Source organism: Rhinolophus sinicus, chromosome 16 (genome assembly GCF_057876585.1).
Source record: "Rhinolophus sinicus isolate RSI-liver-muscle chromosome 16, RSI-T2T, whole genome shotgun sequence".
Lineage (NCBI taxonomy): Eukaryota > Metazoa > Chordata > Mammalia > Chiroptera > Rhinolophidae > Rhinolophus > Rhinolophus sinicus.
In genome coordinates this window covers 18,842,589-18,964,484 of record NC_142516.1, presented here as the reverse complement: position 1 = coordinate 18,964,484, position 121,896 = coordinate 18,842,589, and the positions used below count along the sequence as shown (strand labels likewise).

Genomic DNA, 121,896 nt, shown 5'->3' with positions numbered 1-121,896 from the left:
TTGGGGTTTGTGTAACCCATTATGATTTTTGTACGAAACTTTGCAAGTGTTGGTGAGGACATGGAGAAACTGGAATTCTCATACCGCTGTAGAAAAATAGTAAACTGTTCTAGAAAACTTTGTCATCTTCTTAAAAAAATTTAAAAAATACCTAGTATGTGACTCCACCATTACACTGCTAGGTACAACCCAAGAGAAATGTAAGCATAGCGCCATCCAAAGACTAGTACATGAATGTTCATAGAAACTTTCTTTGTAATAGCCAAGAACTAGTACCAATCAAAATGTCCATCAATGACCGGGGTAAATAATTGGTGGTATATCCATATTTAAGCAATCCCCATCAAAATCCCAATGGCATTTTTTAAAGAAGTAGAACAAAAAATCATCAGATTTGTTTGGAATCACAAAAGACCCCGAATAGTCAAAGCAATCTTAAGAAAAAAGAACAATACTGGAGATATCACACTCCCTGACTTTAGCTTGTACTACAGCATGGTATTGACAGAAAAACAGACCATAGAACAATGGAATAGAATTGAGAACCCAGAAATAAAACCACATAAATATGGACAGATAATTTTTGACAAAGAAGCAAAAAACATACAATGGAGAAAAGACAGCCTCTTCAATAAATGGTGCTGGGAGATAGCCACATGCAAAAGAATGAAACTGGACTGCTATCTGTCACCATGACCAAAATTAATTCAAAATGGATCAAAGACTTAAGCATAAGACCTGACACAATAAACTGCATAGAAGAAAACATAGGTACTAAACCTATGGACCTTTGGTTCAAAGAGCATTTTATGAATTTGGCTCCAAAGCCAAGGGAAGTAAAAGCTAAAATAAATGAATGGGACTATATGAAACTTAAAAGCTTCTGTACAGCCAAAGAAACCATCACAAAATAAAGAGGCAACCAACTGAATGGGAGAAGATTTTTGCAAACATTGCCTCCGATAAGGGGCTGATATCCAAAGTATACAAGCAACTCATGCAACTCAACAACAAAAAAACAAACAAACCAATTGAAAAATGAGCAGACGACCTGAAGAGACGTTTCTCCAAAGAGCACATACAAATGGCAAATAGACATATGAAAAAATGCTCAACATCACTAATCATCAAAGAAATGCAAATAAAAACCACAATGAGATATCACCTCACCCCAGTTAGAATGGCTACTATCAACAAGACAAATAGTAACAAGTGTTGGAGAGGCTGTGGAGAAAAAGGAACCCTCATACACCGTTGGTGGGAATGCAGACTGGTGCAGCCGCTATGGAAGGCAGTGTGGAGGTTCCTCAAAAAATTACGAATAGAATTGCCATATGACCCAGCAATCCCTCTCCTGGGAATCCGCCCAAATAATCTGAAAACATTTATCCATAAAGACACATGTGCTCCAGTGTTCATTGCAGCTTTATTTACGGTGGCCAGGACATGGAAATAACCAAAATGTCCTTCAATAGATGAATGCATAAAGAAGTTGTGGTATATATACACAATGGAATCCTATTCGGCGGTAAGAAAAGGTGAAATAGGACCATTTGTGACAACATGGATGGATCTTGAGAGTATAATGCTAAGCGAAATAAGTCAGAAAGAAAAAGCAGAGAACCATGTGATTTCACTAATATATGATATATAAACCAAAAACAACAAAAGAACAAGACAAACAAATGAGAAACAAAAACTCATAGACACAGACAATAGTTTAGTGGTTACCACAGGGTAAGGGAGGTGGGGGGTGGGAGATGAGGGTAAGGGGGATCAAATATATGGTGATGGAAGAAGAACTGACTCTGGGTGGTGAACACACAATGGGATTTATAGATGATGTAATACAGAATTGTACACCTGAAATCTATGTAATTTTACTAACAATTGTCACTCCAATAAAGTTAAAAAATAAATACTAATTAGTGGTATATCCATATAACAGAACATGATTCAGCAATAAAAAGAACAGACTATTGACAAACACTACATGAATGAATCTCAAAATAATTATGCTAGTGAAAATAGCCAGAATAACAACATAAAAGCAGTACATACTGAGGTCTGCATGTACATAAATTTCCAGAAAATGCAAAGTCTAACACACTAAGTGGATCAGTGGCTGCCTGGGGCTTTGGGTGGCACTGTGGGGAGGAGGGATTACAAAGGCGCAGAGCAAGCTATTGAAGGTGATGGGTAAACAGTATCCTGACTGTGGTGCAGGTTTCATGGGTATCATCTTGTAAAGACTTATCCAATTTTATGCTTTAAATATGTGCAGTTGACTGTCAATTGTACCTCAGTAAAGATATTATTAATGGCAAATGACTTTCCTGTTAGCATTTTTCTAATAGAACCTCTGATTTTCATGAACACGATTTTTCCTTTCCTATTAAGGGAGGAAATGCTTACATTTGGAAGACAGAACTAATGACTTCTCTGCCCTTCACTGCCTCTCAGGCCCCAGAGGGGAGGGGGGATGAGACCCTGGGCTATTATGGGGGGAACTGCATCCTTGGTTTCTAAAAGCACTGGAGTCGGCTCGGTGTAAGAGAAAACTCCAGCTCCACTCACTTCCAGCCAGATGCTGCTTCCTCACGAGACTAGGTTCTGAGGTCCTGATTCAGGACATACATAGATGGGCCCTGAGCTCTGATGAGCAAACATTCCTCGTTCCCAAACACAGTTGGAGGATGGTGTTGCCTCTAACAAATCACCCACCGCCTGCAGGTTCTGCCAGCACAGTTTCCCTGCAGCCCCTAATTCTGAGCTCTGAAACTCCAGCGGGTGACCGCAGATCAAAGATCTAAGGCCCAGGTCCTAAAAGCATCACAAGCCTCCCCCATAGAGAGGCCAGCTGTAGCCTCAGACTTCCCCGTTTCCTCGCAGCCTCCTTGGGCTGCCTTCTCCTCCACGCTCTGTGTTGACCAGGCTTCGCAGGCCTCCAGAGATTTTGGGGAAGCCCGCGTGAGCCCCAGGTGTTCTGGAAATAGCCTCCCAAAGTGGCCTGAATTCTTTTGGGACCCAACTCAGTCTCGGCCTCAGGACACCCACCTCTTTCTCAGTAGCGGCCGGACACCAGGAGGCGCCAGGGCTCCTTCCGATGGCCTCGGAGCAGGGCTCCAGGCTCAGGCACTGCCCACCCCCCAGTGCCCGCCTAATGCAGGGCATACAAACCTGAGTCAGGAGCGTTCCATTAGCCTCCTGTGGGGAACCTGAGCCATTCTCTGGAGCTCCTCTGAGCACACGGCTAATCTGAGAAAACCCCCAACCCCACCTGCAGAGCATTGCTTGGGGCAGTTCCAGGCACCCCCTCTCCTTGACTCCAGTTGTAGAGATTCTGTTTTACACATATATGGGGAAACCAATTCATGCCATCTTTACAGGAATGTTTTTTTAATCACCTGGAGAGCTTTTAAATTTCTTGGTGTGCAGGACATCGGGAATTTCCACTCTCTTGTCAGTGATCAAAGCAAGTCCCAAAGTTCTCCAGTGCAGGTCAGGGAAGCTCGTGATGAAGGCAGCAAACATGGGGCGCCTGTGTCAGGATAGCACTGTTTCGGGTGCTGGTTATTGCCCTGAGTAAAATCAGCTCCTCGACCCTATTTCACTTACTTTCTAGTAAGTGGGAAGACACTAAACAAGTAAACATCAAAGAAGATGGGGAAAAGAGTCTTACTTTACACTTGGGGTTTGTGCCAGAATACATGAGAGGGTGGGCAATGCAGCTATCCAGCAGACAAGGATTTCACACAAACGAGCACCAGGAAAAAAGGTGCAGAGATGGGAGTGCTCATGAGGTGGCTGAGGAAAACGTGTGCATAACGAATTGAGGTTTGATAGAAACATGGGAAACTGAAGGCGGTTGTGGGGATCCTGACAGCGGGTAATTACTGGCAGTGAGGCTGACCAGGTCTTCTTTCTGGCCAGACTCTCCTGAGCAAGCTGGCACTCCAGTTCTCTGTCTTTCTTTACCAGGAGTCAGCCAGTAATTGTCTTTATTCTAATAAGGAAACAGAGCCAGCATGAGTTTTTTGTAAGCAATGGAACAATGTTTCAGAAAAGCTAACTTTTAAGAACAACCTCTGGTATCTGGATCGGCCTGTTTCCAGGAGCTGACAGGTTCAAGTATCGTCTGTCCTGGGACCAGAGACTCAAATGGCAGCACTCTAATCCGAGAAGATCTGGAATGTTCATTGCTGCTCTTGAAACCACAAATAACCTCCGGGTGTCCTGGTTGGACATTTATTCTCGAAGTTCATTTGACATTTATCTACATTTCCTGCATTTCATGTTTAACTCATTCGTGATATTTAAAGGGGAGCACTAACAGGACAACTTAAAAATGTCTGTTTGATTTCACAATCAGACAATTTATTGCTCATTTTACTGAATGCCCCCTGAGGGGGTTGATTTGACAATCTTGTTTATTTGGGGGACAATGCAGCAGAAATAAGTGTGGTGAATTCCAGTCAGGAAAAGCCATGGTATAGGAGGGGAACGGTAAACGTTTCCTCTAAAGGGTCAGATAGAAAATAGTTTAGGTCATGCAGGCCAAGATGTAAAACCAGATATTACGCCAGTGGCAATATAATCATAGAGAAAACGTGTTTCCACATTTTTGGATGAAATTCAAGTAGAATATTGAGTGTAATTTTTTGGAAATACAGGTCTCTTAGTGAGTAGAATGGAATTCTTTTTTGGAATTTTGCTTCCTTGGGGTTGAAAATGTGTGTCCTAATATCACATTAATTTCAAATGTCTTGACTCACAGGCAATACAAAAATCTGTTATGAAATCAATGTGGTAGGGACATTGATCTAGTGCAATCAGGTTCAAATGGTGATGGGTAGAGAGTCGTAATGCCCTCCACGTTTAAAAAATGCACCCATTAAATGTAATGGCTTTGTGAGATGTCAGAGTGATAGTGGATGGAGGGGGAGAGTTGACACAGTGTGAGGGATATAAATGATGAATGTCTAACTATTACGTTGTTTTGTGCACCTGAAACTAATAAAAAGAAAAAATGCACCCATTTATTTCCTGGAAGCATTATGGCAACTGGGGGAATGCTCTTTCCAAAGAAAAGCAATGACTGTTCATACTTTTAAGACTAAATATTACATGCCCAGAATAAAATAATAAGTTTTTAAAGTTCAGATGTGTCAATACCAATGAGAACACTAATGGTAAATTAGACTAGCAAGGATACTATTGCAATAACAGGGCAGCTGTTAGAATAAGAACGGCCATTCACCTCAACTTGGAATGAGATTCATATTCTTTAGATCTTTAGGAAAATTAGCAGCAAACATCCCTAGGCTTTGATCTTTATATGATATAATTTGCTCCAATTTTCAGAGGCCATTTAACAGACCTAGATCTTCATAACAGGAGCAATGACTGGCTTTATCACAATTTTTAGTAGCCAAGGCTAGTAAAAAGAATATGGGATATGGTGGAGATTTACTAGGTAAGGTGATGGAGGGAACCTAAAGTATGTGTTCAATTTACTGGAGGAAGGCTGGTGTTGGTCATCACGGATTCAGCTATCCCAGTCTGGAGATGATAAGTCTCATTGCATGCTAGGAAAACACTTGGTGAAATTCTTGCTTCCTGAACCTTACGAAAGAGACCATGTGCTGACACAGACTATAGAGCTAGGAGATTAAAAAGAAAACACTCAGGGTGTTGGAATATTACTATTGTGTCCTTGACTTTTTCCCAGCTTTCAGCAAAACTTATACCTGGGATGAACACAGGCCAGAACTAGCCAGGCAAGTTTTATATTTTCTCTTGTCAGGTCACTAAGAAATAGGCAAATCAAAGGACAAGCAGCCCTCACAGTGACAGAGAATTACTGCAGGGGAGGAGAATCCTGAACCTCAGGGATGTTTCTGAGAACCTAGAGGATTTTGGGTACGAGGCCAAGAAAGTCCCCTCATTCGCATTTTGTTGACACTATCTCTCTCACATACACAGGGCAGCACAAAGGACTTCAAGGATAATCATTTATTGACCAAGTAGAGAAAGTTCTTGTCTTATTCATGGCAGAGTTCTCCTGGGTATGGCACAGAGATTCAGGAATTTGGAGGAAAGCCTTGATTCTTGGTGCATTGATGAGTCTTCTTAGACAATTAGAGAAGATCTTGAAGATGCAGAGATAATGCTTTCGTGTGAGATAGTGATGGCCATCAGGTCACAAAGTTGTCGCAAGATGATGTGGGGACCATGGAAGGGATGATCCTGGAGCCCACATAGGGAACCCCTTACTCAGCACTGAAGAAACAGATAAGTAAAAGAAGGCAAAAACTCATAAGGACTTCCTGGATTGAATTAAGGACAAAGAGAATTCTATTTTGGAGAAAAATGATGAAGTCATAGTCACCAACCGATATTCTAAACTATGTTACTTGCCAGAATGGAGGAAAGAAGGGCATTCGGTCAATAACTTTTTTGTTTCTTTTGCTGATGTGATCTTAACCTTCCCTCAACCAAGTCTATGAAAAACAGAGGAATCAATAAAGGATCCAAGGCTGTTTCTGCCATCCTCAGAATGGGATGTTCTGAAGAATTTTTGGTACATTGAGGAAGAATAGCAAAAGCCCTGGCTGCTTTTTATTGAATACTTGCTTAATGCAAGCCATTGTTTCTAAGACCCTCCCATACACTATCTGAATGAAGCCCCACAACACATCTTAGGTAGAAAACAGATGAGGAAACTCAGAGTCCGTTTTCCAGGTTCGAAGACATCTGGAGGATCAGAAAGCTCTATTTGAAAATCAGAAGTTAAAGTTCTGCACTAACTAAAGCAAGACATATTTACCAAAAATAGGAGGGTGAGATGGCCTCTGGACTTGAAAGGGACACAAAGAGAAACGTATTTGGGATTCATACTCATACACATTTACTCTTTTCCCGTTTCACAATTCAACCCTTAAAAATTTATAGCACATTACTGAGCTTTTTTCACCAGCATTATATCCACACAGTAGCTGTGTAAGGTAGACATCACTGTTTTCCTTTTAATTGCTTAGATCATTTGCACTAGCTCATGGAAGAGTGAGTCCTGAACCCAGGGTGTACAACCCTGGTACACCCTGGGTTGGGTGTACAACTCCAAATTTCAAGCCCTACCCACAACCTTCCTTACTAAATTATTGCTATGTTAATCACTGCACATAAATTCGTAATGCTTTTGGAAGGGAGTAATCCATGGGCCACCCGATTTATCAAATGGTACCAACCTGGAGGACTGGGCTAGTTGTTCCCTCGGATGCGGAGACAGCGATCTGCAGAGGCAAAGCAGAGCACATTCATCACCTACCGCAGGTGATTTCCCAGACAGAAACCTGATGATTTTCTAGTTTAGGACAAAGGGGACTAACAGGAGGTATTACCTTTTCTTGGGTTTCTTGCTTTAGTAACATGAGAATTAAGGAAGAGAAAACCAAAGAGAGCGAAACTCACCGACTTTGGTCAGATCAAGAATGTTTTCCTTTGGAATTCCATATTCTTGGCAAATTTCTCCAAACCATGTTTTTATTTCATGACCCAAATCTGGTTCTCGGCCTGTGGGAAGATTGACAGTAATTGTTGTGTGTCATGTATTGGTCATTGAGGGTCATGGCGGCACTGTAGGTCTCCAGATGGATGGAAAAATGGATGGCACTGATTGGTGCTTAGGCAGAAGACTTGGGGATGGGATGTAACCTGTCTTGAATTTCACATCTTTAGGATAGCCTTCTGCATGATGAGAGATTTCATCATCATCCCACCACCGAGTCTGAGGGACTACCCAAGATGACCATCTCTCTTGAGAGGAAGAAAGACACCCCAGGATAAGAATGGGAAGATCACTTTGTTTCCAGGTTTCCTTCCTTCCCCTGCCTCCCAATCCCAAGGTGAGTGTCACCATGAAAGTACGATACCATACAACTCCATCAATTGGGTTTTTTCCTCATTGTTGACATTCACGGTGTACAAAAGAGCATATTCATCATAGACGGCTTCGATTATGCGAAATGTATTGTATCCATCATCTGTGGAGGAAACAGAACAACCCTGAGAATGTCTTTGGGCCATGGAGAGCAAGTGGAACTTTTATCTATTCTCTCCCACAAAACAAATTCAAGTGCATATCGTAGAAAGGTTAAGGTGTGGTATTTAAGGCTTTCTATTTTCATTTCCCTTGGTTTCGTGTGGTGACTTCTAACGGTAGAATTGACTACTAGTTGAATTTCTATGACAAGTAATTGACCACTAGTGATAAAAAAAACCTTCAGCCACAGCAGCAACTTACCCTCTATCTTCCTCCCTGAAACTCACCTACCTCCTTCGGCCATCTTTGCCAACTATGTGTCTCTGTCTTGTCTCTAAGCCCCACGGGCATTTTATACCCAGCACTCTATCCAAGCAGTGGTATGGCAATGGCTACCAGACACCATCACAAAACGGGCAGAGAATGAGCAGCTATCCTGACAATTTACATTTTTTCTTTTTTCGTTAATTTTGTTTTGTTACAGAAAGTACATGTGACCTAATTGCCATCTTTATCTGATGGTATCATGTGCCAGGCATTGGCTTTCATACACAATGTTCTCCCAAATTTGGGATATTGGCAATTAGATGCCCAATTATATTAACTAAAGAAGCACTGATCAGGAATTGATCAAGATCTTGCAGATACTGGAGTTTAGGAAATTCCTTGCAGTTGGAAGTAGAATTTAGAGAGACTTTATATATATATATATATATATATATATATATATATATATATATATATATATATATATATACTTACATATAACTCTGTATACACCGTTCTGTGCTGTGTCTTCTCCAACAACAGAGAATTCAGTACATTGTCCATTTTCCCTGTAAAACAAAATGAGCTGTTGCCTGAGGTATATTGATGGGGCTGGCTACCTCACTCTACCTGTCACTTGATTGTCTGATTCCACTTAAGTATTGAACATTTTTGGTACAAATTTGACAGAGCTTTTATTTACTTTATTTTGCTTTATTTGACACTCTAAGAATTAGTCAACTACTGTTTACTCCACTTCCCACTATCAATATAACTGCAGCTACTTGTCTGTATAATTAGCTGAGTGCTCCCATGTGCCAGCCTCTCAGATGTGTGCTTTACAGACAGACATTACTTCACTCGGTCCTCACAAAAAACAGTGAGAGAACATTACTGTCGTCCGCTTTTATCCAAGGGAATATTGGGGTGGAAAGAGATCAGTTTTCTAGGTCACACAATTAGTAAGTGATAAGGTTCGAGAGACAGGCTGTTGATCCCAATCCTGTGTTCCTAAATCAGGTTATATTGCCAGACTACTTATGATTCTCATAATTCTCTCCCACTTACCTCCTCCACTCCCATTGAATTTACTCCTGTCACCAATTTTTATCTGTGAATCACAAAAACACTTTTGTTCTTCAAGTCCTGGATTAGTTTCTCTGATTTTGGACACAAGTCCACATGTATATATACGTGTGTGTGTGTGTGTGTGTGTGTGTGTGTGTGTGTGTGTGTGTGCATAAAGATCCAAGATCACACTCAGGCTTCTAGTTTTCTTTCCATGTATAAAATGCGTACTTACTTTATTTGATATTTAAGTAACAGAGTAGAGCTGTCCAAGGCTTGGAAATATTCCACAAACATCCTGAAGCTACCATTTTCTTGTATTTTTTCCATCTTATCTGAGGCCAAGAGGACAGAATACCAATTTCCTGAAATCTGCAATAAAGTGATTGAGTTGGAAAAGAAAAGGGTCACCATATGGACACTTGTCTCCTTCAACTTGGCCCACTGGCCAGGACTCACAATGGTGACGTAAAGATCGAATTAGAACTCGGGTCATTTGACACCACATGTAAGGTTCGACAGTCCCCCAATGAAAATGGAGCCCCCCAAATGTTGTCATCTTTTCACATGGTATAATTACTCTTAGTCCAAGGTCACAAACCACCTCCTTAGCCTAGTATTTAAAAAAACACCTGCCCTCCAGTAAGGCCACCTGGCTTCAGAATCCTTCAAACCACCCCTGAAAGTGGGACGTCACTGTGCTCCACCAACTCTACCTTTGAAAGATCGAAGTTGCTTGTCACAACCTCATGGTGTCCTTCCACATGTGCCCAGACTAGAGTCAGCCCCAGACACAGTAACAGCATCTTCATCTTGACAGGTGACAGCAGTGACTCAGCTACAGTCCCTTAGAGTGAGTCTTTCCCTGTAGGTGGCTCCACTGCTCAGCTCCTCTGACTTTATATTCATTCTGAGTCCAGTTATTTGTCCATGGGGTGCCAGCTTTCCTCCTCCCACTCCCTTAAATGTCCTGTCATTCACTGGTGTGAGGCCACAATTGTTCCTGACTTTTATACTTGTTAATCCCATCTCTTTTAGATCTACTTATGACCTTACTTTCTCAAAACACATACTCAAGAAAACACTAGATGTCATAAAGGGCTGCTTTTTGGAACCCTATTTAACTGTGGACCTGGCTTGGATTTAGAAAGACAATTTTGTGTGGCGAGAATAGAGTAGAACTAAAAAGTGGAATGTGTCAGGCACCTGTGTTCCAACATTCATGTGAGGTATAGAATTGCATGAGTTACCCCATGATAACTATCCCCAGAAACAAAAAAACTGTCTCCACCAAATATGACAGTACATATCACAAAGCATTCAAATAGAGCTGAATAACATTGGGTGGAATAGAATAACATCTTCCAAGTTTGTTGTCTGGTGTGTAGTTTTGAGCACATTTAATTTCCTTTCCCTGAATTCCACCACTAAAGCCTTTCTTTTTCCCACAACGAAGAAGTGTATACCTATCACTCTGTATACCTCGCTATATACCATAGACAAATAAGAGACTTGGGGAAGTAGAAAATGTCGTCCCTTATTTCAAGCAACTTTCAATGAAGGTGGAGAAATGCTTCATATCTCAATAAAACCTCGATTCTCCAAGCATGTGAAGTAAGCCAACTAAGTGGGACAAAGTCCACACCACTGTGTGTCAGAATTGGGGTGATGCTAAGGAAATGGCATCACGTAGAAAGTGCTTAAGAACATAGGACTCAAGCAGACCTGGGCCTCATTCCTATCTCTGCCACTTTGAAGCCATTTGGAAAAATTTAACCTCTTGGAGCCTTAGTGTCCTCTTACTGGGGATAATTGTACCTGCCGATAGATGCTGTAGGGATTCAGCGAGATGATGTGCATAGAACCCTCAGACTAATGTCAGCACATGTTGGGCTGATGTAGTTAGAGAAGTTTTCCTGGGGTAGGTGGGACTAGGGGGAGGCCATGATCATTAGGGGAGGAATGGAGACATGGAGAGCCTTTTGGAAGAGGATGCCTAGTGAGAGGAATGTTGTGGTCAGGCCCCTGTGACCCCAGTTGGGGCTTGTTCAAAGCTGTGGCTCATTTTAGCCTTGAACTAATGGTCCCCTGTTGTACCCACAAAACAGAAAGAGGCCAGTGCCCTGGGTGGAGCTGGGCACAAGCCAGTGAACTCAGGAAACTTGGCATCTATCTGTGGACTGCTTTAGAGTCATCCCAGCCCCTTGGGGGATCATTCCTAGTTCTTGCTCAACCCATATCCAGTCACTGGTCTTTTGAGGTCTATATAACTTTAGGCTTCGTGGGCTGGCTGCAGGTTAGGTTGTGCTGCCGGAGCGATAAATGTGCTGAGTTTGACACATCGGGGCAAAGGCTGTGTACTATATTCTCTCTAGTTGATTGTCTCCAAGAATCGATGGCAGCCTATGAGCAACCAGGTTTGCGAGATGATCCCAGTCTTCTTGGGCTGTATGCTGAGGGGAGAGTAAGCTACTGCTGGTCACACATCTCTATCGCATCCCAGCACAACTCCTAACTCTGTACTCATATCAGAGGGTCATATGGGAACTTTCTGCTTTTGGCCACTCCCACTGTGTGTCCCAATAGAAAACCAGAAATGAAGGTATATGCTACAAAATGTTTTCCAGTCTTTTATTAATAGTTTTTAATACACAAATCTTCACGGAATATTGTTATCTCTCAACATAAGTTTTTTGGCAGGTGTGTTGGCAAGACTTATGTTTACATTAAAAAATGTGATGCAGCATTTTTAATAATCTGAGTGGACAGCTTGAGTCACATTCCAAATACAGTTGGTAGAAACCTTCAGAATCATCAACGAAAGCCACATGCATCTCTGATGTTCTAAGAAAAGCATCAGACTTATCGAACACAAATTAACCGGTTTGTTTTTGGTGATGAAGAAGCAATGTTGAAAGCTTTTAATGCCCAAACTATACAGTTTACTCTTTCCATCTTTCCATCTAGGCACCTAATTTGTTTTATTGGATTTTAGGAAACTGTTGGGAAATTTTGGGGTTTGTGTAACCCATTATGATTTTTGTACGAAACTTTGCAAGTGTTGGTGAGGACATGGAGAAACTGGAATTCTCATACCGCTGTAGAAAAATGGTAAACTGTTCTAGAAACATCTTCTTAAAAAAATTAAATACATACCTAGTATGTGACTCCACCATTACACTGCTAGGTACAACCCAAGAGAAATGTAAGCATAGCGCCATCCAAAGACTAGTACATGAATGTTCATAGAAACTTTCTTTGTAATAGCCAAGAACTAGTACCAATCAAAATGTCCATCAAGATGAATGGATAAAGAAGTTGTGGTATATATACACAATGGAATACTATTCGGCAGTAAGAAAAGATGATATAGGAACATTTGTGACAACATGGATGGATCTTGAGAGAGTAATGCTGAGCGAAACAAGTCAGACAGAAAAAGCGGAGAACCATGTGATTTCACTGATATGTGGTATATAAACCAAAAACAACAAAAGAACAAGACAAACAAATGAGAAACAGAAACTCATAGACACAGACAATAGTTTAGTGGTTACCAGAGGGTAAGGGGGGTGGGAGATGAGGGTAAGGGGGATCGAATATATGGTGATGGAAGGAGAACTGACTCTGGGTGATGAACACACAATGGGATTTATAGATGATGTAATAAAGAATTGTACACCTGAAATCTATGTAATTTTACTAACAATTGTCACCCCAATAAATTTAATTAAAAAAAAGTCCATCAACAGAACTGGGTAAACATTGGTGGTATATCCATATAACAGAACATGATTCAGCATTAAAAAAAGAATGGAGTATTGATAAACACTACATGAATGAATCTCAAAATAATTATGCTAGTGAAAATAGCAACATAAAAGCAGTACATACTGAGGATTGCATGTACATAAAGCTCTAGAAAATGCAACTCTAACAAAGTGGATCAGTGGCTGCCTGGGGCTTTGGGTGGCACTGTGGGGAGGAGGGATTACAAAGGCACAGAGCAAGCGATTGAAGGTGATGCGTAAACAGTATCCTGACTGTGGTGCAGATTTCATGGGTATCATCTTGTAAAGACTTATCATATTTTATACTTTAAATATGAGCAGTTGACTGTCAATTGTTCCTCAGTAAATATATTATTAATAGCAAATAACTTTCCTGTTAGCATTTTTCACACAGAATCTCCTATGTTGATTAACACGATTTTTCCTTTCCTATGTTAAGGGAGGAAATGCCTATATTTGGAAGACAGAACTAATGACTTCTCTGCCCTTCACTGCTTCTCAGGCCTCAGAGGGGAGGGGGGATGAGACCCTAGACTATCACCTGGGGAACTGCTTCCTTAGTTTCTAAAGGCATGGAGTCGGCTAGGTGTAAAAGAAGACTCCAAGATGATCCACTCACTTCCAGTCAGATTCTGCTTCCCCGCGAGCCCCCGGTTCCGGGGTCCAGATTCTGCACATATGTAGATGAGCCCTGAGTTCTGATGAGAAAAGGTTCATGGTGCCCAAACACACTTTGTTACCTCTAACAAATCACCCACTGCCTGCAGGTTCTACCAACACAGGTTCCCTGCAGCCCCTAATTCTGAGCTCTGAAACTCCAGCGGATGATCGCAGACCAAAGATCTGGGACTAGGTCCTAAAAGTATCACATGCCTCCCCCATAGAGAGGCCAGCTGTAGCCTCATACTTCCTGGTTTTCTCTGTCTCCTTGGACTGCCTTCTCCTCCACGCTCCATGCCCACCTTGCTTCTCAGGTCTCCAGAGACTCTGGGGAAGCCAGCGTGAGCCTCAGGTGTTCTGGAAGATGCCTCACAAATTGGCCAGTGGTCTATGGGCGCCCAACTCAGTCTAGGCCTCAGGAAACCCACCTCCTCAGCAGAGCCCTGGCTACCGGGGCTGCGAAGCGTCTGCCAGCCACAAGGAGGCGCCAGGCCTCCCACCGTTGGCCTGGGAACAGGGCTCCAATTCAGGCACTGCCCACCCAGCGGTGCCCGCCCTAATGCAAGACTGACAAACCTCAGCCAGGAGCGTTCGATTAGCCGTCTGTGAGGGAACCTGAGCCATTCTCTGGAGCTCCTCTGAGCACAGGGCCAATCTGAGATTCCCCCCACCCCATCAGCAGAGCATTGCTTGGGGCAGCTCCAGGCACCCCCTCTCCATGGCTCCAGTTCTAGAGATCCTACTTCAGACATACGTGGCTAAACCAATTCATTCCATCCTTACAAGAATGTTTTTTGAATCACCTGGAGAGCTTTTAAAATTCCTGGTGAGCAGAAAGTAGAGAATTTCCACTCTCTTGTCACTGATCAAAGCAAGTCCCAAAGTTCTCCAGTGCAGGTCAGGGAAGCCCATGACGAAGGCAGCAAACATGGGCGCCTGTGTCAGGATAGCACTGTTTCGGGTGCTGGATATTGCCCTGAGAAAAATCAGCTCCTCGACCCTATTTCATTACCTTCTAGTAAGTGGGGAAGGCACTAAACAAGTAAACATCAAAGAAGATGGGGAAACAGTACTGCTTTACACTTGGGGTTTTGAGCAGAAGTTGTGAGGGGCGAGGCCATGCAGCTATCTGGCAGATGAGTAGTTCACACAAAGGGAGCAGCAAGAACAAAGGTCCAGAGATGGGAGTGCTCGTGAGGTGTCTGAGGAAAATTGTGTGCATGACGAATTCAGGGTTGACAGAAACATGGGAAACTGAAGGCGGATGTGGGGATCCTGACCGCTGGGTAATTACTGTCAGTGAGGCTGACCAGGTCCTCTTTCTGGGCAGGCTCTTCTGAGCAAGCTGGCACTCCAGTTTCTGTCTTTCAGTAATTCAGCCAGTAATTTTCTGTTGTTCTAATAAGCCAACAGAGCTCATAAGGTTTTTGAAAGCAGTGGAACAATGTTTCAGAAAAGGTAACTTTTAAGAACAATTGAAGTCTCTGATGGGCCTGTTTCTAGGAGCAGACAGTTTGAATTAAAGTCTGTCCTGGAACCAGAGACTCTAATGGCAGTCCTCTCATCCAGGAAGACAGATTGGAGTCGTCAGTGTTTCTCTTGAAACAGCAAATAACCTCAGGGTGTCCTGGTTTGACATTTACTCTGGAAGTTTATTTGACATTTATCTACATTTCCTCCATTCAGGTTTAACTCATTCATGATATTTAAAGGGCAACAGTAACAGGACAACTTAAAAATATCTGCTTAATCCCACATTCAGATAATTTAATGCCCATTTTCTTGACAGCACTCTGAAGGGTTCAATTTGACAAAGTTGTTTATTTGGGGGACAATGCAGCACCACAAATAAGTGTAGTGAATTTCGGTGGGAAGAAACCATGATGTAGAAAGCGGACCAATAAACTTTTCCTAAATAGTTTAGGTTGTGCTGGTCAAGAGGTAAAATCAGATATTATATCAGTAGTAATATAATAATAGAGAAAACACATTTCCACATTTTTTGATGAAATGCAAAATATTGAGTACAATTTTGGGGGAGGATTATACAGGTCTCTTAGTGAGAAGAATGCAATTCTTTTTTGGAATAAAATTTTTGGAATTTTGCTTGCTTTGGGTTGAAAATGGGTGTCCTAGTATCACATTAATTGCAAATGTTCTTGACTCACAGGCAATAGAAAAATAAGCAGCAGGTGGATTTGACCTCTAGGCCATACTTTGCCAACCTCTGATGTAGAAAATATGATTCCAATTCTTAGTTTTCCAGGAGATTCTGTCTGAAGTTATAAAGAGAGGAGAAAATGAAAAGGGAAGCCTACGTATTGGTATAGATACATTGACTATATTTGTAGATAATATCATCATATCTTATCAAAACAATGAAATCCACAAAGTGTTAGAACTAATGTCATTATACCTAATAAAAGATTTCATCAAGGGGGCTGCTTACACAAATCAATAACATTTCTCTATGCCAGCAAAAACTCATGCTAATAGCTAATAGTTAAGAAAAACTGTGACAGTATAAAGGAATTAACCAAGATCACACAAGAAGACAACCAAGGAGAGAATTTTAAAACATCTAATAGCAAGGACATAGAAGGTGATCGGAATAAATTCACAGACACAGGACTCACCTGGTTTTGACCCAGTGAGCCCTGTGTCAGATTTCTGACCTCCAAGACTGTATAGTATAATAACCTTGTGCTGTTAGGCCACTAAGTTTGTGGTGATTGTTTCAGCATAAACAGAAAACTAATACAGGAACCATATGTCCTGTCCAGCTTGATGCCATGAATAGAGTTTCCTCACTGTATTTCTGATGCACAGGCAGAGTTTCCTTGTATATATTAACACTTGAAAGGAAGTGTGGCATACGTGGTCTGCTGAGTATCCTCAATCACACTTTCCTGCATTTGGAGTATTATTCTGTGGTAGCTCTTTGCAACAGTTATTTTCCTACCTTTAACCAACTCAATTTGTTTTTAGACCTTAAGAATTTATGGTTGGACAGTGAGGTGATTATATGGCAATAAGGAACTAATAAAAAAGCAACTTAGGTTTTAAATGTCATGATGGAAAATCCCCAATGGGACTTGGCTGTGAGTGGGTCACTCCAGTCCCCAAGCAAAGTGGACCAACAAGGAGTACATACCACCCGCTGATGGCTCATTTCACCATAACTTTCATTTGATCCCTGATTTAATGAGACATACACCAAAATTGGAACTCAGTGTTTTCTCTCTTTGTGTCTTTTAATGAAATGATAACTGACCCAGGTTGAAATCACCAAGATGGTAAAATGAGAGGTGCTAGCCCTCATGTTCCCCCAGAAATGCCTATTTTAACAAACACGATGGATGAGAATAATGTTATCAGTGCCTGGAGGTACAACTGAAAGTTTCCAGCACGAAGGTAGAGGAAAATAATCCAAGACATTGGTGCACTGAAGAAGGTAGAACAAGTTCACTTTATCTGTGTCACCTCTCCCCCAGGGTGGCACAGCATTGCCATCTCTGGGGGCTTGGAGAGAGCAGAATCTCATGCCCCACCTCAACATGCTAACTCAGAGCCTGCACTTTAACAAAATCCCCAGAGGTTGTATGCACATTATAAGAAGAACAGCATCATCAAATTATAGAAACCATGGATAATATTTTTCATTGTTCTGTGTATTTATAATTTCTATAAATGGTGTCATATGCCACATTTAAGGAAACTATTTTCATTTAACAATTGACTTTGGAGAACTAACCATGTTAATGGAGATCTAGAAAGTTCCCTTTTAACTTCTTGAAGAAAATTCATATTTACGCTGCTGATAATGAAATCTGTTATGAAATCAATGTGTTAGTGGCATTGATTTAGTGCAATCAGGTTCAAATGGGGATGGGTAGAGAGTCATAATGCCCTCCACTTTTAAAAAATGCACCCATTTATTTTCTGGGAGAACCATGGCAACTTCGGATGTTCTTCCCAAAGAAAAGTAATTTCTGTTTATGGTTTAAAGACTAAATGTTACATGCCCCCCCCAAAAAAAAAAAATAATGAGTTTTTAAAGTTCAGATGTGTCAATGCCAATGAGAAAACTAATAGCAAATTAGTTGAGGCAGGATGCTTTTACATTAACAGGGCAGATGTCAGAACATGAAGGGTCATTCACCTCAACCTGGAATGAGATTCATATTCTTAATATCTTCAGGAAAACTAGCAGCATACATTCTTATCCTTTGATCTTTATGAGACACACTTTGCTCCACATTTCATAGGCCATTCAACAGACCTACATCTTCATTAACAAGAGCAATGTCTGCTTTATCATGATTTTCAGTAGCCAAGCAAGTTAAAAGGGATATGGTGGAGACTTACTAGGTAAGGCAATGGAGGGAACCTAAACTATGTGGTCAATTTACTGGAGGAGGGCTGGTGTTGGTCATCAAGGTTTCAGCTATCCCAGCCTGGAGCAGTAAGACTCATTATGTGCTGGGAAAACACTTGGTGAAATTCTTACTTCCTGAACCTTACCAAAGAGACCATGTGCTGACACAGACTATAGAGCTAGGAGAATAAAAAGAAAACACTCAGGGTGTCGGAATATTACTATTGTGTCTTTGACTTCTTTGCAGCTTTCAGCAAAACTTATACCTGGGATGTACACAGGCTAGAACAAGCCAGGCAAGTGTTATATTTTCTCTTGTCAGGTCACTAAGAAATAGGCAAATCAAAGGACAGCAGCCCTCACAGGGACAGGGAATTACTGCAGGGGAGGAGAATCCTGAACCTCAGGGATGCTTCTGAGAAGCTAGAGGACCATGGGTACAAGGCCATGTATCGATAAGTATTATCGATTGCTGTGCACAGATTTAATTTCAAGGCCTGATACGCAAGACACACCACCACAAGCCGGGATGAAGGGGTTAAAGAGTTTTATTACAAAGCGAAAGTAAGTAAGACAAGACAGAGATTAGGGGACTATATCATCATACCACTAACAAGCAAGGAGGCAATTCATCATACCACCAGGGCCCAGTCAATTAGAGTCCTAGAAGCAGCAACGACCTTTCGTCAGCATGGGCGAAATGCCAGTCAAGTAGAGTCATCAGCACAGGTGAAATATCTTGCAGCAGCAGAGGCGGCCCGAGGAACAACTGTGCCTACCTCGGTTTTCTAGGGTTTTGAGGACTTCACTACCAACAGCGGCAAGGAGCCAATAAGCATACGTGTCAGCAACACAAGGAACTGGTCTCAGATCTGGCTAGGAGCTGGGGCCAGTCCTTGGTACAGATTAGATGTATCGGAGTTCAGCCCACCTGCGCCAAGGCGAAGGCCAGGCTCCACATCCTGTAAATATTTTCTTGGTCCTTGGGAGGGTAGCCAATCCTTCCAAGGCAAAGCCCATACCCCAGCCACTGTCAGAGTTTACATCCCCAAACGTTCCCAGGCAGACCTCCATATATTCTATTCCTTATAAGCCAATGTCCCCTCATTCACATGGTGTTGACACTACCTCTCACACATACACAGGGAAACATACATGACTGCAAGGATAATCATTTATTGACCAAGTAGAGAAAGTTCTTGTCTTATTCAGGGCAGAGTTCTCCTGGCTATGGCACAGAGAATCGCAAATTGGGAGGAAACCCTTGATGCTTGGTGAATTGATGAGTCTCCTAGTCACTTAGGGAAGATCCTGAAGATGCAGAGATAATGCTTTCATGTGACATAGTGATGGCCATCAGGTCACAGAACTTGTCACAAGATGACATGGGGACCATGGAAGGGAAGATCCTGGCGCCCAGGTGAGGAACCATTCACTTCGCACTAAAGAAACCGGTGAGAAAGAGAACGCAGAAACTCATAAGCACATCTGGGATTGAATTCAGGACAAAGAGAATTTCAATTTTGGAGAAAAATGATGAAGTATTAGTCATCAACCTGCATTCTAACATATGTTATTTGCCAGAATAGAGGGAAGAAATGCATTCAGTCAATGACTTCTTTTTTTCCTTTAGCTGATCTCATCTTAACTTTCCCTCTACAAAGTCTATGAAAAACAGAGGAATGAATGAAGGATCCTAGGCTGCTTTCTGCCATCCTCAGCGTGGGAAGTTCTAAAGAATTTGTGATACATTGAGGAAGAATGGCAAAAGCCATAGCTGCCTTTTATTAACTACTTACGTTATGCAGCCATAGTTGCTACAGCCTTCCCATACATTAGCTGAATGAAGCCCCAAAATACATCTTAGGTAGGAAACAGATGGGGAAACTCAGAGGCCATTATCCAGATTGGAAGACAACTGGAAGGTCAGACGGCTCTATTTGAAGATCAGAAGTTAAAGTTGTGCAGAGACAAAAGCAAGACATTTTTACCAAAAATTGGAGGGTCAGCTGGCCTTCTGGACTTGGAAGACAGACCACAAACAGAAACGTATTTGAGATTCATACTCACACACATTTACTCTTTTCCCATTTCAAAACTGAAGTCTTAATGATTTGTAGCACATTAACAATTACTGAGCTCTTTTCACCAGCATTATAACCACACAGTAACTCTATAAGGTAGACATCATTGTTTTACTTTAAATTGTTTATGTCGTGTGCTCTAAAGCTCACAGAAGGAGTGGGTCTTGAACCCAGGATGCACAACTCCAAATTTCAAGCTCTCCCCACAAGACTCCCTACTAAATTGTTTTTATGTTCATCTCTGCACGTAAACTCCTAATGCTCTTCGAAGGCAGTAATCCCTGGGCCACCCCATTTATCAAATATTACCAACCTGGAGGACTGGGCTAGTTGTTCCCTCGGGCCTGGAGACAGCGATCTGCAGAGGCAGAGCAGAGCACATTCATCACCTACCCCAGGTGATTTCCCAGACAGAAACCAAATGATTTTGTAGCTTAGGACAAAGGGGATTGATAGGAGGTGTTATGTTCTATTGGGTTTCTTGCTTTAGTAACAGGAGAATTTAGGAAGAAAAAAACAAAGAGAGCTACACTTACCGACTTTGGTCAGATCAAGAATGTTTTCCTTAGGAATTCCATATTCTTGGCAAATTTCTTCAAACCTTGTTTTTATTTTCTGATTCAAATCTCGTTCACGGCCTGTGGGAAGACTGACAGTAACTGTTGTGTCTCGTGTATTGGTCATTGAGAGTCATGGCTGTGGGGTGGGTCTCCAGATGGACGGGAAAAAGGGTGGCGCTATTTGGTGCTTAGGCAGAAGACTTGGGGATGGGATGTAACCTGTCTTGAATTTCACATCTTTAGGATAGCCTTCTGCATGATGAGGGATTTCATCATCATCCCACCACCAAGTCTGAGGGACTGCCAAGGTGACCATCTCTCTTGAGAGGAAGAAGGACACCCCAGGATAAGAATGGGAGGATGACTTTGTTTGCAGGTTTCCTTCCTTCCCCTGCCTCCCAACCCGAACGTGAGTGTCAGCATGAAAGTACTGTACCAAACAACTCCATCATTTGGGTTATTTTCTCATTTTTGAAATTCACAGTGTGACAAATGACATATTCACCATATACGGATTCAATTATGCGATATCTATTGTATCCATCATCTGTGGAGGAAACAGAACAAAGCACAGATTTCTTTAGCCCATGGAAAGCAAGCAAAACCTATTACCTATTCTCTCCCACAGAACAAATTCAAGTGCATATCCTAGAAGATTTAAGGAGTGATATCTAAGGCCTTCCATTTGCATCTCCTTGGGCTTCGTGTGGTGATTTCTAAGGGTAGAATTGACTCCTGGTTGACTTCTACCACAAGTAGTTGACCACTAGTGATAAAAAAAAACTTCAGCCGCAGCAGCTACTTACCCTCTATCATTCCCCCTGACACTCACCTACCTCCTTCGGCCATCTTTGCCAACTATGTGTCTCTGTCTTGTCTTTAATCGCCTCTAGCATTTTATACCCAGCACTCTACCCAAGCAGTGGTATGGCATGGCTACCCGACACCATCACAAAATGATCAGAAAATGAGCAGCTATCCTGACAATTTACATTTTTTCTTTTTTCCCTAATTTCATTTGTTGCAGGAGGTACGTGTGACCAAATTGCCATCTTTATCTGATAGTATTATGTGCCAGGCATTGGCTTTTACACACAATGTTCTCCCAAATTTGGGATATTGGCTATTAGATGCCCAATTATATTAACTAAAGAGGCACTGATCAGGAATGGATCAAGATCCTGCAGATACTGGAGTTTAGCAAATTCCTTGCAGTCAGAAGTAGAATTTAGAGAGACTTTTTTTTTGTATACTTACAGATGGCACTGTGTACACCATCCTGTTCTGTGTAATCTACAACAATAGAGAATTCAGTACATTGTCCATTTACCCTGTAAAACAAAATGAGCTATTGACTGTGGTATAGTGATGGGCCTGGCTCCCTCACTCTACCTGTAACTTGCTTGTCTGATTCCACTTAAGTATTGAACACTTTGGTACAAATTTGAAAGAGCTCTCCCATTATTTTACTTTATTTGGTACTTTAAGAATGATCAACTACTCTTTCCTCTACCACTACTTCCCACTATCAATATAACTGCAGCTACTTGTCTGTACAATTAGCTGAGTGCGCACATGTGCCAGCCTCTCAGATGAGTGCTTTACAGACAAACATTACTTCACTCATTCCTCACAAAAAACTGTGAGAGAACATTACTGTCATCCGCTTTTACCCAAGAGATAATTGGGGTGGAAAGAGATCAGTTTTCTAGGTCACAACTATTAAGAGATAGACTTGAGAAATAGACAGGCTATTGATCCCCATTCCTATGCTCCTAACCTACGTTATATAGCCAGACAAATTATGATTCTGATAACTCTCTCCACCTTACCTCTTCTACTCCCGTGGAAATTTATTCCTGTCACCAATTATTATCTATAAATCTTGAAAAGCCTGAGCTTCATCAAGTTGGATCAATGCTAGATGAGTGACTCTGTTTTTGGATACAGGTCTATATATATATATATATATATATATATATATATATATATATATATATATATATATACACACACACACACACACGTGCACATGTGTGTGTGTGCGTGTGTGTGTGTGTGTGTGTGTGTGTGTAGAGGCTCAAAATCATATTCAGGCTTCTTCAATTTTTTCCCCAAGTAAAAGAGACCAACTTACTTTTTGTGATATTTAAGTAGCATAGAAGAGTTATCCAAGGGTTGGATATGTTTCAAAAAAATCCTAAAGCCCCCATTTTCTTCGATCCTTTCCATCTCATCCGAAGCCAAGAAGATAGTATACCAATATCCTGAAATCTGCAATGAAATCAGTAAAACGATTGAGTTGGGAAAGAATAGGGGACACCACATGGACCCTTGTCTTCCTTGAACTTGGCCTGCTGGCCAGGACTCATAATGATGATGTTATGACGGAATTAGAACTTGGGTCAACTGACACCATATATAAGGTTTTTTCCACTGTCCCTCCAGTGAGAAGGTAGGTTCCCAAGTGTTGTCATCTTTTCACATTGTACAATTGCTCTTAGTCCAAGGTAAAAAACCACCTCCTTAGCCTAGTATTTCAAAAAATGCCTGCCCTCCAGTAGGGCCACCTTGCTTCAGAATCCTCCAAACCACCCCTGAAAGTGCAACGTCACTGTGCTCCACCAACTCTACCTTTGAAAGATCGAAGTTGCTTGTCACAACCTCATGGTGTCCTTCCACATGTGCCCAGACTAGAGTCAGCCCCAGACATAGTGACAGCAGCTTCATCTTGGCAGGTGACAGTAATGACTCAGCTACAGTCCCTTTGAGTGAGTCTTTCCCTGTAGGTGGCTCCACTGCTCAGCTCCTCTGACTTTATACTCATTCTGAGTCCAGTTATTTGTCCATGAGGTGCCAGCTTTCCTCCTCCCACTCCCTGAAATGTCCTGTCATTCACTGGTGTGAGGCCACAATTGTTCCTGACTTTTATACTTGTCAATCTCATCTCTTTTAATCTACTTATGACCTTACTTTCTCAAAACACATACTCAAGAAAATACTAGATGTCATAAAGGGCTGCTTTTTGGAACCCTATTTAACTGTGGCTCTGGCTTGGATTTAGAAAGACAATTTTGTTTGGTGAGAATGGAGTAGAACTAAAAAGTGGAATGTGTCAGACACCTCTGTTCCAACATTCATATGAGGTATGGATTTGCATGAGTTACCGCATGATAACTATCCCGAGAAACAAAAAAACTGTCCACCAAATATGACGTACATATCACAAAGCATTCAAATAGAGATGAATAACATTGGGTGGAATAGAATAACATCTTCCAAGTTTGTTGTCTGGTGTGTAGTTTTGAGCACATTTTATTTCCTTTCCCTGAATTCCACCACTGAAGACTTTCCTTTTCCCACAAGGAAGACGTGTATTCCTGTCACTATTGTATACCTCACTATATACCATAGACAAATAAGAGACTTGGGGAAGTAGAAGATGTCTTCCCTTATTTCAAGCAACTTTCAATGAAGGTGGAGAAATGCTTCATATCTCAATAGAAGCTCATTTCTCCAAGCATGTGAAGTAAGCCAACTAAGTAGGACAAAGACCACACCACTGTGTGTCAGAATTGGGGTGATGCTAAGGAGGTGGCATCACATAGAAAGTGCTTAAGAACATAGGAGTCATGCAGACCTGGGCCTCATTCCTATCTCTGCCACTTTGAAGCCATTTGGAAAAATTTAACCTCTTGGAGCCTTAGTGTCCTCTTACTGGGGATAATTGTACCTGCAGATAGATGCTGGAGGGATTCAGTGGGAAGATATACATAGAACCCTCAGACTACTGTCTGGCACACGTTGGGCTGATGTGGTTAGAGAAGTTTTCCTGGGGTAGGTGGGACTAGGGGGAGGCCATGATCATTAGGGGAGGTATGGAGACATGGAGAGCCTTTTGGAAGGAAAAGGATTCCTGGTGAGAGGAATGTTGTGGTCAGGCCCCTGTGACGCCAGTTGGGGCTTGTTCAAAGCTGTGGCTCATTTTAGCCTTGAACTAACGGTCCCCTGTTGCACCCACAAAACAGAAAGAGGCCAGTGTCCTGGGTGGAGCTGGGCACAGGGAAGTTACCCCAGTACCTGTGGCATCTATCTGTGGGCTGTTTTGGAGTCATCCCGGCTCCATGGGGGATCATTCATAGTTCATGCTCAACCCATATCCAATCACTGGTCTTTTGGGTCTATATAACTTTAGGCTTCATGGGCTGGCTGTCGGTTAGGTTGTGCTGTCGGAGCGATAAAAGTGCTGAGTTTGACACATCAGGGCAAAGGCTGTGTACTATATTCTCTCTAGTTGATTGTCTCCAAGAATCGATTGCAGCCTCTGAGTAACCAGATTTGCGAGATGATCCCATTCTTCCTGGGCTGTGTGTGATGCTGAGGGGAGAGTAAGTTACCAATGCTGCACACACACCATATCTATCCCATTCCACCACCACTCCTACTCTGTACCCATATCAGAGGGTCATATAGAAACTTTCTGCTTCTGGCCATTCCCACTGTGTGTCCCAATGGAATACCGGAAAGGAAGGTATATGCTACAAAATGTTTCCCAGTCTTTTACTAATAGTTTTTAATATACAAATCTTCACAGAATATTGTTATCCCTCAATATAAGTTTTTTGGCAGGTGTGTGGGCAAAACTTATGTTTACATTACAAAATGTGATGCAACATTTTTAGTAATCTGAGTGGACAGTTTGAGTTACATTTCACATACAGCTGATAGAAACCTTCAGAATCATGAACGAAAGCCACATGCATCTCTGATGTTCTAAGAAAAGCATCACAGACTTATCGAACACAAAGTAACCAGTTAGTTTTTGATGATGAAAAAACGATGTTTGAAGCTTTTAATGCCTAAACAATACAATTTACTCTTTTCATCTAGGCACATAATTTGTTTTATTGGATTTTAGGAAACTGTTGGGAAATTTTGGGGTTTGTGTAACCCAGTATAATTTTCGTACATAAACTTTGCAAGTGTTGGTGAGGACATGGAGAAACTGGAATTCTCATACCGCTATAGAAAAATGGTAAAACCATTCTAGAAAAGTTTGTCATCTTAAAAAAATTAAATACACACCTACTATATGATGCCACCATTACACTGCTAGGTACAACCCAAGAGAAATGTAAGCATAGGGCCATCCAAAGACTAGTACATGAATGTTCATAGAAACTTTCTTTGTAATAGCCAAGAACTAGGACCAATCAAAATGTCCATCAACAGAACTGGGTAAACATTGGTGGGATATCCATATAACAGAACATGATTCAGCATTTAAAAAGAATGGACTATTGATAAACACTACATGAATGAATCTCAAAATAATTATGCTAGTGAAAATAGCCAGAATAACAACATAAAAGCAGTACATGCTGAGGACTGCATGTACATAAAGCTCTAGAAAATGCAAAGTCTAACACACTAAGTGGATCAGTGGCTGCCTGGGGCTTTGGGTGGCACTGTGGGGAGGAGGGATTACAAAGGCGCAGAGCAAGCTATTGAAGGTGATGGGAAACAGAATCCTGACTGTGGTGCAGGTTTCAAGGGTATTGTCTTGTAAAGACTTATCAAACTTTATACTTTAAATATGTGTAATTTATTGTCAATTGTACCTCAATAAAGCTAGTATTAAAGGGAAATAACTTTCCTGTTAGTATTTTTCACAGGGAACCTCTGATTTTGATGAACATGATTTTTCCTTTCCTACGTTAAGGAGGAAATGCCTATATTTGGAAGACAGGACTAATGACTTCTCTGCCCTTCACTGCCTCTCAGGCCTCAGAGGAGAGGGGGGATGAGACCCTGGGCTATTATGGGAGGTGCTGCTTCCGTAGTTTCTAAAGGCATGGAGTCGGCTAGGTGTAAGAGAAGACTCCAACATGATCCACTCACTTTCAGCCAATTGCTGCTTCTCCACAACACCCTACTTCTGAGTCCATATTCAGGACATACATAGATGAGCCCTGACTTCTGATGAGAAAAGGCTCACGGTTCCCAAACACACTTGGGGGGTGGTGTTACCTCTAACAAATCACCCAGTGCCTGCAGGTTCTGTCAACACAGTTTCCCTGTAGCCCCTAATTCTGAGCTCTGAAACTCCAGCGGATGACCGCAGACCAAAGATCTGGAGCCCAAGTCCTAAAAGTATCACAGGCCTCCCCCATAGAGAGGCCAGCTGTAGCCTCATACTTCCCCATTTCCTCGTAGCTTCCTTGGGCTGCATTCTCCTCCAAGCTCCGTGCTGACCGGGCTTCTCAGGCCTGCAGAGACTCTGGGGAAGCCAGCGTGAGCCCTAAGTGTTCTGGAAGATGCCTCTCAAAGTGGCCTGTGGCCTCTCAGCGCCCAACTCAGTCTCAGCCTCAGGACACCCACCTTTCTCAGCAGCGCCCTGGCGACAGGGGCTGCGAAGCGCCTGCGAGCCACCAGGAGTCGCCAGGCATCCCTCCGTCGTCCTTGGAGAGTGGCTCCAGGGTCAGGCACTGCCCACCCCATTGCCTGCCCTACTGCAGGGCAGACAAACCTGAACCAGGAGCGTTGGATTAGCCGTCTGTGAGGGAATTTAAGCAATTCTCTGGAGCTCCTCTGAGCACCGGGCCAATCTGAGACCCCCCCACCCCCACCTGCAGAGCATTGCTTGGGGCAGCTCCAGGCATCCCCTCTCCTTGACTCCAGTTCTAGAGATTCTGTTTTACACATGTATGGGGAAACCAACTCATTCCGTCCCTACATGAATCACCTGGGGAGCTTTTAAAATTCCTGGTGAGCAGAAAGTAGAGAATTTCCACTCTCTTGTCAGTGATCAAAGCAAGTCCCAAAGTTCTCCAGTGCAGGTCAGGGAAGCCCATGATGAAGGCAGCAAACATGGGGCACCTGTGTCAGGATAGCACTGTTTCGGGTGCTGGATATTGCCCTGAGAAAAATCAGCTCCTCGACCCTATTTCATTACCTTCTAGTAAGTGGGGAAGGCACTAAACAAGTAAACATCAAAGAAGATGGGGAAACAGTACTGCTTTACACTTGGGGTTTTGAGCAGAAGTTGTGAGGGGCGAGGCCATGCAGCTGTCTGGCAGATGAGTAGTTCACACAAAGGGAGCAGCAAGAACAAAGGTCCAGAGATGGGAGTGCTCGTGAGGTGGCTGAGGAAAATTGTGTGCATGACGAATTGAGGTTTGACAGAAACATGGGAAACTGAAGGCGGATGTGGGTATACTAACACCGGGTAATTACTGTCAGTGAGGCTGACCAGGTCTTTCTGGCCAGGCTCTTCTGAACAAGCTGGCACTCCAGTTCTCTGTCTTTCCTTACCAGGGCTCAGCCAGTAATTGTCTTTATTCTAATAAGGAAACAAAGCCAGCATGAGTTTTTTGTAAGCAGTGGAACAATGATTCAGAAAAGCTAACTTTTAAGAACAACCTCTGGTATCTCGATGGGCCTGTTTCTAGGAGCAGACAGTTTGAATTAAAGTCTGTCCTGGCACCAGAGACTCCAATGGCAGTCCTCTCATCCACGAAGACAGAGCTGGTGTCTTCATTGTTGCTCTTGAAACCTCAAATAACCTCCGGGTGTTCTGGTTTGACATTTACTCTGGAAGTTTATTTGATATTGATCTACATTTCCTCCATTCAGGTTTAACTCATTCGTGATATGTAAAGGAGAGCAGTAACAGGACAACTTAAAAATATCTCCTTAACCCCACAACCAGATAATTTATTGCCCATATTATGAAGGCACTCTCAGGGGTTCAATTTGACAAATTTTTATTTGGGAGACAATGCAGCACAAATAACTATAATGACTAGCAGTGAGGGGAAAAACTATGATATAGAAAAGGGGACCGGTAAACTTTTTCTGTAAAGGATCAGATACTAGGAAATAGTAAAGTTCGTGCAGGCCAAGAGGTAAAATCAGGTATTATGTCAGTAGGAATATAATAATAAACACATTTCCATATTTTTTGATGAAATTCAAAACAGAATATTGAGCATAATCATTTTGGAACTGCAGGTCTATTAGTGAGAAAATTGAATTCTTTATTGCAATAACATTTTTGGAATTTTGCTTAATCGGGGTGGAAAATGTGTGTCCTAAAATCACTTTAATTGCAAATGTTCTTGACTCACAGACAATACAAAAATAGGCAGCAGGTGGATTTGGCCTTTGGGCCATATTTTGCAAACCTCTGATATAGAAAATATGATTTTAATTTTCAGTTTTCCGGGAGGTTCCAGCTGAAGTTATAACGAGAAGAGAAAAAGAAAATGGGAAGCTTAAGTGTTGAAAGATATACATTGACCTTATTTGAAGATTATATGACATATACCTATAAAACCAACAAAATCCACCAAGTATTAGAAGTAATATCATTATAACTAATAAAATATTTCATCAAGGGGAACTAGAGATACATTTACACAAATCAATAACATTTCTCTATACCAGCAAAATCTCACGATAATATCAAATGGTTAAGAAAAACTGTGACAGTATAAAGGAATTAACCAAGAGCACACAAGAAGACGACCAAGGAGAGAATTTTAAAACATCTAAGCGAAGACATAGAAAATGATCAGAATAAATTGACAGACACGGGACTCACTTGGTTTTGGCCCAGTGAGCCCTGTGTCAGACTTGTGACCTCCAAGACTGTAGTATAATAAGCTTGTGCTTTTAGGCCACTAAGTTTGTGGTCATTGTTCCAGCACAAACCGGAAACTAGTTCAGAACCCATTTCTCCTGTCCAGCTTGATGCCATGAATAGAGCTTCCTCACCATATTTCTGATGCACAGGCAGTTTTCTGCATATATTGTTAACTCTTGAAAGGAAGTATGGCGTACGTGGTCTGCTGAGTATCTTAAATCACACTTGCCTGTGGTGTCCTTGCAACAGATTTATTTCCCTTTCTTTAACCAACTCAATTCTTTTTTTAGACCTTAATAATGTATTGTTGGACAGTGAGGTGATAGTTTGGTGATAAGGAATTAATACGAAAACAACTTAGCTTTTAAATGTCATGGTAGAAAATCCCCAGTGGGACTTGGCTGTGAATGTGGCACTCCAGTCCCCGAGCAAAGTGTACCAAGAATCAGCAACATAGTACCTGTTGGTGGCTGATTCCACCATAACTTTCATTTGATCCCTGATTTTATGAGACAGTCCAGAAAATTAAAGCTCAATGTCTTTCTCTCTGTGTGTCTTTTAGGTGAAATGATAACTTCTCTGGATTGATGCCAGCAAGACGGTGGAATTGGAGTTGCCAACCCTCATTCCTTCACAGAAACACCTATTTTAACAAGCACTCATGGATGAGAATACTTTATGGGAATCCAGGATTACAAAAGAGAGGTTCCAGCACCCAGGTAGAGCAAAATAATTCAAGACATTGATGCACTGATGTAAGAAGACCAATTTCACTTTACCTGTGTCACCCCGCTCCCAAGATAGCACAGCCTTGAAATCTCTGGGAGCTTGTTAGAAAGGAGAATCTCAGGCCCCACCCCAGACATGCTAAATCAGAGCCTGCACTTTAACAAGACCCCCAGGTGATTTGTATGCACATTATGAGAAGCATAATATTGTCATACATATAGAACATAAATAATAGATTGCATTGTTTTGTGTGCTATTTACAGTTGATATGAATGGTGTCATGCTGCACATATCATTCAACAATTGGTTTTTGAGATATAAGAATGCTAATATAGATCTTGTCCATTCCTGTCCAAATAGACAGAGAAGCTGGCACAGCTTTGCTAAGGGAGGTCTGCTCTGCCTGAAGCCTCACTCTAAGTTGAGTGAGGGTCACTGCTTCCTTATCCCAAAGTGAAGCGGTTGTAAATTGTGGCTGTGAAGTGGAAATCTAGGCTTAGTAGGAGATAATACTGCTGCCAAACAAAGAAGGGATTAAGGGCCCATCCCACCCAAGTCCATTGCTTTAGATGGCCTCAATGCAGCCACCATTAAACTAAGAAAAGGGGATGAGATGGGCAGAACATAAAGGCCAGTCTAGAAAATACCAGAGTTTCCAGGTTTAACTCTGTGTCTAGATAAGATTTTTGGTGTCTGGTTATCTGTACACTGAGAAGTCAAGAGGCAAACACATTAGAAGCCTGCCAAATATCCGAGGAATTTGCGTTGCCAAAAGAAATTTAGGTCTAGCCTATAGCAAAAGTAAGTGACCCTTTAATCTTCAAAGTAATTTCTTTGACCCTGCACAAGAAAAGTGTGGGTGTTGACAATGGGGATAATGGACAAGGAAGCACCTCCCAGACCGGGGGCCAGAGGACAGTGGGCACAAGACCATGCTTCCACCCCATTCTATTTCCCCTTACTTCAGACAACTCAGCTTTAGCCACAAAGGTGAGAGCAATGTCCTTGGGTTGATGGAGAAACAAGATAGAACTGGGTTTTTGAATGAGTACCTGGGACAGACCTGTGGCCACGTTAGAACACTCATTTCAGATTATTCATAGGAAAATGAAATTAATTCTTCATTAAACTATACTAGACTATGGTTGGGTCTCTTTTTTAATGGGACTCTAGCTATATAAACTAATGAAATGTCCAAACGGTGAAATGTATCCTTCCCCACTAAGCTGGTCCCTCAGCTGACAATAGTAATGGCAATTCCATCCTCCCCTTTGCTCAGGCCATGAGCCTTGGAGACGTCCTGGGTCCTAGTCCCTACAAGATGCAAAGCACTAAATCAGGCCCTGTATTTGTGATTTAGCTTGGTGCTTCCCAGAATTCCAGGGCACATGTGCATAGAGTGGGCCTGAGTTCTAGTCCTAAAAATGTGAATATTCTTCTAAGACCATCAGGAACATACCTGTAGTTGAACAGGGTTGGGTTCATTGTCGTAGCTAGGCAGCATTCACCGGGGGACCCGTGGGTGACTTTGTTATGTTGATGTCTTATGAGATTATGTCCTCAGAACCACCTGGCTAGGCTCTGAGCACCAGGCCATCTTGTGATAACATTGAAGCCCAGCTACGGGAGTCAGGTCAGTTCCAGGGTGGTGGTGTCTCCTTTGCAGGCCACAGACTGTCCGCTTCTTTCTGTGACCCCTGGTGAGAGAGAGGAGCTGACCTCAAGTTCATTCTGGTTCAACCCCTGCTTCTCAGAGGCACATACATATCTTAGTCTGCATCCCTGCCTGGCCATTTTGACACTTGCCCCCAAGTCTGCATGGGTATCCTGATATACACAGCACTGCTCAGAACTATTTACCCATATCATTCCCATCTCTTTCTTTTTCTTTTCTTTGCTATTCTTTTCTTGTCTCTTCATTTCTTTTCAAAAGGACTGCTCTGCTCTGTTTCTGATCTATACACATCTTTACTCCTTGCTTTTGAGTGTTTTTAACATTTCATGCCCCATTTGCATAAAACGTTAGGAGTGGAGCTGGAGGTTTCAGTGTGAGTTAAACCTGCCATCTTGATCTGGGAACCGCTGCGGGTCTCTTTGTGCCTCCCTCTTGGCTATGGTTTCATCAACCTCCCATCATGAACATGGCCGCCTTGGATTTATTGTGCTTGTAATTTTTCAAACCCTTCTGGGTTTTGCCAAATGTCGGTAAACCAGACCAAGTACTTAAGTCACGGCCAAGAAGCCTGAACCTAACTTGCTCTTCTGATATGGAGGCAGAGCAAGATATGGGGAGCGTCAGAAGCCTACAGAATCTTCTGTCATTAAACTTAGGTTTGTAATGACTGAGTCGTTCTTCTTGCATAGTAACACCCACCCTCATCCTGCTCTGCCCTAGTACCTTTGTGCAACTTTAACACTGTGTTCATCATCTGATGTTGGGAAAGGATGATAAGTGAAGGAGGAACTTTAATTTCCCTTTCTCTAAAGTCTGTAAGCTCTCAAAAGAGGAGGTTAATAACATCTACATTGCTAAAGATAGGTATTGCTCACATTTCATGGGATCTCACTTACTATGTTCACAGTAGATAATAGCGGTGGTTGAAGGAGGTTTTCCAAGAGCATGAAAGGACACTGACCATCACTATGATGGATAATGTAGAGAAGCTGGGATGTGGGGACACGTCGTGAAACATGGTGAGTTGGTATCAGCTTCAGCAGCATCTATATGTCAGCACCCCACTGAATAAGAGAATTCTCAGATGGGACAAATGATGGGACAAATCTTAGTTTGTCTTATCAGGTCACTAAGAAAGAGACTAACCAAAGGGCAAGCAACACTCATGGGGACAAAACTAATGCAGGGGCCTAGAATCCTGAAACTTGGGGATGATTCTGAGAAGCTAGAGGAAGATTATAGGTACAGAGCCAAGGAAGTCCCCGCATTTGCTTGCTGTCAGCAAAATATCTCTCACATACACAAAGATAAACATCACTGCAAGAAAAATCATTTATTGACAAGGTAGAAGAAGGTCTTACTTATGGCAAGTTCTCCTGGGTATGCCACAGAGAATGAGAAATTTGGAGAAAACCCTTGATTCTTGGCGAGTTAATGAGTCTCCTAGACACTTAGGGAAGATCCTGAAGATGCAGAGATAATGCTTTCATGTGAGATAGTGATGGCCATCAGGTCACAGAACTTGTCACAAGATGACGTAGGGACCATGGAAGGGTAATCCTGGAGCTCAGGTGACGAACCATTCACTTAGCACTAAAGAAACAGGTGAGAAAGAGAACACAGAAACTCATAAGCACTTCCTGGATTGAACTGAGGACAAAGAGAATTTGTATTTTGGAGAAAAAAGATGAAGGAATAGACATTAACCTGCATTCTAACCTATGTTATGTGCCAGAATAGGGGGAAGGAATTTGTTGAGTAGTCGATGCCTTTTTTTTTCCCTTTTGCTGCCCTCATTTTACCTTTGCTCAACGTAGTCTATGAAAAACAGAGGAATCAATGAAGGATCCTAGGCTGATTTCTGCCATCCTCAGCATGGGAAGTTCTGAAGAATTTGTGATACATTGAGGAAGAATGGCAAAAGCCATAGCTGCCTTTTATTAAATATTTATTTTATGCAACTATCGTTGCTAATGCCTTCCCATACATTAGCTGAATAAAGCCCCACAATACATCTTGGGTGGGAAACAGATGAGGAAACTGACAGTCCATTTTCCAGGTTGGAAGACAACTAGAAAGTCAGACAGCTCTATTTGCATATCAAAAGTTCAAGTTGTGCAGAGATCAAAGCAAGACATTTTCGCCAAAAATTGGAGGGTGAGATGGCCTTCTGGACTTGGGAGACAGACCACAAACAGAAACGTATTTGAGTTTCATACTCACACATTTACTCTTTTCTCATTTCAAAATTTTAAGTCTTAATTATTTGTAGCACATGAACAATTACTGAGCTCTTTTCTCCAGCGTTATAACCACACAGTAACTCTGTAAGGTAGACATCATAGTTTTCCTTTTAATCGCTTAGGTCATTTGCTCTGAAGCTCACAGAAGGAGTGGGTCCTGAACCCAGGATGTACAACTCCAAATTTCAAGCTCACCTCACTGGATTCCCTACTAAATTGCTTTTTATTGTAATCTCTGCACATAAATCCTAATACTTTTGAAAGGCAATGATCCCTGGGCCACCCCGTCGCCACCGGAGATAACCAACCTGGATGCCTGGGCCAGTTGCCTCCCTCGGGCGTGGAGACAGCGATCTGCAGAGGCAGAGCAGAGCACATTCAAACACCAACCCCAGTTGATTTCCCAGACAGAAACCAAATGATTTTCCAGGTTAGAACAAAGGGGACTCATTGGAGGCGTTACCTTTTCTTGGATTTCTCCCTACAGTAGCATGGAAATTTAGGAAGAGAAAACCTAAGAGAGCTAAACTTACCAACTTTTGTCAGATCAACTATGTTTTCCTCAGTAATTCCATATTTTTGGCAAATTTCCCCAAACTTTTTCTTGAGTTCCGGATTCACATCTGGTTCTCGGGCTGTGGGAAGACTGACAATAACTGCTGTGCCTCCTGTATTGGTCATTGAGGTTCACGGCTGTGGGGTGGGTCTCCAAATGGATGGGAAAATGGATGGCGCTGATTGGTGCTTAGGCAGAAGACTTGGGTATGGGATGTAACCTGTCTTGAATTTCACATCTTTAGGATAGCCTTCAGGCATGATGAGAGATTTCATCATCATCCCACCACCGAGTCTGAGGGACTACCCAAGATGACCATCTCTCTTGAAAGGAGGAGAGACATCCCAGGATAAGAATGGGAGTATCACTTTGTTCGCAGGTTTCCTTCCTTCCCCTGCCTCCCAACCCCAAGGTGAGTGTCAGCATGAAAATACTCTACCAAAGAGTGCCAGCATTTGGAATGTTTGCTCATTGTTGAAACTAATGAGATGAAAAATAATATAGTCACTATAGACGACTTCAACTATTCGAAATGTAACGAATCCAGCGTCTGCGAAGGAAAACAGAACAAAACTCAGAATTTCTTCATTCACAGGAAGCAAGTGAAATGCTTTTCCTATTTCTCCCACAGAACAAATTCAAGTGCATATCCTAGAAGACTTAAGGAGTGCTATCTAAGGTCTTCCATTTGCATCTCCCTTGGCTTCGTGTGGTGACTTCTAAGGGGAGAATTGATTCCTGGTACAATTTCTACCACAGGTAATTGACCACTAGTGGTGAAAACCTCAGCTGCATCACCAACTTACCTTCCATCATCCTCCCTAAGACTCACCTACCTCTTTGGCCATCTTTAAGCCCCACTGGCATTTTATACCCAGCACTCTATCCAAGCCATGGTTGTGGCAATGGCCACCAGACACCATCACAAAATGGGCAGAAAATGACCACCTATCCTGACAATTTACTTTTTTCTATTTTTGCTAATTTTCTTTTGTTACAGGAGGTACATGTGACCAAATTGCCATCTTTATCTGATGGTATTATGTGCCAGGGATTAGCTTTTACACATAAGATTCTCCCAAATTTGGGACATTGGCTATTAGATGACCCCATTTATATCAGCTAAATAAACAGTGATCAGTAATTGATCAAGATCCTAATGATATTGGGGTTTAGTAAATTCCTTGCAGTTGGAAATAGAATTCAGAAAGACTTTTTTTTATACTTACAGATAACATTATATACACCATTCTCTGCTGCTTGGTCACAAAGCCCAGCCATATCAATGCACTCTCCATCTATTCTGTAGAACAAAACGAGCTGTTATTTAATATATTTTGATGGGGCTGGCTCCCTCACTCTACCTGTCACTTGAGTGTCTGATTCCTCTTGACTATTGAACATTTTTGGTACAAATTTGAAACAGCTCATATTTATATTATTTCACCTTATTTGATACTTTAATGATGAAACAACTACTGTTATCACTATTACTCTACCACTACTTCCCACTATCACTATTACTACAGCTACTTGTCTGTATAATTCGCTGAGTGCTCACATGTGCCAGCCTCTCAGATGAGTGCTTTAAAGACAGACATTACTTCACTCGGTCCTCACAAAAAACTGTGAGAAAGCATTACTGTCACCCGCTTTTACCCAAGGGATAATTGGGGTGGAAAGAGATCAATTTTCTAGGTCACAAACTAGTAAGAGATAGACTTGAGAAATAGACAGGCTGTGGATCCCCAATCCTATGCTCCTAACCTATGTTATATTGCCAGACAAATTATGATTCTGTAACTCTCTCCCACTTACCTCCTCTACTCATATTAAAATCTACTCCTGTCACCAATTTTTATCTGTGAATCTAGAAAAGCCCAGGTTCATCAAGTCCTGGATCAATGCTAGATGAACAAGTCTGATCTTGGATACAGGTCCACATATATGTGCACATGTGCATGTGTGTGTGTTTATGTTTTGTATGTGTGTTTAGAGGTCCCAGACCATAATTAGGATTCTTGTTTTTTTGTTTTGTGTTTGTTTTCCAGGTAAGAAAGAACAAACTTACTTTACATGAAATTTAAAAGTCAGAGAAGAGTTGTCCCAGCCTTGGATATGTTCCATAAAAATCCTCATGACACTGTTTTCTTCTATCCTTTTTTTGACGTCTGAGCCCAAGAGAATGGTATACCAATCCCCTGAAATCTGCAATAAATCAGTAAAAGTATTGGGTAAGAAAAGAAGCATAGGGGACACCACATGGACCCTTGTCTCCTGGAACCTGGCCTGCTGGCCAGGACTCATAATGGTGATGTGAAGACGGAATTAGATGTCAGGTCAATTGACACCACATGTAAGGCTCTTTGCACTGTCCCTCCAGTGAGAATGGAGGACCGAAGTGTTGTCATCGTTTCACATGGTACAATTGCTCTTAGTCCAAGGTCACAACCCTCCTTCTCTGCCTACTATGTCAAAAAACGCCTGCCCCCCAGTAGGGCCACCTTGCTTCAGAATCCTCCAAACCACTCCCCGAAGTCAGACATCACTGTGCTCCACCAACTCTACCTTTGGGATATCAAAGTTGCTTGTCACAACCTCATGGTGTCCTTCCTCATGTGCCCAGACTAGAGTCAGCCCCAGACACAGTAACAGCAGCTTCATCTTGGCAGGTGACAGTAATGACTCGGCTACAGTCCCTTTGAGTGAGTCTTTCCCTGAAGGTGGCTCCACTACCCAGCTCCTCTGCCTTTATACTCATTCTGAGTCCAGTTATTTGTCCATGAGGTGCCAGCTTTCCTCCTCCTACTCCGTGAAATGTCCTGTCATTCACTGGTGTGAGGCCATGATTGTTCCTGCCCTTTTCCTGTTTGGCAATCTCATTTATTTTAGATCTACTGAGTGACCTTAAATTTCTCAAAACACACACTCAAGAAACATAGTGGATGTTTTAAAAAGGCTGCCATTGGAACTAGTTTTAACTGTTGCTCTGTCTTGGAATCAAAAAGCCAGTTATATGTGGCGGGAATGGAGTAGAACTGAAAAAATAGAATGTGTCAGGCCCCCTGTTCCAGCATTCACATGTGTGCAGAATTACATGAGTTACCCCAGGATAACTAGCCTCAGAAACAAACAAAAACTGTCTCTACCAAAGATGACAATACCTATTGCAAAGCATTCAAATAGAGCTGAGTAATATAGGATGGACTAGAATAATGTCTTGAAGGTATAGTGTCTGGTATTGAGCAAATTTAGACTCAGGATGTGTTCCTACATCTACGAGTATACCTATCACTACGTATACCTCGCTATGTACCATAGACCAGTAAGGGAAATGGAGAAGTAGAAGGTGTCTTCCCTTACTTCAGGCAACTTTCAATGAAGATGGAGCCATGCTTCATTTCTCAATAAAAGCTCAATTCTACAAACATGTGAAGTAACCCAATTGAGTGGGACCAAGTCCACACCACTGTGCGTCACAAAAGGGGGTGATGCTAAAGGAGGTGGCATCAGGTAGAAAGTGCTTAAGAACACATGAGTCATGCAGATCTGGGCCTCATTCTTATCTCTGCCATTTCGAAGCCACAAGGACAAATTTAACCTCTTGGAGCCTTAGTGTCCTCTTATTGGGGATAATTGTACCTGCCGATAGATGCTGTAGGGATTCAGTGGAATGATGAGCATAGAATCCTCAGACTAATGTCTGGCACACACATTACCAGACATGTTGGGCTGGTTGGGTCGCAGAAGTTTTCCCGGGGTAGGTGGGACTAGGGGGACGCCATAAACATTAGGGGAGGTATGGAGATGTGGAGAGCCTTTTGGAAGAGGATTCCTGTGAGTTAGGCTTCTGTAACCCCAGTTGGGGCTTGTTAAAAGCTACAGCCTATTTTAGCCTTAAACTAAGTCCCCTATCGCATCCACAAAACAGAAAGAGGCCAGTGTCCTGGGTGGAGCTGGGCACAGGGCAGTGACCCCAGGACCTGTGGCATCTATCTGTGGGCTGCTTTAGAGTCATCCCAGCCCCATGGGGGATCATTCCTAGTTCATGCTCAACCCATATCCAGTCACTGCTCTTTTGAGGTCTATACAACTTTAGGCTTCATGGGCTGGCTGTCGGTTAGGTTGTGCTGTCGGAGCGATAAAGGAACTGAGTATGACACATCGGGGCAAAGGCTGTGTACTTTATTCTCTCTAGTTGATTGTCTCCAAGAATCAATGGCAGCCTATGAGTAACCAGCTTTGCGAGATGAATCCCATTCTTCCTGGGCAGTATGTGATGCTGAGGGAACAGGCAGCTACCCCTGCTGCACACACTGCATCTCGATCCCACCCCACCACCACTCCTACTCTGCACCCGTATCAGAGCGCCACATCAGAACTTTCTGTTCTTGGTGGCGATCTGTTTCTTGTTCACCTTTGTACCTCCCGTAGCACCTGATACATCGTATCACCTTTGGAATGATTCTACACCAAATCCTATATTAAAAGCATTAGGTATTCTTTTAGGAGAAGGAACTTATAAAAAATCCTTTTGTAGCTAGGAGTATTATTTTGGGGACGTGACGTCCTAATTTATATTATTGAGTTATAGGCGTAGAGAAAGAGCATAGGACTGAAGCCAATAATCAGAAGCCTGTTGGGGACCATCTGATCTACTAAGACCTGAGTTGACCATTCCCTGCTCTGATTACTCACTTTCATTTCAAATCTACCAAGTTTCAGGGGTCAGGGTGAGCATTGCCAGGACAGCCAATAAACACTGAGACAGAAAGGGCAAGGCTGTAAACATACCAAGGAGCTGTGAGCAATCCAGCTGGCGGTTCAGTGAAAGAAAATCCAGACGAAACAAAACCTGAACTAGTATTAAATCAGTCAGGAGTGATGGTTCACTTTACAATAGGTTTCCGACAACAGGAATTAAAGAATTCCTACAATGGGTTTAAATACTTCTTCATTGCTGCATTTAAATATTTGTGGTAGGAGCTGTGGATTAATAAATGTCACTGATAAGTGAATTATTGACTTTTATAGTGGGAATGGATGGGAAGAGGTAGAGATGGGGAAAGATGAGAACAAAATAAATAATTCAAAAAGAGTAACCACTGATGTTAGCATCTCCCAGATGATAGTATAAGTACATGGAATAAGGATTTAATTTACAAAAGCTCACTTGGCCACCTATCAACAGGGAATACACTTATTGTATAATGGAAGATACACAAGGTACATCTGATTGTAGAGTAATTTTGTCTGTAGTGTAGCAAGTTGCTCTAAGAAATGATGCTACTACAGGATTTTTCAAAAACAATGATTGGCCTTAATTCAACTACCATTACCAAATGCCTACTCTACACTAGGCCTTTTAGAGACACTTTGAGGACTAAAGAGATAAACAAGATAGGGGCTGTGCCCTCAAGAAACTCCTGGTCAGTGCAAGGATTATTTGAAAACAAATCTTAATTATTAGGTAGAAAGGTTTTCAAATTATATAGGAAAACAGAGAAGCCAATAGTGATGAAGAAAAAGAATAAAAGGAGAGAAAAACAAAACATGATTTGATTCAATTGAAGACTGATTACCTAATTCCAGGTGTGGAGCCAGAAGAGTTTTTTCCCCTCCAGATTAGTAGCACTTTATGTAAAGAACACAAGCTTTAGTAGACTCTGGTCCTCTCCTGGTCCAGTGGAGAGGGAAAGGGCCCCGGGGGTGGGAGGGGGATCGCGGGGGGCATTGGTCTCTGGAAAGTAAAGGTTTTGTGGAGAAAGGAGTGAGAGTTGATTTCTTCTGCCAGCCAAGGAAACTGACTCCTTCCTTTCTGCTAGGGGACAAACAGCACTTCTCTTGAGCAAGTCTCTGTCAGTACAACAGTAGCAGATGGACCTAGTTTATATCCTATCTTCTGTTGCTGCCCTGGGGAGCTTAGCCTTCAGACCTTCTCTTTTATAGGGCCAACTGATTGCTGTTAAGAGTAGCCAATCATTCTAGGGATGAGCAGCCTGGGCCCAAAATATTTACCAATCTTTTAAGAACAAAGAGTTAATAATGTTAAATCATATTCCCATATTTTAAATGGCATGTGAATCCAAATTGTTATATTACAGCCAAGTTGCATCAGCTACTTCTATAATTAAGGTCCTTAGACTTCAACAAACTTAGAAACTGGTAATCACAAAAAAGAAGGTCTTATTCAAAGTCATCTTTGTTCAAGCATCAGATTGTGCTAGAATCCACTTACCAAGGCAAATAGTTATAATGGGGGATGTATTTTGCAACAGTACAAACATCATCTGTCCAGGGACCAGATATTTAAAAATAATATTTTGATGTCACAAACTGAGTAAGAACTCAGTATTAGATTAAGAGCTTTGTAAATATTTTTTATATAATCCTTATAATAGCTCTATATGATAAGTGCTATTCCCATTTTACAGAGGTATGAACTAAGACTCAGAGAGGCTAAGTAAGCATACCAAGATCACACAGCTAATAAGTGGGAGAATCCCTATTTGAACCCAAGACTGTCTGATCCAAGAGCCCCTACTTTTATTGACTCCACTACACAAGCCAAGGCTTGATGTTTCTGACATGAAGGGCAGAATAAGTAATGCTTTAAAACCTCAGGGGTGTCTGCTTGGTAGTTACTACTAAAGAAGCTGCTTGTAGATTTATCAAAACTGTGGCACCATGGGTGTAGCTGCAGGTGTGTCTGATCAAGTGAAGGGCAAGTGCCAACTCTCTCTTGGTAAATAAATATTACATGGGTGAATGGATGGTTGAATGATGTGGGGAGTATTGCCTTCTAATAAGGAATTAGGAAATGCTTCTAGAACAAAAAAGCAAAAACTATTTTCTTGTATTCATGGATTTAAGTACCTGGTCACCAACCACATTGAGTTCCCTTACCCAACACCACATATAGAACATTTTATAAGTGACCCCCGGGAAGGGTGACAGTCTGTCAGGTGGTTGAGATTCGACTGGCTTAAGTCATGACTCTATGTGTGGGTGAGGGGCTCATGGAGTCCATATAGGACCAGGTAACAGTCCCTTTATAACCAGGCCACTTGATTGAAACTAACTGGCTGACTGGAAATGCACTTCGTGACCTTTTTTTTCAATCTCACTCTTGATTCATTGAACAAGTTACTCATTGAAAAAGCCAGTGGGAACATCCAACCCCTGTTGAATAATACTAAGGCATCGTCAATGCCAAGAAGAACAGTTTATTTGATTCACGTGCCAGAGTGGAAGTGCAGCTTGGTCCTCAGCATCCAGGATGATTATACATCCTGCTGGTACTGGTACAGAGCCAGTTCTAAAATACCCACTCCCGTCACCAATAAAAGGTTGCTTGAAGGCTAACAACAGCTCATCTGTGTTAGCTGGGTCTCCCAGAAAGCAGATGCTGAGACAGATTTAGGAGTGTAAAAGGTTTATTCAGGAGTAACACTTGTGAAAGGAAAAAGAAGGAAGCAGGATTAGGGAAGGGGAGTAGCCAGACCATGATGCAGATCGGACCATGTCTCTGTCAGCCCCACAGGGAACTCTGGAGCATGTTAGCAGAGTCCTGTGTCAGGCAAAAATTGCTAGGACCCTGTAGCACAGTCCTGTTCGGTCACTGACTGGGCCCACTCCAAGAAGACCTGTACCTCAGCTCAAGGGTTGAGGCAAATCTGAGTGAGTTAACAGTGGAGGCTGTCAGCTGGGCCAGGAGCCCTTTCTTGATGCGGGAATGTGAGCAATGCATCTCTATGTCTGGCACACCATCCTAATAGCTAGAAATAGGTAGTCTCCTCAATGAGGTCCAGAGTTACCTGACACCATATATATATATATGGTTTCCTTTTCTCAAAAAGGCCCAGAGTTTCTCTTCCTACATGGAATAGAAGCAGGGGCGGAAACATAACCACTTTCTTTTCTAGTTTGAAATTTCTACCACAACATGAGGGTTCCTGCAGGTAAAAAAAACCAAGAATCCCACTAACTGTTGCCTCCACTCGTTAAAACTCAGTAAGTACCTACGTGCATGTGGTCCCAGGTTACCCAGAGGGTTATCCATCTGGGACTCTCAGTTGTACATCATTTAGGACCGATTTGTGTCAATGAAGCTGACACTAGCAGGAGTGGAGAGTTGGGAGGCAGTTTGGACCGTGGGAAGACTAATCATAAGTCTTGGATCCTGGACCCTTGGGGGAAAGGGTCAAGGACCCCCAAAGATAAAAATCATCTATGCTACAATTTTGCCATCTGCTGGACCTAATTTGAAAAATAAGAAAATCTGCTTCACACCATCAATGTAAGGATTTGATGCAATTACTTACGTACAGAACTTGGCGCCTTGCTTGGCACATAGGAAATAGTCAATTAATGGAAACTAATCATCTTCTTTTACTCTGATCAACTTAGTCATTTAATAAATAGTCATTGTTGGCTTACTATGTCCAAGTACTGAGTACAGTGTTGATCAAAATAGCTCGAATCCCTGCCCTTACTGAGTTTCTACAGTCGTCTATTTCTTTTTTTTTTTTTTTTTTTTTTAAAGATTTTATTGGGGAAGGGGAACAGGACTTTATTGGGGAACACTGGGTACTTCCAGGCTTTTTTTTTTTTTTTTTCCAAGTCAAGTTGTTGTCCTTTCAATCTCAGTAGTGGAGGGTGCTGTTCAGCTTCAAGTTGTTGTTCTTTCAATCTTAGTTGTGGAGGGCACAGCTCAGCTCCAGGTCCAGTTGCCGTTGCTAGTTGCAGGGGGCACAGCCCACCATCCCTTGCGGGACTCGAGGAATTGAACCGGCAACCTTGTGGTTGCGAGGATGCGCTCCAACCAACTGAGCCATCCGGGGAACTCAGCGGCAGCTCAGCTCAAGGTGCCGTGTTCAATTTTAGTTGCAGTGGGCGCTGCCCACCATCCCTTGCGGGAGTCGAGGAACTGAACTGGCAACCTTGTGGTTGAGAGCCCGCGCTCCAACCAACTGAGCCATCCGGGAGGCAGCTCAGCTCAAGGTGCCATATTCAACCTTAGTTGCAGGGGGCAGAGCCCACCATCCCTTGCGGGACTCGAGGAGTTGAACTGGCAACCTTGTGGTTGAGAGACCACTAGCCCATGTGGGAATCGAACCGGCAGCCTTCGGAGTTAGGAGCACGGAGCTCTAACTGCCTGAGCCACCGGGCCGGCCCACGTCTATTTCTTTTTAATCTTCACATTCTACATCCTATAAATTCAGGAGCAGGACATGAGGAAAAAGACCAAACTAGGTGCTTCTCTTTTAATTGTAGTCCCTACAAAACCCCCTAATTTCTTTCCTCTTTCACTCATGCTGCAATCCCTCCTGGAAATCCCTTCCTTTTCTGCCTGTTGAAATTTACCCTTCCTTCAAGGCCCAGCTCAAGAATTCCCTTTCCTTGATTCTCCCAACACTCACCCTTGTATTCCGTTGTCCGTTGCCAGTGCACTTAGAGCTTTGCTCTTGCACCACAGCAGTCACATGTGTTGGTTCATGCTAATGTCAAAATATTATTTATTCTCAAAGAGTTAAGTGATATAACTTGCATACAACTATATAGGGAACATGTGTCAAAGATTTAAGTAACCCATTATTGAAAGACCCAAAAGAATGACAACTGGTCCAAAGGAGGGTATGAGAAACTGACATATATATTGCCAGTGAAAGAAAAAAAATGCTGGAATAAAATTACTAAGTTAGACCCAAAGTGGTTGATGTCCTACAGGACAATAAATCCACAATCTTTGTGGTTATCTTCTCAATTGTACAGAAATTACTTACATATTTGCCAGGCAAAAATAATTTGCACTTGTTCAGTGCTAATCTGCTCTTAAATGACTGAATTTTAAAACATATTTTATTCATTAATATGGGAAACTTTTAAAAAATGACTAAAGAATGCTTAAAACTGGACTATTAAGTGTGCCTAAAAGTACATGAATTTGACGATAACTAGCTAGTCTTTCTTGGGTTTTGCCCTACTTGATACACATTAATTCAGAACTTGTATTCTGTTACGAATTTGAGAGTCAATCTTCTGGGATGACCACCAGTTTTGATGCTGGCATTTAGATTTTATTTAGAATGCAAAAACAATTGAAACAGTTTTTTGGATAGTATATCTGGAACAGATTATTTTAAGGATATGCTTTAAAAATCTACAAGTTTCCTCAAACACATTATTTACAAATCTAGTATAAAATTTATTATAAAACACCTATATAAACAGTTTTGTATAATGAGCACTGGGTCAACCAGCCCAGCCCACACACCTGAGGAGGCGCTTTCAATGGCTGGGCTTTACCAGCAGGCAGCGATGGCAACAGGCCTAGGCAGCCCTGGGCCTTTTGCTAAGCTGCCCCAGGCCCACTACTGGTGGCAGCCAGCCTCAGTTCACAGCGAGGCCACCGCTACATCCCTCCAGATCCAGCACAGAAAGCAACCAACCACATAGCTTTGTGGCTCCTACCACATAGCCACAGGCCAGTAACAGGCAAGGCTGAAATTGGCCTGAAGAGTAGCCCCTCCAAAGAGACACCAGATGCCACACACCCAGAGGCCAGCCTCAGACCACACCAGAGCACTACCTGACTAGCCTCACAAGCAGCACATCCAAAGGAGGTTCTCAATAGGCACAAGAGCCCATGAGGGTGAAATCTCCTCTGAGGGGTCAGCTCATACACTGTGGGCATAGCCAATCCCCACAGTCAATCAGCCTGGCAGTTAATCCCACCCATAGATGTGCCAAAAGCAATTAAGGCTCAACTACAACAGAATACACTCAAAGGACACTCCTGGAACACATGCACAGGAGATCAGTGAGACTGCACTATTGGACCACACAGGGCGCATACTATATAAAGCCATCCAGCAAAGACTGAGATATATAGGAGATCTAACTAATACGTAGAAATAAACACAGAGAGGCAGCCAGAATGAGGAAACAAAGAAATATGTCCCAAATAAAAGAACAGGAGACCACTTCAGAAATAAAACTCAATGAAATGGAGGCAACCAACCTACCAGAGTTTAAAACACTGATTAGAAGAATGCTTAAGGAACTTAGTGAGAATTTCAAAAGAGACAGTAAGAATGAAGACATAGAAACCATAAAAAAGAACCAGTCAGAAATAAAGAATACAATAACTGGAATGAAAAATACACTAGAAGGAATCAACAGCAGATTAAATGAAGAAAAGTACTGAATCAGTAACTTCGAAGACACAGTAGCAGGAAACACCCAATAGGAACAACAAACAGAAAAAAGGATAAAAAACAAGATAGTTTAAGGGACCTGTGGGACGACATCAAGCATAAAAACATTCCCATCATAGGAAGACCAGAAGGAGAAGAGAGGGAACAAGGATTGAAAACCTATTTGAAGAAATAATGACTGAAAACTTCCCTAACCTGGCAAAAGAAATAGACATACAAGCCCAAGAAGTGCAGAGAGTCCCAAACAAGATGAACCCAAACAGGTCCTCACCAAGGCACATCATAATTAAAATGGCAAAGGTTAAAAACAAAGAGAGAATCCTAAAAGCAAGAGGAGAAAGACAACTAGTTATTCACAAGGGAGCTGCCATAAGACTATCAGCTGATTTCTCAACAGAAACTTTGCAAGCCAGAAGGAAGTGGCAGGAAATATTCAAAGTGATGAAAAACAATGGCCTACAACCAAGACTACTCTACCCAGCAAGGCTATCATTTAAAATTGAAAGAGAGATAAAGAGCTACCCAGACACGAAAAAGCTAAAGGAATTCATTACCACCAAGCTATTATTACAAGAAATAGTAAAAGGACTTCTTTAAGCAGAAAAAAGGAGAAAATAAACAATGATAAAAAATATGAATAAAATGGCCATAACTATGTACCTATCAATAATCACTTTAAATGTAAATGGATTAAATACTCCAATCAAAAGACATAGGGTAGGGGCTGGCCCGGTGGCTCAGGCAGTTGGAGCTCTGTGCTCCTAACTCTGAAGGCTGCCAGTTCGATTCCCACAGGGGCCAGTGAGCTCTCAGCCACAATATTGTCGGTTCAACTCCTCCAGTCCCACAAGGGATGGTGGGCTTCGCCCCCTGAAACTACTTGAGCTGAGCTGCCTCCCGGATGGCTGTTGGTTGGAGCGTGGGCTCTCAACCACAAGGTTGCCAGTTCAACTCCCACAGTGGATGTTGGGCTGCGCCCACTGAAACTAGCAACAGCAACTGGACCTGGAGCTGAGCTGTGCCCTCCACAACTAAGACTGAAAGGACAACAACTTGACTTGGTAAAAAGGCCTGGAAGTACACACTGTTCCCCAATAAAAGTCCTGTTCCACTTCACCAATAAAATCTTAAAAAAAAAAAAAGATATAGGGTAGCTGAATGGATAAGAAAGTAACCCATGTATATGCTGTTTACAAGAGACCAATCTCAGATGGAAAGATACAAACAAACTGAAAGTAAAGTAAAACTGAAGAAAAAGATATTTCATGCAAATGGAAATGAGAAGAAAACTGGAATAGCAATACTTATATTGGACAAAATAGACTTTAAAATAAAGACTATAATAAGAGACAAAAAGGACATTACATAATAATAAAGGGATCAATCAAACAACAAGGTATCACCCTACTAAACATTTATGCACCTAACATAGCAGCACCTAAATATATAAAGCAAATATTGACTGACATAAAGGCAGAGATCAACAGTAACACAATCATAGTAGGGGAATTTAACACTCCACTGACATCAATGGACAGATTTTCCAGACAGAAAATCAACATGGAAATAGCGACCTTGAATGACACACTAGACCAGATGGATTTAATTTATATTTTTAGAGCATTTCACCCCAAAGCAGCAGAGGGGTACCTCGGTTTTCTAACGTAAACCAAAAGTTCTGAAATGTTCGAAGACAGCCAACAGCTAGGCCTCAGGATCTTGCACTCAGTGGCAGCCGTGTGACATGCTCGACTTCTGAGTCATGTTCAAAAACCAAAGCATTTACTTCTGTGTTTATGGCATTCAAAAACCAAAATGTTCATCAACTGAGACATTCGAAAACTGAGGTACTATTGTAAACATTCTTTTCAAGTGCACATAGAACATTTTCCAAGATAGACCACATATTAGGCCACAAAACAAGTATCAATAAATTTAAGAAGACTGAAATCATACCAAGTGTCTTCTCTGACCACAGTGGTATACAACTAGAAATCAATTACAAGAAAAAAAAACTGAAAAACGCACATACACATGGAGATTAAATAACATGCTACTAAATAATGAATGGGTCAACAATGAGATCAAGGAAGAAATCAAAAGATACCTAGAGACAAATGAAAATGAAAGCACAACAACCCAAAATCTATGGGACACAACAAAAGCAGTCCTAAGAGGGAAATTCATACCAATGCAGGCCTACCTAAAGACACAAGAAGTGTCTCAAATCAACAGTCTATCTTTACACCTAAGGGAACTGGAAAAAGAACAGCAAACAAAATCCAAAGTGAGCATAAGGAAGAAAATAATAAAGATCAGAGTAGAAGTAAACAAAATAGACTAAAAAAAAAAAAAAAAAAAAAAAAGATCAATGAAACCAAGAGATGGATTTTTTTGAAAAGATAAACAAAATTGACAAACCTTTAACCAGAATCATAAAGAGAGAGGACCCAAATAATAATTAAAACCAGAAATAAAAGAGAAGTGACAACCAACCGCACAAAAATACAAAAAAAAAATTTAAGAAAATACCATGAGCAACTATACACCAACAAACTGAACAATCTGGAAGAAATTGATAAATTCTTAGAAGCATACAATCTTTCAAGGCTGAATCAAGAAGAAACAGAAAATCTGAACAGACCAATTACTACCAACAAAATTGAATCAGTAATCAACAAGCTCCCAACAAACAGAAGTCCTGGACCAGATGGCTTCATATGGGAATGTTACCAAACATTCAAAAAAGAATTAACACCTATTCTCCTCAAACTATTCCAAAAAATCCAAGAAGAGGGAAGGCTCCCAAGCCCATTTTATGAGGCCACCATTACCCTGATTTCAAAACCAGACAAAGACATTACAAAAAAAGAAAACTATAGGCCAATATCCCTAATGAACATAGATATAAAAATCCTCAACAAAATATTAACTAACTGAATTCAGCAATACATTAAAAAGATCATATACCATAATCAAATAGAATTCATTCCTGGTATGCAAGGTTGCTTCAATATCCACAAATCAGTTAATCTGATCCATATGCAAAAGAATGACACCGGATCCCTATCTCTGCTAAAAAACAACAACAACAACAATAACAAAAAACTCAAAATGAATGATAGACCTAAAAGAGCTAAAGTATTAAAGTCTTAGAAGAAAATATACAAATCTTCATGAACGTGGGTTACACCAAAGGACAAACAATAAAAGAAAAGTAGATAAACTGGGCTAATCAAAATTAAAAAGCTTTTGTGCTTCAAAGGACATCATCAAGAAGTGAAAAAATCCATTGAATGGGAGAAAATATTTGCAAATTGTATACATATATCTAGTATCCAGAACATATAAAGAGCTCTTACAGCTCAATAACAAAAAGATAAATAACCTAATTTAAAATGGGCAAAGAATCTGAATAGACATTTCTCCAAAGAAAATATGCATATATATATATATATATATATATATATATATATATATATATATATATATATATATATATATATCTCTCACAGGGAAAAGCAAGTACTGATGAGGTTGTGTAAAAATAAGAACGCTCATATGTTGCTAGTGGGCTTAGTGCAGCTGCTTTAGAAAAGAGTTTGGCATTTCCTGAAAAAGTTAAACACAGAGTTAACATATGTCTCAACAATGTCTAACTCCCATGTATATACCTGAAAGAACATGAAAACATGTCCACACAAAAATTTATAGCATAAATGTTTATACAGCATTATTCACAATAACCAACAAGTGAAAACAACCCAAATGCCCATCAACTGGTGAATAGATAACAAAATGTGGTATATCCATACAATGAAAGCTTATTTAGCCATCAAGGGAAATGAAGTACTGATAAGTGCTGCAAATGAATGAACCATGAGAACATTGTGCTAAGTGAAAGAAGCCAGCCACAAAAGGCCACATGTTCTGTGCTTTCATTGATATGAAGAGGCCAGAATAGGCAGATCCACAGAAAGAGAAAGTAGATGAGTGGTTGTGAGGGGCTGCAAGGAGAGGGTCAACGAGGAGTTACCACTAATGGGCAGGGGTTTTCTTTCTGAGGTGATGAAAATGTTCCAATATTAGATAATGGTTACGGTTGCACAACTACGTGAATATACTAAAAACCACTGAATTGTACCCTTTAAAAGAGTAAGTTATGCACATAAATGAATTATACCTCTAAAAAACTATTAGTTTTTAAAATTCCATTGAGATTTTAATTTACAAAGATAAATTTGAAACAAATTGACATCATTTACCTGTGTTTTCCAGTCATGTTTCTTCATTTATTAGAATATTCTATATTCTTTAGAAAAGATTTATCCTATAATTACCTTTTTGAAATTTTTTATTCCTGGTACTTTCAGAATTTTTATCAAGATTGTAACTCACTTTTTTCCATTTTATTTTCTATTTCTTCTTTTTAAGAAAGCTTTTAACTTGTGTATTATTGAATTACATATGTATATAATCTCCATCTTAGTAGTTCTACTAGTTGGATTTTCTATTTACAAAACGTATCATACCAAATGATGTCAGTTTTTTCTCTCCCTTTCAAATAGTACTAGCTCATTTTTTCTCTTACGAATTATCTGGGACCTTCAGTACAATCTTGACTAATAGTGGTGACATTAAACATCACTTTTCTCATTCCTGTCTCTGGTAAGTACGCTTCTATTTATTCACTGTGTGTACTGTAGTTTTCTAGTAAATATCCTTTATGAATTTAGGGAACTTTCATTCTATTCCTAACTGAAAATAAACACTAATGCCTGTAGCATTTTACTAAATGCTTTTACAGCATTAAGATATATTTTCTTTATTAATGTACATTTGTACTTTTGAAGTAGCCTGGAAACCCTATGTTAAATCTCAATACTAATTTACTAAACTGATACTTTTGACTTTTTAATGACCTAATTTAAAAAATTAACTTCCTTTTTATCTGTATTTATATTACTTTTCTTAATCCTGGGTGTTGTTTTCTTCTTTTTATCCCGCATTGACCCATTGGCAAGAATTTTGTCTACTGGCTTATCGAATATACTCTTTTCACCTATTTCAATAATGTGAGCTTTTATCTTTATTAATGCATTCATTTTCTTTGGGTTTATGTCATTATTGTTTCCTATCTTTTTGAGTTGAATAATTATGTTCTAGCTTTATTATTTTCTAATAATTGCATTTTTTTCTGCTTGCATTTATTCTTTAATGGCAAAATTACTTAGAAAATTATTTTTTATTTTCTGAATAATTTTGTGGTGCTATTTTTAGTCTTTAATTTCTACTGTTATATCATCATGGTAAAAATAAATAAAAATAAACAGGGAGGGCTTGACTATTTCCCTCTAGGAGAGTAAGTTGAGATTTTCTTTATAGCCATATATATTGTCCATTCTTTCAAATATTCTATGAATATTAGGAAATAATGCATATTATATGTGTTTATGTCTATTAATTAAATTTGTCAATTTTAAAAATTCAAACCCTCTATGAAAATGTTTCTTTAACATTGAAAAATAACACAGGAATTACTAAAAAGATAAAGAGTATGTACACAGTAAGTAATTTCCATCATCCCACTAAAATTTTTGTGTACCTGAAAAGGATTCTATAAGCAAATATATACATTTGTAATAAATTATCTGAAAATAATTTTCTAAATATATATCAAAAATCAAACTTCAGATTTGGAGATGAACAGTTCCACTACAAGTCTTTCTCTCAACGATAACACATTTTTCAGATTAATTACAAAAACAGTGTTTCTTCTCAGCACAAACATTATAATATTGAATGAATGAGTATTCTGCCTAAACTTTTTCTTGCACAACAATCCTAGGGTTTCTTGCCACTGTGAGTGCTCAGGTGTAAGTGATGACCTATGGCTACAGGCTTCCCCACATTCATTACTCTGATAGGATTTCATTTCTGAAATGAGTTCTCTGATGTCGAATTAAAGATGTACTATGACAAAAAACATCACTACATTGATTACACTGGTAAGGTTTCTCCCCAGTATGTGTTCGCTTATGTTTAGTAAGGGCTGATCTTAAACTGAAGGATTTCCCACATTCATTACATTGGTAGGGTTTCTCTCCTGTATGAGTTCTCTGATGTTGAATAAGTGATGTTCTATAGCAAAATAGTTTTTGACATTCATTACATCGATAGGGTTTTTCACCAGAATGAACTTTTAGATGTTCAGTAAGGTGTGTACTTCGGCTGAAAGTTTTTCCACATTCCTTACAGACATAAGGTTTCTCTCCAGTATGAGTTCTTTGGTGTTGAGTAAGATGTGCACTCCGGTTGAAGGCCTTTCCACAGTCATTACACTCGTAGGGTTTCTCTCCAGTATGAATCCTCTGATGTTGGATGAAGGCTGGGGTATGGCTGAAGGCTTTCCCACATTCATTACATTCATAGGGTTTTTCTCCTGTGTGAGTTCTCTGATGTCGAATTAGTGATGTGCTGTGGCAAAAAACTTTCTGACATTCCTTACACTGGTAGGATTTCTCCCCAGAATGAATTCCCTGATGTTCAATGAGATGTGTGCTCCGGCTGAAGGTTTTCCCACATTCAATACATGCATATGGTTTCTTTCCAGTATGAATTCTGTGATGTTGAGTAAGGGCTGAAATATGGCTGAAAGCTTTCCCGCACTCATTACAAGGATAGGGTTTTTCCCCAGTATGAATTCTCTCATGATTTCGAAGGGAGGACCTATGACTGAAGGTTTTTTCACATTCATTACACTCATAAGGTTTCTCCCCAGTATGGACTCTTTGATGTTGAATAAGGTTAGTGCTCTGACTAAAAGCTTTTCCACATTCATTACATTCATAAGGTTTCTCTCCAGTGTGCATTCTTTGATGTTGAATAAGATTAGTGTTCCGGTGGAAGGTTTTACCACAAAGCTTACATTCATGTTTCTCTCTCACACAAATTTTCTCAGATTCCATTAGTACTGAACTATAGCTTTACATTTAAATTGTTTCTAGAATAAGTAAGGTTTTAGGTATAAATGCATCCTTTCTTATATCTAATAAATTACTTTTCATTTACAAATTGCCTTAAAAATGAATGGAAGTTGACTTATACTTTAAGCACCTACCATCTGTATCATAATTGAGGTCTTTATGTTCTACAAACATCAGTTGTTTAAAAAGGTTTGAGATCAGATTAAATATTGCCCCCAAATTATTATGTTTATGATCTTCCTCTTAAATTGAGTTTCCTTGTAGTTTCATTTTACTGGTGGTTCTCAAACTGGTTATCAAATTCCAGTTCTTCTAATACAAAGTTTTGAAACCATCACTTGAAAAATTTTAATATCACGCCATAACAGCTTTGTTTTTCAGCTTTCTGCTTTGGAGTTGATACTCTGACTTTGGATATAGTATCTGGAATTAAGTGGTAGACAGTACCTCTTCCCTCTGGAATACAAAAGAGGAAAACAAAACTTGCTCATCAATTACAGAAAATAAATAATAAAAATAAACCAGTGATATGATAAAATTAAACATTCGACAGTATAGTTCCTGGCTACTATGTAAATTTAAAGAAGAAAAGAAATAATATAGAGAGGAATGGAAAAAATAAATAACAGCACTGAGACAAAATGTATAGCATAATTAAAGGTAATGCTACAGAAAAGTACATGACATGACAAAAAGTCAATGATAATAATTCAGATGTATGTCTTTGAAAAGCACAGGTAAAAAATTAGAAAAAGTGAAATGGGATTAGATAATAAAAACTCTGACAATTAAACAGACATTCAATATCATGCAGTACAAGGTAGGAAAATTGAAATTTTCTGTCATAGTAGTAGCATGATAAACATTTGATGTTTTAGATGAAGATACTTGTTAAATTCATCTAAAATGGATAATGAGAAAATAAGGTTAAAAAACTCAGCAAGAAATAGTAATATAAAAAGGGCCTGGATTAGGAAAATCCTAGTTAAGAATTTAGTACAGAAGTAGATCTAAAACATAAAAAGGAAGAAAGAAACAAAAAAATATGGACATTGACTATGGGGAATTTTTACAAAATGAAATTCATAAAAATACAATGGTTTCTAATCAAGAAGGCTGGAAGTAATAATAGGACTAATAGAAGAACTAGTTAGTGGTACTAATGACAAAAATGTTGAAGAAGGGTAGAGGTTACTTAGGGAGAGTTGATTTCATTTTTCACCATATTGAGTTTGAAGTGATTTAAAGTGAAATGGGACATTGAAGTGGAGATAGACTCTAAGCTGGGGAAACTTCAGGAACAGAATGCAAATGAGATATATGGGCTGAAAACATATACCAGGTAATTAATTACATGAAAGATATCAGAGGCTCAGGCAGTTGGAGCTCCGTGCTCCTAACTCCGAAGGCTGCCAGTTCAATTCTCTCCACAAGGTTGCCAGTTCAACTCCTCGAGTCCTGCAAAGGAATGGTGGGCTCTGCCCCTGCAACTAAGATTGAACGCAGCACCTTGAGCTGAGCTGCCTCCTGGATGGCTGTTGGAGAGTGGGCTTTCAACCACAAGGTTGCCAGTTCGATTCCTTGAGTCCTGCAAGGGATGGTGGGCAGCGCCCCGTGCAACTAAGATTGAACATGGCACCTTGAGCTGAGCTGCTGCTGAGCTCCCAGATGGCTCAGTTGGTTGGAGTGCGTCCTCTCAACCACAAGGTTGCCGGTTTGACTCCCCCAAGGGATGGTGGGCTGTGCCCCCTGCAACTAGCAACGGCAACTGAACCTGGAGCTGAGCTGCGCCCTCCACAACTAACACTGAAAGGACAAAACTTGAAGCTGAACAGCACCCTCCACAACTAAGATTGAAAGGACAACAACTTGACTTGGAAAAAAAAGTCCTAGAAGTTACACACTGTTCCCCTTCCCCAATAAAATCTTTAAAAAAAAAAAAAAAAAAAAAGACTGAAACAAAATAGGCATTGAGGCTGTTAGCCACAAATATGAAAAGTTTGGTAATGAAAGGAAAGAATAAAATTGCAGAAAGTAAAAATTAAACTATTGTGCAATGTGTTCTTTTAAAAGCAAGAAAAACTTTGAATGTCTGAAATTAGAACAGGGAGAAATTGAATCATTAACTAATCATGAAATCAAGGTCCTAAAACAAATGGAAAAGAATGGAATCTGGAGTACAGGTGGAGAGATTAATTAACAATAAAAGAGGGTCATCTCTTTCTCTGAGATCAGAGATAAGTGAGAAGATGGATAAAGATATGTAGAAAGGAAATTGATGTTGTTCCCACTAACTGAACTCAGTTTTCTGCACAGACAAGGCGGCTCTGCACAGTGGGCAGTAACCAACATTTCCAAAGCCACCTCCTAGCGTTAACATTGTTAGTACCACCACACAATGCACAGACAGATGGACTGATTTTTTTCTTGGCTAAGTATTTTGTAACATTTCTTTACTTTTTCCTGTCATCTATTAATGTAATTTTTCTTAGTTGGAAGATAGCATCTTATTTTAAAAGCTGATGTCCTATTCTTGGTGAAGTATATGGGCTTGGGTGTTTATGACAGATTGCAGCAAAATTGTGTCCTAAGTCATCTCCAGGAATTCTGATATGGGAATGTTGATACTGTTAAGGTAACACAATTATCTATTTACAATATTTTAAAGAAAAGAGCTACTGCCTGTTTCATAAAAAGAGAAACATCTCAGTTCTTGAACAAAATTGAAAATCTCTGGTCCCTAAACTCAAAGCCGACTCCCAGATAAGCACTTGTAAGTTCTGTAATCCCACACATTTTGACATTTGAGGAAAAAGTAATTGCAATCTGTACTAATTATAAGGCTATACTTGTGCAATGAGAAAAAGGCTCTTGCAGTTGTTATCACATCCCTGTACAATGTCTGATAATGGTCTGATTCTTTTCATTTCTACAAGGTAAAGTCCAATGGCACATCCTCCAGTGCTACTTGTTCCTAAAATATCAAATAAATACCTACTCACTAAGGAAGGGATCATTCATGCCAACATTAATGAATGAAATAGAAGAGCAAATAGAAGAGCAAACAAATGAAAGGGACAAAGTGGAGGGCTAGGAAGTTGTTCAAAAAGGGTTCAGGGTTCTAAGTTCAACAGTGGCCAGACGTACATTATTTGGTCCCTACCACTGAGAGTATACAGAAGCAATCCTGGAAATAAAAAATACCCACCTATTTATAGTTACATCCACAGATAAACAGATACATAGAGATGTAAAATGTAAACTCAACTCAAGAAATAGTACATGTAGAGATATCATTAGTAGGTAATGCATAAATGAACATGGTTATAACCTATTGAGGGAAGCAATACACATAAAGAAAAATGGATCCATCAAAAGTAAAGTGATGGTAACAGAACATTAAAAAAAAGGAGGTAGCGATGCAAACATTGATAAGTCTTTCTTATTACATACATAATCTGGGAGAAAAGAGACTGACCAAGTACTGGCTAGACCTGTTTATCTCAGTAAGCAGGCAGAGCTCTATCATGCAGCTGGAACTCATAATAGCATTACCTAAGAGCATCACACACTTGCATCACAACATTAATTCCTTTCGGTATAATTTCATGCTTGCCAAGAGAAAATAAGATTAGAATTTGGTTTCCTATTTTTTTCTTGCCAGAGAACTTAAACATCTGAATTCCTTAGTAGTTCTAGATCTCAATGTAAAATAAATCCACTTTCTGTTTCACTTATCAGTCCCTTGTAAATTTACATGATTGAATCTATCTCAACACTGATTTCAAGTTACTGGATGTGACAATAGGGAGATCAGACTCTAAACCATGGAGGATTCACCAAGATAAGTGCCACAATATGAGATTCCTCAGATGTCAAACAGCCAATCAACTTACCCAGAAAATTCTGATATCACTGTCTGCCATATTTCACAATGCAACACACCCTCCCTTGTGTTATACTCTATAGGTACTAGAAAAGCCATAACAGATAAAGAAGTTGATATTAAAAGATATGTCCCCTGGAAAGAAAAGTTTTATGGAGACTTAGGAGGAGCCTGAAACAAAACAGGCAAAAGAAAAGTTCTAGAGGAGTGAAAAACTGACACTGAGGATATACAGACACTTTTCACCTGGGGGAACTAAATTCTGACTAATTCTGGCTGAGAATCTAAGCTTGACCCCTCACAAAAGGCCCTTCAGGAAGGACCAAAAAACCAGCATAGATTTCGGCGTTCCCAAGTGGCTAAAGTAATAGGAATTAGGGACAGAAGAGGCTTCAAACACATGACCAGATTCTTCCAAAGAATCTGAATGAATTTTTAATCTGTATGAAAGTCTGAAGAGTTAAGCTGAAATCCTCTGCATAGCAAAAGTAAATCTCCCATAGTTCTTCAGGGCTGAGGAAACAAAGACCTGCCACATTTTCAACTGAATGCCCAGGAGGGACACATTCTAGAAAAGACGCAACCAGGAGATATAATAAACCTTATCAAAACTGCTACCCAGCACTAACTCAGCTTGGCTGAGGGTGATCCTATCTATTTTAAAAAGACAAAAAGAAAACTCTTTCTGATGAAAGATGCCGTCAACTTTAATGTCTACAGTGCTTTTATTATGATGATAAACACCAAAACAAAACTTAGCTGATACACAAGGAATAAGTACCACTGACCGATAATCAAGAGAAAACAAAACAGAAGGACAGACAAATAGAAGGATGGCAAATTTCAACAGTAATTTGGAATCAACCAACAGGAATCAAATAAGCATTTAGAACAGAATATTTGAAATGAACAACTCAGTCAGATGGGTATAACAAAAGATTGGACTAACAGAAAGACAGAGCAATAAAAATACCCAAAATGAAGCACAGAGGTTAAAAACAAAGAATGATAATTTGTAAAAGGATTAGAAAATGTCATAGCCAAGAGGAGCCTAAGGAGACATGATGACTAAATGCAACATAATATCTTGATAGGATCTTGGTCCAGAAAAAAAGACATCAGGTAAAAACTACTTGAATAAAATACAGACTTTAGTTAATAATAATAATCTACCTTGGGTTCAGCAGTTGTGACAAATATACCAAACTACTGTAAGATTTTAATTTTATGGTAAAGGTTCTGAGACAAATTCCAGTGTGTGCGGGGGTGCGGGAGGGGGCAGAGATTCCCAAACTACCAACCAGCTACAATTCAATTCAATTCTGATACTATTTACCCAAAGTGAGCATCAGATTCCACAGATTATAGGCTCAGACCCACAGATTTCCCCACCCCTCCTTCAGAAGGCAGTAGTAAGCCCAGGTTACCACCTGTGATATGGGCCAAACGAAAGGGAGTCTCCTTTCCCCTAGTGTCTTAGCTCCCTAGCCCCTGGTTATAATCATTTTTCAAATCAGTTTCTTACTCATAAACAGATTGTTTTTAACCTGAATCATAGAAATCTCCTACCCCCGGCTTTAGATAATTACCCTAAAACTTGTCATTTATGCTTGTTGATTATAGTCATTGTAGCACAGCATTCTTTCCAGGCCTAGCTCTCGGGTGAACAACAACTAAACGACAGTTAAACCAGAAGAAAGGCCACAGGCTCCATGAAGCTGAACAAACTTTTCATCACACAGTCACCCTGCGTAGATGGCTTTGAATCCTGCTTCTAGGGGCAACACTTTTAACTCTATTAACTAAAATCTATCTCTCCTTATCTAGGGGCCATTAGGATACAAGTGATGCCCCACCAAGACTTCCAGCACATCCCAACCACAGAGGTCAACGTGGTCCTCCAGGCGGATCTTGAGACCCCTTTCCCGCATCTAAAATCAGACAGGGTGAGAGTCCCATGAATCCCTACTAGGCAGGGACAATGGTCACATTCAGCAGGAAGCAGATACAGAAAAAGAGGTCTCCTGTCCCTCAACTTCCCACAGAGATTTATGGGGATCACGTCTCTCAAGGGGGACACAAGACAGGCAGTTAGAGAGAGGAATTGGATCTCCGAGATGCCTGGATAAGTCAGGTAACATTCCTGCACATCCAACATAGTCTATGGGAAATAACTGCCCAAAAGACCTCCCCTCTCCGCCCAAACTTGCCCATAACCATTAGCCATTACAAGGAAGCTAAAGAATACAAAATACCTAACTAGATTAGACCAGTCACTCACACCTGTGCAATATAAAAAGATGAGGTAATAGGGTAATAGCCTCTTGTCAATCACAGGTATCAATCAAATACCCCCACAATTAGGGAGGAGTAACCCACTGTAAAGAAAAAAGGATAAAAACCACCAAGGCCTCGTTAGTTGGGGCCCTTGAGCCACTCCCTTCTGCCTGCTCCCAACTCTTTGGAGTGTACTTTCACTTCTACCATGTTTCCCCGAAAATAAGACCTAGCCGGACAATTAGCTCTAATGCTCTTTTGGAGCAAAAATTAATATAAGACCCAGTATTCTAGTCTAGTCTAGTCTAGTCTAGTCTATTCTATTCTATTCTATTCCCCAGTCTTATAGTAAAATAAGACTGGGTCTTATATTAATTTTTGCTCCAAAAGATGTATTAGAGCTGATTGTCCGGCTAGGTCTTATTTTGGGGCAACACGGTACTACACAGCTCTTTCACCACTGTCCTACTGTGTCTCGTTCAATTCTTTGCTCGAGATGCCAAGAACCTGGCAAGAATCCGGACACCGCGCTGAGAAGGGCTTGCTCCCCGGTAACACCTGCACTTCTCACAGACTAGCTATAAATCAGAGGTTCCCAGGACCTCCTCCTTGGGTTCAATTCATTTGATAGAGTGGCTCACAGAACTCAAAGAAACATATTACTTACCAGCTTACTGGTTTATTATAAAAGGATATTACTCAGGAATAGCCAGATAGAAGAGATGCATAGGGTAAGGTATGGGGAAAGAGCACGAAGATTCCATGCCCTCTGTGAGCCCGCCACTCTCCCCAAATCTCCACTGTTCACTAACCCAGAAGCTCTCCAAACCCCATCCTTTTAGGTTTTTTTGGAGGCTTCATTAAGTGGACACGACTGATTCAATCATTGGACATTGAGGATTGAACTCAACCTCCAGCCCCTCTCCCTCCCAGGAGGTCAGGGGGATGGGACTAAAAGTTCCAACCCTCTAATCATATGGTTGGTTCTCCTGGCAACCAGCCCCATCTTAAGCGAAGGCCAAAAGTCACCTCATTAACAAAACAAAAGACAATTTTTATTGCTGTCATCACTTAGGAAATTTCAAGAGTTTTAGGAGCTCTGTGTCAGAAACCAGGACTAAGGCCAAATATGTATTTCTTGTCATAAATCATAATAAGGAAAACTGGCTATGGGATATATGGGAACTTTCTGTATCATCTTTGTAATTTTTCTGCAAATCAAGAACGCTTCTAAAATAAAAAGTTTACCAATAAAAACAAAAAGATACCTCATTACATTTCAGTTAATCTGTTTACCTCAACTATTTTCCCACAACTCTTGTTTTTCTTTTGAGCACCATTTAGTCTTGTTTTATGTTTTACTTCCTGATTACACAGTTTATATAGTTCTTTTCATATATATTTTCATATAAGGTTATCTCTTATAAAAAAGGATTAGAGCAAAAGAGACCTATGAGACTTACTCAAAATGTCTAACCATAAATATAACTGGAGCCTCAAAACAAGATGAGAGAACAGTAATGATATAATATTTGAAGGAAATAGGATGGAAGATTTTCCCAACTGATGACTCATAGATTTAGGAAGCCCCCAAACCCTAAGAAAGCATAATACAAAGAAAAGCACACCCAGGATATCAAAGTCAAACTTCTGAAAGTCAGAGACAAAGAGAACAATCTTAAAAGCAGTCTAAAAAACAGGCACAGTAACTTCAAAACAGCAATTCTGTTGTTGAGAATCAACTGACAAATCTGTTTTTGAGTGAAAAGATTCAATATTTTAAAGACGCTAGTTCTTTCCTGTTGTGAGTTGAGTGTGCCAGCCCCCCCCAATAATATGTTGAAGTCCTATCCCCAGTACCTCAGAATATGACCTTATTTGGAAATAGGGATATTATTTCCTGCATATAACCTGCATTATACTTCATTAGAGCTGATTGTCCGGCTAGGTTAAAATGAAGTTATACTGGAGCAGGGTGGGACCCTAATCCAGTATGACTGGTGGCCTTATAAGGTGGTCATGGGATGACAAAGAGACACACCCGGTGAAGACCATGTGACAGTGAAAGCAGAGATTAAAGTTATGCAGCTGTAAACCAAGGAATGTCCAAGACTGTGGGCAAACCACCAGAAGCTACAGGTTTCAGAGGCAGCATGGCCCTGTTGACTCCTGGATTTCAGATTTCTGACCTCTAGAACTGTGAGACAATAAGGTCACCCAGTTTGTGGTACTTTGGGTACTTTGTCACAGCAGCACTATGAAACTAATATGCCCCCCAAGTTAATCAATGTTTTTTGAAAAAAGATGGAGGATGAGAAGGGATTTGTCCATATTAGATGCCAATAAATACGTATTACACAGCTATGTTAATTAAATAGGACTGACACAAGGGTAACAGAACAAACAATAAAAAAGAATAAAGATTCTAATAGGAGGTCCTTTCTTTTATAGGGATTTAATATATGATAAAGACAGCATTTCACATATTTGGGGAAAGATGGAAATTCAATAAATAATCTGGGGACAGCTGGTTTAGAACATATTTGGGTACATTTATACATATGTTACTGCATAGTTGTTGTACACATGTAACATGTACATATAAATTATGAGCAATTTAAGACATTTTCAAGGGATATTTAACTACATGTGATTTTTCAAACTTCAGGTGGTAACTTTAGAAATTAAACCTAGCTTAGGGTACAAATGCCTTGAAAACTTTTCCTCAACAAAGACAATGTAGTCAGGAGCCAATGGTCAGGTCCTCCCTTCTAATGCCATCTTACCTAACCAAGTAGAGACCTGGGAAGGCAGAGCTGTAAAAGAGAAGGGGCCTTGAGAGATCAGGATTATTGTCTTTATGGAAACCCTCTCTGACTACCTGGCTGTAACCCACACTCTCCCTAAAACTAAGGTCTGAATGAATCTAGGAACAGATTCCTTCCCTGCAAAGTACAAAGGGAAAGGCCATGGACATTGCTGTCTGGAGCTCTGACCCTGTCTCTACGGTCACCGCAGTGTTCAGGGACACAGCGCCAATCTGGAGATCCAGATACAGGGTTAACTGTAAAGCTCTGTCCCTCCCATGATGGGTGACATCGAGTACACCAGCCCCCTCCATGTCTATTAATAAAAATCATAAATAACACATGTAAAGCATTTTAAGATTTTCAAAGTGCGCTCACAAATGCCATGTCAAAGAATAAAGATCGACTGTTCTTCACAGCCCACAGAAAGTAAAGAACCAATTCCACAGCTCTTTATAGAAGAGGCATCAGAAACTCACCAACAAAACAAAACAAACAAAAAGTTACTTCTAGAGGACGTGCGTTTAAGAGGAAAGGCAAAAGAACTGGACATTAGGAGACCTAAATTCTAGGGCCAGTAAGTTCCTAGATCAGTTTTTCTGCAATTCCCTGCCAAGGTCTGGAGTGGCGACTCCTCCCCTTTGAGTATCTGCCCGACTGATCCCACCACAGCCAAAGGCCCAAAAGCCCCAAGCTCTGTCCTGGTACTCTCCCCGCCCCCCAACCCAGAAGTTACAGCCCAAACCCTAACCCTTAAGGCTGGGGATGCACAGCCAGGACTCTGCCTGCCCCTAATCCAGGAAGAGCCTTATGCCTGAACAAATCGGGATACGGGATTCAGGTTACCACTCCAACGCGAACCAAACCCCAACCCCGGTCCCCTAATCTCCGCCTTTCTTCCCCCGCTCCTCCCCCGTCGCCTCCAAGCCCGGCCAATGCACTCTCTCAGGCCCCTCTCGCCCCGCCCCATCCCCGAGGTTGGGGCAGTCCTGAACGGAGCTCCTTCCCCAGCTCCCTCGCCCTCTTGTGCAGGAGTCAGGGAAAGAACAAACTCACCATCTCCACGGAAAAAGGATACCGTCAGGGTATCCAGAGCCCCGCAAACCAGGAAGTGCGCCTGCGCAAGCGACCGCCTGGAACTACATTTCCCAGCGTGCACTGCAAAGACAGAGCGGCGGGAGCAGCGTCTCCTACCCGCTACTGAGTTGCCTTCCGTCATATTGCGAGTTGCAAATACGAGTTGCTCTTTTGTTATTTAAAGGAAAAGAAAATAAAAGCTTTTTTTTTCCTTGCTGTAGACAAATACGAATCCAAAGAGATGCAAGTTTTTCGTTTAATTTTTTCCCTTACACAAACGTAACGCCTATCCATGATAACAAGATATCAATAGATGATTTATAGATAACCTTTTATTCAACAGACAAGCAAAAAAGGACCTCAAAAAAATCCAAACTAGACGGAATTCCATAACAAAGAGAGAATCATTGACGCCGTGGTGTATAAATAGCATTCTAAAAATCAATCTGATAGCTTCATTCTTCAACATGACTTCGTGTGTGGGGATGGGGGGGTAAAAATTTTTTTCTAGCATTTATGTGTTTCTGTTAGGAATTTAGGTTATTTTCACCTTAATGCTACCAAAAATAGTGCTTTGATGAGTCCTTGTAGATAAATTTGTGCCCTCCTCTACATCTATTCTTGAGGAAAAAATCCAACAATTGAATTTAATTAACAGTGAATGTACATACCTTTTATCTATAGAAAGAATATGTATGAATTGCAGAAAATAAAAATAAGGAAAAATAACAAAATTAAAATCAGATAAAAGCCCAAACTTAAGATACCCATGATATTTATTTTAATATCTAGGGTATTTCTATGCATAAATATGTTATATAATTATATATGCTTGAATATGTACTATATACTTTAAAATTAAAAGTAGAGCAATGTAATGTATTGAAAATGCTTTTTAACTTAATTTTTTGTAAATTTTCTTTCATGACTTTAAATATTCTTCATTATTATTGTAATGGTAGCATAGTTTTCCATCAAACCAAGTCTAAATAAAATATTTCAATAGTAGCATATTGTTTCCAGTTTTGCTATTATAAACAAATATTAAATAAATATGCTTATAGCTAGATCTTTATTCACACCCTAATTTGGTAGGGCAAAATCACAGAGGACTAACGCATTTTAGATATTGTCAAACTATCTTTCTAAAGGCAGTAATGATTTATCCCCTCACCAGCAGTGCTCCTATCTTACTCCATGTGGGCTCTTGTAACAGGATACATACCATAGACTGGCTGGCTATAAACAGAATTTCTCATTCTGGAGGCTGGGAAGTCCAAAATTAAGGTGCCAGGAGATATAGTACTTGTCTAGTGAGGGCCCACTTTCTGGCTCATAGACAAGCCCTCTTATTCCAAGTCCTCACTTGGTGGAAGGGGAAAAGGAGCTCTTAAAGTTTTTCAAGTCATATAAATTAGAAAGGAGTAAATAAAACTAGTTTTTATTTGCAAACAGAAAATTTACACATACAATTAAGGTATCTTTTATAAGGATACTAATCCCATTTATGAGGATTCTGGCCTCATGACCTAATCACCTCCCAAAGGCCCCATCTCTAAGTACCATCACATTGGGGATTAGGTTTCAACATGTGAATTTTGGGAGGACATATTCATTCTCTGGCATCATGAAAGGGCCTACTATTGCTAATGTTTGGTGTGTCTCATTGTCCTCTTGCACTTTTTAGGTATCTTTACACCTTCACAACAACTTCTCTGTATTAAAGTCCCTCTATTGAACTCTGTGGCATAGGTTCTGTTTACCTGACTGGGACCTGACTTATATATCAATTTAAAAAATGATTTTTGTCTATCTGATGTCTTCTTCATCTTATTTGTTTCCTTGATTACTAGTAAAGTTAGGTATCATTCATGTTTTATTTGGTCAATTTCTTGTTTTATCATTTAATTTTTTTTCTTTTAGATAGGTTATAGTTGTTTTATTTATAGAAACTTTTGCTATATTCTGAATATTAATATATTTTCCGTATGCATTGCACATATTTCTCCCCAAGTCTGTCTCTTATTTTTCTAACTTTGAATATTTTTATTTATTTATTCAAATCTATCGATCTCACTTTTATGGCTTCAGATTTGAAATGCCAAATATTTATATACATATACATTTGGCTGTCCATTTTGTACTCCTGTGCCAATAACATAATACTTTATTATAGCTTTCTAAATAAGTTTATCAGGTAGGGAAATTCTTCTGTAAATGTATTTTGCCAAGAAATTTTGGACCATTTTTTGCATTTTCATTTTGAGATGAAGTTGAAAATAAACGTGACAACTCTATTTTTAAAAGACCTATTAGGGGTGGGGGGGGGGTGGAGAAAAGAATTCCACAACCATCCATGATGGAATAAGAGAGCAGACTTATCCTCTTCCTTAAACAACTAGAAAACTGGACAAAACATATAAAACATTGAATTTCAAACATTGAATATCAGATAGCACAGAATTGTGATCCTTAAGAAAAGAGAAAAACTAATGAGATAAGCTCTATCACTGCCCCAGTTTACAACCTGGAGGAAGTCTCCAGGATAAATCCTCAAGGAGGAATATCTCAAATAGACTCACTCCAATGGTTCACTGAATAAAGGAGAAAGAAATCAGACATCAGGGAGGCCAAGGAGTTTAGAACCAGGGTACTTGAGAAGTGTGACTAGTACAGTAATATGTAAAAATAATAACATACCATGAACAAATAGGGTTTGCCTCAGGAATGTAAAATTGAATTAACATTTAAATCAAGAAATAAAACTGAATATTAACAGAACAAAAAGGAAAAATCATACACTCATATCTACAGATGTAGAAAAAGCATTTAACAGAATTTAATATCTATTCATGAAAAACAAATCAAAACAAAACCTCTTAGATACTAGGAATAGAAGGGAATTTCTGAAATCAATAAGGGGCATTTACAAAAAATCTTAGTGCTAACATTATCTTTTATGGTGAAAACTGAATGCTTTCTTCCTAAGACTCAGAAAAAAGCAGAGGTCCATTCTTCTCACTTTTATTAAACATTGTTATATGTACTAGCCAGTGTAATGTGTGATAGGACAAGAAAAAAGTTTTTAAAGGCATACAAATTAGAAAGGAGTAAATAAAACTAGTTTTTATTTGCACATAGAAAATTTACACATACAAGATCCTAAGGAATCTCCAAAAATCCCAAATAAATTCAGTAAGTGAATTTAGTAAGGTTAAACAAGTAGTACAGTAAATAATTGTATTTTATATATAAACAATGAAAATTTGGAATTGAAATGAAAATAAAACACCATTTACAGTAGTAACCTAAACATATGAAGTTATTAGAGAAATTTTAACAAAACATGCATAAGGCCTGTACATTGAATACCACAAAACACTGAAAGAAATTAAATAAGATCTAAATAAACAGATATATCATACTTGTGGAAAGGAAAATTCAACTTGCTAAGATGTTAATTATCTCCAAATTGATTTATAGGTCCAATAAAATCTCAATCAAATCCCTTCAATTTTCTTTGTAAAAATTGGCAAGCTGATTCTAAAATGATGTGGAAATGCAAGGGATCTAGAATAGTCATAAGAATTCTGAAAAAAGAACAAAGTTGATTTCAAGACTTAATAAAGACAATGTGATAAGCATCGATGTAAGTATCAATGGAAAAAAGAAAATCAAATATATATACACATATATATTTAATTTCTGAAAGAGGTATCAATATAATTCAATAAAGATGGATAATCTTTCTGAAAAACTGGTGCAGACCAGTTGTACATCCATACACAAAAAACATGCCTCAACTTTAATTTGCAAGCATATTAAAACTGAATAGGTCTCTTACACATAAATGTAAGAGCTAAAGCTACAAAATATCTAGAAGAAACCAGAAAATAATCTTTGTGACTTTAGGCAAAGATTTCTTAAAGAGGATACAAAAAGCACAAACCACAAAAGGATAAATTGATAATTGTACCTATGAAAATTAAACACTTTTCTTCTTTAAACAGACTGCTTAGAAAGTGAAAAAACCACAGACTAGGAGAAAACTTTTGCAAAATATATCTGATAGGGTACTTGTATCCAGAACACAGAAGGAACTATTACTACTCCATAATAAAAAGATGAATAATTTGATTTTTAAAAATGAGCATAAGATTTGGAACTTTCACCAAAGGAAACAATTTGCCATTAAGCAGATGTAAAGATGCTCAGCATCACTAAAATTAGGGAAATGAAAATTAAAACCACAATGGGATACCACTTCACAACTCCTAGAATGGCTAAAAAAAAAAAAAAATGTGAGGGAAATTCTACAAAATACCTGAAAAAATACTTCTCAAAACAGTCAAGATTATGAAGATCAAGGAAAGACTAAGAAGCTATCTATTATGTGATTTTTGTTACATTAAAATTTGTTAAGTAGGCCCTGGATGTGGGATGGTGAGCCAAGGTTCAGCAAAGATAACAGGAGAAAGTGAATAGAGAAGTTTACTACTCAGAGGTTCTAGAGGAAGTCCTCTAGGGGCCACACAGGGTGGTCAAGACAAGATACAAGCAGAGTGAGCTGCAAGACCTGAAGCTTATGCCTTTATAAGGGTCTGAGGGTGGAGTGCTTTGGGGTTATTGGACTAAAGCTGGATTGATCAATTCAAATGTTAAAAGTGGGGTTTTGGTAAGCTCTGGGGGTCTTACCTAAGGGGCTACAAGGGGGAAGGAGAAGGGAGGGAGGAAAGACTGTTTATCACAATGGAACAGGATCTTACACTTACTTGTGACTCTATGGGCTGTTATCTTGTGCACACACTCTAGGAAGGGGCTGGTGTCAGTTCAAGATCCCTGCAGGCCACTTAGCCACACAAAATGGATGGAAAGGCAGCAATATTGTGGAGTAATTTTAAAAACTCTCGACACTGTCACAAACCAGAGGAGACTAAAGAGACATGATAACTAAACGCTATATAATATCCTGGACTCGATTCTGGAATAGAAAAAGGATAGCGAAATTCAAATAAAGCCTGGAATAGATTACCATTTACTATGGTAATATAAGATGTGAACATTAGGGGAAACTGGCTGAGAGGTGTATGGGAACTCTCTACTACCTTTGCAACTTTTTTAAATCAAAAATTATTCCCCCAAAAAAAGTTTATTAAAAAATCCATTGACCATGTATGTGTGGGTATATTTCTGGACATTCTCTTCTCTCTATTCCATTGATCTAAATCTATGCTTAGGCCAATACCACACTGTCTTTACACCTACACTAGGCCGATACTTACCCTGAGTTGAAATCTGACAGTGTAAGTCCTTCGAGTTTGTTCATTTTCCAAATTATTTGGCTCTTCTAAGTTTTGCACTTCCATATAAGACATAAGTTTGGAATCAGCTCATCAAGTTATTCTTTAAAAAAAAAAAGCCTGTTGGGTTTCTAATTAGACATGAGTAAATCAATGTGGGGACAAATGACATAACATTATTGGGTATTACAATCCATGAAAGTAATCGATCTCTCCATTTATTTAGTTTTAAATTTTCTCTCAGCAATATTTTGCAGTTTTCAGTGCCCATATTTGGTTAATTTATTCCTCAGTTTTTATGGTTTATGATGTTATTGTAAATGGATTCTGAAATTTCACTTTTCAATATTTGGTTGTTAATATGCAGAAATACAATCTTTTTGTATGTTGGCCTTTTATTCTGGGCCTTGCAAAATTTGTTTTTACATTAGTTAATATTTGTAGATTTTTTTAAAGGATTTTCTATATATAAAATCACGTTTACTGTGAATAAAGAAACTTTTACTTCTTTCTTCCCAATTTCTATGCCTTTCATTTTTTTCCCCCCTTCTTCTACTACATTGGGCAGGGCTTCTATTACTTTGTTGAATAAAAATGAGAACAGATATTTTTGCTTTATTTCTGATGTTATGCAGAAAGCAGTGTTGACCAAACAGTTGACTAGGTATTCTACCAGCAAAAAGGATTTATTCTAAAAAAAGGACTGCAATTGGTATATGCAGACATGGTGAGCCATGTGCACAAAAGTGCAGCAAGGAAAAGTAGGAAGTTCTTTTACAGGGGGGGGGAAGAATATAAGGGGAGGGGATATCATAACCATAGCACTGTTGTAACCTTAGAACTTTCTTCCAGTAGGGCTTTGCAACCAACATAGGGTGTGAGAGCTCCTCCCACAGGCCCTCTGGAGTCCAATCTTGGTTAAGTTCTCTGCTATAAGTTTTGAAAGCACTAATCATAAAAATTTTAGAGGTAGAAGTTACCATCTGTTGCTTGCTTGTTGAGTTTTCATCATAAATGGATGCTGAATTTTGTTAAATGGTTTTTCTGTCTATGGAGATGATCATGGGCATTTTCCCCTTCATTCTTTTAACATGGTGAATTACCTGGATTGATAATCAGATGTTTAAATAAAAATTAGCATTACTGGAATAAATTCCAATTAATCAGGACACATTTCACTTTTTATGTATTGTTGGATTCAATATACAAATTTTTAAAGAATTTTTACACCTATAGTCATCATGGATATTGGCTTATGATTTCCTTTATACTGTCTGGTTTTGGTTTCAGGATAAAACTAATCCAGTATGATGAATTTGAAAATGTTCATTGTCCTCTACTTTCTGAAAGTTTTCAAGTAGGATTAATATTATTTTTTCTTTAATTTGACAGAATGGAAGCAGTGAAGCCATGAAGACCTGGATTGTTCTTTTATGGATGATTTCAAATTATAATTTCTTTGTCATAGGGCTGTGAGCATTCTCTTCTTTAATTAGTTTTGGTAACTTATGTATTTCAAGGATATCTTCCATTTCATCTAAGTTGGCAAATTTTTAAAATAGAATTATTAATTTTCTTATCTTTTTGACTCTAGGACAGTGGTGTCACCTTTTACTCCTGTTAGTAATTTCTGTCTTCTCTTTTCCTTGATCAGTCTATCCAAAGACTTATCAATTATATTGGTCATGTCAACAAACCACCTGTTGTTTTCATTAACTATTCTCTACTGTCTGTGTATGTTCCAGTTCATGGATTGGCAAACACTTCCTGTAAAACACTAGAGTTTTGTGGATCATACATGGTCTCTGTTGCATGGTTTTTATTAACTTTTGTTTTGTCTTATGACCCATTAAAAATGATTTAGTTGGGCCGGCCCGGTGGCTCAGGCGGTTGGAGCTCTGTGCTCCTAATGCCGAAGGCTGCCGGTTCATTCCCACATGGGCCAGTGGGCTCTCAACCATAAGGTTGCCGGTTCAACTCCTCGAGTCCCACAACAGATGGGGGCTCTGCCCCCCGCAACTAAGATTGAACATGGCACCTTGAGCTGAGCTGCCTCCCGGATTGCTCAGTTGGTTGGAGCACGGGCTCTCAAATACAAGGTTGCCAGTTCGATTCCTCGAGTCCCACAAGGGATGGTGGGCAGCGCCCCATGCAAATAAGATTGAACAGGTACCTTGAGCTAAGCTGTCGCTGAGCTCCCAGATGGCTCAGTTGGTTGGAGCGTGGGCTCTCAACCATAAGTTTGCCAGTTCGACTCCCGCAGGGATGCTGGGCTGCACCCCCTGCAACTAACAATGGCAACTGGACCTGGAGCTCAGCTGTGCCCTCCACAACTAAGACTGAAAGGACAACAACTTGAAGCTGAATTAGTTGTGCCCTCCACAACTAAGATTGAAGGGACAACTTGACTTGGAAAAAAAGTCCTGGAAGTACACACTGTTCCCCAATAAAGTCCTGTTCCCCTTCCCCAATAAAATCTTTTAAAAAAAATGATTTAGTTTAAGGGCTATATGGAAAAAAGGCAATTAGCCAGATTTTGCCTGTTCTAATGCACTGATTTGTGTTCTTACATTACTTATAGTCTCTTACTTATTTTGGGTTTCTTCACTCATATCTTTCTATCTTCATAGGTAGAAGCTTAGAAAATTGATTTTAGACATTTCTTCTTTTCAAATAAAACATTTAAAGCTGTAAAATTTTCTTTTGATCTGTTATACCCTAAGAATATCTGAAATAGGGTATATTCAACTGTGAAGTGCCCAACTGTGATAAGAACTTGAGATAAATACGACACGCAAGCAACTGAGTGACCATCGGTATATAAAAACTTTAAACAAACATTAGCATATCAAAGGCAGACATGATTAACATTTTAATCATTTAATTTGCAAACCAAGTTAAGGCATATTTTCAGCATTATTAGTGTAGTTCCATTTGTTTCAACTTTTAACTGTGCCTAAAAACTTTGAAATAGCTAAAAGTTTATGTATAGTGTAATGTTTCAAAGTCCCTGGGAATCAATCATGATTTCTTGTGTAGTCTCTCAAATTCCAGTTGTTTAAAGAGCTTTCTTCTTGTTGAAATCACGCACAGAATTAATGGGTTGATAGTGGGAGTGGTAATTGCTAGAAATATGAATTCTAATGATTGAAGACTCTCTGAAAATATTACTTGGTTTCATATGAGACATAATAGGTAAGCTGGAACTGAAGGAAATTCTAAAAGACAAGAGTTCTACAAATTATTGGTGTGACTGCAACTTACATTATCATATAGTTTCTAATATAACACCATTGAAGGGCAAGGCACGTGATATTATAGTTTCTGATATGTTTGTTTAGAAAATTAATCTCACACATTCACATCCCAGATAAACATTCATTTTCAGAAATGACTAATAAAAGAAGTGCATGACTGCAATTCACTTTAGTTTAAAATCATTATTTGAAAGTTTAAAATTTTTAAATTTAAATTAATAACCATGGTTATTATTCACTATTTTCAATTCTAAACATTAAAATCTAAGAAACATTTTATCTTAAAAAGTTTAGGATCAAGCTCAAAATGATGTATCAGTTTCACCTTCATTCAAGAAAAGGCTTAAAACAATTTTCGATATCAATACACCTCTTTTCATAATTTTACTTGACAATAAACATTTATAACTTATATAAGGTTGGGTTATTGTATTTTTTAAAAGGAAAGCATACCTTGGGTAATGACAGAATTTGTTAAAAAATATATATATATATACATATACATATACATATACATATACATATACATATACATATATATATATATATATATATATATATATATATATATAAATAAAATTTGTGGAGCTAAAATGACAGATCAACAAAACAAAGACTTAGTTTTTTTCAAACCAAAAAACAATTAATTTGTAATGTTTAGGATGGTCACAAGGAAATTTACAAGGCAGCAAAACAGATATTCCTAAATCAGTACCTCAAAAACCATAGTATCTCCAACAGCTTCTACATGTAAGAAATTGGAATCTAATAACCCCTTTAAAATGCATGCTTCTTGTGAATTTATTCAATATAACGTAGGGACAGGATACAGAAAACCGTATGATATACAATCAAATTAAATTCAATTCTGCCTGCAGCTGCAGTGACATGGCACCCAGCCATTATGTCCCTAATGGGACAGAATAGCGTGGGGGCTAAAAGGTTGGTCTGAATCCCAACCCTCCACTTCCTAGCGATGTGGCCTTAACTTGTCTCATCTATAAAATAGTGATAAAGCCAGGCTCATACATTTGCTGCAATGATTAAATAAGTACGTGTCAAATGCTTACTAGAATGTCTGTGTGGCAGAAACATCTAATAAAGGAAGCTTTAAAAAAAACTTTAATTCTGATCATCACAAGAGTACAAAGATCCTAAGCAATGCATAACTATGCTTGTTAATACTGCACTGAGTTGAAAACTAACAGGAGTATGAACAGAAATTCCTTGTGCAGAACTACTTTTGTCATGTGTTGAGTATGCCAACACTGTCTACAGCCACTTTTTTGCCCTCTTTCAGTCTTGTGTTATTCGGCATCTTTTTTACCTCTGTATGCTTTACATCAAACAATATTCTTTAAGTCTACCACTGAATTTTGAAGTCTTTAAAAATTCATTGGTTTTATCCTCTCTTCATTCTATACACATCAAGGAAGAGTAGGGGTAAGACTGTATGTAATACTTTTTACATATTGCCTTTGCAGCTACAATTTATCCTTTTACACTTTGTGTTTTAAGATGTGGGGGAATGTTGTCATTTAGTGTGGGGAAAAAAAGGCAGGTGTAAATATTCATATTCACTTCCAACTAACAGATAATTTGGATTTGAATGCCATTCCTACATCGCTTGAAGAATGATTATATATGGTTGTCCCATTGTTCTCCTGAGCATTCAATTTTCTTACGAGTACACATTTAAAATAATTGTCCTTCATAGTGAATAAGTCAATCGTGTGTAACTGAGATTTTTCTAGAACATTTTAAAAATCTTTCACTGTTCAGTGTGAACCAAGATATCCTATGTAGTCGTGGTTTTTTTTGAAACATGATTTTTTCAAACTTACTTCTTAGTATGAATTTCCTAGTGCTTAATAGTTCTGGAGCTATTATTGAAGGCTTCCCATGTTTAGTAAATTCATATAATTTCTAGCCTATATAAATTCTATGATAAATTCTAAAATTCTAAATTTTGATCACTGTATTAAAGTTTTCTCATTCAATTGAAAGGGGTTTTTTTCTGTTCAATATGCTTTCTTTGATGAACAATGAGAGTAGGTTTCTTGCTGAAAGATTTTCTACATTCACTGCATTCATAGGGTTTCTCTCCAGTATGTATTCTATGATGCACAGTGAGGTGTGACTTCTTGCTAAAGGCTTTTCCACACTCAGTGCATTCATATGGTTTCATCCCAGTATGGATTCTCTGATGCACAATGAGTTGTGATTTTTTGATAAAAGCTTTCCTGCATGCACTGCATTCATAGGGTTTCTCCCCAGTATGAATTCTCTGATGTTCAATGAACTGTGACTGCCAGATGAAGGCTTTCCCACATTCATTACAGCTATAGGGTTTCTCTCCTGTATGAATTCTCTGATGTACAGTGAGCTGCGATGGCCAGATGAAGGCTTTCCCACATTCACTGCATTCATAAGTTTTCTCCCCAGTATGACCTCTTTGATGTACACTAAGTATTGACTTTTTGATGAAAGCTTTCCCACATTCATTGCATTCATAGGGTTTCTCCCCTGTGTGAATCCTCTGATGAATAATGAGGTTTGACTTCTGGATGAATGCTTTCCCACATTCACAACATTCATAGGGTTTCTCTCCTGTATGAGTTTTCTGATGTACAGTGAGTTGTGATTTCTGAATAAAGGCTTTTTCACATTCATTGCATTTATATGGTTTCTCCCCAGTATGAATTCTCCGATGTACAATGAGTCCTGACTTTCCACTGAAGGCTTTTCCACACTGAATACACTTATATGATTTCTCACTGGTTACAATTTTTGGTTGTGCAAAGAGGTGTGACTTCTGCATGAAGGCTCTGATGTGTTCATTGGATGTTATGTTCAGATGAAATACTTTCCCCAGTGTATTACAGTTCAGATGAAATACTTTCCCCAGTGTTTCCTTAGTCAGTGATTCATTGTTAACACATGCAACTTGATTCGAAAACTTGTCTTGGTTCTCCTGGTTATTTATCATACCTCTAAGTTTCCAGTCTTCAAAAATCGAGTATACTATCATGTTATGGAGTATCACTTCTTCAGAAATGCTCTTCTGTGGAGTTAATTCTTTCGTTTTGGGTCTAATCTCAAAGTCTGAAAGAAAGCCCAAGCATAAATGATGTTACTTTGCTCTTGAGCTTTTATGACTAGAAAACAAAACCCAAATAAAGTTCTTTATTTTAATGGAAATAGAGAGAAATCTGATAAGTATGGTCTGATTTGAAATTTAAGAATATGATCTTAAAACCCATAGACTAAAGAAGAAACAGACATAAAAAGAAGTGAGCAGGGGGAAAATGGAAAAAGAAGAGTTGATGAGCTGAGTATCATGGTCCCATATGATTCCCCACACTTTGTCTGACCCCCCTCACTCCACCACAAGGCTCTGTGAAGAGCAAAGGCAGACCAAAAAAATAACTCCAGGAAAGACAGAGGAAGAACGCTAGCAAAAAAAAAGCTGAGAGTAAGTTAAAGTGACCAGCAGAAAAATTAAATCTACACTAAATATAAAACTACTGTATAAGTAACCAGGCAGATTAAAGCACAACTGCAGGAAAGGCATTTCAAAGTACATGCATCTTAAAGGGTCAGATGACATAAGAAGGCTTGCTTGGAATGGGTCTGGCTCCATTTAAATGGGGCATTGCTGAGTTAGAAGAACAGACCACTTCAAAGGAAGAAAAAAGGCAAAAAAAGAAGGAAGACTTCTGGTAATTGGGTGGCGGTGATGGGGAAAAGAAGAAAAAGAGGGAAATTTAGGGCCCCAGAAATAAAGAGAAGAACCAGGAAACTCAAAACTCCTCCCAAATCACAAAAAGGAAGAAAGGAAGGAAGGGAAGACAGATGCTGTTCAAGTACCTGGACTTTGCTATATTAACAGAAAAGAACTCCATAAAGTTAGAATCTTATAAATACACCATTATACGATAAAATCGAACAGAAAAAAGGAAAGTTCATAGGGAACTATTACAGAAAATCAGGAAATGAATTTATATAGAAATCAACAGAGGACATTGTCCCCTACAAAAACAAAAACAAAAAAAATTACCCAGGAGGGGTGGCCAAATGGCTCAGTTGGTTAAAGTGCGAGCTCTCAAAGACAAGGTTGCAGGTTCAATTCCAGCAAGGGATGCTGGGCTGTGCCCCCTGCAACTAAAGACTGAAAATGGAGACTGGACTTGAAGATGAGCTGCGCCCTCCACAACTAGATTGAAGGATTGAAGGACAATGACTTGAAGCTGATGGGCCCTGGAGAAACACACTGTCCCCAATATTCCCCAATAAAATTAAAAAAACAAAACAAAACAAAAAACTAGCCAGGAAGCAGAAGAAAATTTTGTCTGAACTCCAAACAGAATTAAATACACTGAAACAAGCATTTAAAGATATGGAAAACCACCAGGAAACACAACTTTTGAAAAATTTAACATAGAAAGGGGGGGAGGGAATGAAAATGAACTGATTAAACTCAAGGGGAAAAAAGTGAAAGATTAAATTACAAGATGCAGGTGTGGGGAATAACACTCAAACGAAAATTTAATTAGCAGCATTGAAGAACAGTAGGAAAACAACCAAGATAATAAACAATCAAGTAAAAATGGTCACAGAGAAAGTAGTGGAAAAGGAAAATAGGCAAATAAGGAATAATATTTGTATTACCAGAGTCTTGAATATTTTTTAAAAACAAAAGATTATAACTCTAAGACATTTCACACTGAAAAGGTGAGGAAAACAGAAGGCAATTAGAAAGAATATGAATATCACTCAGTAAGTAACTTTGAAAGAGAGCATATCTAAGAATGCATGGATGTGTAAGGAGAGGAATATAAGCCTATTTTGGGAGAATGAATGCTGAGGATGTTAGCCAACAAGAAGCTAATTAAGAAATGTCTTAAATGATGTGGACATATATTAAGATCCAGAGTACAGGTAAGGTTACCTCTTTCTCTACATTCAATCAAAGAAAAAAGGTCACCTAGGTGTTTGACACATGGCAATGTCATTTAGATATTTAACAATCCCATTGCAATCAACTGTCTTCAGCTACTTCTAAATATCTATGGACTTAGAGAATGATTTCCTAAAACATATTTCAAAGATAGACATCTTACTAATCAATACGAATCTTACTTCCCTCCCTCCCCTATGCCAGGTTCTCACTTACCTGGATAGGCCCAACTTGAGATTTTGCTCTCCTCCAACCATGGTCCTCCTTGCTTCAACAAGAAGATTTTATCTGACTTCAGAGACTGGTATCCTGTTTATGGGAAATGATGCAGAACTTGGGCATTCGTGGACAACCAACCAAGCTAGAACTCAGGCCCACTGCATTATGTACCAGAATGGCTAAAGTTAAAAACACCGACATTATGAAAGCTGGATGGAACTCATACATTGCTAGTAGAATCTCTTTGGAAAACTGTCTGGCAGTATCTATTAAAGCTAAATACACATATGCCTTATGACCCAGAAATTCCACTCTTATGTGTATACCCAACAGAAATGAAATCTTTATTTCCACCAGAAGTGGAACATGTAGGAGAATGTTCATCACAGCTTATTCACATTAGCCCAAACATGAAACAACCCAAATAACCATAAATAGTAGCATGGATAAATTGATGAATTACTGTACAGTTATTAAATGGAATACGATGCAATAATAAGGATCAAACTACTGTCACATGTAAAAACATGGTTGAATTTCACAGATATTATGTTAAATAAAAGATGCCAGACAACAAAAATTTACATACTGTGTGATTCCACTTACATGAAATTCAAGACCAGACAAAATTAATGGTGACAGAAGCCACCAGTTTTTATCTCTAAAGGAGGTAAATGGCAAGGGGTTCAAAGGAGACTGCCTGGGTGCTGGAAATGTTCCATAGCTTGATGTGGGTAATGGGTAAGAAGTGTATACATATGAAAAACACATTAAGCTGTATACTTAAGATTTGAACAGTTTACTAGACACATTATAACTCAATTTATAAAAACTAAGAACTCGGGCCTAGCCCATTGTCTTTAGTCTCCAAAGAATAAGAAAGATGCAGTATCCCTTGTCTTTTCATCCAAGTTCACTGGAGAGGTAGAAGCACAGTATTTGGTACTCAAAATTAATATTCTTTTGACACTTACAGCTTGAAATGAAGCTCATTAAGCATTTTGACAATGAACAGCTTTTAGCAAACAAGAAAGGAAAGGCTGTCACTTGGGTACTATAGTAGGTTTAATAAACGTCCATAAATTCTTTGACACTCTTCCCTTCAAGAGATAGAGTTTAATTCTCCTCCCCGTGAGCATGGGCTAGACTTAGTAACTCATTTTTACTAAACACAAGAAGGCAAAAGTGACAGTGGGAGATTTTGGAGACTTGGTCATAAAAGGCACTGAGACTTCCTCCTTGCTCCCAGATCACTCTGTCTGGGGAACGAACCCACACAGTGAGGAACTGAGATCACCTGCCACTGAACAGCAAGGACTGAGGACTCCTTGTCAGTGGCCATGTGAGTGAGTCATCTTGGAAATGGATCCTACACTCCCAATCAGGCTTTCAGATGGCTAAAGCCCCTGCCCACATCTTACAACAACCACATGGGAGACCACAAGCCAGAACCATCTAGCTACGGCTTTCCAAATTCCTGACCTACAGAAATTGTTAGTAAGAAATGTTTGTTTTAAGCCACTAAATTTTGGAATAATTATTATGCAGCAATAGGTAACTAACACCAGTACTTTCTGAGGGAAGATGTCCTTACCCACTGAAACGAGGTTGCTATAGTTCTCTAGCATCACATCCCTGTACAGGTCTCTTTGAGCAGAGTCCAGCTGCTGCCACTCCTCCTGGGTAAAGTCCACAGTCACATCCTTGAATGACACAAACCCCTGTAACAGGACATTCTTGTTCAAGCTAAAGTGAAATGCACTGGGTGGTGTATAAATAAGGTATGAGAAAGTACTGCTGTTTCAATCACGTAGAGTTCATCATAATAAATTAAAGAAGATGTTACTATCAGGCCAATTTTGATTTCCACTATGTGAGAGGAGCAAAACTCCTATTATAAAAACTTTGGATTGAGAATCATCCATCCTATCTTTCCATCAATAAGCATTTATTAAGCACCTACGTGGCCAGCATTATTTGGTGATCAGAATACAAATATGAATAAAACACAGGAGATTTACAGACTAGTAGATGGAGGCAAACAAGTAAATATATAAATGCTGTGACGTGTTAAATGGGTTATGATAGAAATAGGAAAGAGTAATTCTATTTTGGGACATTGAGTTGGACTTTGTAGAAGATGCAAATGAATAATGGAAAATGTAAACGTAAGATCAAAAAAAGTAAAGATAAAAAAATTGTATTGAAAAATAAAAAATGAATAGTGTATTCTCTGGTACGATGTAGAGAAAGGAGAAAGATCATTCCAGATTGAGGGAGGAGTAAGGAAAACGGCATGCAGACATGATAAAGAACATGGTAAATTCAAGAACTGTGAGTACCTCAATGCAATGCTCTCAAACACCATTTATTCATATATCACATTCAAGATTTTACCATATCTGCATATCACCGGTATTATTACTGACTTAATAGTTTTAACTCAGCTTTTTTACTTAAATAAATGTATTTTGAAAGGAAACCACTAAAGAGAAATGAAGGTAACAACAAAAATCTGTAAAGCAAGTACCTACTGGGGAAATGTCATGTATGGGATTTGCTTGAAAATGATCCCGAGAACAAATAAAGCATGAGAGAAGAGATGTGAGATTGGTAAAATAATGATATTTTACATGAGGACATTCATATATAAGAATGTTAAGGGGTTCATTATACTGGTCTCTAAGTTTTTATGTATGTTTGAATTTTTCCACTAAAAAACTTTCAAAAACTAAATATAACAGAAACTGTTTTTAAAATTTAAATAAAAACCAATAAAATGTAAGCAACATTTAATCTAATCAATTTATTTTTTTAAATGTGTTCCTATAAATAATGAGAATAGAATAATTTATGATCAGTTAGTAATAAAGTACTACTGAGCTCAGTGTTGCTACTTTTCAAACAATTACTACGTTCTACCTCAGTAAGAGAATTCTAGTTTTAAATTTGATGTTAATCAAATCCAACCAAGATGTCTCTGAAAGACAGTGTATAAGAAAAGGAGAGGAATCAATGAAGAGGCCTTGGTTTATCGTTTAAGGAACTAGCATCCCACTAAAGTCCAGAAGATAAGAGCAGGTTTGGGTGGAGGGGAGAGGTGGAATTAAGAATTCTATTTGTCTAAACAATAAAAGACAAACGATTTTATTTAAAATGGGCAAATAACTTGAATAGGCATTTCTCAAAAAAAGTTATGCAAATGAAAATAAATGCATGACAAGATGCTCAACCTCATTTGTCATTCGAGAAATATAAATCAAAACCACACTGAGATACCACTTTCCATCTCATAGGATGATTACAATCAACAAAATGGAAAATATAAGTGTTAGCAAGGATGTAGAGAAATTGGCATCCGCACACATAGCTAGTGGGAATTTAAAAGGGTGCAGCGAAAATACTCGAAGTTCCTACAAAAGTAAAACATATAACCCAACAATTCCACTCCTAGGTATATACCCAAAATATTTGAAAACACACATTCACATACTTGTATGCCAACTTTCACAGCCTAAAGGTAGAAACAACCCAAATGTCCATCAGCAGATGAATGGATGAACAAATGTGGTACATCCTGTCGTGCAGGGAGGCCTGCGGGGTCTCTGCTGCCGCTCCCCACACAAGAACGCAGGACATGGTGAGGCCAAAAAGGAACACCCACGGAGCCATAGGTAGGGGAGTCATACCACTTTATTCTCTCTGGCGGCACTATACTCTCACTGGAGGCTGGATACACACTGTCCGCAAACCGCCATCCACGCTTGCCAGCCCAGCCGCCATCTTCTTGCTAGCCCCATCCTTCTTCTCTCCTTCTCCCCTCCTAGCGTAGCCACAGCAGTTATATTAGTGGCCAATGGCTCACTGGTTACAGCTGACGGCCAACTAGCCACAGCTGATGGCCATGCAATCACAGTTGGCCATTTACTACCTGAGCCAACACCTTTCTATGTGAGGCCGAGAGCCTGGAAACTTCTTTCTGGGGCTCCGCCCCCACACTCCACCCCTACAGGCTCTCGCCTCACAATCTACGCGACAAGCGTCTTCCGCGAGGGGACCTGTGCGAGGAGCCTGGGGGTGAATGCAATATCCTGGACACAGCCAGGCTCTCTGGGCACAGCCAGGGTTTCTCAGGGCACCACCAGTGCTTCCGGGCACGGCCAGACTTCCTGGACTTCTTAGGGTACCACCTGTCTTCCCGGACACAGCCAGGGTTTCTCAGGGCACCACCAGTACTCCTGGGCACTGCCAGACTTCCTGGACTTCTTAGGGTACCACCTGTCTTCCCGGACACAGCCAGGGTTTCTCAGGGCACCACCAGTACTCCTGGGCACAGCCAGACTTCCTGGACTTCTTAGGGTACCACCTGTCTTCCCGGACACAGCCAGGGTTTCTCAGGGCACCACCAGTACTCCTGGGCACAGCCAGACTTCCTGGACTTCTTAGGGTACCACCTGTCTTCCCGGACACAGCCAGGGTTTCTCAGGGCACCACCAATACTCCTGGGCACAGCCAGACTTCCTGGACTTCTTAGGGTACCACTAGTTTCCCCGGGCACAGCTAGGATTTCTCAGGGCACTGCCACTTTCTCTGGGAACAGCCACACTTCCTGGACACAGCCAGGGCTTTCAGGGCACTGCCACTCTCTGTGGGCACAGCCACACTTCCTGGACACAGCCAGGGCTCTCAGGGCACTGCCACTTTCTCTGGGAACAGCCCGACTTCCTGGGCACAGCCAGGGTATCTTCAGGGCTCAGCCAGACTTCCTGGACTCAGCCAGGGCTCTCAGGGCACTGCCACTCTCTCTGTGCCTCTCAGGGTACCCTGCTGGAACAACAGCGACTCACAATCAAGGTGCTTACATATTCTCAATGGCGGCCAGTCAAGAGACAAAAGCAAATATCCCCCAGTTCCACTAACAACAGTTCCCAAACAAACAGTCAAGCAGTCCATTAAATTAGGGATGGAAGGCAATTCCCCATAGTCCATAGTCATTCACCAGGGCTGTCCTGGGGGTGAGGGACAACCTTGACCTCACCCTCATCTCCCACGGAGGACTCAGCAAGCGTTACCTCCTGGGACTATAAGTCCTGCATCCAGGCTGCCTGAGCAGGAACCTCCCGGCCCACAGGGCCGCAACGACCTTCGCTTTCTCCGGCCTGTGCTGGTTGGGGAACCGTCCACATCTTTCCACCTCTCCACGGGGCTCCATCTCTGCAGCAGCTGCATGGCTTTTCCTGTGCTGGTGGGAGAACCGTCCACATCCTCCCACCCCTCCACGGGGGTCCAGCTCTCCTGCAGCTGCTCCTCCTGGTCTTCCTCAGACTGGGTGTTCATACACACAAACTGCTCCACCGTCCTTTGGAGAGCTTTGGCCGGCACCGTATCCTGCCGACTACGCCATGTGTCATGCTGGGGACCCTGCTCGCTGCGCCATGTGTCGTGCAGGGAGGCCTGCGGGGTCTCTGCTGCCGCTCCCCACACAAGAACGCAGGACATGGTGAGGCCAAAAAGGAACACCCACGGAGCCATAGGTAGGGGAGTCATACCACTTTATTCTCTCTGGCGGCACTATACTCTCACTGGAGGCTGGATACACACTGTCCGCAAACCGCCATCCACGCTTGCCAGCCCAGCCGCCATCTTCTTGCTAGCCCCATCCTTCTTCTCTCCTTCTCCCCTCCTAGCGTAGCCACAGCAGTTATATTAGTGGCCAATGGCTCACTGGTTACAGCTGACGGCCAACTAGCCACAGCTGATGGCCATGCAATCACAGTTGGCCATTTACTACCTGAGCCAACACCTTTCTATGTGAGGCCGAGAGCCTGGAAACTTCTTTCTGGGGCTCCGCCCCCACAATCCACATAATGGAATATTATTCAGCCATAAAAAGGAATGAAGTTCTGATACATACTAGAGCATAAACCTTAAAAACATGCTAAGTGAAATAAGTTATCGCTTCTCGGACTTTTGGCTAAGATCAAGTGTAGTCTAAGTGAAATAAGTTAGACATGAAAGGACAAATATTGTATGATCCCACTTATCTGTAATATCTAAATAGGCAAATTCATAAAGTTAGAAATTAGTTTTGAGGTTACCACAGGCTGTGTGTGGGTGGGAGGAAAGAATGGGGAGTTGTTGCTCAACAGGTACAGTTTCTGTTTGGGTTGATGAAAAAGTTTGGAAATACATAGTGGTGATGGGTACACAAATTGTGAGTACAATTAATTGTACACTTAAAAATGGCAAATTTTATGTTATATATATTTTACCATGCAAAAAATTCTAGTTGTCCAAGTTAAGTTCAAGATATTTATTACAATAAATATCCAAGTGGCAGTAATAAGTAGGCAATTGGACTTCAGTGGGATGATGACTGCTCAGAACAAAAACCAAGAAACATGGAATTGAAGCTGAAAAAAGAGAAAAGTAAGAAGCAGGGAGAGGTGTGTGGACAGTGAAAAAATGGAGGGTCGGTGGGTCAGAGGTCTGAATGGAACTGAAGAACTGCTGGAATCAAGGTACTAAAGTACATGAGCTAGAAACAGAAATAATGGCCAGACAGTTAAATACTTGGACATGGTACAGTTATAGGCAATTATAAATCTAGAATACGACTATGGGAGTGGTGGCTGAGATGGGGTAGACGAAAATGATCTCTGGAAATGAGGAGGTACACTGATACCATGGTATGGTGATCTTCATTTATAATGAAAAATATGTACTTGGTCTTAGTCCTGGATCCTGGTTCCTAGCATAGAATTCCTAGCTAAAACCCTAGGAATTTCCTCTGGTGAAAGAGATAAAGGTGTCTTTTGCTATGTTAATGAGGCAACTTTTGGAAAACCCTAAGAATGGGGGTTGGTTGCCAAGGGAACCAACCATGAATAGAGGGATGGAACTTTCGGTCCCATTCCCTGATTTCCAGGAACAGGAGTGGGGCTATAGGGTGAATCAATCACCAAAGGCCAATAACTTAATCAATCACTCCTATGCAATGAAGCCTTACAGAAAGACCCAAGAGGAGGGAGCTCAGAGAGCTTCCAGTTGGTGAACCAGAACGATACCGAATGCTACACACCAGGAGCACATAAGCTCCTTTGTTCTAGACCTCACCCTATATATCTCTTCAACTAGCTGTTGAATTGTATCTTTTAATATCGTTTGTAATAAACTGGTAATCTAGCAAATAAAATGATTTCCCGAGTCCTGTGAGCCGCTCCAGCAAATTAATCAAACCAAAGGAGGGGGCCATAGGAACCTCTGATTAATAGTCAGTCAGAAGCACAGGTTATAACCTGCCCTTGCAATTGGCTTCTGAAGTATATGTGTATGTGTGCGTGTGTGTGTGTGTGAATCTTGTGGGATGGAGGGTTTTTTTGTTTTTTTTCAATTAAAATTTATTGGGGTGACAATTGTTAGTAAAATTACACAGATTTCAGGTGTACAGTTCTGTATTACATCATCTCTAAATCACATTGTGTGTTCACTACCCAGAGACAGTTCGGGATGGAGCTCTTAACATGTAGGATCTGACACTATCTCCGGGTATGTAGTGTCAAATTGAGCTGAATTGTAGAACACCCAGCTGGTGTTGAAGGATTGCTTGATGGTATGGTGAAAAAAAAACCGACACATTGGAATTGAGTGTAGAATTACAGGTACATAACCCAATAGTCCCCAAACTTTGAAATTCCAACTGTGATACTATAATATAATAAGAAATATATATTTTGGTCTTCATCCCTGGCTCAGAGTTCCTAAACTTCTGTAATTTCCTAAGTAATAAAGAAGCTAGGAGTTTCTTGTCTTCTAATATTTGGTCTTTGACTGGTTTCTGACACAGAGCTCCTAAAATCCTTGGAATTTCCTGGGTGTTAGGAGTCTCTTTTGTTCTAATGAGGTGACTCTTGGTGCGAAATTTTTCAGTTAAAAACAAAATCATGCACATCAGTAATATGTACCTTAAAAAAAAAAAATTATGTATAAGTTGAAATTCTCATCTTTTCATCCCATACCTCAGTGGATCACCTTCCACATCTAAGGAATGTATGCGCCCCACCGTGAAGACGACTATACTGAAGCTGTATGCCACATACTGGGTGTAACCAATAGAACGTTATACGTAAAAATTTAAAAATATAGACCTGCAAATAAAAACATTTAAAACTGTGTGGCCATCACAACCACTAAGACACTGGCTAGCAGTACTTAGCTGAGTGATAAACCAATAAAAATGAGCAAGTTGACTTGGTCTCCAGTATTTACCAAGCATGCTCACTTGTACACTCTATGAGGCTCTCAACCTGTTGTATTTTAAAGGAAAAATACCTAATTGCATTATTTGTTGGTTAAAAACTCTGCAAATTAAAATTGATACTATTATTGCCATTAATGACATGAATCTCCTCAACAAATTTCAAAAACTCCCAAGGTTGAGAAATGCTGCTCCAAAAATTATAGATTTTACTTATAGATCAAGGCAGACTGTTTGACAGCTGTGTACTTGAACTTCATGACTTTATTGCCTAGAAATTGAATTCTGCCTTGTTATTATGCCCTATATTTATTTTGAGATAGTTTAAGAAACAGCTATGGAATTTATCATGTGTTGGTAATTGTAAGAACACTGCCTACTACATCATACATATACAGACCCATCAAGAGAATAACTTCAAACCTAAATGCCAAAAAATCTTGACTTCCCTCAAGGAATTTTCACATTTAATTTATAATACAAACCACATAATTGCAGATTATATGCTCCACTTTAATTGACTCTGAAAGATTCTATAACTTGTATGACTATGTTCCAAGTTTCCTTGGTCTGGATCTTCCCCTGATCTCTATTTACATTTGTTTTCATTTAATTGAATTAGTTCTTTTAAAATGCCTCAAATACAGTGGAAAACAAAATGGGGTAAAAACAGCTCACTTACCTGAGACTTAGTCATTTTCGGTTGCTCTTCAGAAGGGGCATATATCTGTAAAGACAGAGCTTGGATGAGTAGGGAGGGGATTAAAAAAAAAGATGGCCTTGAGAGTCTGGGTCTGCCCTGCAATTCCCAGAATCACGAGCCTAGAAATTCCTTTGATCAACTACATAAAAGGCTACGCTGGACACTGCTCCTAGCAAAGGCTCCTTTCAGAGAGACCCCAAAGGATTATGCTGTGATTAACATCAACCTATCTCCTTACAGTTCTGAAAAGATCTGAACATGATATGTTTTTCCTTTGAGAATGTGAATGTTTACATTCCATTATATGTTTACATTTTTTTCTTCCTTCAACATCTATTTATGATAAAAACTCTTAACAAAGTGGGTATTAAGGAATGTACCTCAACATAATAATGGCCATATAAGACAAACCCACAGCTAACATCATACTTAACCGTGAAAAGCTGAAAGCTTTTCCTTTAAGATCAGTAACAAGACCAAGATGTCCACTCTTGCCACTTTTATTCAACATCGTATTGGAAGTCTTAGCCACAGCAATTCAGCAAGAGAAATAAAAGGCATTCAAATTGGAAAGGAAAAAGTAAAACTGTCACTATATGCAGATGACATACAATATGTAAAAAACCCTAAAGACTTCACCAAAAACCTGTTAGACTTAATAAATGAATTCAGTAAAGTCACAGGATACAAAATTAATATACAGACTTCAGTTGCATTTCTATACACTAATAACGAGCTATCAGAAAAAGAAATTAAGAAAACAATCCTATTTATAACTGCATCAAAAAGAATAAAATACCTAGCAATAAACTTAAACAAGGAGGTGAAAAACCTGTACTCTGAAACCTATAAGACACTGATGAAAGAAACTGAAGTGGACACAAATAAATGAAAAGATATACCATGCTCAGGGACTGGAAGAACTAATATTATGAAAAGGTCGATACTATCCAAAGTAATCTACAAATTCAATGCAATCCCCATCAAAACACCAATGGCATTTTTCACAGAACTATAAGAAAGACTCCTAAAATGTTTATGGAACCACAAAAGACCCCAAATAGCCAATGCAATCTTGAGAAAGAAGAACAAAGCTGGAGGTATGACATTCCCTGATTTCAAACTATACTACAAAGCTAAAGTAATCAAAACAGTGGTACTGACACAATAACAGACACAGAGATCAATGGAATGGAATAGAGAGCCCAGAAATAAGCCTATGCGTGCATATATTGTCAAGTAATCTATGAATCTATGACAAAGAAGGCAAGAACATGCAACGGGGTGTAAACAACCTCTTCAATAAACAGTGTTGTGAAAACTGGACAGATACATTCAAAAGAATGAAACTGCACCACTCTCTTATACCATATACAAAAATATACTCAAAATGGATTAAAGCCTTGCATGTAAGACCTGAAACCATAAAACTCCTAGAAGAAAACATAGGCAGTACGCTCTCTGACATCATCAGTCTTAGCAATATTTCTTTTGGTCGTCTCTTCAGGCAAGGCAACAAAAGCAAAAAGAAACAAATGGAATTACATCAAACTAAAAAGTATTTGCACAAAGAAGGAAACCATCCACAAAATAAAAAGGCAATTTACTGAATGGGAGAAGATATCTGTAAATCATATATTCAATAAGGAGTTAATATCTGAAATATATAAAGAACTTACATAAGTTAATATCAAACAACAAACAACCCAATTGAAAAATGGGCAGAAGAATTGAATAGACATTTTTCCAAAGGAAACATACAGATGGCCAACAGGCACATGAAAAGATGCTCAACATCACTAACCATCAAAGAAATGCAAATCAAAACCACAATGAAATATCACCTCATACCTGTTAGAATGGCTATTATAAAAAAGACAAAAAATAATGATTGTTGGCAAGGATGTGGAGAAAAGGGAACCTATATACGCTGTTAAGGAATGTAAAATTGTGCAGCCACTATGAAAAACAATACGGAGATTCCTCAAAAAATTAAAAATATAACTACTATATAACCCAGCAATTCCACTTCTAGGCATTTATCCGTTGATAACTAGAACACTAATTCAAAGAGATATATGCACCCCTATGTTCACTTCAACATTATTTACAATAGCCAAGATATGGAAGCAACCTAAGCGTCCACAGATACATGAATGGATAAAGAAGATATGGCATATATATGTACATACATATGTGAGTGTATATATATACATATACATATACATATACATATACATATACATATATATATATATATATATATAATGAAATATTACTCAGCCATTAAGAATGAAATCTTGCCATTTGCAAAAACATGGATGGACCTAGAGGATACTATGCTAAGTGAAATAAGTCAGAGAAAAACAAATACCATAAGATTTCACTTACAGATGGCCATATGTGGAATCTAAAACAAACAAACAAACAAACAAACAAAAAACTAACAACCAAAACAGAACTGACTCATAGAAACAGGAAACAAATTGGTGGTTACCACAGAGGAGAGGGTTTGGGAGGGGTAGGAGAAACTGGTGGAGAGGATTAAGAAGTACAAATTTCCAGTTATAAAATAAATAAATCATGGGGATATAATGTACAGCATAGGGAACAGTCAATAATATGAATAACTTCATATGGTGACTGATTGTGGGAATAACTTCATAATGTATATAACTATCGAATCACTATGATATAAACCAGAAACTAATAAGATATTGTATGTCAATTATACACCAACAAAATACTTTATCCTCCTTGACCTGACAAATCTATTATTAGATATTTATTCAAAAAAATAAGCATGGATATACACAAAGATATATCTGCAAGGATATTCATCATGATCCTCCTTTATCACTAAAATATAGAAATCACCTAAATGTTCCAACAGTAGGGGTTGGTTAAATCAATTATCAAAAGGATAGGATATTACAGTCATTAAAAACATCTTAGAAAAGTATTTACAAACTTGGAAACATGTTCTCGTTATATTACCAAGCAAGAAAAAATAGGTGGTAGGATTACAAGTAATTTCTACTGAGTTGCATTTAGCATTTTCAGTTTCCAATTTTTCTAGAATTAACTTGTTATTTTTTTAAAGAAAAAAAAAGATGATGGTTATCTTTTAAGCAGCTATTGTCCTACTGAGCTCTTAACCTAAGCTCATATCAAGGAAGTTTTAAAGGGCACAAGTCATGAGGCAGTTTGGCTGAAAGGAAATAAACAGGAGTTCAATACGCTGTAACAGTCACTCTCATCCTCAGAGTTATAGGATCAGTTCAAATGTCACCTCTAGGAAGCTTTTCCAGATGCCTCCTTGATAGAATCAGCCATTCCTTCCTCTGACTTTTCCAGAGTGTCCAACACTCTGATGCAGGGTTTTCCTGATACAGGTTTAAGACAAGGGATAATGCATCCTGAACTAAGACCAGGGCAGTAGGAATAGGGAGGACAAACTGGAGAGACGTCAGGGAGGCAAAATCATCAGGATCAGAGGACTGACTGGATATGGGGAGAAAACTAGATGTCTCCAGGATTTTCACTGTGGACATCCGGATGAAGAGTGATGCCACTCATAATGATGTCGTATACAGAACAAGCAGGTCAAGTACGGAGAAGGAAGATGATAAACTCTATTTGATTACGCTAAGATTGAGGTGTCCGAGAGCGAACCTCACAGAGATAGTGGGAGACAGATGACTACTGTGAACCTGGAGCTTGTTAGAAATGTCTGGGCTGGTGCTACTGATTGCCAAGTCACGACTTTAAAGGTGGAAGCGGATACAATGAGGGTGATTGAAATTGTCCAAAGACAACGCATAGATTGAGGGACAGGGAGAAGACAGAGGAGCTCTGAGAAAGGGTTTCTGAAGAGAGACTTAAGCTTGAAGAGAGACTTAGCTTGTAGCTAGTAGTCGAGAATATAAACTGCCTGAAGTCTGTTCACCAGATAGACCCAAGGATGGAAACTGAACGTCTAGGGCAAGGATGAGAACTCTTCCCCTACCCTCACATCCTTACAGGCATAAACCCACACAAGAACACTCAGCACAGTGATATGTGTGGAGTGCAGCCTGAATGTAAACTGCAGTAAGTCAGGGCTGGAGCCCCAACCATTGACCACGAGACGCCTGGTTCCCACGCTATCACACAGGCTCCTTTGCCCATGACAGCCCCTACTCACTGACCCAAAATAACCCTCACGACGGACACGCCCCTTCAGGCCCCCAGCCACTGATTTCTATATGACCCCCAACCCGTGTCCCTGAGAGACGCTGAATTACTCACAGACACGCCCACTCACTAGACCCACAAATGTTCAATCAGTTGCTTACCCTCCTCAGAGTCCACTACCAGCAGCACCACTAAATCCCGAGCTCCGCAGGGCGGCAATCCCTATCTTGGGCAGGTCCCCCTAATTACTAACCACAACAGGACCGGAAATTACGGACCGCTACAAACGCTCAATCTCTGATCATACAACACGCCGTTACTGCCAATACCGCAGCCAGTGACTGAAACCTTCTTTTCTAAAACCGGACCCCTCAACTTCCGGCCTCTTCTCCAGGGCTCTCAGGTGAGGGGTACGACTGGCCCCCCCACCACTTGCAGGGCTGCGGGACATCCCAAGTTACGGCGGAAGTTGGCGCAGCCCGGCAGCCCTCTATCGCGATACTTTACGGGTTGTTACTCGGCCCGAGCAGAAGATTAACATGGCCGCGTCCATTGAGCAGACTGTGTGACAGAAAGGGTGCCGCCATATTTCGATTAGGTGTTGGCGCCGTACAGCAAAGAATTCTGAAGAGCCAAGGAGGTGAGAACTGGAATATGGTAGCCACAGAAAAGGTGTGCCGGAACAATGCGGGAGCAACGACATTAACTAGGAAAGAATTCCAGGCATCTGAAGATGGAATCCGGAAACCAGTTCAGCTAAGATGTGTAGAAAATGAATAAACAGTGGAAGGTGCAAAGATGGGGATGTGGAGTTGGGAAGTAGGGGAAGCCACTCCTGTTATTAAGCAAATGAGGAGAATGAGACTCAGAGAGCCTAAGTGGGTTTATCTATATCACATTGCCTCACTTTCTCAATCTGAGGTTTAGTAGTAATAGTAAATGTTTATTGAGCACTTATTTTTATTTTATGTTTTAATTGACATGGAGAAATCAAGATGGAGCAGTATTCTCCCTGGGAGATAGCTCTGGGAGAGTGTAAGTCAGAATGCCTTTAATTTGGTGAACTCCAGCTAATCATTCTGGAAAATAAAATTCAGATGCTCTCTCCTGGAAATGCTTTCCCTGACTGGGATGGGAAAACTCTGTCCCTGCTAAAGACACATCAAATAGCAGCAGAGGGCAAGTGTTTGGGGATAAATTCTGAAGGATAATTCAGAACCTCTAGATTCTCCTCTCAGCCCGATCTTGAACTTGCTCCTGAACCAACCACTTTCCCTCCGTTCTCTCCTTTGTAGAGAAAGGATGTGAAATACTCATTTGGATATTTTAATGTTTGCTGACATAAAGAAAACAGTTTCAACATCAATGTCAGTGAAAAGCACTTTAGAATCCACACAGTATTTTGTAATAAATACCATTAGTGTTAAATTCATTGAACAAGGAGTTCATTAAACTAAGACGCTTCAAGTGTCTTGGCAGTTCATAAGAAAACCAACACCTAAGCCTGTAAATGCCTCAAGGTTAAGGAATAAAAACCTATGGACAACCAATCACAAACAGCCAAGACTTTCCCAAATAAGACAACGGTTTAAGCTATAGCTGATCCAATACTTTCCTTGCTTTGCTTCTGGGTATTCTCTATAATTCTTGCCCCTAGCTCCTGTCAGCGGAGGACTTCTAACTACTTCCCATTTGGTGCTGCCCAATTCAAATCACTTTTTACTCAAACTCTTAAAACTTTCAATATGCCCCAGTTTATCTTTTAACATTGCTACAGAATATCTAGCTCTAACTAATGCCTTTTGACACTATGCATTAATTCTCAGGGTTCACTCAGCTCTTTAAAGCCAGATACAGTGGACTTCATGCTTCTGGAATATAGTCCCCAACCATACGCCAGGAAAATTACTATTCATGTTTCAAAGCTGGGCAAATAGTGCTCCATCCTGACTTTTATACCTCAACATCCTCTTCCCTCTAGTTTTCTCCCAGAACTCCCAGCCATCTGTTCCATTTAATAGGCACAGTTTCATAAGCCTTCCTTTATCACAGCTATTGTTGCTTGAGACTGGGATTTCCGGGGTTTGTGTCTGACAATTACTCAGAGCAAGACATCGTCAGAATCAGCTTAGTTTCCCTGCCTTTTTTGTTAGATACATATTTATGTCTACTGATTCTTCCTCCTTAAATGTAAAGCTCATTCATTCCTTCAGTCACACACATTTATTATTGCCATATTGGTAATGAAAATGAAGAGCTGAGTCTGATAGTGACAACACAATGTGATCAGCGATCTGACTGGGGCATGACTGGTGCTGAGTGGGCACAGTAAGAGGTGGCTAACTCTGTCAAGGTGGGGGTGCAGTAAGGGTCTCTTAGGAAGGTTTAGGATGTGATTTTTAAAACTGAGTCTTGGAAGAGGAGCAGTTTATCAGGAAAACAAGGTAAAGAAGGGAAGTCTCAACACAACAGTAGGTATAAGCCATTTCTCACATACCTTAGCACAGACTCATCCCATCTCAACATCTTTGTTCAATTGAGGTGGTTCCCTGTGTTGGGTATGCCTACATACTCCTGGTTTGGGAGCAAATTCCTTGCCAAAGATTAGGGGAGTCTCCTTTGCCTAGTGAGGCCCTAAATTAATAGTTCTTTTACAAGTACGTATAATCTAATTCAAGGCTCCACAATCTACAGTCCTTGGGGAAATCTGGCCTGCTGTCTGTTTTGACAAATGTTTATTGTAACAGAGCCTTGCTCATTCATTTACATATTGTCTATGGTTGCCTTTGTGCTTTAATGGCAGGCTTGAGTAGTTGTGACACCATAAGTCCTGCAAAGTCTAAAATATTTACTGTCTATCCCTTTACATAAAAAGTTTTCTGGCTCGTGGTTTAATGCTGAGAGAGAAACCTTATTTATTTATTTATTTATTTATTTATTTATTTATGTATGTATTTATACAGAGGCGGAATCTGAGGAACCAAAAGGTCACACAGATTGTTAGTGGTGCAACCAAGATGTAAACTTCCAAAGTCTGACTCAGAGCTTATGCTCCTGACCACTACACTTCAATGACTGTCTTTTGAATGCCAATTAATTTCTTTTGGTAAAGAAGTAATGATATAAATATAATTTGTCATTCAATCCAGGAGAGTTTTGATAGTGAAAGAGGTGCTATTATTAACTATAACTGGACAACAGTCATAAAACGTGTCCTAGGCAATCTGGGACGTGTAGTCACCCTATAAGAACAGGGATACGTAAAATAGATAGAATTAAGAAAAACGCTTTATTTCATAAGCCAGATAAGCTTACTCACACACATATACATTAAGATAAGAATACTTTCTGGTGAATTTTTATGTTATTCTCATTAATTTATAATACCTGTCTTACTTTAAACAATGAAAATAATTCTTACTGTCCAAATACTCCAGGTCAATCATTCGGAGGGTGATGTTCTGTTCAATATTCCATTCTATTCTCAGCTGACTTATAAAGTGAGAGGAGGCGTGATGGACCGGACAATTCATGGAACTGGCATTATGCACATGAGAAAAAAAAGAGTATATAGAATTGTATCCTCTGCAGAGGTGTGATATGCTACTTACTTCATTACAAATTTGTAATCCAAGTATTGCCTTCAGTCAATCAAATACAATCAAAATACATCTAAAAGTGGCCCTCTTTATCTCTGTTAATACTCTTAATTAACAGAGAAGTCTGTTTTGCCTTTATTAATATAGCCATGCCAGCCCTTGTATGCTTATTATTTGTATGGTATATAATTTTCAATCCATTTAATTTTAACTTATCTGTGTCTTTTAAAAGTCTGGATCTTGTAGACAGCGTAAAATTCGGTCTTGCTTTTTTATCCATTATGAGATTTTATAATCTGAGAGTGTTTTGTCCATTAACTTTTAATGTAATTATTGCTATGGTTGGATTTAGGTCCATCATCGTATTATTTTAAAATAAGGAATTTAAAAATACTTTGAAGAGGTTCATTTAAATTTATCTGTTGTGTTTTTGGCTATATCTTTTTGCTTTACTCTTTAGTGGTTTCTCTATACATCCTTGACTTTCACAGTCTACTTGAAGTTGATATTGTAAGATAGGAAAGTCATAGACAGTTAAGGACAGGACCGCGGTGGAGGACATAAGAGCCCAAAGAGTCTCAGAGTGAGATGGGGAAATCGTGGGCAGTCGGGACTCACAGAGGAGGACCTCAAAGCCAAAGAGAACAGCAGCTGACAGAAAAAAAAAAAAAAGGAGAAAAGGGAACTAGATGGGAGGGGCTACCGCAGCAGACAGACTGCAGCGTCAGCCAAGATACCAGGCCGGGTGCAGGAAAGGGGTTGGGGGGAGCCCAACCGGCTCTCGGTAAACAACTTAAAGATTACGGATTCAAGGACATATAGTACGTATAGTCTCCGGCTCAGTTTAGCCTGCGGGGTATTCCGTTTGGATCACCCCTCTCTTCGGAGAGCTGTATTCTTGCGCTTCTCACTTTTACAATAAAACTGTATACTGCTTCGATATACCTCTCCCGGTCCATGTTCTCATTCTTTTAGGTGCGTGAGGCCACGAACCCCGGGCACCAGATACCAGAACCTTACATCAATCGTACCATATCACATAAAACTTAGAAACCTTTCTACAACCTAGTCCACCCTCCTTTCTTTATGCTAGAGTTATGTGTTTTGCATCTAAATACCTTACAATCCACATAAAACAGTGTTATAAGCTTTGTTTTAAACAATCCTAAGTATTTTAAAGAAATTAAGAGGTTAAAGAAAAGTACTTTCTATTTACCTATGTATTTACCAGTGCTAGTGCTTTTTGATGCTTCCTAAAGAACTGAGTATCTATCTGGTATCATTTCTCTTCAACCTCAAGAACATTATGGTTTTCTGAGGATAAATTCTCTTAATTCTTTTATCTGAGATGTCATTATTTCACCTTTATTCATGAAGGATATTTTTGTTGGATCTAGAATTCGAGATGGGAGATTTTTGGGGTTTTTTTCCAAAGCAATTTTAGGGTACTGATCCACTATCTTCTGGCCTCCATAGTTTTTTTGATGATAAGTCACCAATCATTAGAATTGTTTTTTATCACATATAATATGCCATTTTTCCCTTGGCTTTCAAGATTTTATTTTTATCTTTAGGTTCTAGCAGCTTGTTTAGGATGTGCCTAATCATGGTTTTCTTCACATTTATCCTGCTTGGAGTTTGCTGAGATTCTCAGTTCTCAAATTTATATCATTTACCAAATTTAGGGAAATTTGGGGCATTATATATTCAAATATTTTGTATGTCCTTCTCTTGGGATTTCAACTACACATAAGCAAGACATTTTGTTATTGTCCCACAGGTCACTGAGGTTCTTAGTATCTTCTTAATCATTTTTGTCTCAATTGTTTGGATGATGTCTACTGATCTACTTCAAGTTCATTGACTCTGTCATTTGCTGGTAAACTTATCCAGTGAATTTTAAATTTCAGACATTGTATCTTTCAGTTCTAGAATTTTTCTTTTGGTTTTTCTTTGTAGTTTCTATTTTTTCACTGGGTCAAAAAAACTTTACATTCATTATGAGCATATTTTTCTTTATTTTATTAAGCATAGTTGTAATAGCTACATTAATGTCTTCATTTGCTTATTCCAATTTCTGGGCTTGTCTGTTTTCTTGAAATGGGGTCATATTTTCCTAATTCTTTGAATGTCAAGTAAGTTTTTCTTATATCCCAGATCTCATGAATGATAAGTTGTGAAGGTTCTTGATTCTGTTATATTTCTCTGAGGAGCATTAATATTTTTGTGTTATCAAGTAATTAGCATGGGTGAACTCAAACTTCAAACTCCTTTTCTGGAGAAGCAGCACAAATTAAAGCTCAGTTCTTTGTCTTTAGTTGAAGGGTTAGGAATCCGATGCCGTAAGTGCATGAGCCAGAGACTCGGGCAGAGTTTATTCACATCATTTGAGTTGCCCTCTCTTTGAGTCTCAATTTTCTGGGATTCTCCCCCCGACTTTCCAGTGGCTGTAGTTTCCCTGAACTCAGTCTTATGGTTTCTCATGTCAAAAAGACTGCATATTTTCTATCAAATTATCCCCCTCTGCCACACCAACTTCAGCATGTCCTAAGGCTAAAAGCCATAAAAATGTGATCTAATCGCCTACCAATCACTTTTTCCAAGTTTCCATAATCTGCTTTTGTTCACTTTCCAGTATCTTCAGATAATGGATGTGTGTGAGTGTGTGTGTGTGTGTGTGTGTGTGTTGTTCAGAGTTTTTATTTTATCTGTGGGAGGGTCAAGCTCAGTAGGCATCTACCTGGCCATACCAGAAATAGAGACCCATTATAACAAAATAAAATTAATTCATGAAAATATAAAAATTACTTAGAAAAGCAAAACTTACTCTTAAACTCACAATCCTGAAAGAACTGCTGTCCACATGATGGTGATAGTTTAAAATTTCCAACATATGCATTTGTGTTTATAAATATAAATAAACTTATACAGAGGGTGCCAAAAAATGTATACTCATTTTTAAGAAAGGAAAAAGCCTGTATTAAAATTGTAATACTCATTATATACCCATAACTAAAGATGTATACAAGTCATCTTTGACTTCTGCAATTACTAGAAGTACTGAAAGTGGTTACCATCAATGTAATTTTAATACAGTTTTTTCCTTTCTTAAAAAGTGTATAGTTTTTGGCACCCTCTGTATATATTTATATACTTTAAACTAATATAATATTCAATGTCAACTGTAATTGATAAATAAAAAACATGATTTTTTAAAAATTAAGATCTTAATGTACATATTATATCATAACTTGGTGTTTTTTAATTATTTCACGTTATGGATTGATTTGCTCAACACCCATTTTCTAATGTCCTTGTCCTTTCCCTTCCTTTACTATAAATATTAAGAAGCTAAAGATTCCATGTTATCAAGATTCTTTTGAAATTAGTAATAGTCATGGTACTCATTTTCGGTAAGATGTGAGCAAGTCTGGTAGCAGAGGGACGTTATGGAAAACTTTTGCTTTCTTCATTAGTAGATCACTCTGTTGATGCCTGGAGGTGCATCAGTCTAATACATTCCTAACTGAGAATAATAAAGGATCAGCATTTGCATCTCCTTAAATATAATTTGAAAACATGGCTTTTAATGTCATATTACTCAATCTTATGAGGGTATCATATTTTATTTAATCAATTAACTAGCAATTCATCTTATATCCAACTTGTGTGTTCTGTGATAAACACTGTAGTACACTCTACTTATGTGTCATAGAATAGATTCCTGGAAGTAGGGTTGCCAGACATTTTAAGGCTTTGATGTATACAGCAGATTTACGTTACAACCTTGACTACCAAAAGCAGTGCATGAGAGCTCATTTTCTACCTCTCTTGCACACTTATTATTTTTTAAATTTTGATTTAATACAAATTTTTCCTCTATGTCAGAGCTCAGTATCTCTCTCTTCCCACAATCAGATGTATGCCTTTAATGGTCTTCAATCATATATATATATATATATATATATAACTTGCTTCCTCGCCCTTGACGTCTTTGCTTGTTACCACCATCTCAGTGAGCTTGAATTTACTCCACCCCCACCACCACCGTATTTAAAACTGAATTCCCCTACACTTTCATTCCCCTCTCCTGCTTTTTTTTTTGTGTGTGGTACTAGTCACCATCTGTCATACTCTATATATTTTAATTATTTGTTTATTGCCTGTCTTCCACTCTAGAATAAAGCTGTCTAAGGACAAGGGTTTTTTCTTCTTGTTTTGTTGACTGCTATATTCCTAGGATTTACAGTAGTGCCCAGCATATATAAGATGATCAATATTGAATAAGTTTTTTAAAACTGTTAATTTATTCTATAGATATATGCCCTTTCATCTTCTTTACATTAGAGATATGGCTCAGAAACATTTTTAAATATTTCAAAAACTGACTTAAACGTAATTTAGATCAGTGATTCTCAGTGTATTCCCTAGACCAGCAGCATCAGCATCTCCCGGGAACTTATTAAAAGTGCAAATTCCTAGACCCAACCACAGACCTACTGAATCAGAAACTCTGTGGGTGGGGCCCGTTTCTAAAGTCCATGTTTTAACAAGCCCTCCAGGCTATTTTGTTGTCTGCTAAAATTTGTAAATCATTGATTTAGACTCACCTCAGTGTATCGATTTTCTTTAATTGTTCACCTCCAATCATTTTTACATCATTTCCTCATTCATTGATGCTTTTAATTCTTTTTTTTACTGCACAGAATAGCTTTCAGCATTAATGTCTACTGTACAGGCATACCTATGTTCCTGTTTCGGGTGTGGCACTACTATGAGTTCTCCAAGAAGTGTGGTAAATTTAATCTAGCCATAACCTGCAGCTGTTTTATCCTTCTAAAAAGTGCAGATTTTCTATAGCTCTAAATAGTGATGATTCATCCTGTGCATAGTGCCAGACTTCCACTTGGTAATAAATTACTGATAGAAATGGTTTTCACATTGCATTTTCTTCCCCTGAAAGTAAATAAGTTACTTGGTATTGAGGGTTAATATCCATGAGTTGATTTTTCAACACACACACACACACACACACACACACACACACACACACTCCATTCTCAATACTTAAACCTTTTAATTATCTGAAATGAGGAAGTCAGAAATGGGAAATATTTGCAAAGATGGCATTTAATCACATATTTGTTGAGGATCCATCATTATGCTAGACTGGTATCTAGGTGAAATGTATACTTATGTAGTATTGACTAGGATGGGACAAGTCTTGCTTACTGACTCATATGCTCATTATGAGAAACAAATGAGGTAATGTGAATGTGCTGTGAAAATTATAAAAGGTGACATATATGCCAAATATTATCTTAGATTACAAAATTATTTTTGTCCCTATGTTACTGTTTTTAGTGTAACAAGTACATTTTACAACAATTCAGGTGTATTTTTTATCTATGACTATGAGTATATATATATATAGTGGAAAATAGGTTTCCTGTGCAAATCCATAGTACCTTATGGAATACATGCTTAACAACGATTCTGATTCCACATCAAGAGATGAGTTATACCTAGATTCACTAAGAGTGCAGTGATTCATTAACAATGTCTGCTATTGGGCAAGAATAGAAAGGTGCCATTTGTTGAAATACATTTGAAACTCCAGATTGAGGTGTTTGTGTTTAAGTGTTTTGAATATGAGAAAAAAATGGAATTATTCAGAAAATCACTTTCATTCACCTGCAATCACAATTCATCTTCAGTCTTTTAAAAAATGGCAAATAGAAGAAACACAGTGCTAAGTTACAATTGTAATTTGTTATTTAAATGAAAGAACATGTTTAATAGGAAAAGTCTTTGTGAATTCAATATCAAGTGTAATACCATATCCTCAGGTTCATCATCATTCATGAATAGGCACAGAAGCTTTTACTTTGGTAAACAACATCATGGAGTGGGCTCAGTGAAAATTTTAATTAGTGTTGATTTATGCATATTAAAAGGATTTTAATTGTGGAAATTAAATATCCATGTACATGATAAAAAAAGTTCAAACACTATACAATAAAAAGTCTCCATCCCATCCCAGACCCCATTCCCGTACTCCTGTAACCACTAGCAACCACTATTAAGATTCTTCTTTATTTTTTCAAACCAATCTAGTCATATACAAATATATGAATATATACATACAGACATACACACACACAAACACACAGGCAAACACATACACCCTTTTGTACACAAGTGAGAACATACTATATGCACAGTTCAGCAACCTTTTTTTCTCTTAACAGTATATCTTGAGCATCACTTTTTACCAGCACCTGTGTATCCTCAGCTGTTTTCTTTCATTTTCTCTTAATTTTGTGTTAATATTTTTAACATAAATAACCTTTGTATAAAATTTTCTGCTGATTATGAAAGAGCTAGGTGATAATATCAAAGATGAGGCTCATACCTGTGGCCATACACATTTATACATGGCAATAAACAGATAGCCAAATTCAATTCTCACATGAATGTGGTGCTTAAGTACACAACACTCAAGCAACTCAGGAGTTGTCAGCATGTGTAATGTTTCTAGTGCTCTGATTATTCAAGTTATTAACAATTTAAAAACCTTTATATTTCAATCTGAACATACAGAATCATTTACAATAATTATTTTTAAAACAGTATTTTCTATTAAAAGGTTTAGTATCAAATTTAAACTCTCCATCCATTGCTTCTATGTGAAGATTCATTTTCAAATTCTCTCAGGTATAATGAAGTACAACTGCTTGTTAAAGACTTTCTAATAGCCTTTAAATTCAGAATACTTCTAAGGTTAAATAAAACCTTCAATTTGGTTAAAAGATTTCCCACATTTATTTCACTCATGAGATTTCTGTTCTGAATGAGTTTTCACATGTTTGGTAAGGGATGCATTTTGTTTGAAGGCTTTCCCACACTCATTACATTCATAAGGTTTCTCGCCAGTGTGGGATCTCTGATGTATAACAAGTTGTGACTTTGCACTGAAGGCTTTTCCACATTCATTACATTCATAGGGTTTCTCCCCAGTATGAGTTCTCTGATGTACAACGAGGTGTGACTTTTGGCTAAAGGCTTTCCCACATTCATTACATTCATATGGTTTCTCTCCACTATGAACTCTCTGATGTTGAGTAAGGCCTTCGATTTGTTTAAAGGCCTTCCCACATTGATTACATTCAAAGGGACTTTCACCTGTATGAGTTCTCATGTGGTAAGTAAGAGATGAGCTATGTCCAAAGGTTTTTCCACATTCATTACATGTATAGGGTTTCTCCTTGGTATGAGTTCTTTGATGTATAATGAGGTGTGACTTCTTGCTGAAAGCTTTCCCACATTCATTACATTCAAAAGGTTTCTCACCTGTATGAATTCTCATGTGTTTAGTAAGGGATGAGCTATATTTAAAGGCTCTTCCACATTCATTGCATTCATATGGTATTTCACCTGTGTGAGTTCTCACGTGTTCCGTAAGAGATGAGTTATACCTAAAGGATTTACCACATTCCTTACATTCATAGGGCTTCTCGCCTGTATGAGATCTCACATGTTGAATAAGATTTGAGCTGTGTCTGAAGGTTTTCCCACATTCAGTACATTCATAGGGCTTTTCCCCAGTATGAACTCTTAGATGGTCAGTGAGAGCATGTTTATGACCATGGGCTTTGCCACACTGAATACATTCATATGGTTTTTCTCCAGTGTGAGTTCTCTGATGTACAACGAGGTGTGACTTTTGGCTAAAGGCTATCCCACATTCATTACATTCATATGGTTTCTCCCCAGTATGAGTTCTCTGATGGTCAATGAGTCCTTGTTTATGGCTGAGAACCTTTCCACATTGATTACATTCAAACGGTTTCACTTTAGCTTGAATTGTATCACTCTCAGTAGGAGAGAAGCTATGTCTGGATGATTTCTCATGTTTCTCTCCAGTTTTAATTTTGTCCCGTTTAGTATGGGATGATCCACGACGAACTAGTTTCTCCTGTTTCTTGCCAGTTTGAGTTTTGTCACATCTATGCGATGAACTATGGTGGGATACTTTCTGTTTCTTTCCAGTTTGACTTGTATCTTTCTTTGTATCAGATAAGCTATGGCTGAATGATTTCCTGTGCTCTTCAGCTACACCAGGTTTCCTTTTTGCATAGTTTCTTATATGACCAGGTAAGTCTAAATTCTGTTTCAAATTCTTTCCCTGTGAATCAAATTTAAGAAACTTTTTTTTGGAAGAAACACGGGTTGTACTTGCATTTTTCCCCCCTAATGAACTACATTCATGGCCTTTCTTCTTAATCAGTTTTTTTTTCTTGAATGCAACTTCCCTAAGGAGTTGGTTTTGAGATTCCTGGTGATTCTGTAGCTGGTCATCATCTTGCTGGACTTCTTCTAAAATGGAATTCAATGACATATTCTTGTGAATCTTTGCACTCTCATATTTTAGAATATAAGTTATAAAGAAATGCCCTGTTACAAGGTTGAATCTTTATTCAAGCCTAGTATCCCAAAGTGAATGAAGTATCAAGCACAAATGTCCCTATCCTCTTGGACTTGAGGGGGAGAGTGCTGTAGTAAAAACAGGAAAAGAAAACTGACAATAGTGATTAGAAAAAGCTTTGACTGTTTATAAATATGCAACCTGGAACAGAAGACGAAATACATACAAGTAGCAGTGAAGAGGGAATAGATGAAGTTAAAAGAGCTTGTGATTGTAGTTGACACTTTTTGAAGTCTTTCCTCTGCCCAAGCTCTCCAGCTTTAATAACTGCCATCCCACCCAGGCTCCCTTGACTGTACTATGTTAATCCAACTCTCCACAGTCACAGTTGGTGACACATCTGGTTCAAGCCAAGATGTCCAATAAGAGTCTCCCTCCTAAAACTTTAGACTCTAGTTAGTCTCCACTGGATTCTTAAATTTAAAAATGATGTAAGACAAGTCCTATAAAGCCATATTTTCCCTTTGTAAACAGAAAATTCATCAGTACAAAGAATGAAGCATACATCCAAAGAAAAGTAGAGATGTATGATGATAACATGTCTTCAGAGAGACCATTTCCATAATCCCAATTCCTAATTACTTTGCAGTCCTAGTTCTAACCCCTAAGAAGGCCTACCTGAAGTATCTGCCTTTAGGTTACAAGAGATATACCAATGTCCTTATAACAAATTCCTTTATATACTTAGGCTAGGCTCAAGTAAATTTTTGTTATTGCACCCTGAAGATCCAAAATAGAGAAAATAAAGTAAGTCCACCAAGGAGTACTAAACAGCTTACAGGAGGGAATAAGCAGGAAAGGATGTTCCATGGCTACCACCCATGATCAATACAATAATGACATTCCCCTACTAAAAAGAACCCTACAGTTTCTCTGAATTCCTTAATGTTTTTACCATGTGATAAAATTCATAGTAATGAGATTGGCAAACAAACTTTACACCATTTGGATTTACAGTGCAACACACAAACTTGTTTTCAATAGTTTGCTATGGAGCATACCTTTGTTCCTGTCAGGTCATTGTAATTGCCAATTATAAATTTTAAGCTTATCCCCAGCACTAAGTGATTGCTCACATTCTTTCCTCCACGAACTATGCAATCATATATTTTGAGATATCTTCTCAGATGCTTCCCTTCTCTGAGATGACCACGCACACTGACAGATGTAAGAAGCCATATTTGTTCATATACAATCCAACTTCTGGTTGAAAACAATTAATTGAACAGTGGTAAACAGCAGGTCTGAGCTAGTCCAAGAATATTCTCTCTCCTAAGAATTTAGAATTGAAAGTCAAAGACTTCTATTAGCTAGAGATGGATGCTACACATGTAAAAACCTAAAAGCTTAGGAGCTGGGATTACCATTTTGGGGTGGCCCTTTTCAGCTATCTACATGAAACAACTGAAAAAGCTTCAGGGTGGGAATTAAACAGACTCAAAGAGAGAAGCAGGTATAAGAGTCCCCATGACTTCAGAAAAAAAGATAAAAAGTAAATAGCTGTATTGGTGGTAAAGGAACATTACATGGATAAAGTGAAAACTGGGCTCAAACAGAAAAGAGTTACGGTATTTGAACATACATCTAGGAAATACTATTACTTTTATGGAGAACTTTTAAGAGATGAGTTCCCATGAGGTAGATCAACTTTTATAAGTATAGTGATATAAATACAGCAGGGAGAAGCGGAGTTGCTAGCTGCTTTTTCATTTAGGAAATTTTAAGTGATGCAAACACCCTGAGAGAAATTGTATAACAAGAACTTTTATGTAGCATGGCAAAGGCTGCATCTTCCGATGCCCAAGGATGCTGGGAAGGATAGAGGCAAATTTCCTTCTGGGAAAAAAGGGATCAAAACTCAAACCTTTCCCCTTGTGGGGTAATATAATATTATAAAGAACCTCTTATAATGACGGTTTGGGCTGGTCCCAACTGACTCTGGCCAGCCGGAAAAGACATAAAGCACAAGAGAAATTTACCATGAGGGAGGGGAAGAGAATCTGAATTAGTGAACTGGCATACAATAGAGTAATACAAATGGGAGTTGGGTGTAGCAGAGCATGTGATTAAGTCTATAAGCTTGTTCTGAATGTGGAACTAAAACATGAATTTTAAACTAAAATGACTGTAACTCTAGAAACTGAAGCATGGCACTGACTAGACCCAGTAACTCATTGAAGGGAATAGAACAGTCCTTCTTTGAAGATCCTCCAAGTATATATCAGAACCTAAAACAAGAAGAGAGTCACTGTAGCAATGACACAGATGTATTAAATGACTCAGGATTGTTTATTAGTTGTAATACCAAGTATCAGAGAGAAAAGTAAAGATAGCCAAACAATGAATGGATCAAAAACTCCATGAGGTCTCTTCATTTGTCATTGGAAAGACTGGTCCCTCTAGTCTCAAGAAATTCATGGAGTCTTGGAATATTCGGGGTCAGAGGACACTTAAAAAGATATTGTATACATTCTGCTAATTTGGGGACTGTAGTGACATAAATAATAACTGAATATTTTAATGTTTGGTGGCAACATCTAAGATGAATTTTTCTTTTTTAAGGGATTCAACAACTCTACCTAAGAATTGGAGCAATTTAGGTATGTAATAATGGGAACCCGATTTGAGTGATGTCAGTGAGAACTGAGAAAAACAAAAAGCAGGAACTGAGGAGAGAATAATAAGAGAGAAGGCACAGAGGAAAGATTCAAAGGAATTCCACGGTATACAGGCCTAAAATCAGAGCAGACCTTGATAAAAATAGGGAAGGTGAGAGGAAGCGCTAATGTAGAAAGAAAGACAAAGCTTTCACTTTCTGACACTCTGAGAATGAGCTGTCCTATAAGCAAGTAAAACACGAGTGTAACAAAAAGGAATTGGAGATTTATCTGGACAAGATAAATTTATCTTAGAAGTCACCAGTGTAGAATAAAAAGCTTGTATTTGCACAATGGATGATTCCTTTGAGGGAAATACAATAGAAAGAGAACAGATAGTAGAAGACAAAACCTTAGGGACACTTCAGCAAAGTGAAAAGGAAGAGAAACTGGTAAAAAAAAAAAAAATTGTAAAGAAGCATTTAGAGGATAAAATCAGATTCAAGTGGTATAATTCAAGCTGGGTGAGCAAGAATTTCAGGCTGACCAAAACTATTAAAATATGAAAAAGTGGTGGTCATTTTAACATCAGAAATTTAAATAGAGACATGAATTCTATGGCATTTGACTGCAGAGGTTAAGGGAAAAATGGAAATGTTGATGCATTATAGACCACAGGTTTAGAGCATTTCCAGTGAAAGGAGGGAAATGGAATGTAATTAGGGCCAGGAGCACCACGCCAGAGATTTGGAAAGAGGACAGATCTAAGAATGTCTGAATATATAAGGAGAGAAATTTCATATCACGGGGTCTTGGAGTGTGAGTATAGGAAGGGAGAAAAACTGAGGATATTAGGAAAAGGGACGATAATTTTTAAAAGCACTGCTTTAACTAAGGTAAGCAGGAATGTGATTCTGAGAACAGCTAAAAGGGGTCATTGATCCTTCTGAAAGCTGAGCAGTGGGAAGCACGGATGAGGAAAGACGGCTATAGAGAAGGGTCAGTTAGGCATCTGAGGGACTGGTACCAAAGGTTTATAGCCCAGGTTTTCACGTTTTTCCTACCACAACCTGTACGCTGTGGCCGACTGTACTATTGTTCCCTGTGGGAGGATTACACCTCCCAACCCCAGTGCATGGCCATTTGAATCCTCCCTGTGGAAGGATTATACGTTTCTACCCTGTTGAACTCAGAAGTGGCCACGTGATCGGCTCTAACCAATTAACCAATAAAATGTGAGCAGGAAGAGATATCTACAAATTTCCAATCACTCACTCTTCTTTCCCTTGGTCATGAGACCAGAATTTGCCAAACAGGGACTGCTCTTTCCACGTAGGCCCACAAGATAATGTGGAAATGGGCTACAGCCTGAGCAAGAAACAAATCTTTCTTGTTGTAAGTCACTAAGAACTTGGGCTTATTCCTTAATGGAGCATAACTCAGCCTAAGCTGACTGACACAAGCGTATAAGCAAAGTCCCATAAGTAACAGTGGCTTTATGACTACAGTGACCCTCAAATGAGAGCCTCTCACACATGGACAGGTGCAGAGAAGGAACAAATATTAGAATCTCCAAGGTTAAAGAATCTTTGTAGTTTGAACTCCTCTTCCTACAGGAGATTCAGATATTTTTCTATTGCTACTTCCTGGTTAAGAAAGGAGGACCTGGGATCTTTAAGAAGAATTTAAGAATAAATTATTCTTTGAATAATTCCAAAGTTATTGCCAAGAAACTAGAACTTACTTTCACTGGCTCCTGTTTGCGTGGGTGTTGCTATTGCACTTGGACCACCTTGTCTGGGTCTTTTCCCCTTCCCCAACCATGGCTCTTCTTTCTCCAATTTGGAAATCACGTCTGGTTTGGCAGCTTGATACCCTGCTCATGAGAAATGGTGGCTGTTGAATGTTGGAACAACAAACATCCCAGAAATCAAACCCTAATATGTGAGCTTCAGAGCCTTTAAAGGATAAAGAATATATGGCTTCTGAAATTTCATAATGCAGATATCCATGTACTCTATCTGAGTATACCTTCTAATTTGGAGGCAAGGGTACAAATATCCTGCCAAGTACCCAAAAGGGATTAAAACTCCTTGACTCAAAAATCAAGGCCAAACATCTCAAGGACTTGAGAGAGAAGGTATCAGAGTAGACATATTTTGGATTACAAAGGAATTATCCTTACCCATTGAAGCAAGGTTGCTGTAGTTCTCCAGCATCACGTCCTTGTATAGGCTCCTCTGAGCAGGATCTAGTTGCTCCCATTCCTTCTCGGTAAAGGCCATAGTCACATCTTTGAATGTCACCAGTCCCTGTAATAGTATATTCCTGTTTAGTCTAATGTATCCACATTAGTGAGTGATTTGGACGTGGTAATAATGACTTGTTCTTACCTTGATTATTCACTGTTGATTGTGGTATTATATAGGATACCTATTCTCTACCCAATTTTGCTTTTTTTTTTTTTTTTTTGAGAAACAAAAATCGTATTAAGAAATGTCCCCATCATGGACTGAATGTTTGTGTCCCCCTCCCCAAATTCATATGCTGAAACCCTATCCTCAAATGTGATGGTATTAAGAGATAGAGCCTTTGAGAGGTGATTAGGATTAGATGAAGTCATGAGGGTGAAATCTTTATGAATGGGATTACTGCCCTTGTAAGAATCTCAAGAGACCTTGCTTCCTCTCTTTGTTCTTTATGCCACGTAAGGATACCAGAAGTCTGTAACCTGGAAGACGGTCCTCACCAGACCCCAACCATGCTGGCACCCTGATCTTGGACTTCTAGCCTCCAGAACTGTCAGAAATAAATTTCTGTTGTTTATAAGCCACTGAGTCTGTGGTACTTTGTTGGTACTAAGTCAGACCCTATTGTAAATTTGTTTATTCAAGAGAATATAAAAAAGAAATCATACAATTATCAGAAAGACAATTACCCGCCAAAAAAAGAAAAGAAACAATCCATTTTTATCTTTTCTTCTACAACAAAAGACTACGGGGTAGTGTTTATAGAGTTCTGAGGTAGAAGAATTGAGACCCTTGATTTTTATAACCAGTCAAAAAATCATTTGTGTTTGGAAGCAAAAGGTATTTTAGCCATGTAAGGGCTCAAAATATATTACCTATGTACTTTAGAAATAAAGAGAACGAGAGAGGGAGGGAGAAAGCTGGGGTTGGGGGAGGAAAGGAAGAGAAGAAAAGAAGTTATTTTTCAAAGAAGGGAAACTGAATCAAAATAAAGATTTCAAGATTGGGAAAGACTTAATAATATACTATGAATAATAAAATCAGTAAAATGTCTAGTTATATCCAAGTAACTTCATAAAATGTTCTTGTGCGATTGTTATAAAAGTATCCCTAACATCAAGAGGTATAAGGTAAGAAAAATAAGCAGAAGTATAACTGGTAAGGATTGGGCACAGGGGAGAAATTAAAGCATGTTTAAAGTTCTCTTATTAGGCAGGTGAGAGGAGGATGACAGCTATTGGACAATTTAGATACTAATACACATTCCAATCTTTGTGCTGATGCCTTTCAAACATGGATTCCCAAGCTCAGACCTCTCCTAAGTTCTACATTCATATATCCAACGACTACTCAACATCTCTACTTGTACATGTAATGGGCATCTTGACGTGGCCAAAACAGAACCACTGTCATCTACCCTGAATCCCATTTACATCCACCAAATCTCATCTTCTCCAACACTACCTTTTCTCAGAAAATGGAATCACCATCTATCCAGTTCTTCAGGCCAAAAGTCCAGATGTATGTAAATCTTGATTCTTCTCTTCCCTCATGTTCCATATCAATTCATCATTAAGTCCTGTTGGCTCATCTCCAGATGCATTCTGAATCTGATTTTTCATCTCACTGCTACAACCCTTTCCCAAAGCATCATCTCTACCCTTTAACTATTACAGTACACTCTCCTAGCCGGCCTTCCTGAACCTCTGTAAACAGAAAGGAACAATTCAATCTCTAACCACCACAGCCACCATAATCGCTGGCTCCCATAGACATCCCAAATTGCGGACCCTCAAAGATCTCCCCAATCTCTGACATACCACAAAACCTCATTTCTGATCCCTATTGCCTTCCAAACTGACTTTTCAGTTACTGCCACAGACACAATCCCACCCCACCCCCGTCACTGTCACGGCAGATCCCTCAAAACACTTACCCCTTAAACTGTAGCCCTCAAGGACCGCACAGACCCCCTCCATCACTACTCCACAGATCCTTCAGAACGCTAACCCCCCAAAAGGCTCTCCAACCATCGACTCCAATTCCCAAATCACCATTCTTCACAGCCTACAGTAACGTTCCCTTCACTGACCCCCAATTAGACCATCTCTGACCACCAGACCGCCCCCGCCCCATCATCGCTCATACCGCCGCGCTCTCCCCAGGTGCTGACTCAGCCATCTCTGGTGGACACCCGGCCTCTTTGGCGGTCTTCTGACTCCTCCTCCGGCCCGCGGCCTCTGGCTTTGTCAGGATCGAGTCTCAGGCGGAGGCCGACATGGCGTCTAACCTGAGCGCGGCCACGGAGGCTCCTGCAGCGGCGATGGCGGCGCCCGAGTATCGCTCGCGGGCGCCGCCATCTTGGCCAAGGCTCCGCCGTACAGCGGGCAGCCGGGGCTCCCCGCGGGCTTGAAGGGGGACGGTCGGTGGTTTCCCTCGAGCATCCCGGAGTGATGAGACGCGAGCTCAGGTACTCAGTGCAGAGAGCCTCACTGTGCCTGACACCCCGCCGCCGGCGCCCGGAGGCTTCACCACAGGAACACGGAATTTGTAGTAGCTTTTCCGAATCAGTGCAGCCAACTGCCGGGAAACAAAACGCCTCCCGCGGACTCCGAACAGCTATGATAAGAAGAGAAACTGGAGGGCGAAAGGAGATACCGATCGGGCAGATACCATTGTTTTATAGGAATAGGAGACTTATCTATGAAGTATTTTCATTTATGATATAAGAACAAGGGGAAAAAATGAAACAGCAGGTTAAGGGAAGACTCCTCAGTGAGAACCCAGGGTTGATGGAGATGTTTCACGCAAAAAATCAAGCAACCGGAGAAGAAATAATTTTTCAATGTACTAGTTCACGTATCAGCGTCATTCATTTAATAATTATTTGTTGAGCTTTTATAACGTGCAGAGTAGGTTGCTGTGCCATGCTAGGTAATGGGGAAAGAGTGGAGACTCGGGCAGACATACTTTTGTTCACCCTGTTGCAGTTTACAATGGGGCAGAAGGCTGGTAAAAATGTGTTGTTCCTTTTTCCAGAATCAAACATATCCTGTTTTGCACCTTCCACTTAGGCGAATAAACGACGAGTTATCCCTCACTCAGAAGGGGTTGCAGCTGTTCTCTTTCCTCTCTCAATCTTTGTCTAAATAGATTTTCAGTGTATTTTGCTGAGCTCATAAAGAACTATTCCCTAGGGCACCTAATTTCAGGACACTTTCTGCCTAGTCTCCCTATCCTAGTACTGATTTTTTTTATTTTTTAACAACAATTTTTTTTTTTTTTTGTCCAACAAGTCACAGGGGTATGTTTCCCATTTATTCTCAAACAATCCCAAAATGCTTTCCCTAGTCTTCTGTCATCAGCTCAAGGGGCTGGCAAAGTATGTTATAAATATTGTGATAAGCAGAATTCCAACATGGCTCCCATTATCTCCGTTCCCGGGCAACACTTGATATCATGTTCTACAAATCACACTTTATTGTTGTCATTGACAGGTAAGTAATGGTGATTAGAGAAAAACAGTAGATAAAGAAGTTTTGGAAATGAAGAGTGCCTGACCTCAATTCTGTATTCCTTTTCCTATCACTTGTGGCATGTAGATACTTCACAGAGCTTATTTTCTCCATTATATTTTGGGAGAACATCTGTTGAGGAAGTTGTTAAAGCCAGAAAAAAAAAAAAAAAAAAGACTTTAAGTGTTTTCAACACTACGGGGTTAAAAAGGGAGAACATAGCTTTGTTCATTGATTCTACTCTGATATGTCAGTGAAACAGAGGATTGGTGGTGTGTAATGAAAGTAGAAAAAAGAGTAGTCATAGCAAAATGAGAAAGTGAGGTCTAATGCTCAATGCAACTGTAGAAAGGAATTCCGTTGAGAGAAGCACCAGAGTGTTTTGGCAGTGGGCTGGAGGTAGTGTGCACAGTGGCATGGTAGAATTAGCCTCCTGTGGGTTGATGTGTATGTGAGCTTAGACCGAATGCCTTGTAGGTGTTAATGAATATGTCAACTTGATATGGTGCCAAAGCATAGGGTAGAAACAAGAATTATTAAAATAGAAGAATCACTAGATAAATAAGAGATTCGAGAGGCTAACAAGTCACAAGAGTATCTGCTGATTCACAGTGGAAAAGGTTTGAAATATTCTGAGATTTAGTGTGAATTAAGTAGACACAATGGACTGAGAATCAAAGACATGTTCAACGATAGCACATCCCCCAAATCACGCACTGTGTTCAGGCTTGCTTCCATGTGGGTTTCTATGCGTTCACCTTAAAGAAATTCATTCTCAGGTAAAAGTGAAAAAGATACAGCTATCTTTGAGGTACAGGCTGTGATGAAAATAAGTAAATGAATACACATACCTATGTTTCTTTAAATGGGTTTTATTTTTCATATAAAACAGGAAAACATTCATTGGGGAAAATGTCCCAATCAATGACTGTCCCGGTAGCCTGAGTCCCTAGAAGGAAAGAAGTGTTTTCTTCTGTATGCTCTCCCTCTAGCCGTCTGCTGAAAACCTGGACCCATGGGTCCCTGAGCTGGGATCCCCTAGGAGCAGATGTCTGGTCCTTACCTGTTGTGAGCGCCTGGAAGAGCAGTTACCACATTTCAGTCTCTCCCTGAAAGTCAAGGGGACGTTAACCCCTCGGCAGGGCCCTACATCCCTGCGTGGTATTTGTGACACGAATAGGGAACAAAATCCCAACACACAGGTTCAGATAGAATGAGTAACACAGCTTTATTTGGGAATCAATGTCCTTCCAGAGGCCAGTGCTCTGGTAAGCACCATAGGTTATACAAGATAAAATAGAATTTAATAACAAACAAAGTCCCAGAGTCAATTGAGATGGAGAAGGTCCCTGATCCGGGAGAGATGACTGGCCCCCCGATGCTCTGAGTCCAGCTGGTCTTGCAAGGAAGAACTTGGGAGAGTCCTGGAGTATCTCAGTTTGCCCCTCACAGAGGGTCTTAGCTAAAGCGCCCAGTGGGAATACTCACTGCACTGCTCTTGAGCTCTGCTTGTATCCTCTTTTCCTTGGACTTGTTTACTTCTTAGGTGATAACCTGAAGTTGTTTTGGTGAATGTATTAACCATTCAATTTTGTTATGCTCAGTTTGACACATAAACATAAACATGGTTACTTTCATTTCACTCTTATCAGTCTCACACTATTAGTAAACAACTTGTTCTGCAAGCCTCAATCCAATAACAACCTTGTTTATGGTATATTTTATATGCTCTACACAATGCCTAACCTGTTTCCAGGGCAGGAGAATTTCTGCCGCACTGTGGGGGAAGCCAGTCGCCTGGGTGTGCAAGATGCTGCTGGGGCCCCTTGCACCGGGAGTTGGGAGCGCAGAGGCGGGATTGACTCCGGGACATAAGGGACTGAGCGAGGACGCTGGCTGGGCGCGGGTCCGTTAACGCCATGGAGCATCGGGCAGGCAGGGCTGCTGGCAGGTGAGCTCAGGATTCGCAGCGAGCAAGGTGTCGAGTGAAGCCAGCGCCCAGTGCAGGTTCGCTCCTGCGTGCGCCAGCTGCCAGCTGAGCCAGGCGCGCTGCGAGGCCGTGGGCTGCGTGCCGCGGGACGGCACCGGCAGGAAGGCGCCCCCGGGAGCCCGCAGCTCGTCCAGGGCCACCTCCAACGCATCCACTTGGTTGAAAAACCTGGACGTGAGGACTGCCAGGGGCGCGCGGGCTTCGGGCGACAGGTGGCGGCGGTGGCGCTTTGGGGAGGCGGGCCCGGCCTCCCGGTTGTCCTGGCAGCGTCCCGTGGTCCTCGCTGGCCTTCTCGGCAGGGTCGTTCTGTCCTTGAGTTGCGGGAAAGGGTGGGCAAAACCTGCGGGGAGAGAAAAACACGTTGTTTCCGTAAGTGTGCGCGGCCTGGCCAAGGTCACGAGGGCCCCTTCCCAGTCCCACTTTACCACCCCACAACTTCACCTCCCATTCCCCACCACTCCTGATTCTGGTGGCCTCTTTCAGCCCTTTACAGCTTTAGGAACATTTCACCAGGGTCAGTGTCTGTCCCCTCCATTGGGTGCTGGTTTGCCATTCAAGGCAAGCATCCAAATCCCTACCTCTGCAAAGGCACAGCCGTCGAACCTACCTCCTTTGTCCTGATGTCCTGCTCTGTTGGAGTTGGGCTTGTCCTTCTCTCTCCCTCGGGCCGGTCGTCCCTTCACCTTCTTTTCTGGGTATCCATTTTCCTTGCAACCACTGCAAGGGGAGCCATTGGGACTTCTTGACCGTTTGTGCCTGGAGCCCATGGCTACCTGGCTCTGCCTGGTGATCACTGTCAGTGGAGAAGAGGACACTAGTGAGTGAATGGTCCCAGACCTATTTCTGGAAGTCTGGGGGAGAGTGGATTAGAAGAGGTCCCAAGTCAGACCTGGGTCCATAAGGGCCCCATCCCCAAATGCCGGTTAGTTCAGATGCTCACTGTCTCTAAGGGCAGCTGCCCAGGGCCCAGCTTTTCCCGCCGCTATGGATATGCCTCAATTTCCTGTCATGCCTGCTCCAGGAATCCCTCCCTCAGGTCCAGATCCCAATGGTGGCTCAGCTGGCAGAGCCCATGACCCCAAGGAATCTGATCTTCACCTTGGATTTCCCTCACCATTTTCAGTAAAGGTCAAACCTTCTCAGGCCTGCTGCTTTGCCCACCCCAGCCAATCTTTTGTGTCTCCCAAATTCTCCCAACCATTGTTCAAAACAATCCCCCCCCCCCAAAAAAAAGGAATTTATTATCCTACCTCCTCTGCTGTTGGAGCCTTTTGTGGTCTCCGTGATCCTTCTCTGTTTCTCATAGGGATGCCAATCTTCTCCTTTCTCTCCAAAGGACAGATTTCCCATGGAGTAAGTCCTTTCATATTCCCTGTGGGAGCGACTTGATCTTCCTGAATGTTCCTGGCGAGTCCTTCTGCCACTTGTTGCCCCTTCCATTCTGTCCATGTCTTCTGCCTGAGCCAGGAGTCTGGAGGTCTGAAGAGTGGACCCGGCAATGACCAGCTGGGCAGAGGGCTTGGCTTTTTATGCTTCCCAAGGTTCCCTGCTGGGTCATACCACTGCTGCGGGAGTGGCAATGGAGGGAAGACAACACCCAAGACATTATAAGTGGCTTGATTGGATGAGGCATATATTAGGTATGCAGCCCACTCTCTTGGTCCCTGACTCTTTAGCTGCTAATTTCAGAGCACTTTTCCTGAGTGGCAGCGAGCAGAGGCAATTCGTTCTGTGCTGAATGTGGATCTCAAAAAAGTACACTCACTCTTTTGTCATTTGTTTCTAGTTTCTTTTATTCCTGTTTGTTTCTATAGCTCTACGTGTGTGCGTGTGTATCAGCATGGGACATGCTAAGTATGCCGAGGGTCAGCGAAGTGTTGGTGTAAAACACGAGAAAACCTTTGAGTTTTTTGGGTATGCATTCTCGGTGGCCATGCTTCAGTTCTACCATCATGGCAGGAATGCCACCATGGAGTCTACAGAAAGAAAGTGTGTGGTTAGGTTCCCAATTAAGGTTTTTTACAAAACTGGCAGCGGCGCACATTCAGAGAGCCATAGTGGAGGAGGAACTTTACAACAGATGAAGTTGCAATTTATTATTCACATCTTTCTCATTTTCTCTTCACTCTTCTCCATCAAACAAGTACTGCCATAGGCTCATGACAATCCTGCTGGGCTGTGCTGTCATCAGTGATGTTTTTAAAAAACCTTCTGCCTGCCTCGCTGGTCAGGGTAATCAAAAGGACACAATGTGAAAAATCATAAGATAGACAGTAGGATTAGATTTGTGAGTCCCACCTCTCACATAACATAAAAGACATATCTAAGTAGCTCCATCTTCAAGGATCTGTAATCTCACTTGAGGGGAAGTGTCACAGCTAACGGACTGGTTTCGACTAAATTGATGCACAGTCTGGATGATTTCATCAAAATCCCAGGCTCTTTCCAAATGGTGCTTTCACATTCCAAACGGGATTTATTCTGTGACACTGATGGCCCTCATGATCCCATGCTGCCTGCCTGTCACCCATCATAAACAGAGGGCTGGATAGATTATCTCCATCCTGTATCCCTTCATCAGAAAGAAAGCGGTGTTCGAGACACTCTGGAAATATTGCTCGTCCACCTCCTTCTGCAAAATGACCTAAATTCCATAGTTACCCCACCCCCAACTCCACCCCTTCAGCTTATCATCATTGGTGGCTCTGGGGGCCAGACACTGGCTGTCTAGGGAACCAGTGGCAAGTCCTTTAGGGTTTTACACACGTCACCCAGGTCATTGACTGTCTTCCACTGAGTGCTTGGTTTGCCACTCAGGCCTGGTCCCTATGTCTCAACTTCTCCAAACACCCAGTTCTAAAATCTGCCCTTTTCCCCTTAGGTTCAGATCTGGCTGAGTCAGGCTAATTTTTTTTTCTACCTTGTGCTGAGGATGGTGGTGACTTCACCTTCTCTCCATGGTCTACATTTCCTTTTTGCTGTCTGCAAGGGGTGCCATGGGAGCTTCTCTACCATTTGTGCCTGGAGCCCTTAGCCACCTAGCTATGCCTGATTACTGTGGGTTATCAGGAGGACAGTAGTGAGTGGTCTCTGTGCTATGTCTGGAATGTGGGGTGAGTTAATTATACCAGGCTCCATTGATATGCAATGTAATTAATGGCCCCACCCCCAAGGGCCAGTATTCCTATAGGTACTCTTGTTTTCAAGTGTATCTGTGTATGAACTAGCCTTTGTCTTGTGTCTGTTTACACTCCAAGATTCCTGGCATGGTCTTACAAATACTTTAAGCCCAGACCCAGGCTCAGCTGGCAGAGCACTAACCACAAGGATTCTGGCGTTCACGTTGGGTTTTCATTACCTGAGTGAATGTCAAGTCCTCTGGGGTCTCCTGTTAATCCCAGCTCTACTCCAATCTCTTTTGTTTCATAAACCCACATAGCCATCTACCACAATGAATCCCAGAAAAAGTAGAATTTGGAAACCTACCTCATCTCCTTTGGGAGCCCTTCTGGGTCTCGACTATTCCCTTCTCCATTTTTCATGGGGAAGTCAATCTTCTCACTTTTCTTCAAAGACAGGTTTTCCTTGGAGCTAATAACCTTCATATTCCCTGTAAGAGGGACCAAGGGGGCTCCTATGTCCACAGCTTAAGTGCAATGATAGTCGTATTTAAAAAAAAGTGTAGCTTTACCAAGTCATTCTTGTTATTAAGGGTAAGTTAATTAATGAAGTGAGAAACCAGAAAGATTGGTGTGCAATGGAAGTAGAAAACTTTGGTAATGAACGTAGACACAGAAAATTAAATTTATACCTCAATATAATGCTAACAGTGCATTCCTTTTAAAAAAGAGCCATGGAGTCAGTGTGTTGGCAGTGGTGTCATTGCCAAATGACACAATAGAAATATTCTATGTTTTGACTGGAGTGGTGATCACAGGGGTGTGTACACATGTGTAAGCAATTTTATTGATGTGTCATCAGCTTCAGCTCTGTGTGCATGGCCTGTAAGTCAAACTTATAAAGTTGATATGATGAGGAACATAGAAAAAAAGAATAACTGAAACAGGGAAATAAATGAATAAACGATTCAAGAGGTATCTGAACAATAGCAAGGACATTGACTTAATCACGTAGTAAAGGTTTGAAATACTAAAGAAATTTATCAGGGTACCCATAGAAGCTAATGGACCATGAATCAAAAGCATGTGATTTTACTTTCAACACTAAAATATTACATCCCCTCTACCAAGTAATCAAGTTTGCTCGTTTGATTTAAAGGCAGGTAGGTTTCTGTATTAGTTTAGTTCTGCATTAGAACTGTCATAAGTACCACGAACTGGATAGCTTAAACAGAAACTTATTGTCTTGGAGTTCTAGAGACTAAAATTCCTAGATCTATTTGTCCTCAAGGTTGACTTCTTTTCAGCCTTCTCCTTGGCTTATAGATGGGCATCTTCTTCCTGTGTCTTCACATCAACCTTCCTCTCTGTGTCTATGTCCAAACTTCCTCTTCTTATAAGGACACCAGTCATGTGGGAGTAGGAGCCACCCTAACGATCTCATTTTAACTTCATTACCTCTTTAAAGATTCTGTCTCCAAATAAAGTCACATTCTGAAGTTATATGGGGGTAAGGACTTCAGCATATGAATTTTGGGGGGAAACACAATTCAGCTCGTAACAGTACCTAAGCGTTTACCTTGAAGAAATCTAATCTCAAGTAAAACCCACAAAACAACCACTGTTCTTTGCTGTGCAGGCCAAGACAGAAAAAAAATACACATATGTATAAAATATAATAAATAAAATGCATATGAAATATAATACAATTATATATATATATAACTTTATTGGGGAACAGTGTGTATTTCCAGAACTTTTTATTGGGGAACAGTAGTTTGTTTTTCCCAGGACTCATCAGCTCCATCCAAGTCAAGTTGTTGTCCTTTCAGTCTTAGTTGTGGAGGGTACAGCTCAGCTCCAGGTCCAGTCGCCATTGTTAGTTGCATGGGGCGCAGCCCAGAGAGTCAAACTGGCAACCTTGTGGTTGAGAGCCCCCCCCTCCAACTAACGGAGCCATCTGGCCACCCAGGAGCTGAGCGGCAGCTCATTGACTTCATTCTAGTTGCAGAGGGTGCAGCTCGCTGGCCCATGTGGGAATTGAACCGGCAGCCCCGTTGCCCAGAGCTCGTGCTCTAACCGACTGAGCCACTTGTCCACACTAAAAATATATTTATCATTTTATATATCTCTACATATCTTTGTAAGGGCTTTTCTAACCAAATGAAACATGAAAACAGTGATTGCTGAAAAGTTCCAATTCGATTCAAGTGCCCAATAATCTGAACCCTCAGAAGAAAAGGAGTGTTTTCCATTGGATGGCTATCCCTTCCTTCAGATTGTCTGTGGAGAAAGTGAGTGTCCCTGACCTGTCTCTGGAAGCCAGGGTGAAATCGAGTAGATCAGGCTCCATGAGGAGTCCCAAGGCAATAATGGCCCCACCCCCAAGTGCCGATCTTCCTCCAGCTGCCCCCAGCCTCCAAGGGCAGTCCCCAGGGGCTGTCCTCTGTGGTGACTGTTGATATACCTGAGATGTCTTCATGCTCCCACAAACGTTCCTTCAAGTCCAGACCCAGAGCAAGACTCAGCTAGTAGAGCCATTGACACATGGATCTGGACTGAATCTCGGCTTCTGCCCACCATCATTGGGGTACAGAGACCATGTTTTCTGGAGTTTCCTCCTTTTCCCATCCCCCAATCTCTTGTGTTCCCACATAGGACTGTTAACTTCCTTTCTTCACAAAGTAATTAAATATTAAAAAGATAAATAAAATACCTTATAACAATTTTTCCTGGGAGAGAAGAGTATTCTAGTAATTTTGTCTACAAAAATTGAATGGATATACCTTCTACTGACTCTTGAGAATTTGTATTATTCCTGAGAATTAAGTGGAAGAAATAAAATTAAAACCCCACACAAACCCTTGTAATTTAGAAAGGTCATGGAAGGTATTGTTCCAGACCACAAAGATTATACTGGCAACTTTTTAGCACTTCTAATGTACAACATTGAAAAACATGAATAGTAATAACATATACTGGCAATTTTTTAGCACTTTGAATGTACAACATTGAAAAAAATGAATAACAACAATAGTAAAAAAAAAAAAAGGACAAACAAAACCCACCTGGAAACAACCCAGTGTCCACAACTGGCGAATGTAGTATATCCTTACAATATAATACTCCCCAGCAATAAAAAAGCAATGGGCCACTGATACATGCAACATCATGGAAGGCTCTAAAACAATTTGTTAAGTGGAAGAATCTAGACAGAAAAAGCTACATATTATCTGATTTTATTTACATGAAATTTTTGGAAAACTCAAAACTATGAGTATAGAGACAAATTGGATCAGTGTTTGCTTTGGTCTGGGGGTGGGAGTGAGAATGGATTATACACAGATATGAGGGAACTTTTCAGGGTGATGAAAGTGTCCTAAAACTGAATCAGGGTGATGGCCGCACAACTATATAAATTTACTAAAAGTTATTGTATACTTAATGTGGACAATTTGTGGTATTAAATAGTAAAACTTTTAACAAAACAAGAAAATTATCAGCATTTAAATGCCAAAGTGTTGTATTTTATTTATAGAATTACAAGTAACAACTGAATCATGGAAATAACATGACTAGATTTATATCTGTAGTCAAATATCTATGGTTCCTTTCTTGGCCCACACTGCATGAAGAACTAAGTACAACTTTGCCCATTTCCTTAGGAAAGGTCCATGGAAGTTGGATGGGATGATCACACAGAATTCCTGCAGCGTTCCCCTTTGAACATCTCTCTTCTCCCAAATTTCTAAGTCATCTGCAAAATAGCTTCCTTTCTCAAGCCCTGTTACCCATGTAACCGACCTCAGGTCGCTTTAAAAAAAAAAAACTAGGAGAACGTCCAGGAAATAAGACCATGGAAAGAAGGGTGGCCAACAGAGGAGCAACACAAACGTGAAAGGGACACGATGGGCAGTGTAGGAGGTGTACCAACCATCCCATTACTGCCTCAAACCAGGTACAGAAATCAAGTACCTGGTTCTCTCTTTTTCATGAAGTATGAAAAAAGGGACAATTTAATACCTTTTACTTTTCATTCCATTTTTTAAAAAGTTGTTCTCTTGCTCCTCTTTCTTTTGTACTGGGTATGGTTAATACTCAGATCTCCAGCTTGGACCTTATGCTGCAAAACCGCGCAACAGGATTCTGACAGACTTCTTGAAACACAGCACTTTCTGACAACACTGGCCCATGATGACTGACTGAAGCACATCACAGACATGTGTATGTTTCTAATTGAGGACAGTGTCGCTGTAGGTGGATAACTGGATTGGTCATCTCCGAAACAGTGTGAATGTGCAGAGGACTATTATCCAAATGCCACAGACCCCAAAGCTACTGAAGGATCCCCCCTGCTCCTGCCTTTACCACTGCACCTAGGTCAGATCTCCCCACCTTGGAGAGCTCCCCTGAGAGGCCCTACGGAGGCACAGGACCAACTTTCTCTTGGGAAAGGTGATCATTCTCTTCTCTAACCTCAGGTGTCCCTCTTACTAGCTGGCCCACCGAACTCCAGGTGCAGCCTGGCCTTGTTGTGAATGGCAGAACCATCGGTAAGGGGCTGTGGAAGCAAGACTTGGATGAGGGATCAAGGGGTGTCATGCAGGCAGGGAAATGGGGGCATGGGACCCGTGCCAGGTTTGCCCGTCCCCATTGTACTCCTGGACATACACCCATCCCCATCACGCACCAGCACAAGCCTCGGACCAGTTACAGCAAGATCTCTTCTCTGAGGGGTGTGACAGAGCAGCCACAGAAGTAGACATTGTATGTGGGGAGCAGGGGAAGAGTAGACTCTATCTTTGTCACCTCAGCACCCACAGGGTCATCACTCACTCTGGCCTCCACCCTCCACCTGCACCACACATCCCTTTACTTTCCACTTCATCACCTCCCTCTGTGACAGATCCATTTTTATCACTGGATCCTGCACTGGTCAGGGGCCACCTGTCACCCGTACTCTCCGCCTGCCCTTTCCCTTCTACCCTCAGACCACAACCGGATTCTGAAACCAACCCTCATGTACACCCCACTTGATCCTTGGGCCCTCTCTCGTCACTATATGCCTTCTTCTTTCAAGACCCAACTTCTTACAATTTACCCATCTTAGGGATTCCACGGCTATGAGAGGGCCCTTTGACTAGAAGGACAGCAGACAGGTCCAGAATCTCTCACCAATTCAAGAGAGAGAGAGAGAGAAAGAGGCCCCAGAATATTCTTAGCAGGAAAAGCTCAAAGAAGGGAGGCAGGACTGGGGACCTCCCACCTCAGAGGGAAGAGCCCCCTGCCCAGGACAGGGGATTAGCAGAGAATCCTGGGAAAAGGTGCCCCAGCACCCGTCAGGTGCTCCACTAAAGAGCACATTTAAAATGCAAGGAGGCCTTAGTTCCACTGGAAAGCAGGACAGGGTGCAGAAGATGGCAGCACCGGGCCAAAGGCGTATGCAACTCACCAGAAACCAGGGGTGTTTCTAGGACAAGGCAGATACTAAATCTGAAGAACAAGTCAGCTATCGACCAGATCCAAAAACAAAACGCAAGTGGTTTGTAGAGCTAATGCAATGAGGAAAGCCCATCCAAGAATCACGACCCAGATGGGGACCAAATAAAGTTGCGGTCATTACAAGGCTCCCTGCTTCCCTACCCAGGGGAAAGGCATGAATTCCACATTCTGCTGACACAAGCAGGCTTGAGCTCAGAATGCCCCAACAGGCAACAGGAAGGTCAAAGACAGGGTCACGAATGCCAGGAACTCTGAGGTTCCACGATCCACCTGTGTTTTAGGCAACCATCTCCCTGGCTGATTGCCTCAGAGACCAGGATAAGAAATCAGCAGAAACTCATGGGCGTTTGACATAGGTTCTATCCAAGGGTAAAATAAAATGGTATGAGTCATTTGTGTCGGGGTTTTCATCCACTGAACAAAAGGAAGGACAAAAAGAGCCATGGTCCAAACCGACACACGTCAGGATGTGCACAGAGCCCCAGACCACTAGAAATCAGAGCTGCCTCTGTGGGCAAGAGACCAAGGAGGCCCTCAGCTGCCCCATCGTCACCTGATGGGTTTGAAGGATGCTTTCCCTTCAAACCCATCCTTCCTAAATTAATCATCCTCCACCCATCCACCCAGGGCTTGCCTCTCTAGAAGCAGCATTTGCACCCCTGTAACAAACTCTATCGACCCTCACGCTGGCAGTCCTCTGAAGCGGAGCAGCCCTGTTCATCAGCAGGGATTCTTTGCAATATTGGTGTCTTCTAGCGGCCACGTGTGGTGGATTGCCTGCGCTCAGTGCGGGGACATACATTCAGGGGATCCTCAGACCTGGGCTCAGGGCCTGGAAGGGTCCCCTTCAGTCTTCCTGAGGCCTGCTTTACTGCTCACACATGACCAGGGGGAGGGGTGACAGGGGTCTTCCTCACCTATCCATCTCTAGTCTTCATTGCACCTGCTCAGAGATCCCATTCCTTAAAATTTTCATTCTTCTTAACACATTTATATAAGAACAATCGGGAA

The 121,896-nt window shown here is 40.1% G+C and overlaps 7 protein-coding genes across 10 annotated transcripts; all 7 read right to left on the bottom strand.

Moving 5' to 3' along the window:
* Window positions 1-7,263: 7,263 nt before the first annotated feature.
* On the bottom strand, window positions 7,264-10,191 carry LOC148754969 (salivary lipocalin-like). Its single transcript, XM_088792864.1, has 6 exons — window positions 10,096-10,191; window positions 9,615-9,751; window positions 8,807-8,880; window positions 7,935-8,045; window positions 7,474-7,575; window positions 7,264-7,295 (listed from the first exon to the last, which is right to left on the bottom strand). Exons 1-6 carry the CDS (start codon window positions 10,189-10,191, stop codon window positions 7,264-7,266), a joined length of 552 nt encoding a protein of 183 aa, XP_088648990.1.
* An 8,611-nt stretch (window positions 10,192-18,802) lies between these two features.
* LOC141571270 (salivary lipocalin-like) lies at window positions 18,803-23,624 on the bottom strand. The gene is made up of 6 exons (XM_074331534.2): window positions 23,487-23,624; window positions 22,990-23,126; window positions 22,110-22,183; window positions 21,289-21,399; window positions 20,829-20,930; window positions 18,803-20,650 (listed from the first exon to the last, which is right to left on the bottom strand). Exons 1-6 carry the CDS (start codon window positions 23,580-23,582, stop codon window positions 20,619-20,621), a joined length of 552 nt encoding a protein of 183 aa, XP_074187635.2. The 5' UTR covers window positions 23,583-23,624; the 3' UTR covers window positions 18,803-20,618.
* Window positions 23,625-33,221: 9,597 nt separating this feature from the next.
* Window positions 33,222-62,995, bottom strand: LOC141571170 (salivary lipocalin-like). 2 transcript variants are annotated; one of them, XM_088793133.1, is made up of 7 exons: window positions 62,934-62,995; window positions 36,774-36,910; window positions 35,932-36,005; window positions 35,142-35,252; window positions 34,680-34,781; window positions 34,455-34,500; window positions 33,222-33,496 (listed from the first exon to the last, which is right to left on the bottom strand). In XM_088793133.1, the coding sequence occupies exons 1-7, from the start codon at window positions 62,934-62,936 to the stop codon at window positions 33,487-33,489; spliced, it is 483 nt and encodes a 160-aa protein (XP_088649259.1). In that variant the 5' UTR covers window positions 62,937-62,995; the 3' UTR covers window positions 33,222-33,486. The 2 variants fall into 2 exon arrangements, with proteins under 2 accessions (XP_088649259.1, XP_074186947.2); XM_074330846.2 differs by lacking the exon at window positions 62,934-62,995 and adding an exon at window positions 37,271-37,413.
* On the bottom strand, window positions 49,438-53,239 carry ZNF883 (zinc finger protein 883). Its single transcript, XM_088793131.1, has one exon. The coding sequence runs from the start codon at window positions 52,887-52,889 to the stop codon at window positions 51,837-51,839; it is 1,053 nt and encodes a 350-aa protein (XP_088649257.1). The 5' UTR covers window positions 52,890-53,239; the 3' UTR covers window positions 49,438-51,836.
* Window positions 62,996-71,061: 8,066 nt separating the features above from the next.
* Window positions 71,062-106,808, bottom strand: LOC141571171 (uncharacterized). Of its 3 annotated transcripts, none has more exons than XM_088793129.1 (5): window positions 106,696-106,808; window positions 85,630-85,674; window positions 78,285-78,411; window positions 76,688-76,780; window positions 71,062-74,616 (listed from the first exon to the last, which is right to left on the bottom strand). In XM_088793129.1, the coding sequence occupies exons 2-5, from the start codon at window positions 85,642-85,644 to the stop codon at window positions 73,508-73,510; spliced, it is 1,344 nt and encodes a 447-aa protein (XP_088649255.1). In that variant the 5' UTR covers window positions 85,645-85,674; window positions 106,696-106,808; the 3' UTR covers window positions 71,062-73,507. The 3 variants fall into 3 exon arrangements, with proteins under 3 accessions (XP_088649255.1, XP_088649256.1, XP_088649254.1); XM_088793130.1 differs by lacking the exon at window positions 106,696-106,808 and adding an exon at window positions 106,255-106,375; XM_088793128.1 differs by lacking the exon at window positions 106,696-106,808 and adding an exon at window positions 89,988-90,320.
* ZFP37 (ZFP37 zinc finger protein) lies at window positions 98,037-109,311 on the bottom strand. Its single transcript, XM_088793127.1, has 4 exons — window positions 108,908-109,311; window positions 106,696-106,822; window positions 106,255-106,386; window positions 98,037-101,804 (listed from the first exon to the last, which is right to left on the bottom strand). The coding sequence occupies exons 1-4, from the start codon at window positions 108,938-108,940 to the stop codon at window positions 100,255-100,257; spliced, it is 1,842 nt and encodes a 613-aa protein (XP_088649253.1). The 5' UTR covers window positions 108,941-109,311; the 3' UTR covers window positions 98,037-100,254.
* A 2,663-nt stretch (window positions 109,312-111,974) lies between these two features.
* LOC148754967 (uncharacterized) lies at window positions 111,975-113,935 on the bottom strand. Its single transcript, XM_088793132.1, has 3 exons — window positions 113,515-113,935; window positions 112,872-113,057; window positions 111,975-112,604 (listed from the first exon to the last, which is right to left on the bottom strand). Exons 1-3 carry the CDS (start codon window positions 113,711-113,713, stop codon window positions 112,186-112,188), a joined length of 804 nt encoding a protein of 267 aa, XP_088649258.1. The 5' UTR covers window positions 113,714-113,935; the 3' UTR covers window positions 111,975-112,185.
* Between the last annotated feature and the right edge of the window lie 7,961 nt (window positions 113,936-121,896).

What these genes read in the sequence shown, in the direction of transcription:
- LOC148754969 (XM_088792864.1), bottom strand. Translation starts at nt 10,191, where the DNA reads ATGAAGATGCTGTTACTGTGTCTGGGGCTGACTCTAGTCTGGGCACAT. An exon ending in GCAACTTCGATCTTTCAAAG is followed by an intron (nt 9,752 to 10,095) that starts GTAGAGTTGGTG and finishes ACTTTATTGCAG; the next exon opens with ATTTCAGGAAATTGGTATTC. An exon ending in TTACTTAAATATCAAATAAA is followed by an intron (nt 8,881 to 9,614) that starts GTAAGTACGCAT and finishes TTTGTTTTACAG; the next exon opens with GGAAAATGGACAATGTACTG.
- LOC141571270 (XM_074331534.2), bottom strand. Translation starts at nt 23,582, where the DNA reads ATGAAGCTGCTGTCACTATGTCTGGGGCTGACTCTAGTCTGGGCACAT. An exon ending in GCAACTTCGATCTTTCAAAG is followed by an intron (nt 23,127 to 23,486) that starts GTAGAGTTGGTG and finishes ATTTCATTGCAG; the next exon opens with ATTTCAGGATATTGGTATAC. An exon ending in CCAAATGATGGAGTTGTTTG is followed by an intron (nt 20,931 to 21,288) that starts GTACAGTACTTT and finishes GTCTTCCCACAG; the next exon opens with GCCGTGAACGAGATTTGAAT.
- LOC141571170 (XM_074330846.2), bottom strand. Translation starts at nt 37,366, where the DNA reads ATGAAGCTGCTGTTACTGTGTCTGGGGCTGACTCTAGTCTGGGCACAT. An exon ending in GCAACTTTGATATCCCAAAG is followed by an intron (nt 36,911 to 37,270) that starts GTAGAGTTGGTG and finishes GATTTATTGCAG; the next exon opens with ATTTCAGGGGATTGGTATAC. An exon ending in CCAAATGCTGGCACTCTTTG is followed by an intron (nt 34,782 to 35,141) that starts GTAGAGTATTTT and finishes GTCTTCCCACAG; the next exon opens with CCCGAGAACCAGATGTGAAT.
- ZNF883 (XM_088793131.1), bottom strand. Translation starts at nt 52,889, where the DNA reads ATGGAATCTGAGAAAATTTGTGTGAGAGAGAAACATGAATGTAAGCTT.
- LOC141571171 (XM_088793129.1), bottom strand. An exon ending in TAGCAACCTCGTTTCAGTGG is followed by an intron (nt 76,781 to 78,284) that starts GTAAGGACATCT and finishes TCCCATAAACAG; the next exon opens with GATACCAGTCTCTGAAGTCA. An exon ending in CTCAAGTTGGGCCTATCCAG is followed by an intron (nt 74,617 to 76,687) that starts GTAAGTGAGAAC and finishes GCTTTCTTTCAG; the next exon opens with ACTTTGAGATTAGACCCAAA.
- ZFP37 (XM_088793127.1), bottom strand. Translation starts at nt 108,940, where the DNA reads ATGGCTGAGTCAGCACCTGGGGAGAGCGCGGCG. An exon ending in CAGCAACCTTGCTTCAATGG is followed by an intron (nt 106,387 to 106,695) that starts GTAAGGATAATT and finishes TCTCATGAGCAG; the next exon opens with GGTATCAAGCTGCCAAACCA. An exon ending in GCAAACAGGAGCCAGTGAAA is followed by an intron (nt 101,805 to 106,254) that starts GTAAGTTCTAGT and finishes ATTCCATTTTAG; the next exon opens with AAGAAGTCCAGCAAGATGAT.
- LOC148754967 (XM_088793132.1), bottom strand. Translation starts at nt 113,713, where the DNA reads ATGGACAGAATGGAAGGGGCAACAAGTGGCAGAAGGACTCGCCAGGAA. An exon ending in AGGCTCCAACAGCAGAGGAG is followed by an intron (nt 113,058 to 113,514) that starts GTAGGATAATAA and finishes CTCCACTGACAG; the next exon opens with TGATCACCAGGCAGAGCCAG. An exon ending in AGGACATCAGGACAAAGGAG is followed by an intron (nt 112,605 to 112,871) that starts GTAGGTTCGACG and finishes CTCTCCCCGCAG; the next exon opens with GTTTTGCCCACCCTTTCCCG.